We start from the raw sequence: 144,179 nt of genomic DNA, 5'->3' as shown, positions 1-144,179 counted from the left end.
GGGGTGCCCGCTGTCGCCCCTGCTCTTTGCCCTGTAAATGGAGCCATTGGCGCAGCTGATGCGAACCACCCCGGAAGTGCACGATATCAAATTTGGGGCGTACGTACACACCATCAGCCTTTACGCTGACGATGTCCTTATGTCCTTGTCCTCTCCGGGCACCTCCTTACCAGCCTGTGTGGAAGTCTTGGACGCATGTTCCAGGGTGTCGGGATTCAAGGTTAACATGACCAAATCGGAAGCGTTGGACCTCTCTCTGGAGCCGCACACTCGGTCCCAACTGCAGGGGCATTTTCCATTCCGCTGGGCACAGACGACGTTCCCTTACTTGGGAATCCAGCTGGTACCAATGCTTTCGGATACGGTCAGGATCATCTATACATGTCTGCGCCATCTAATTCGCAGTGAGCTGAGCAGGTGGAGGCACCTCCCTATGTCATGGCTGGGTAAGGTGGCGGCCATAAAAATTACGGTCTTACCGCAGATTCTTTATTTATTCCGGGCCATCCCCCTACGCACGCCAGATGGCTGGCTTCGCCAGATGCAATCAGAGCTAGCACAATTCATCTGGAATGGCAGGAAGCCCCGAATGAAACTTAGACTCGCGACATTACCTCCTGAGAAGGGGGTCTGGGCCTACCAGATCTCTTGCTATACTATCAGGCGGTACAGTTGCGAACCCTGGTGAAATGGAGCAGGTGGGAGTCAGACAAACACTGGCTCTTTCAAGACCAGGCAATAGCGGGCCGTCCGCTCCAGGAAGTGCCCTTTCTTCGCCGCCAACACAGACCTCCTAATCTTTACGCCTCATACATCACGAGGGTACCATTAGAGGTGTGGGATAGCACCAATCTTAAGTATGAGCTGACCACCTTTCCGTCCCCGCTCACTCCTTTACTCGAGAACCCATACTTTACTCCTGGGTTGGATGTGGTGGCATTTGCAAGGTGGCGTCCAGCGGGTTGCAGATCCCTGTGCCATCTGTATACCAGGCAGGGGATCATGCCATTCGAGACCTTCAAGCAAGAGTACGGCCTGCCGTAAAACGGAACGACTTCGGTACTTACAGGCTCGGCACTGGGCGCTTCATGGTCAGGTGCGGGAGGGGGCCGATCGACGGTTGCAGCCATACGAATATTGGCTGATCACGAGAACCGCGGATAAGCACCTCATTTCTGACCTATACCACATGCTTCTAGATCGGTACTCCCAGGTGTACAATTCAGGTAGGGCTCGCTGGGAGAAGGAATTGGGGCGTACCCTCAGCACCAAAGAATGGGACAGTATTTATTACCGCGCGCGGCACTCTGCCTATCACATGGGGCTAACTGACACTCTCACTAAAATAGTAACATATTGGTACTACACTCCTGAGAGGCTGCACGAGATGGACCGTAAAAGGGAGGCGACCTGCTGGCACGGATGTGGGGAGAGGGGGTCCTTGGTCCATCTTCTTTGGGACTGTGTCCATCTCTGGGAGTATTGGAAATCAGTGTTAGATGAAGTTGACAGCCATTTTGATACTGAAATCCCTCGCTTCCCCTCCTATGTCCTACTGTGTCTACCCAATCCCATCACATACCCTTTGCGGTCCCGTAGGGGCAGACTGATCGCCATCACTATTGGGTCAGCAATGCAGAACATCATGTCTTACTGGCGCACCACACACATTCCCACTTTTCAGGGGTGGCTTTATCGTCTGTGGGCGGTTCTGGGCATGGAAAAGCTGTCCCTGATCAAGGCTGGAGAGGGGGTGAGATATGCGGAACTGTGGCAACCATTCCTATCCCTACTAGCCACGGAATTTAGAGAAGTCACGTCTCCTAAGCGCCATCAGACCCGTAGGAGTGAGTAGTTAGCACTTCACAAATACCGAATTGATTTGATACGCGCAAATTTACCTTCATATTCCATCTATAACATCCCTAAGCACCATACACAAGCTACAATGTTCGAAACAAAAGTTCATCCAAGTAGCTATAACTACATGCTGACACTACTTGGACAGATGTTGCACAGCGGCCAGAGCATATGACTTCACAGCATATGACACACAGTTTGGACTCACGCTATCATCCCCGAGTCCGGCAGCAGCTCAGCTTAGCAGCATGAGACTCTAGACAGTACCTCACATATTTTCCGTACCCCAGGACTTTCAGACCAGTACGGGTCAGTAGTTCATCCTAGTAGTGCTAAACACATGCTGACACTACTTCCACAAGTGTAGTGCAGCAGCCACGGCACTTGACTTCACAGCATAAGACACACAATTTGGGCTCACGCGTTAATCCCCGAGTCCCGCACCAGCTCACCTTAGCAGCATCAGACTCTAGGCAATACCTTACTTAATTTCCGTAGCCCACCACTTTCACTCCGGTAGGGGTGAACACTTTACTTCGCACCCCCTCTATAGCACACCCTAAACACCCCACAAAGGTTACAGTGCTCCTACCCTCCTATGTCCCACTTTTTTCGCCCTTTTTTCCCCTTACTCACTTCAACGGAATCACAAAATGGCGGCCAACACTTCCTAGTTGCAACCGCTTGCAACGCTCGCAGCCAATCAGCAGCAAGCTCGTGCTCGAAACGCCTCAGTCAATCAGATGGCAGAATTGCCAAATATAGATATCTGTAAATTTCAATATTTCTCCAAAACTACTGAACGGATTTACACCAAATAAACAAAAGCGTGCTTTGTATACCAAGACCCTTCACCCGGCCAAATTTGGGGTCATTCCGTACACCCGTTAAACCTGTAGCCTTGTCTAAAGTTTCGTATGGAAATTAACATAGAAAAAACACGTTTTGGGACCCCCTTTTTTCTCGACCCCCCTTGATGAATCACCCCCAAACTTTCCATAAGGAGCTGATATCAACAAAGAATTGGTTTTGAAAATTTTGCGAAGATTCGTCAATCAGCGCCAAAGTTATTGAGAATAGAATGTTGCCATTTTCCTATGGTAACTAAGTCCTAACTATAACTACCTACTGGCGACCGCCTGTAGGATATATATATATATAAATTAATAAATTAATATAGAAAAGTCCGCCTTGAATGGGCCGTTCGTTAGATTGCAGCGGATGCTGGGTCTTGTAGTCCAACACTGCTAGTAAATGCAGTCTGCACACCTATAATAATACTGCCGCAAAATGTCAAGCCCTCAGATGGGCCTCCGTGTTTATGTTCCCCGTAAATCCAGTACAGTGTCTCCGCACGGAGACCGTCATTATCAGATCCTGCAGCCCACATGGAAGTTGTGGTGTATTCCCGGCGGCTGGACCTGCCGCCATAACATCACTGCACGAGAGTCGCCCTCCGGAGGGAAGCACTCCGACACTGTTGCAGGTATTACGCCTTTGTTGGTACACGGGAAAGCATAAACATCGATAGCAATGGCGAACTTTCCTATATTAATTCAAGGAACAGCCCAACACACACCAACCTTTCATATGGGTCCTGGCCTCTGAAGAAGAAGAAGTGATACTTCGAAACGCGTCAGGAGGACGCTTTCGAACTGCTCATTGCTATCGGTGTTTCTGCTTTCCCGTGTACCAATAAAGGACGACCAAAAGCCTCTCACCCAACTCCTTAATCAGGCAAACAGCATTGCCTCCTCTCTCCCCAGTGCAGTGTATCACACCATAATGGCCGTCCAAGCTGCTAGAGGAGGGCTCCGTGTTTTTGCAGTTTGTGCAAATGTCCCAAAAGAAGTGCTGGTCTCAACACGGTGCACCAGACCGGGAGGGTGTGTCGTTAGTCAGCGACCTGCATGCTGATAACACACAAAACCAGTACCTCCTCCTCAATAGGAAAAAGCATGGCACACTCCGGAGTTTGAGGGCAAGGGCTTTATTAAAATATTATGCGTGTGGTGCTGGCAGTCCCTTGATACGCAAAGGCAGACGCGTTTCAAGCCTTCCAATGGTAATCATCAGTGCCTGTTCCTGGGTCTCCGCGCTCTCTCTGTGATGGTCAAAGAAGGTGCAGGTGAGTGGAAAACCGCTCCTTTATGTTGTCATCGAGCTCCTCCTCCGATGGGCGTATGCTGACCACTCGCGCTTTCAGCCTGCCAAGCAGATGCACGCAGGTGTGTATATATATATATATTTTTTTTTTTTTTTATTAATATTTTAGTTTGTTATATTAAGTTTCTTGAAGGAAAATGGCAGATCAGAGTATGGCATCACCTCCACCCTTTTTAACAACACCTGGAAAACCATTTTATTGTGCCCTTCCCTTGTTTTTGTGCCCCTTTTGCCTTCTGTTCCACTCGTTTTTCATGCTCTACTGCCCTCTGTGCCACTTGTTTTTCCCTAGTTTCTGTGCCCCTTTTGCCTTCTGTTCCACTCGTTTTTTGTGCCCTTTTGCCTTCTGTGCCACTCGTTTTTCCCTCAATTTTGTGCCCCTTTTTCCTTCTGTTACCTTTGTTGTCCCTCACCCCACTCGCCGCTGTATCCCCTGCGACCCTGCCCCCCTGATGGCCTACTACCCATTCGCTGCCCCTGCCTCCCGCCTCCCAGCTGCTTCTCCCTCTGACCTCTCCATATATGCCGGCCGCTGCGTGGCCGTGCCGTTGGCGCGCCTAAGGCACGAACCCCTGGCCCCCGCACCTGCCACGATGACCGCCGCCACTACAACGCCAGCACTCTGCACACTCTCAACTCCGGACAGAGCCACACCTGCTTCAAGGTCACCCCGAAACGCACACTCGGCCCCTTCACCTGCGGGAACTGCAGCTACACCAGCCTCAGAGCCGACGAACCGCCCACCAAGAAAGACCCCAACCACCTCTGATGCATACTACTGAACCCCCGCTCCACACGCAAGCATGCCGTCGAGCTCTGGGGCCTGCTCGACACATCTCTGGGGGTGGCCTTCCTGATAGAGACCTGGTTTAACGACTTCTCCGCACCCGACATCGCCATAGCCATCCCAGACGGCTACAATATCACCCGCAGAGACCGCACCAATGGAGTCGGAGGAGGAATCGCCATCGTCCACAAGAACAGCATCAGGGTCTCGACTAGCACCAACGATGCGCTCAGCACCACCGAACTCATGCATTTCCAGATCCACACAGACCCTAACTCCACCCTCAGAGGCACCCTTGTCTACCGACCCCGGACCCTGCCCCGAATTCAGCGACTACTTCGCCGACTTGATCAGCACGCATGCCCTGACCTCCACCGACTACATCCTCCTCGGAGACCTGAACTTTCACCTTGAGAACAACAACGACAACAACTCCACAACCCTGATCGATAACCTCGCCAACCTCGGACTGAAGCAACTTGTCACAACGCCCACCCACTCCGCCGGCCACATGCTCGACCCCGTCTTCTCCACAAGCCCGCACGTCTCCGTCAGCCACACCACCGAACGCCTCTGGACTGACCACCGCTGCATCTACTTTGCCTTCCAGAAGCCCACCACACACCACCGCACCCAACAGATCCCCCGCCTCTGCTGGAGAAAAATCACCGAAGACCAACTACACACAAACCTTGCTCTCAGCCCACCCACCGAACCCTCCAACACCGACGACGCTGCCCACAGCCTCAGACGCTGGATCAAAGACTGCGCCAATACCCTCGCCCGCTGAAGAAACCCCCCCCACAGAGACACCAGCAAGAGGGCCAGCTGGTTCACCCCAGAACTCCTAGCCTTCAAGCAAGCCTGCCAGAAACTAGAGAAGAAATGGCACAGTGAACAAACTACGGACAGCCACGCAGCACACAAGGACACCATCCGCAACCACCACCACCTCATCAGGGCGGCCAAGAGGATCTCCTTCAAAGACCGCCTCGACAACAACGCACACAATAGCAAGGAGCTCTTCCACATCGTGAAGGAACTCTCCAACCCCAGCTCCAACACCAACGACATCCCCCCGTCGCAAGCCCTGTGCTACTCCCTCGACACCTTCGTCCACCGCAAGATAGCAGACATTCACGACAGCTTCAACACCCAGACAGCCCCAACAGATAGCAACACAACCATCACCATCGACTACGACCCCCTAGCCTGGGCCAGCGTGAGCATCGATGACACCATCAAGACCATGGGCACAATCCACTCTGGCTCTCCGTCAGACCCATTCCCGCACTACGTCTTCAACAGAGCAAGCAGCTCCATCGCACCCCACCTGCACAAAGTCATCAATCTCCCCTCTAGACCGCCACCTTCCCAGAGATCTGGAAACACTCCGAGATCAACACCCTACTCAAAAAACCTAAGGCAGACCCAAGAGACCTCAAGAACTTCCGGCCCATCTCTCTAATCCCCTTCCCGGCCAAGGTCATCGAAAAAAACGTCAACAGACAGTTAACCCAATACCTCGAAGAAAACAGAAACCTGGACCCTTCCCAGTCAGGGTTCCGCAGCAACCTCAGCACCGAGATTGCCCTCATCGCCGCGACCGATGACATCAGGACCCTGCTGGATAACGGCAAGACTGCAGCAGTCTTCCTCCTAGACCTCCCTGCCGCCTTCGACACCATCTGGCATCGCACACTATGTGCACGACTCCACGCCACAGGGATCCGAGACAAGGCTCTGGATTGGACCACCTCCTTCCTCTCCGGCAGAACCCAGAGCGTCCGCCTCCCCCATTCCGTTCCAAAGCCTCTGAGACCATCTGTGGCATACCCCAGGGATCCTCACTCAGCCCAACGCTGTTCAACATTTACATGGCCCCGCTCGCACACGTAGCCCGACAGCGCGACCTCAACATAATCTCCTACGCCGACGACACTCAGCTGATCCTCTCCCTCAACAAGGATCCCATCACCACCAAAGCCAACCTTCGCGAAGGAATGAAGGCCGTCGCCGACTGGATGAAGACCAGCCACCTGAAGCTGAACTCGGACAAGACGGATCCTCATCCTCGGCTCCAACCCTTCAGCCTGGGACAACTCCTGGTGGCCGACGGCACTGGGGGCAGCCCCGACACCCACCGACCCCGCACGCAACCTGGGAATCATCCTCGACTCAACGCTCTCAATGACCAAGCAAGTCAAAGCCGTCTCCTCCTCCTGCTTCAACACCCTCCGCTTGCTCCGCAAGATCTACAGATGGATCCCGACAGATACAAGAAAGACAGTCACCCAGGCCCTCGTCAGCAGCAGACTCGACTACGGAAACGCCTTCTACGCGGGAGCCCAGACCAAGCTCATCAAACGACTACAACGCATCCAAAACGCCTCGGCACGACTGATCCTCGAAAAAGGGCATAGCATTTGAGTAGGGAGAGGCATGTGAGCATGTGTTTGAGAAAGTAAAGGGAAGCATTATACAGGCTCCCACACAAGGACATTTTGAGATTATAAGTAAAACTTATATTACAACAGATACCAGTAACATGGGAATTGGTTCAGTACTAATGCAAATCAAGGATGGCTTTGCGTCCCGAAAATTACAAGGAGCAGAAGTCAAATATCCTGTGATAGAAAGAGAAGCCCTAGCTTGCTGTTGGGGAATTAACCTCCTTTATATGAAGGGCAGCACAAATGTGGTAGTGGATTATTTATCAAAAATGCCATTAAATTAGGAGGAAGCTGTTGAAGACATGTTTGACAGAGAGGAAGGGGCAATCCATGGACAGATGGCAATAAATGTGGAGAGAGAAAGGCTGCAAAGGATAATAAATTGGTGATGGAAGATGTGGAAGTGAAAGTTATATGTGGATGGGGCAACGGAGGTGAACTGAGTAAAGAATTGAGTGAATATTTTAAAGTCAAGGATGAACTAAGCCTAATTGGTGGAAAGCTAATCAGGAGAAAGCCAATTGTCCCTCCTAGTGGGGTCCGAACACACTGGGAGATGGGGTGATGAACAGAAAAGTGAGGCAGTCAATCTGGTGGCCAGGTATGTATAGTGATTTGGAGGAAAAGGTCAGAAATTGTGTTGCATGTGCCAACAGTAATAAGACCAAGGTAAAGAGGCAACCTCCAATGGAATGTATGGTTTTTCCTGAAAGACGATAGGGAAAGTAGGCTATTGATTTCCCAGGACCTGTGTTAAGGTCGGGATCAAGAAACAGGTGCATCCTGGTACTGGTAGATTATCAGACTAAATGGTTTTTTATAAAGACAATGGGGCATATGAACACAACAGAGGGTCATTGAGTTTTTGGAAGAAGCTTTCATGGAAGATGGAATACCTAAAACCATTGTGTCAGTTAATGGGGTGCAATTTATTTCTAGGGAAATGACTAGTTATCTTTCCAGGATGACAATGGTCCATGAGAGGGTAGCCCTTTTCCAACCTTACGCCAATGGGTTAGTGGGGAGCTTAAACCATTTAATAATGCAAAATATCCAATTATTGTTGGCCAAATGTCTGCCATACAGAAAAGAATTAAGAAGTATGATTTAGTCGCATAGGACAGCTCCCCATTCTGTGACTGATGTATTACTAGTTGTATCCCTGAAAGGAAGAGAACATGTGCACTCCCTGCCTGACCTTAAGATGGCCGCCAGGGGAGACTTTTTACCACAAGAAGCTCTGAACCTGGAGTCTGTCTCTTTCTCACCTCTCCTCTCACCATCTTTGTCCCAGTGGCCAGCTGGAGAACGCTGCGGAAGGCTCTCCCCAGTAACACCAGGACCGATGTCTCACCTGACCTTACTTCCCTCCACGTCCTCCTGCGTACCCACTACCCCTCTCGAGTCTTGACTTTGGATCACCTCCTGTTCCTCTCTTTATTCTGGTGGAACCCGAAACGCACACATGGCCGATTCCCGGTGGAGCTGCAGCAACAGCTATAGGGGAGATTGGCTCCGACACACCGCCATGGCTGTCACCTACCCAGCCGGTCTTCTGACATTTGTCTTGTTTCTTCCCCGCCGCTGCTTTTGCTCTTTAATTGTTTTTCTGTTTAAACCTAGCTGTTTGGCTGATGCCCGGTGAAGCTACCTGATAGCTAAAGAGGAGATGGAATGTGGACTTCCCCCTTAGTCGTCACCTACCCAGCCGGACTTTTGGCAGACCCTCCTTCGTCTCGCCATTCTATCTAACTCCTACCCCTTTACCCCACCCCCTTACCCTTCTAAACTCCATTTATTTCATCTTCTACACTCTTGAAATGTTTTTCTAGTAACTGATGTAACGTATAACTGAAGTAATTTTATAATTTCTGTGGAACCTTATGTAAAGCGCTCTGATACCTCTGGGTCTAGCCAGCGCTTTTTTAAATAAATAAATAACGTGGCAGAAATGAGTGCCCCCATGTGGTTGAGTGGAAGATTGAATGTAAGAGTTGATCACGAACAAGTGAAGAGAAAAGTCAAGGAATCACAAGAGAAGAATGTACAGCAATACAGTAAAAGGAGGGGTGTGAAGAGGTGTTATGTACAAAGTGAAGATTGGGTTGTAATAAGGAAGGGAGGGTTTCGTCCGTAAAGGAGACAGCAAGTATTTTACTCTATGCAGAGTAAAGAAAAAAAAATGTAGTGTGGTTTTTCTGGAGGACGGAACTACGTGGAGTAAGGGCGATGAATGCAAAGTGAAAGAACAATGGAACTATGTGATGTTATATTTGCATTGTATTATAATATTAATAAAAATAGATAGATATCTAACATTAAGAAATGTCGTAGGTATTATCATATTTTACAATTGTACATGTGCTGTTTAAACAATAAGGTTCAGGGTAATTTAAAGGGGGGAGACGTCTGTTGATAATCTTGTAAATGAAGTGAAGCCCTTGTAGGTAATTAGTCCAGTAGCCAGTAGTGTAGACCAATAAAACAGGTTTATTAATAGCACCAGGGAACTCAGAGGTAACAGGATACAACAGATAACATGAGGGCTGAGTAAGGGATGTAGAATGTTATGATGTTATGACAATCAGAGCAGAAGGGTAGAAAAGTTGGGAGGTTGGGAAGGTGGGAGAATGACATGAAGGTCAGCTGGAGATGTCATATGAACTTAAAATTAAAGACATTCAGAGCCAAGGTGTGTGGACCTTATCTTTACAGACCTTTCAACAGAACAGGTCGGAAACAGTAAGCAGAAATTATCTGTCTCTGTTTTACTTGCTCTTTCGAAAGGTCATGCATTACCTTGGAGAAATTTCAAGTTAAATGTCTGAATTTTAGAAGCCTCGCTGCAAAATAAAACAAGCATTTGCAATGCAATCGGTCTCGCCTTTGGGACCTTATATGTATTTAGCTAAGCAGCACATTATCCTGGGTGCTGAAACATCTACTGTTCTTTAACGTGGTGGGAAAGTAAACACCAAACATGCCAGGTTTGGGAACACATGGGGAGAAATATTGCCTTTTGAGCGGGAAATGGTATAGTTCAAAGTTCAGCGGGAAATTGAATAGTCCAAAGCTCTGTTTTTAATATAAAATCAAGGCCTTCGGTGGTCATATCACTGAAAATACTTCGAGTGCTCATGGAAGACAATTTCTATGGACTGGAATCTAGAGAATGCTAAAGTGATTCTGATATTTTACTGACCTCCGCTGGTCGTTTTCTATCGAGACATTTAAATAGAGGCAGTTGCCAGCAAAAAAAAAAAGTCCCTCGGCAGAAAGCAATTCTGGTATTTTACTGACCTCTACTGGTCGTTTTCTATCAAGACAGTTAAATAGAGGCAGTTGAACAGAAAAAACGTCCCTAAGCGGAAGCAGACAAGTCCTAGGGCTGATCTCCAGAGCCCACAAAGTACATACAAATATAAGTATTTACTAAAGTATATAGAAGAGGTCTTGAATGCTCGACCTAAAAACCAAGTGCTCGGCTCTGCACTGAGCCAGTGCACCTAATCATGATATGGTCGCAGACACCGACAGCATGCACTGTAACTCTGGCCCTGCAGTATGTAAAATGAATTCATTTAACGAAGGTAGTAGCCAGAAAAATGAAATAACCCCCTCTGAAATCATATCCAAACGGCAATAATCAAGAAAAGTTACCTGCCCAACAGTCTTTAAGAATGCTCCATCTGAGAAAATTCTTCCTTTCCCCTTCCCTCTTTCACTCTTTTTCTTACTTTTGTCAATCCTTTTTTCTACCTTTTACTGTCTCTTTTCTATTTCTATTCTTTTTTAAACATTTATAGAGCTCGACAGCTGCCCCAGCCAAGGGGCGTCCCGGCGCGAGCAGCAGAAAACAGCACCAACGATACGGACAAAGGTCTACACAGTGGGAAAGAGAAAAGTTTTATTAGCTTTCCTAAAATCTGTGAGATTGTTAAGGCCACGAATATGGGAGGGCAGAGAGTTCCAAAGAATCGCCGCTCTATAACGGAAAGAACGGCCTCCAGCTCGAGTTTTCCTGACTTGAGGGACCCGCAGCAAATGTTGGCCCTGCGGGGAGGAACATAGCAGGAAAGCAGATCCCCTGTCAGTGCGCTAGGGGATCCGAGCTTCAGAATTTTAAATCCTCCATTTACCATCTTCTTTGTCATTTTTCATCCATCCATCTTTTGTTCTTCCTCCATCTATCCTTCGATCTTTCCATCTTCCCTTCTCGTTCCATCCACTCATGTTTCAGCCCTTTCTTCTTTCCATCTCTCCTTGCATCTTCCACTAAATCCTTTGACCTACCAATCTCTTCGTCCTTTCATTCTTCTCCATGTCCAACCACTCTTTTCTGCATCCATCCACTACTTTCCATTTATCCTCTCCATTCGTCATCTATATTTCTCCCCATCCATCCACCTTTCCATCCGTTTGCCAATCCATGCTTCCACCCATCCATCCTTCTCTCATGCCTCCATCTTGTCCTTCCTTCAAAGCTCTCTAGTGTCATTTGTCCCTCATCCCACAGCTCATTCTTACTGCTCTCCTACACTGGTACTTATGACCTTCGGTTCAGAAGCTAGCAGTCTCTGATCAAATTGCATGAGCTATAAACAAAATGTAAACGTTTCATGTTAATCAGAACTGTCCAGTTACCCCCACCCCCTGCTCAAGCTGCTAAATGGGGAGCTTGATGATGCCCTAACATTCCTCTGATTCAAAGTAGCTCAGCTGTTGAGGGGTTATACCCCAAAATTGGTCCCAGAATGCATTTTTCCAGACCAGCGAAGATCTGGTCTGGTAGTTAGCACTGGACTGTTCCCATGAGGAGCAGGATCAAGAATGATTTGCATATGGCTGGGTCCAAACTGATGGGGTATGGAGAGCAAAACAATGATAGATTAAACCTAGATCTGTGACTGGGGTGAATGTTTGGCATTGTTCAGCATTCCGTCCATCAATTGTTATGTCCAGACGTGGGTCCGTACTCACCATGCCACTGGAGTCAAGCTAGCCTGGCTGATATGAGGTGATACCCTGAAACCGGCCCTAGGATGCTTCTTTCCAGTACAGGGAGGACCTGGCCTGGCAGTTCGGGCTGGACTGTTCCCACAGGGAGCAGGGTCAAGATTGATCTGCATATGGCTGGGCTGGGTCTATACTCTATCCTGGAATGGCACAGTGACCAAAATAAAATGGATTTAGGCCCAGATCTCTGGACTGGGGGTGAATGTTAGGCATTGTTCAGCATTCAGTCCATCAATTGTACTTGTTGCATTTGTCACCCTGAGTGGGATGGGTATGCCCAGGCGTGGGTCCAGTACTCACGATTCCACTGAAGACAAGCTAGCCTGGCTTATGAGGGTTGATACCACAAAACCTGTCCCAGGATGCTTGTTTCCGGTCCAGGGAGGACCTGGCCTGGCAGTTCGGGCTGGACTGTTCCCATGGGAGGTAGGATTGATTGATTTGCATATGGCTGGGTCTAACCTGGAATGGCATGGTGATCAAAAAAACAATGGATTTAGGCCCAGATCTCTGAACTGTGGGTGAATGTTAGACATTGTTCAGCATTCAGTCCATCAATCATACTTTTGCATTTGTCACCCCATGTGGGACGGGTATGCACAGAAGTGGGTCCTGTGCTCACCGTTCCACTGATGACAAGCTAGCCTTGCTGATGAGGGGGTGATACCCTGAAACCGGTCCCAGGATGCTTGTTTCTGGTCCAGGGAGGACCTGGCCTGGCAGTTTGGGCTGCACTGTTCCCATGGAGAGCAGGGTCAAGACTTATTTGCATATGGCTGGGTCAAAACTGATGTGGTGTGATGAGCAAAACAACGATGGATTAAACCCAGATCTGTAACTGTGGGGGGAATGTTTGACATTGTTCAGTATTCCATCCATCAATTGCACTTTTTGTATTTGTCACCCCGAGTGGGATCTCCAGACGTGGGTCTGTGCTCACCATGCCACTGGAGTCAAGCTAGCCTGGCTGATTTGGGGTGATACCCTAAAACCGGTCCCAGGATGCTTGTTTCTGGTTCAGGGACAATCTGGCCTGGTAGTTCAGACTGGACTGTTCCCATGGGGAGCAGGGTCAAGACTGATTTGAATATGGCTGGGTCTAAACTGGAATGGCATGGTAAGCAAAGAAATGATGGAATAAACCTAGTTCTGTGATTGGGGGTGAATATTTGCCTTTGTTCAGCATTCCGTCCATCAATGCACTTTTTGCGTTTGTCACCCCGAGTAGGACGGGTATGCCCAGAGGTGGGTCCTGTGCTCACCATTACACTAGAGTCAAGGTATCGTGGTTGATATGGAGTGGTACACTTAAACCCATTCCAGGATTCAAGCTAGCATGGCTGATGAAGGGGTAACACTCAGGCCGTAGTTCGTGGAGTTTCACTACGCAGAACTCTGCGGAGTGGCAAAAAAACTCTGCAGAGTTCCGAAAGTGGTGAAGAGCAGAGCGAACTGCCATTTGCGCTGGTCTTCCTGCCTCTCGGGTAGAAATTCTATCCGAGGGGCAGCTCGCACTCGCATACATGCCACGAGCGTGAGGGGAGAAAAAACTCCGCCTCAATACGCGGAGCAGAGTTTTCTGCACTCCGCAAGCTCTGCGGAGTGCAGAAAACTCAGAAAACTCCTCGAACAGAGTGGATTTCACAGCCTTGATACTATGAAACTGGTCCCAGGATGCTTGTTTTCAGTCCACAGAGAACCTGGACTCGCAGTTTGGTGTGGACTGTTCCCATGGGGAGCAGGATCAAGACTGATTTGCAAATGGCTGTGTCTAAACTGCAATGGCATGGTGAGCAAAAAAACAATGGGTTAAACCCAGATCTGTGACTGGGGGTAAATGTTTGACATCATTCAGCATTCCTTCCATCAATTGTACTTTTTGCATTTGTCACTCCAAGTGGGACGGGTATGCCCAGATGAGATTCCTGTGCACACCGTTCCACTGAAGACAAGCTAGCCTTGCTAATGAGGGGGTGATACCCTGAAACCGGTCCCAGGATGCTTGTTTCCGGTCCAGGGAAGACCTGGCCTGTCAGTTCGGGCTGGACTGTTCCCATGGAGAGCAGGGTTAAGACTTATTTGCATATGGCTGGGTCGAAACTGATGTGGCACGGTGAGCAAAACAACGGTGGATTAAACCTAAATCTGTAACGGGGGAAATGCTTGACATTGTTCAGTATTCCATCCATCAATCGTACTTTTTGCGTTTGTCACCCGAGTGGGATGGGCATCTCCAGAAGTGGGTCTGTGCTCACCAGGCCACTGGAGTCAAGCTAGCCTGGCTGATACGGGGTAATACCCTGAAAATAGTCCCAAGATGCTTGTTTCTGGTCCAGGGAGAATCTGGCCTGGTAGTTCAGACTGGACTGTTCCCATGGGGAGCAGGGTCAAGACTGATTTGCATATGACTGGGTCTAAACTGGAATGGCATGGTGAGCAAAGAAATGATGGATTAAACCCAGTTCTGTGACTGGGGGTGAATGTTTGACATTGTTCAGCATTCCGCCCATCAATTGCACTTTTTGCATTTGTCACTCCAAGTGGGACGGTATGCCCAGACGTGGGTCCTGTGCTCACCATTCCATTGAAGACAAGCTAGCCTGGCTGATGAGGGGTGATACCCAGTCCAGGGAGGACCTAGCCTGGCAGTTGGGCAGGACTGTTCCCATGGAGAGCAGGGGCAAGACTAAACTAATTTTCATATGGCTGAGTCTAAACGGGAATGGCATGGTGAGGAAATAAATTATGGTTTTATGCCCCGATCTCTGTACTAGGGTTGAATGTTTGACATTGTTCAGCATTCCGTCCATCAATGGTACTTTTTGCATTTGAACTTTTTAAAAGAGGTCTTGTCATAATTGTGGCTAAAAATCCGACTTTACCGTTACAGAGAACTCGTAACTCACAAATCCATACACCAAACCCGACCTGTTTACCTGCTTCCCATTGGAAGTTATTATTTATTAAATGCAATAAGGTGCCCCAATGTTATCCTATGGAAGCGGTAAGGCTTACAACTGGGAAAATCAAAATTAGGAGTTTTTCACTAGCAGGAAATGTACATGTTCTTGTTTTTATATACACTGCACCCTGTCCTGTGGGCTGTTGAGGGCCTACCCTAGGGGTTACTTATATGTATTAAAAAGAAAAGATTAGGACTCCAAAAGGTTGATTTTTCCAGGTCAACATGGCAGTTTAAAACATCACACACAGGGCTGCAATGGCAGGCCTGAGACGTATTTAAACGGCTACTTAAGTGGGTGGCACCATAAGTACTGCAGACCCACTAGTAGCATTTAATTTACAGATCCAAGAAATGAGTAGCACCAGTTTACTTGGGGCTTACATGTAAAATAAATATAGCAATTGGGTATAAACCAATCAAACATATTTTAATGAGACCACAAGGACATTAGCACTGGTTAGCAGTGGAAAGTGTGCGGGATCCTAAAGCCAGCAAAAACGAAGTCAACAAAACTGGAGGGCTGAAAGCAAAAAGTTAGAGGAGAACCATACCATGGCTGCCATGTTTAAAAACAAGCAATAGTCAGGGCCTGCTTCTATGCAAAGCAAGATTGTGCACGACTGGCACTGTACACATTCAAAGGCATAAAACACAGATGATCTTTATCCCGCCACCTGTTTAAGGCAAGAACGTCTGTGCTCTGGACATGGCTCAGACCCAATGAGAAGAGACGTAGGTTGTGAGCACTGAACTGCCAAGACGTGTATTCGCCGCTTCCTGTGGCTGACAACACTGGTGGGAAGACATGATCTGCCAAGATGTGTATCCACTGCTTCCTGTATCTGACAACAAAGGCGGGAGGACATTGACTGCCAAGATGTGTCGCCGCTGTTTTATGTGGCTCACAATTAGGATAGAGGAAATGCAAACCATGTGCATGGATCTGCCAGGGTGTGTGTTGTAGGAAGCTGGCTCTGTATATACTATACCAAAGTGAGGTCTAGTGTGCACAGAGTCCAGTGGAACCCAAAAGGTAGGCAGAGGTAAAGTAGATAGCACCTCACTCTCTATTTGTGGAAGTATGGTCGAGCAGTAAGGCTTTATCCGAGGACAGTGTTAAGCATTTGTTGTACCAACTCAGTCAGCACATGAATTCACACACTCAAAGACTGAACTTTAGACCAATTGTTTTTTTATGAAAAAATATTCTTTTAGTTATTTATTTTCTAGAGCCAAGCAAGCTTGGCACAGGTAAGCAATACATACTTTAAAGTAGTAATGCAGTTAGTAAACAGTTTGAATTGCAATTGAAAATGTACTTTGATTTGATTACAGTAGTGTTACTGATAATGCAATGCTTTTCCGAATACAGTACATATACTCTGTATAGGATTTTTAGTAGAATAATATGTTAGTTACTTTTCAGATTACTTTTCTGACACAGTGCAGTATACCTGGATACTGCACTCAGACATTTCTTGTAAACAGGTAAGCAAAAGCGTTTTTTGTTATTTAGTACAGTTGTAAAAGGATTTCTTACATTTTTCCAACTCCACACTTAGAAACTTTTCATAGCAAAACAGTCAATGTTATCCTATGGCGGAAAATAGTGTTATCGGGTAAGTACTTTGTTGTGGGAGTTGGCATTATAGGTTTAGACTCGGGTGTCCCCCAGAGTCAAGGATGCACTCTCGTTACACCCTCAGAAGCACTAGGCCGGTCGGGTGCAGTGCTGAGGCCCAATGTTATCGATAGGGGGATAGAGGGCTTCCGGTTGGTGGCTGCTGATGAGCAGGCCACTGTGTTGTGGGAGCAAAGACCCTAGACTTCAGCTCAGGGCAATTAGGGGTATAGGCTAGCACAAAAGGTGCACTCTCAGTGGCACTGGGGTGGCCGGGTGCAGAGTTCTGTTTTTGGCGTCAGCTGCCCCTTAGTCTCTGATTTGCAAAAGCCATGCAGGCTTGGGGATGAAGGTCTTCTGGGTGTGACCAGTACTTGGAGAGGTAAGGTGAAATGCTAGGGGTTGGTTAGGCACCATCAGTTGGGTCACAGAAGGCCGTGGGGTGTGGGGTGTAGGGGTGCCTTTTAGGATCAGGTCTTCTTACCAGCTCCTGGTCAGAGTTGGGGGAACCTTCAGGTTTGAGGCTGCAGGCGTCGGCTGGTGGCTTAAGGCAGGTCAGGGATCACCGGATCTCGAGTCAGGATCGCCGGGAAGACCTCCTCTTGGTGTTGGGCCACTCTCACTCGAGCGGTAGGCTTCTGGTGCAGAGTGGTGCAGATTCACGGATCATTGTGGAGCTGGAGTCTGTTGTTGGATTTGAACAAGTACGGTGTTCACGAGGTCTTTGGAATTGAAGGCAGGCAGGTCCTCCGTGTTTCTAGAGGTTTCTGGCTGCAGGACACACCGGGATTTCGCTGGAGCAGGTTCGAAGTTGGGGCAGGCCGGTAGGGCTGGGGCCAAGTCAGTGGGTCTCATCCTCTTGTTTGCTTCGGCACTGCTGTTCGGTCCTTCTTCTTCTTTTTCTTCTTCTGATTTCGTGTCTGCTTTTTTGATTCAGGGCTGCCCCCTAAATACTTTATTTAGGGGGTGTTTTAGGGGTCACGAGACCAATACCAATGGGCTAATGACCTTAGGGTGACTACACCCTTGGTGTGCTCACCCCACGTGGAGGAGTGAGCACAATCCCTAATCCTGATTGGGGAGTGCCTGCCATCTGCAAGATGGCAGGCATTGAAGAGTGTGCTTCACCTCGCCTACCCACCTGAGGGGTGGAGTTGGCAGAGGTGGGCACACCTTTGGGTTGGCTAATTTTTCCATCGAGTCTTCCTGCCGAAAAGGAGGGGAGACAGGAAGGGGACCTGGTCCTGATGGAAGAAGAGGCTGGGGGTCGCATTACAAAGGCTGCCAGGCCTTTGAAGCTCACCTGCCACAGATGGCTGTTCCTGGCCTGGGGGCCGTGTGAACACCTCTGCCCAGGAAAGGCTTTGTTTCTGGGCCCAGGGAGTGAAGGCTCCCACCCAGGGGTCCAGAAACATGTCTTGTGGTGGCAAGCTGGTGTGTATCAGTCAGGGAACCCACAAGAACCTGGTTGTTTTTCATGGGGCATCTCTAAGATGCCCTCCGAGTGCATTTTTCATTAAATCCCACACTTGCATCAGTGTGGGTTTAATGTGCTGAGAAGTTTGATACCAAACTTCTCAGTTTTCAGTGCAGCCATTAAAGTGCTAAAGAGTTCATAATGACAAACCTCCAGCACCATATACTCCTAATGGCAGCACTGCACTTACAATGTCTAGAAATGGTCTTAGACACTGTAGGGGTACAGGGCTCATGCACCTTTACCCTCACCACTGGTATAGGGCACCCAGCTAGAGGGGTGACTGATCTATACCAGGGCAGTGGGTTGTAGGCATGGTACACATGGATGTGTGTCATGTCGATTCTTCACTTTATTCTGCACCAAAACACGCAGCCTGCAAAAGCAGTGTGTGAGTGTTAAGGTACAGGACCTCTCAGAGTGGCACAATAAGTAATGCAGCCCTTAGAGGCCTTTCCTGGTCACAGTACCCTGGGTACTTGTGGGGCCATTTACCAGGGGCTGACCTGTGGCCAGAGAGTGCCAATTGGGTGTACAAGGTACAGTTTTGGGGAAAGAAGACAGACCCTGGGAACCTGATTGGCAGGGACCCAGCGCACATCAAGTCAAAGTGCATCAGTAGTCTTGCAAAAAGTGGGGGGGCGATTACTGCAACAGAAATCTAGCTTCCTACATGTGTACTCTAGTCACTGCTCCCTCCTGTGATGGCAGCCCTTGTGAAAGTCAGTCTTTTGATACAACATTAGCATAGAAGATATTTCTATTGATCACTCAAACACTATGAAACAACACTCTGTTAAGTAGTGAAAACTAAATTTGCGATGTAAAATAGGTTCTTCTATTCAAATCATCTCAGCCACAGGCTGCAGGATATCTGAGCCTGCAAGTGGAACTTCCAGTGGGATAAACACAAGCATAGACTCTCCTGCATTAGAATGCAGCAAAGGAAAAAAAACACACATCTTTCCCCCCATTTCGAACAATAAAAAATGAATAGAACAAAACAGAACATCTTTCAAAAGAACAACTGCAGTAAACAAATACAATAGTATGCTAAAACTAAAGACACAATTACAACCTTTGACTAACACAGCAAGGACGAGATTCACAAAACCGTACTTTCGTTGAATGGTACCACTAGGTTGAGGTTCCATATTCTGCCATCCTCACATTTAACTGTGTTGCAAAACATTGTTTGGATTTTGTATGGTCCAAAAAATTTAGAAACACCTTTAGATCTCTTAGAACTCTTTATTACAACTGCAATTACAACTGCATCACCTACTCCTACATCACAACCTGCAACACCCTTGTGCAAGTCACATTTTTCTTAACTTTACCCATACATCTTTGTTCTCTAGCTTTACCAGTGTCAATCTCCCTGAGAACACTGTTTCATTCCCAAGGACATCCAAGTAGGAAATATCTCTGCATTTCATTTCCCCTCCCCGAATAATTTAAATGGCACTCTCCCAGTTGTGGAATGTGGGGAAAATCTGTAGGCATAACGAAATAAATCAGCCACTCTTTCCAATTCCAACCAGCACTGAGCACCAACTGTATACTGTTGGAAAATGAGCAGTATCTGTGAGGCCTGCACAAATAACATGTCACATTTGTCCTTCACTGGGAACCAAACACCCTAGTGCAGCGCCTGACTCTCAGAGGGTAGCGTTGCAGAGCAGTCTAAGGCTTACTCAAGGGAGGTGGTGTGGGCTAGTAATCACCATTACAGGTTCACAGAAATAACTCTCAATAATTGATTGTCAAGTCTGTACTTTGCTTTATAAAAGTAAGAGTACATTTATTAAACACACACACTACTAAATACTATGCACCAATTTACAAATATACGTAAGCTGTTGGAATTACTTTGTGACATTGCATAACATCTCCACCCCTCCCGCAGGTGGGGTGTGGGAGGTCTAGTACCACCACTCCCATGTATGCACATCATCTTACCCCCTAATGCATTTAGTTGAACATATCTTGGAGCGAGGGCCATGCGCAATGGCACCATCCCAGTGGCGACCCACACCATTATCTCAACAAGCCTTGAAAATGGGTTCCCCTGCCTTGGTGACACATAACCCTGACTAAACATGTCATACTGACCATACCGTATACACCTCTACATCTTTAGTGGCTTACAGTCTGTGTTGTTCTTCACCTAAGCGCAGCAGCAAGAATACATGTTTTCGCATCACTTTAGAATGACAGTACTTATCACATTTGTTGATCATTATAATGCATTGCAATTACAGCCCCTAAACGCATCACAGATAAAATCACAGGATTAAAAATATACCGCCAGACACCCTGGCAGGAATGTCTGGCAACATAACCCCATTTGGCTTATGACATCACCTTATACAGGTATTTCACATTACTCATGTGACTTTCAGTCCCTCTAAAAGAATAACATTAGTAAATGCCTTTCTGGTGCACTTACACCTCTTCACCTCCAGGGGATGCCCTTTCAGACATCCCCAACTCAGACCTCCTTGTCATGGTGCAGTCCTTTAGGCACCCCCAGCTGCGGACAAAAGTTTCAGCCATGGGAATGCTGATGATGCTTGCCTGAGCCCTTGAGGGGTTGTTCTATATAAGTTCCCCTGAGACTTAGGGAGGGACATTCAATTTTTGGGTTGTGGGAGATTGTGTTGCTCCTGCAGCTCCCCCTGCCCCTAGGGACTCCTCTTACAGTGACCCTGTCCTGCTGGGGCCACCACAGTTAAAACAAAAAAGCAGATTTCCCCTGCAGGCCGTTCCGGGCCTGCAAGGAATTATGGGGCACTTCTCCTTTCTCTCGCATGTTATAGTAGCGACTCCCCCGCTGCTTCAGGGGGAACCGCAATCATGCTACCGGCGGCTTCGCCGCATCTTCAGCCCTTGATGGGGGGGCCCATTCCCACCCGGACCCCCAGGGGACGTCGTGCAGCTCGGGGAGCCCAACCCCGGCTGCTCCTGCGCGGTGAGTGCTCTTGGTAGCCCGGGGAGCCCACCCCCGGCCGCTCTTCATCTCGCAGGGTCTGGTCCCACCTGCATTGCCACTTGGTTAGAGGGCAGCCCAGTGAGCCCACCCCCGGTTGCGCTCGCTGGCTCCCCGACCGGCCAGTACCAGCGCCTGCTGCCGCAGGAGCCAGCCCTTCCTTTCTAGTCTGCCCGCTCTGGCGGGCAGACCCACAGGTGACCACTGTTTGGGTGGGGCCGCGGGGGAGTACGGCTGCACTCCCCCCACCTTCTTCCTCCATTCGGGCCTGGAGATGGGGTCCCGGGCCCCTGAACATCTTCGAGGGCGGGGGCGTGACCGTGCTCTTCTCCATTCAAAGTCCGCGGGGGCCAAGGTGGGCTCCTGGCACCCCGCTTGGGGTCATCTTCACGTTGAGCGCCCCCCGACTGGTCTTCTCCAGCCTCGGGGCAATTATGACACAATCACGCAAGCCATTACAACGCATGGCTTTACAACGCAGTCTGGTGATTCATGTTCTCCCTGGACAGAGACCGGAGCTTTGTCTGGTAGACGAAGTCTCGACTCATAATAGCACAGAAGGTTAAATTGCCTGATGCAAAGAATGTGTCCCATTCAGATCACAAAGTGCATACACTATAAACAGGTCAATGGGTTATCGCTTTTGTCAGAGAGATCCTTTTGTTACTTGCAGTTTCAGAGTTAACATCCTAATATAGAGCAGTGAGCTATTAACTGTTGTCAAAGAGCTGCATGCAAACTCCAAGGAATGTATTACAATTGCATGTTTTTTTGCCCGGTCTTTTCTTATCCTAATATTGCAAAAATCGTTAATTTGGGTAGAAATCAATTTGTATTATTAAAGAAAAACCCTAACAATGGAGTTACATTTAAAAATCAGAATTTGTGCTTTTCCAGACCACAGACTCTTAAATTATACTGCCTACCAGTATGGATGACATGGAACTCCAACACCTTGTAGGCCTCTGTCTTACGTAACATTTTGTGGCGAGGTGGTCATGGGGTGCAACAACAAACATTGTCACACAGGGCACCACCAGTACTAAAGCTGGCCCTGGGTTTAGACTACTTGGTAAATGATGGTCCCTCTTGCAGAGTGGCTGAATACACAGAGGAGTTTAAAGCAGTTGTTTACATGCAGCAACTATCCGTGTCTGGGAGGCTTCTGAGGTACAGGCATGCAGGACTTGGAAAAACACTTGACCTGCCAGTGAGAGCATCATCTGTTTGATGAATGCCCATGATTAATATTAACAGTTATCAATATTATACCAGTAAACAAACAGCCCAGCTGCATTTTGTATAAAATAGGATAACATGTTAAACAGGAGAGGCATTGCAGTAACAGGTTATTTGCAGGTACTAGAAAGATGAGAGTTACAAAAGTGTTTCCTATTTCTGAGGAAATATGTTACATAAAGACACCAGCACAGTGAATATCAGAGATAATGACTGGTTCTCAATTCAAAACCGATTAGTGATCAAGCTGGTGATATTTCATGCATCAAACATAAACATAATTCCCTTTAAGGAAGTTATCGCAGACTGATTTCTATACAAAGTTCCTGCAAATACATACGTCCTTATAATCTGATTAAAAGGTACATTTATTCATCCCCACATCCAGGAGTATACACATGTTTCACATTCATTCACCACTCGACAGATTCCAAATATCATCGACTTCAATCTTGAAGAAAATTTGACATACAAAAAAGTAAGCTGCCAACAAGTGTTTCGTGGACTAACCACTTATTAAGAGCTGTAAGTGACATTAAAAAAGACACCAATCAGCAAAAAGTCAGACATCATCCATCACACATTATTAAGAAATAAAAAATACCAATCAATGAAGAATCACATAACATGATTATGGATCAGGTACAGAATAAACATTACCGCACACACGCCCTTGAAATCACAATGTTCAGCATATAGATTGTTTTGACATATTCAACATATAAAAAACTAGAGCAGTTCTGAGTACAATGAATATTGTTTTAAAGAACAATTTACATCACAAATGTTAAGTATAAACAACATTTAGTCATTTAAAAAAAGAACACTAACAGTGTTCTAATGAAGCAAGCTGATGCATGACAACTTTAGGGTTGTAACTTATCTTAGTATATTGACATCTTATTTAACATAAAATTATTCATACAATAAACGTTAATCACTGTCTCCCATCAACTAAGAAACACACATAAAAAATATAAGCTTGTCATATTAATTGAAATGGCAATAATAAATGTTATTACAGTTATGTTTTTTCTCTAAAGTAATATACAGTATCAATTAAGCTTAAAGGGTTACAGGATGAAATAAATATACATGCACCTCATGAATAGTTACTCTAAACCGTATAAAATTAACATGATCTTTTACCATCCATATTTATTTCAGGAGTGCATTATATTTCAATCTAAATGAAAAGACAATAATTACAATTTCAAAAAAATATATATTTCCAGGCTATCCCTGCAAACAGCAAGTAATTAAAGGTTTCTCTAACATAGAGAATGTTCCAGTCAGAGGTTTTAGAAAATTCTTGTTTGCACTTTTTCAAAGTTGTAACCATGTCTTTTTCTCTAGTTAAAGAGGTGTTTGAGGATAATACTTAAAAGTATCACAAGGGCAGTATATAATTTTTAACAAAGGCACCCTTTTATATATCAATGAAAGTGTCATGGTTATTACTTCTCTTCAAATAATTTTGAACTTACAAACATAGCAATGTTTATGGAGACAACGATAAATAAAGTCATCATCTATACTTTATATAGTGATGAACCAGATTAAATTATCTTGTTAATTAAAAAAATGATTTTGTCTTTAAACAGTTCTGTTCTAGTGGCTGAATCCTTCTTTTTCTTTTCTTGCAGTTTATTAAAAAGAAAATCTTGATAGTCCCTTTCCAGAATGAATCCATCACAAAACGTTCTCTTTATTATATTTTTCCTGTGTACTGCAATTTCATTTAGCTCTTAGGAGTTCCCCATAGGGTATGTTTTTCAGTTGTATTTTCAGTTCGACCAATCTGGCATGAAGAACAGAATTAATGTCTGTGGGTTTACAGTTAACTGTGGACAGAAGTTTGCATTATCAATGTACAGTTCTGCATCTAGAAAAACTATTTTGTGTTGATTATATTCCAAAGTTAAGTGTGCATTGGAATAGGTTTTTTAGAGATAACCATAACATTCGTAATAAGTCTTAAATTCAGCAACAGGTTCATTCCAAATCATAAAACAAATTGTCAATTTATTGCCACCAGCATGTTATCTTATCAGGTGCATAAGATAGGCCTGTCCAAGTAAGTTCTCTCGTAGGCCCCCCAGGAAAGATTGTCATGCAAAAAGGGCTAATTTGAAACCCATGTGGTCACACTTTTTTGTTTATGCAAAGTGCTTTGGTAAATAATAAAAATATTCTCAAGCACACATTTTATCAAAGTATTAGCACACAATGCTTTAACAGATTGGCTGATATCATGAATGAAAATAAATGGAGGTTCTCCAAGCCTTTTCTGTGCTCTTTGTAGCATATACATTTGCTACATCCATGGTGGTGAGTTAGTAATTATCACCCCATGGTATAATTTGTTTGTGTCAGTAGATACTACATGTCTCCAATTGAAGATGGTCGTGGCAATCAAAAGAGATATTTAGATATCAAGAAATTCAGCAAACATTTAAGCATGCAGGCCTATCCCAGAAAAGAGTGGTCTACCATGAGGTATTTTACTTGCCTAATGAATTTTGGATAGAAAATAGATTACAGCTATTACAGGATGGGTCACATTTAAATATTTCAATTAATCTTTAGCTATCAATTTTCTGTCATATAAATATTTCTTTTGAATGAATAAGCATGTTATGTTGTACAAAGTTATAGTAATTAACATCACTTGTTTGTCTTAAAGCTTCACAATGATACCACATTGTCACCTGTCTCTGCCTGTCTAATCACAATAGATACAGCTCAATTAAGATTCTAAAGTGCTTCAAATTCCAATTTGTTTACATTTGAGGCATGATTACATTTTATAGAACATTTCCAAATCACTCAAAATAAGTTAAAGGATGTATCAATAATTTTATCAGAATTTGAATATTTAGTAAAGATTGACTTTTCTTTCAAACCACTGTCCTTTGGTAAAGAGTCATCAATACCTAAAATATACGCAAAATATTCTATGTCCTGGTTTACATCATTTTCAAGATTCAAGAACAAGTCTCAGCCGATCTGCTTTGGATTCTAAATCATTTAAATGCCTAATAGGTGGAAAATTAAGAATTTTACTTAATTCCTTTTCTCATCTTTTGTGCTCTCGTCATTATCCTGCTCTTTGTTCACTTTCCATCTTTTTGTTGTATGCTATATCCCTCCAATATCACCTCAGTTTTTTGTTTCTGAGAAGCTGTCTGTCCCTACTCCATGAAGGTGCTCTTAGTTCTATTAGTCTGATACGTTTCAGTTCTTCTTTAAAAGAAACTGATCTGTTCGACTTGCTGGGCTCAGACTCCATATTAGGTTCCGATTCAGAACCACTTCTGCTAGTCTCTAGATTAAACGTTTAACAAGGCTGAAGTGTCTGTTTTAGCATCATTTTCACAATGTTTCAATGATTCAAATCTTGTATATAATCAAGTTTTACAGTGTATGTGTAGGCCTAGCATCATTTTAATCCTTTTTTGTGTGTAGGAATTTTTGATTTTTATCAATATCTAAGTTCTTTCTGATATTTATTCAATAGCTCTTCAAATATACAATACTTTTTCTTGTTTTTTAGTTTACATTTAAAGTATCTATTTCTAAATTAATTTCCTCAATTCTCTTATTTATTTTCAATCTTTGATAATCAGCATCATCCATAAACACACCATCCGATCTCCAGACGTGTGATTCAACTGCTTTTCTTATATTTCTGCTCTCATCTCATCCTGTTACTCAATAGTTGGAAATATATTAATTCTAGGGATCTAGAGAAGTGATTGACTTCTAGGTATGCTTTGCTGTTATAATATCCCACTCTCTATTTGGCTTGCAGAGACCAGACTCCATATTAGGTTGCAAATCAGAATAACTACTGTTAGTCTCCAGATTTGAAGTTGAACTAGAGGCTAAAGTGTCTGTTCTCATATCTTTTTCACAATTTTTCAATTGATCACATGTTTTATACTATACATTTTCAAACTTTCTCAGCCAGATTTGTAATCCCTTTTATCTCTAAGACATTTTCCCATCATTTCTTAGTTGAAGGGAGTCAGTGATTAACATTTATCATAATAATAATGTTATGTTAAATTAGATGTCAATGTCCTAAGTTAATTTATAGCACAAAAGTTGTCATAAGTAAGCTGGAGACATTAGAAAACTGTTAGTATTATTCTTAAAATGAGTAAACAGAATCTAACTGCCACTGACCCTTTGTGTGATGCTCTGCCGTTTCTGACCTTTGGATTGTGTGGGGAATCTGTGGTGTGGTGATCCCTGCCTCCCGCTACCCTGCTGTAATCGACCATCTAAGCAGCGTGGCCGCCGAGTGGAGTGCAGCTCCAGAACTACATTACCCAGCAGCCCATGCGCCTCGTGCGCTCTGAAACCGTGCCAGGAGGCGCTTAAAAACAGTGTGAGCCCCTGCACGAGCGGGGAACAGAATCTAACTGCCACTGACCCTTTGTGTGATGCTCTGCCGTTTCTGACCTTTGGATTGTGTGGGGAATCTGTGGTGTGGTGATCCCTGCCTTCTGCTGCCCTGCTGTAATCGACTATCTAAGCAGCGTGTGCCGCCGAGTGGAGTGCAGCTCCAGAACTACATTACCCAGCAGCCCATGCGCCTCGTGCGCTCTGAAACAGCGCCAGGAGGCGCTTAAAAACAGCGTAAGCCCCGCCTCGCGGGATGCCGGGCGAAGCCCGGGCAAAGGGCGGGCCCTCTTAGGCCCTCAAAGGCCGAGTAAGGCCGGGCAGGACTTATCCATTTACATTTACTGCCAGGTACTTAGTTCTTGTTTATTAAATGAAATGTCAATTATGATTATAAGCCCTGAGAAAGTCATTGTAGAAAAACAGGGGGGGTCATCCAACGGTACTCTTGATGGTTACTTTGTAAAAGTTGCACCTGATTTAGACACAGAGCTAACACTAGCAGAGCGAAGGGCGCAACGCCGTCGCTCGGTAGAAAGTATGAAGAACACATTACCGACAGATTTTTTGTCCAATACTCCCTCACAAAATGAAGGTAGCTTTAGTGGTAATAATGATCTCACATCCCTGGAGAGTGTCCCACTTTTACTCAGAGACTGTGCACCCACATCTAGTATCTCCAACGAACAGCCTTTGAGTTTCATTCCCTCCCCGAGTATAGCAAACACAACTAGCACAACTGAGGTTCTGACCGTCCCAACTCCTACACATAGTAAATTGGCCCAAAGTAAGACAAAGAAGGCTATGCCGCCCAAGGTCCATGGCCCACCACCCTGTAAAAGAAGACGTAAGGGGATAGATTGGCAAAAACTGAAAGTTAGTAATTCTGACTTTGGTAAATCTTCTAAGCCTATCATTGTTACGGACCATGCTGTTACAGCTGAACTTGATAAATTACCAAGCGCGACAGTCGCCCTGATACCTGTACACTTAGGCAGGGATGCTAGTACCAGTGTATCAACACTAGGTTCTGCTGAACCCCTGCAGCAACCAATACATTCCACTGTTACACTGGACAGCATAGAACTTCTAATTAGGTCTTACACCCTACCAATTATTGAGAGGCTGAACAGGGTGGAGGAACGTCTCCAAGCAATAGAGCTGGGAATTAGGAGTAAGGATGGCCCTAAAATGGTAGTGTCGAATGTGGCTGTGCAACTTCAAACATCGGCCACATTATCATCCACACCAGCCCCAAATGCCACAACTAAACTGACAATAGTTCCATTCAAACCTCTTAAAACAACAAACACTAACCAACATAAGCAATCCTCTCCAAAGCAGACGATTAAACCAGCTGAGATCCTTGTTAATCAACCCACAAGGGGCATGGAGAAGACACGTATGGGGAAATCTCGCGGGGAGATGGGAGGCAGTAGGTATCTAGAGGCTCCAGCAACCAGGGGTCCACAGGTAGAACTCCCACCCGAAGCTGTCCCTTTTGTGGTCGTCCTCACAGGTGTTCCCAAAATGGCCAAAAACAAGAGACAAGGGTTTGCACAGTTAAAGAATAAAATCATTCACTGGTTTAGTATATATAGACCAATTGCAAGCAACATCGATGGCGAAATAGTACATGTACGCCGACTACAATGGTTGGGTGGTAGAGGCAAAGACAGACATTGATGGAGATGTAGTCGTAGTCAACTTCAGAGATCCGCGCGCGGTCAATTTCATATTAAATTGGCCCCCTGGCAATGATAATAACTGCATCATCCCTCGTGCCTTGACGTATTTCTATCCTAGATCCCTTGTGCTCCCCCAAACATACACCAGTGGACAACCATTTAACAATACTTATCACCAAATTTTATATAACACCAGGCATCACTTACATGCACAAAACCCAGCACCTGCTGTCGATCCATTTGGGTGGAACATAGTACCATCTAGGTATAATACTAATGCTAACAGGAGAATGGATCATCTGAAACCATTCACACCCTTGGAGACAGTAAACAGGTTCGATGTAATTTCGGGCATGGAAGACTGCGATTGAAGACTACAGCCAACAGGGGGCATGGGCGGTCGATTACATTTTACCAGTCCCTTAGTCAAAGATCATGGCCTTCCCAAGATTAACATAACTAATTTGGAGTCATATCATCATTCTCTGGGGGGAGCCAACGCAGCCAGTCTCAGCCGGGGAAAACATAACAGACTGTTTCCACGTCACTCTGCGAACGCCATTCATGTGGAATTAACACAAGTTAAAACCCCAAGAATACAAGCGGCCCAAAAAGTCCAGGTTTTGGAAGAAGCCCTTGTGGGACCACATGATATGATCAGAATACACCCTCAAGCAGCTTTTAGGGGGAGTAGAGTGGAAGACACAATCAAACACAGTTTAGTCTCTCACAAATCAAGTAGGATGGAGATAGGAATATCGGAAGTAGAGGCCGAAGGACCCAATGACAGCCCCCAGAGTAATGGGTTAGCTGAGATTAGCGACACCCCCGGACCTACACCTATCGTGAAGGATGTGTACCAACATCATGATCAGGCCCCTAGTGAAACATGTAATGACCAAGCTAGACAGTTTATAGTGTCATGGAATGTAGCCGGCCTCAAGAACAAGATGGCTTCCAGGGACTGGTCAAACTTTATGGATAAATATACACTAAACTTTTCGATACCGGCAACACACACAAACCGGGGAAGACCAATGGGGGGCCTGACCACATGGGTTAAGCAGGATGACAGGTACATCACCGCAAAACTGGATTCAAATTCTAACGATATTTTAATTGTAAAAATAAATTCCCCCATGTTTAGAGAATTAATAATCTTTAATGTGTATGCTAGGGGGAAACCGGGAGGTAAATCTTCAGAGATAGTTGATCAATTGGGTCACCTTGTAAAAACACTTAGGGGAAAAGCAAATGTATTGATAAGTGGCGATTTTAATTGCTCCTTTGAGCCCCTGGACCAATTTGACATTGAACTCACAGAGGCAGAAGATGACAGCTGGCAAATCCCCCAATTAAATATACCTCCCATAAAGAGGTGGACTCAGGCAGCTCTCCAACTCAAGACCTTAAGTCTTGAGTGTGGATTTAGAGCAGCCAATGGAAGAACCAATGGGGATAAGCATGGAAGTCCCACATTTAATAATGGCACTAGCTCAAGCAGGATAGATTATATCCTAGTCAATCTTGAATTCTGGTCAGCTATCCGGGACATGATTGTCATTAAAAGAACCGAGAACGACCATAATCCCCTTAGTTTAGAGATACAGCTCCTTAAGGACAAGGGAGGGGCTGCACAGGATATAACAAATGACATAGTTCTTGCAAACGATACAAGGCGATTAAAGTGGGGTGAATGCCTAGGCAATCGCCATTGCATTACAGAAATGGACTCACTGGTATTGGGTGCAATTTCCGAGCTACAGGGTTGCTCATCCGATGATGACTTTATGACCAGGGTGGTTCCAATTCACACAGCTCTTTTTTTAAATCTTAGCAAATTTTTTATTAAGGCAAAAAAAGATCCACCTCGTAAAGGTAGAAAGAAGCCAGATTCCTGGTATGGCAAAAGCTGTAGAACTGCTTATAAGTCCCTAGCACTAGCAGTGCGATCAATGGATAGGCTCCTGATACGTGATGCTAGGCGTCACTATAAAACAACTCAGCAGGAGGCTAAAAAATCTTGGGACAACAAATATTGGGATAAATTATATGAGGAGAGTAAGTCCAGAAACATGACTGACTTCTGGAATCTAGTGAGATGGGGCAAAGGAAATTATAACCCGCAGCCTGAAAATTTTGTCCCTCCAGAACGCTGGATTATGCACTTTAAATCACAGTTTGCACGCCCTGAAGGAGCAAGCGCAGGAAGTCTGAACCCTATTGTAAACCACACAGTGAGTACCCCGCTGGTGTTCAGCCAGAGAGATATCGAACAAGCTCTTAACACAATACCGAGAGGAAGAGCACCGGGCCCAGACATGATTCCGGCATATCTTTTTCTACATAGTAAAGAGGTCTGGGTGCCGTACATAGAGTTGCTGGCGAATGCCATCTCTAAGGGCTCGCCAATACCAGAAGTATGGAGAGGAGCTGAAATAATCCCAATATTCAAGTAAGGGAATCGTGCTGATCCCGCAAACTATAGGCCAATCAGCCTAATTGCATGCATTCAGAAGGTTGTGGCCAGGCTCGTTCTCCTTAGAATTCAGAACTGGATAGACGATTCAGGGGTCATGTCTGTGCTCCAGGCTGGCTTTCGCCCGTTTACGAGCACTGTTGATCAAGTTTTTAGATTTTGTGCCATATATTGGAAATGGGTTATCCTTGGAGGGGGCACTCTATTTGCAGCCTTTGTCGATTTGAAATCGGCTTTTGATCTTGTGCCGCGTACTAGGCTGTGGGAAGTGCTTCATAAACAAGGCATGCCACACTAACTCCTAGCCTTCCTGATCAAATTTCATGAAAACAATTATGCTCAGGTTAAGTGGGGTAAACAGGGCCAGATCACTGACAAATTTGCAACGGAAAAGGGAGTCAGACAAGGGTGCGTCCTTGCACCAACTCTGTTTACGTTGTACATAAACAGAGTTACGGAGTACTATAGGGAAGTACACACAGATGCACCCAAACAAAATGGCATCCCGGTTCCCTTATTAATGTTTGCAGACGACACCCTTATACTCTCTAAAACGCAAGAAGGGCTTCAGAAAGCAATTGGCTGTTTCGAAATGTTCTGCAATGATCATGGTCTAATCATTAATGTGTCAAAAACTAAATTTATGGTACTGCACAGACACAAGAAATAAGGGGCACAGTTTTTATGAACGGTGAGCCACTAGAACAAACAGATAGTTTTAGTTACCTGGGCATCACATTGGGGTCCCGGTTAGAGTGGAAGCCACACATGACCTATCTAACCACCAAACATGCACAGCTGTCTGGCGTCCTACTGAGAGAGCTAAAAACCTCAGCCACGCAACCTATAGCCCCAGCCCTCAAAATATATGACACAAAAGTCAGGGCTTCAATGCTGTATGGGGCGGAGCTGTGGGGGGTCTCTGACGTCACAGCCTTGACTAAAGCACAAAACAAATTCCTACGGTGCCTAACAAGGCTCCCGCAATCCACACCAATGGTATCTCTGTTTATGGATTTGGGTTGCCGGAAAATACAGGATATATCTAGCTTTAGACCTATTGCATATTGGAGGAGGCTATGGGTTACACCCGAGCTTTCCCACTATGCTTTAGCGCTTCTCGAAACCAGGAACATGGATTCGTGGGGCAAAATACAATGGTTTAGACAGGTCAAGCTGCTCTTTAAAGCCCTAGGAATGATGGAATTATGGGAAAACCCCTCAGAAAACACCTTCCCCTCTCAAAAGATCTTAAAAGAGTTGTACTGGGCATACATAACGCAGAGGGAGTTCCAGAAACATACTGATTCATCGCTCACCAGGGATTTTTTGGCACAAAAACATATTCCTGTCTATGAGCGATACTGGGACCTTATTACTATCCCAAATGATAGGAAACTCTTTTATCAATATAGGGTGGGAACGCTTCCTATCAATTCATTCACTAGCAAATGGTCAAGCAACACAGATCAGCATATGTGTCCCTTCTGTGTAGCCCAACCTGAAAGTTTAGCTCATGTTTTAATTACATGCCCAGCCTACAAAGCCCCTCGTCTCAAATGGATTTGACCAATTTGTATACAGAAAGGCATCCAAAGTGGATCTGTGGCACTAAGAATTCTTAGAACAGATTGTACCGATAGCATGGTAATTGCACTTGCCAAATTCTTAAAATGGATGTGGTCAATACGCAGGAATAAAATGAAATTACAGTAGTCTGCATTTTTATAAACTGGCACTGAAGAATCAATGATATGGAAATATGGCACTGAATTTTAAATGGATTTTATATTCACACAGTATTTTTTTTTAAATGATTGAATTGGAAGGCCTTGTATAAAGGAATGATCGGGTTGATCAAAATGAATTTCTCCTGTATACTATGAATAATGGATGTAACAAGTATGAAATGTAGTTTTTAATGTTTTTGTGTTGTCTTTTATGACTATTTGTCGAAATAAAGACTTATTTGACTTGACTTGACTTGAGTAAATTATGTTGTTTAGTATCCATTCATTTGTGTGATGTATATTGTGCTGTAGAGCAATAGTATTCAGATATTATCTCGTTTTTTAGATGTTGGCTATAGAAAAATATAGCTGGAACATTGTGGTTTCACCTATGCACATGTTAATGTTTATTCTGTATCTAAGGATGAACAATATACAAGTCTTCATTGATTAGCATTTTTTTATTTTTGTACATTTTGGATCTGATTATTGATCATGCTATGTGAGTTTCCACTGATTGGGGTTTTTACGTGGCAGAAACATCAAGGGCCTGAGGACTCTAAAGGCCCCTAATTCTTCTTAGCTGCCAGGAAGTGGGGACCACATCTTGCAGCGCTGGTATAATGCATCAAACTGGAATTACTTGCCTGCGGTGCAGAATATACTTGGAGGATACATCAAGGGCCTGACGACTCTAAAGCCCACGATTCATATTACCTGCCAGAAGGCAGGAACCGCGTCTTGCACAACCAAGCTGGCACTTAAAACCGGGATTGCTGGTGTGGGATGCACTTGGCAGACACATTGAGGGCCTTAGGACTCAGAATTCATTTTACCTGCCAGGAAGCAGGGACCGCTTCTTGCAGAGCCAGCCAAGAGCAGTAAAACTGGGATTACTTGCCCACAGTACGGAACTCGCCCGGGTGGGTGCCCGGGCCAAGACCGAGCCATGAATGCGCCTGTCAGAGCTCAAAAGAGGCTGGGCTACCCTTTTTGGTCTTAGGAATTTGGAATCAAGGAGGTATCAGCATAGGTACACGCAAAACCACGGTGCTCGGTGCCCACAGCAAAACTTTGTTGTGGACTATTTGTACTGTGCCATGGGTGCAATTAATAAAGAACTTACAGTAGTAGAGGAGATTTTAGAATCCAGTAGGAAATTAGAGGCTGGCTTACGAGAGGCTCAGGGGTCAGTTGATCTGCTGGAGATCAGGTATGAGGCTCAAATTAGCCCGCATGCTCCAAGGAAAAAGGTGAATGTGTGTAATTGAATCCCTGCTTGCTTGTCAATTCAGTCAGTCGCCTGCAAAAATGAAAAGATGGAGGTGTGTGGACACTTCATAAGGGGCAGGTAAAAGGGCGCTAAAGCAGAGGAGGTAACAACCCAAAAAAGTGCAGGGCCAAGTTGGGATCAAACAGGAGGACTGTAAGGTCTGACAGTCCTTTACCATAGAGAAAAGTTACCCATTTTATGAAGTCTTTTTTAGGTACGGTTACAGATTAATACATATTGACAATGAATTACAGGTGGGTTTTGGATGAAGGCGAATTGTTGTCCTAGTAATGTAGAATGGTCTATGGAGAGTGTTCCATCAGATTCTTTAATCTCACAATTAAAGGTTAGAAATGATAAGCCCCATACCCCATGTAGTTTGGAAAGACCTTCGACCAGCCCCGCGGAAATCTGTCAGCAGTGTTGGAGGGGGAGTAGCAGAGAACCGCAAAACAAACCCAGTGTGAGTTGGAGCTTAGGGAGAAGCTTGTCATGGGAGGTGATCAACAAGAGAGTATGGATTTCCCCCACCAGCAACACTATATGGAGTTGTCCTGGTGAATTTAGGGAGGAAAATTAGGAGCAGCTAAAAAATAAAACTTTTCATTGGATAGGCAATAGAGTGTCTGTTCAGAATAGATGGTATTCGGACATGATAATGACCAGCAGAGTGCCCTGTATAGGCAATACTGAGAAAGCATTTGATAGGGACTGTGTAATTGGAACTTTATATCTCCAAAGGTGGTTGAATTTCTACACTCTAGGCTTGGGAATAAGTAGAAATGACAGCTCTGGAGTTTAAAGTAGTCCATTTGAGGATTTGTTTTAAAATCTCCAGTGGAAGGGCGGAGAAATCCACAAAGAGTTAGGGCCAAGGAAGGACATGAGACAGCTGATGCAGTTCAATTTGCTGCTCAGGATAGATTCCAGGGTTGTATGTCAATACAACGCGGGCTTTTACCCCGCATGCCATTACAACGCGTGGATTACAACGAAAGTCGTTACAACGACATTCGCTGGAGGGCGCTGGATAGTGGAATAGTTTAATTTTCTATTCCAACTCCAGCCCACGTTGACAGTAGGGAAGGTGTTGGATAGAAAATTAAACTATTCCCTATCCAACAGCGCCCTCCAGCGCAAGTCGTTGTAATCCCCACGCTGTAATGGCAGTGCGGGGTAATCCCCGCGTTGTTATGGCTGTTCTCCAGATTCCAGGGGCTTGAGGTTAATGCGATAGACGAGTGACTGGTTACAAATTGTCTAAGTCAGGTAGCTGTATATAAGAAGTCCGGTATGGGAGGGGGCTGTATCGGATAGGCCAGGTAAAGCTATGGGAGACCTATAGTGTCTTGAATACCGGTCTGCAGAGGGGCCCAAGGAGGAAGAATGTGGGGGCCGGCATGCACATGAAGCTGGTCAGAAGTGCTGCTCTGGCTTACGGCCTATGGTACAGATCCTATATTCGAACATATCAGTGCTTCCAAATAGGATGGATGACCCTAAATGGTTGTCTTTTGTGGGTAATTTTGAGAATTTGTGTTTACAGGAGACCTGGTGTATTTACACTCGATTTTTAAATGATTTTGTATCCTAGAACTCAGCTGCTCAAGCGGGTCTGTCGACCACCCTAAGGGAGGTCTTAGTGCTTTCATTCACGTGAAGCTGAATGATAGGGAGTTTTTAAGTATCTTGGGACCTCATATTTTCAACTCATTGATTTAAAGACGGAGAGAGAATACAGAGTGGTTTTAATCAATTACTTTAGGAATATCTTCAATCAGTACACAAGTTGGGCGTGAGCTGAATTGAATAAAGAGTTAAAGGCATTATGTGCCCATAACAACTACGAGATATATATTTTATGGAGATGGATTTTAATGCCTGTCTGCCTGTCCCATACCACCTAAAGGAGGGTGCAATGTGGTGGGTTCCAATGGTGAGGGGCTAACACATTGTACCCATGAAACTTATGGAGAAAAATTGAAAAGGTGTTTAAAAGCCTATAACCTGGCCTTTACAAATGAGCTAGTTGAGACCAGGAGAGTGCACCACATTTATTGGACAAGGAGAGAGAACCACCATAGATTTGATACTGGCTTCAGAGACCATGAAGTCTTTGCTCATACTATACTTTGGTTGAGGAATATCAACACTACAGTTCTAGTGTGGGTAGACCGGATTCATTTCTTGACCCCCAGAAGCTTCAAGGAATTAGAGGAGCTACCCTTAGGGGTATGGAGTTAAGTAGGGAAACATCCTTTACAACGAAACTTTTACAACGCACTACCATTATGACGCAACTTTTACAACGCAAACCATTACAACGCATAGCGCTGGGGGGCGCTCTAGGATAGGGAATGTATTTAATATACTATCCAACACCTTCCCTACTATCCACGGGGACTGGAGTTGGAATAGTAAATTAAATAAATCACTATCCAGCGCCTAAAAGCACTATGCGTTGTAATGGTATGCGATGTAAAAGTATGCGTTGTAACGTCATACATCCGGTTAAGTATGCTCCGCGTTGATAGGCAGAGGTGCGAAACTAGGAAATCATGCCCTATTGCTTCTCTAGATAGGGCCATCCCTTCGGACTACAACCTTATCTGGTGTGGGTCACGAACAACTCTGATAGATTTCTTTTGACTCACTTTAGACTGAACCTGATTCACTTTATAGCCTCATTTCCCAAAGTGAATGACTGGAAATGCATTCACACCTTTTCAATTCAAAACTTTATTGTTTAAGTTAATAAAAACCACCCGTTTTCGCCTTATACAACTACGCATCCTACATAGGTCATACACATCCAGAACACAGCTACAACACACGGGTCTGGGGGCTTCCAGGTATTGTTTGAGGGGCTGCGGGGAGGTTGGCTCCTGTTTCCATATAATCTGAGATTATGGAAGAGTACATGCCTATTAGACGGACATAACAAGAATAATGTCACTAGTCACAAACTTAGAGATCCCAGTGGAGCCACGTTGGTTGCTTTTATGTGTAACTGGGGAGGACAAATGCACTAAATATACATCTCGATGGCTCAAAATAGCAGCTTTAGTAGCCAAAAGAAGCATTGCCAGGTTTTGGGGGTCCAATCACGTGCCAGAATCAAGAGACTGGGAAGTGGACATGGACTGGTGCGCAAGTGCAGAGAAGGCACTATATCTAACTAGAGGTTGCCCTAAGAAATTGGACAACATATGGGGCCCATGGCAGATCTATCAAGGACTGTGAGCAAATAAGGGGATAGGGGGATGAGATAGTGGGAATATAGAATGATATGAAGACTAGATAAAGAGCATTGTATTCATTTAATTTTTTCTCTCCTTGTTTTTGCTCTTTCTACAAAGAGAAAATCGTCTTTAATGATTGTTTATGTGCAGGAAGGTGTCCCCACCTGCACATAAACAATCACCCCTGCAACGCAGGCGCCCTTGCACCATGGCGCAAGGGTGTCTGTGTTGGTGCTAGGCAGCCTCTTTTAGCACCGTCGCAAGGGAAATCACAGGGATGCGCCGGTATCTTGTGAATATGATACATCCCTGCGTTTTTTAAATGACTCAGCGTCGCACTGCACCATTTCTATGAAAATATGCCCCCATTTCCCTTGCTTGCACTGGACCCATGACATCCTCGCTCTGTTATTGATGAGTCTGTGAGGGGAGATTATCAAACATTTTGTGCTGGGTTAGTGTCACAAAAGGTGAAGCTAACCAGCACAACATGTTTTTTCCTGATTCACTTTCCAGTGCACATTTTGTTTTGCACTGAAAAGTATCCCAAAAGTAATGGACAATGAGCACAAAACTCTGCGTCAAGGGGGCATTACATGGGCGGTAACTGGGCATTTCCATGAACCGCCTACACGTTTTGACGCTAAAACCTAAATACTAACATTAGTAGACAGGGTTTAGCGCCAAGCATTCACACTGCTGAAAAGCAGGCGTTAAAAGCAGAATGTTTTATTTTCTTCTTTCTTTCTGATTTTGCATGTGTGCGGCGCTGTACAACACACACACAAAGTATGAAAAGGTTTTTCACTTGTCTAGCATTAGCATTTCGAACAGAAAGGGTACCGTTCATGTACGAAACCTATGGTAGACTCAGGCACTCACCCTAAAGCTATGGAGCTAAGGTATGTGCCTGGCGCATGGGAGCTAAAATCTGTGCCGAGGCTATGGAGAGGGACGAGAGAGACATATCTCTGTGAATATGGCACTCTCCTGCTCTCTCCCTGCCAGGCATCACAGCGCAGCATTTTTGGGTGCTGCACTGCGTTCCATGACACCTATGAGAACCTGGGCCTGCAAGCTTCCCATGATGCCAACAGTGCACTTCCTTGCGAATCGTAAAGAAGTGAGAGTAGCACAGGGGTGAGGGCCCCCGCCCAGCTCCTGGTGCTCTGGATGTAGAGATGGAGGCCTGGAGCCCCCCTATACTGGAGTGCACTCCCAGAGGTAATCTTGCCTCATGAACATCCCCGGGGCTTGATTGCTATGAACCCTTGCACTACTCTGCACTCCTCCATCCAGCACAGCGCGAACAACAGGCCGGGTCTCCTCGCAGACACCGTGAAAATAGTTGTGACCCTTCCATTCATACATCAAGCCCTTGTTGCTCCAGAATCGAACGTATGACATTACCACGCAAGGCAGTACAACGCGTGCCATTACATCGCAGTCATTACAACGACTGCAATGTTACCAAGATTTGCCATTATAATAGTCTTTACATCGACTTGCCCTAGATGGCGTGCTAACATTAGAAAAGTGTCATTTACTATTCCAACTCCAGTCCACTTAACAGTAGGGAAGGTGTTGGGATAGTAAAGTACACTATTTGGTATGTTAGCACGCCATCTACCGCAAGTCGATGTAAAGACATGGGTTGTAATGGCATAGCGTGGTAACATCGCAATCGTAACGATTGCGATGTAACAGCATCGCGGTGTACTGACTGCGGTGTTAACGATGTTTCCCCCAGAGAATGTATGATGTTACCACACAAGAATTACATTTAAGAAGAGAGGAAACATACTTTAAATGATGCCCCACCTTGGAAATGTTATTAGTGTTCTGATTGATTAACAATACATGCAGAATCCAGCACTCAGCTTTGCAGTAGTTTTACAGTATTTCTCCCTGATGGCCCTGGCTCTCACCTTTGCAGTGGGTTCCACAGGTGGATTGGGCTCCCTGAATGTTTTCGCGTCATTGATCGATCACTGGTAGCTTCAATTCATTGAGATATCTCTGTCGTTGACAGTGTGCCATAGTAGTGTGTGACTCACATGTTGATGGCTCTGCCAACATGCCAACAGACTGAAGGGAGGGTGGTGTTGAGCATTCAACCCATCCAAGAACTGTCAGACATTGGCAGGGTGCGCCTACCACCAGGTCCACGCCGCGGTCTGCGCGCCATGCTGCCCATCTGCTGCGCAGTATCCTGGGCTCCGCTTCACCTACATCCTACGCGGTTCTGCTGTCGCACCAGCCCTTGCTACTGTACATCCCTGGATTCGCGAGGGGTGACTCACTGTGTTTAGTATGGAGGAACCTTCATGAATGCTAGAGACATGCGTCTCACACCCTCCCAAACTTCCGTCTCATCTGTTACCAAGGCTTGTTGGCACATGGAGTGGCACATGCAGGCAAAACAATACACAGAACTCAAGGGACGATCATCTGTCTGGTACAAGGGGTCGGATAGTTGTCTTGGCAATTGTCTTTGCCAGGTTTCTTATTATTCATAGTTTAAATCCTGATTCTAGAGGCAGTGATGTACCAGTCTCTTGAATGGTGCAGGTGGCATGCTTTGTCTTTATTCAAGTACCAGCATGCAGGCAGGCACTACCAGCCCTATAGTTTGAAACAAAGGTACGGGGGGTCACACAGGTTGTCTCAAGACAGTATGTTGCTGAGGTGGGGGTGAAGCTTTAAAGTTGACTGCCTATGTGTTTCACCTGTCTGCTAGGGATTTCTAAAGCCTTCACAGTAACCGTCAGTACGGCGCCTGCACTGAAGTCACTGAACTTTGTTAAGTGGGCACCATGTTTCTTTCACTCTTAGTCACCCTTAAATCTAGACTCTGCCTCCCTGCAGCTCAAACAGACCAAGAATGGGCTCATTTACAAGGCCCTTGGGTCGCCGGTGCGTCACTTTTTTTTTTTTTTGAATGAGGCATGATGTACATCGCAAGCCCGCATCCATGAGGAGCGCGAATGCATGGATACTGAAACCAAGCAGAGCAGCGTTCAATGATTGGACCATGATATGGACCGAAGTAGGCAAGATGTACATCGCAAGCCCGCATCCATGAGGAGCGCGAATGCATGGATACTGAAACCAAGCAGAGCAGCGTTCAATGATTGGCCCATGATATGGACCGAAGTAGGCAAGATGTACATCGCAAGCCCGCATCCATGAGGAGCGCGAATGCATGGATACTGAAACCAAGCAGAGCAGCGTTCAATGATTGGCCCATGATATGGACCGAAGTAGGCAAGATGTACATCGCAAGCCCGCATCCATGAGGAGCGCGAATGCATGGATACTGAAACCAAGCAGAGCAGCGTTCAATGATTGGCCCATGATATGGACCGAAGTAGGCAAGATGTACATCGCAAGCCCGCATCCATGAGGAGCGCGAATGCATGGATACTGAAACCAAGCAGAGCAGCATTCAATGATTGGCCCATGATATGGACCGAAGTAGGCAAGATGTACATCGCAAGCCCGCATCCATGAGGAGCGCGAATGCATGGATACTGAAACCAAGCAGAGCAGCGTTCAATGATTGGCCCATGATATGGACCGAAGTAGGCAAGATGTACATCGCAAGCCCGCATCCATGAGGAGCGCGAATGCATGGATACTGAAACCAAGCAGAGCAGCGTTCAATGATTGGCCCATGATATGGACCGAAGTAGGCAAGATGTACATCGCAAGCCCGCATCCATGAGGAGCGCGAATGCATGGATACTGAAACCAAGCAGAGCAGCGTTCAATGATTGGCCCATGATATGGACCGAAGTAGGCAAGATGTACATCGCAAGCCCGCATCCATGAGGAGCGCGAATGCATGGATACTGAAACCAAGCAGAGCAGCGTTCAATGATTGGCCCATGATATGGACCGAAGTAGGCAAGATGTACATCGCAAGCACGCATCAATGAGGAGTGTGAGTGCATGGATCCTGAAAGCAAGCCGAGCAGTTTTACCCTGAAGGGAACAAATACAAATGGCCTGTTCCACTGCCATCCTTTTTTATTGTAAAGAGTTTTGATATTTTGTATGTATCAAACTGACCACAAGCTTTTCAGACTTTTAGCCATCACTGTGAAACCTGTAGTAAACTAGAGAGTGGAAAGGGTGGTGACTCAGACTTGTGTCATCTTCCACCCCTCTGAAGGATTATCAATCAATCAATCAGCACTTGTAGAGCGCGGCTATTCACCCTCTGAGGGCATCGAGGCGCTGGGTTCATGCTGGTCACAGTCGAAAAGCCAGGTCTTGAGTCCCTTTCTGAAACCCGCAAGTGAGGGTGGTGCTGCAGGTGGATGGGTGGGTCATTCCAGGACTTGGCAGCGAGGTAGGTACATCTCATTGGGTCTGAGGTGGAAGTAAACTTCAAGCCGTGAAGACTGTTGGCCAACAAAGTGCAGGGCAAGAAATGACACAGATCCCTAACTAGAAGGAAGTGGGTTGGGGTTGTGTGTGGCCTGGTAGCTAACAGAGCCAAGTCTTGAGAGTGCTCTCAAGATATACACCTTGGCTGGAAGTCTGGACTTGTCTGGAAAAAACAGCCAGACGGTGGATCCGTGTACTGAAGAACTTGGAAGGAGAAGAGAGACTGCTGGAACAGGTGAAACATATTGTGACCGCCCACATCAAGAACTGTGTGTGTTTCTAAAAGAGCTCTCCTGGTGCACCCAATAGACACAGAAGGGCACCAAAAGTTACACTTCTTGTGTAGTAGACCAGCTGACCAGTTGTACCTGATCTGGCCCAGGTGTTGCTGTTGATGCATTATTGAAACTTGGAAGTGAGTGACAAAGCCAACTTTAAATTACTGTTCTTAGGTCCCAATGAAGAGAACTCTCCAGTGCGAAGAGGCGATGTGGCGGAATAGCCAGGGCTGCCTATTCTGGGAGTTGGGGAACAGAGTTGAGTCCCAGCGCTGGCTCAATATCCTTTGATTCTGAGCAAATTAACTAATATTGTATATTAAACTGAAGAAAAATTGCAAGGTAAGGACTCTGATGTCAGCACCAGTAACTGTGCTTGTAGCTGGGGAAGTGGGTACACCATTTGGCTTAGACAGACTGCGAGCTACAGTGGGGACGGGGTCAAAAAAACAAAATATTCTGCAACTTTTTTGTTCTTTCACCTTCAGGTAACTACATATAAAAAAACGCACAGCTTGAATGGAAAATAAATACAGGTTAACTTAATCAGTAGGAAATGCACTATTGCATATTATGAAACCTCTATTAGTTAATGCACTGCAGAGGTCTGTGTGTGGAACCAGGGAGCTACAGAATTGAAACATTGTCGGTGCAGTGGAGAATAGTGACTTGTGTATGTCTAGTGCTACGAGGTCAGTCAGTGACAGAAAGCACTGTGAATATGTAAGGCATTATTTTAAACTTGCGTTATACACATTATGAAATAGAATGCTACAAAATGTGCAAGCATATAGTAAAAGTGCTTCCAAACAAAAAGTAGGTAAGCAGCAGGTAGACCTAAACTCTCTTCACAGTAAGTGCGCACCAGGTAGACCTAAACTCTCTTCCCAGTAGGTAAGCACCAGGTAGACCTAAACTCTCTTCCCAGTAGGTAAGCACCAGGTAGACCTAAACTCTCTTCCCAGTAGGTAAGCAGCAGGTAGACCTAAACTCTCTTCACAGTAGGTGCGCACCAGGTAGACCTAAACTCTCTCCCCAGTAGGTAAGCACCAGGTAGACCCAAACTCTCTTCAAAGTCGGTAAGCACCAGGTAGACCTAAACTCTCTTCCAAGTAGCTAAGCACCAGGTAGACCTAAACTCTCTTCCCAGTAGGTAAGCAGCCGGTAGACCTAAACTCTCTTCACAGTAGGTGCGCACCAGGTAGACCTAAACTCTCTCCCCAGTAGGTAAGCACCAGGTAGACCCAAACTCTCTTCAAAGTCGGTAAGCACCAGGTAGACCTAAACTCTCTTCCAAGTAGGTAAGCACCAGGTAGACCTAAACTCTCTCCCCAGTAGGTAAGCACCAGGTAGACCCAAACTCTCTTCAAAGTCGGTAAGCACCAGGTATACTTAAACTCTCTTCCCAGTAGGTAAGCAGCAGGTAGACCTAAACTCTCTTCCAAGAAGGTAAGCACCAGGTAGACCTAAACTCTCTTCCAAGTAGGTAAGCACCAGGTAGACCTAAACTCTCTTCCCAGTAGGTAAGCAGCAGGTAGACCTAAACTCTCTTCACAGTAGGTGCGCACCAGGTAGACCTAAACTCTCTTCCCAGTAGGTAAGCACCAGGTAGACCTAAACTCTCAGTAGGTAAGCAGCAGGTAGACCTAAACTCTCTTCATAGTAGGTGCGCACCAGGTAGACCTAAACTCTCTCCCCAGTAGGTGCGCAGCAGGTAGACCCAAACTCTCTTCACAGTTGGTAAGCACCAGGTAGACCTAAACTCTCTTCCAAGTAGGTAAGCACCAGGTAGACCTAAACTCTCTTCCAAGCAGGTAAGCAGCAGGTAGACCTAAACTCTCTTCACATTAGGTGCGCACCAGGTCGACCTAAACTCTCTTCCCAGTAGGTAAGCAGCAGGTAGACCTCAACTCTCTTCCAAGTAGGTAAGCACCAGGTAGACCTAAACTCTCTTCCAAGTAGGTAAGCAGCAGGTACACCTAAACTCTCTTCACAGTAAGTGCGCACCAGGTAGACCTAAACTCTCTTCCCAGTAGGTAAGCACCAGGTAGACCTAAACTCTCTTCCCAGTAGGTAAGCACCAGGTAGACCTAAACTCTCTTCCCAGTAGGTAAGCAGCAGGTAGACCTAAACTCTCTTCACAGTAGGTGCGCACCAGGTAAACCTAAACTCTCTCGTCAGTAGGTAAGCACCAGGTAGACCTAAACTCTCTTCCAAGTAAGTAAGCACCAGGTAGACCTAAACTCTCTTCCAAGTAGGTAAGCAGCAGGTAGACCCAAACTCTCTTCAGTCGGTAAGCACCAGGTAGACCTAAACTCTCTTCCAAGTAGGTAAGCAGCAGGTAGACCTAAACTCTCTTCACAGTAGGTGCGCACCAGGTACACCTAAACTCTCTTCCCAGTAGGTAAGCAGCAGGTTGACCTAAACTCTCTTCCAAGAAGGTAAGCACCAGGTAGACCTAAACTCTCTTCCAAGTAGGTAAGCACCAGGTAGATCTAAACTCTCTTCCCAGTAGGTAAGCAGCAGGTAGACCTAAACTCTCTTCACAGTAGGTGCGCACCAGGTAGACCTAAACTCTCTCCCCAGTAGGTGCGCAGCAGGTAGACCCAAACTCTTTTCACAGTTGGTAAGCACCAGGTAGACCTAAACTCTCTTCCAAGTAGGTAAGCACCAGGTAGACCTAAACTCTCTTCCAAGCAGGTAAGCAGCAGGTAGACCTAAACTCTCTTGACATTAGGTGCGCACCAGGTAGACCTAAACTCTCTTCCCAGTAGGTAAGCAGCAGGTAGACCTAAACTCTCTTCCAAGTAGGTAAGCACCAGGTAGACCTAAACTCTCTTCCAAGTAGGTAAGCACCAGGTAGACCTAAACTCTCTTCCCAGTAGGTAAGCAGCAGGTAGACCTAAACTCTCTTCACAGTAAGTGCGCACCAGGTAGACCTAAACTCTCTTCCCAGTAGGTAAGCACCAGGTAGACCTAAACTCTCTTCCCAGTAGGTAAGCACCAGGTAGACCTAAACTCTCTTCCCAGTAGGTAAGTAGCAGGTAGACCTAAACTCTCTTCACAGTAGGTGCGCACCAGGTAGACCTAAACTCTCTCCCCAGTAGGTAAGCACCAGGTAGACCCAAACTCTCTTCAAAGTCGATAAGCACCAGGTAGACCTAAACTCTCTTCCAAGTAGGTAAGCACCAGGTAGACCTAAACTCTCTTCCAAGTAGGTAAGCAGCAGGTAGACCTAAACTCTCTTCACAGTAGGTGCGCACCAGGTAGACCTAAACTCTCTTCCCAGTAGGTAAGCTGCAGGTAGACCTAAACTCTCTTCCAAAGAGGTAAGCACCAGGTAGACCTAAACTCTCTTCCAAGTAGGTAAGCACCAGGTAGACCTAAACTCTCTTCCCAGTAGGTAAGCAGCAGGTAAACCTAAACTCTCTTCACAGTAGGTGCGCACCAGGTAGACCTAAATTCTCTTCCCAGTAGGTAAGCACCAGGTAGACCTAAACTCTCTTCCCAGTAGGTAAGCACCAGGTAGACCTAAACTCTCTTCCCAGTAGGTAAGCACCAGGGAGGCCTTAACTCTCTTCCCAGTAGGTAAGCACCAGGAATACTCATTAGCTGTTTATCGCTGGAGAGCTTTCTAACTGTCAGAAACAGATGGTTGCTTTTTGGTGGGATGTGTGACTTTGTTAGGATGTCCTGACCTGACCTAAATCATAAGAATCACTTATTTGACACTTACATGTCTGCTTGGTAAGCAGCGTTCATTTGTTGTTCCTAGATGTGGTTTCTGTACACAATATACCGTTTCCAGCATGATAAAATGCTTGAGTCTTTTCAAATTTCATGTGATTCCCATAGGCTGGACATTGTGCGAAACTGTAGTCCAGGCCTTCATTTAGGTACAGTCGAAAAATAAACAAGTTCAAAGTAACAGTAGAATGCTTTTATGCCCATGGCTAGGTTTACAAATGTTTCCTATTTATGTTTTGTTGTAGTATCATAAAAAGTCTGAGAGCAGTAGACGTCATATCACTGCATCATGCACACTTTGTAGCTAATTTGTTGTTTATTTATATATTGGTAAAATAATTCTATATTGCATACTGTGCAACACAATGACAAGGAAAATGTGTCTATAAATTGCAACTGATTTTGCAACTCAAAAATGTTGTAAAATCACTTCCAACTACTGTAGTTAACTCAAATTAAGACCAGAATTTAAAAGACATAATTTACCTAAGTACTTGATAGTGCCACTTGCAACTTTCATCCGTCTAGCTATTAAAATGTCTGAAGAATTTGAAAATAACTTTCCATGCCTCTTCCAGTTCCGGGTCATTGTAGTTATTTCATCTCCTCGAATGCCAGGGTTACTCCCCATTCATGCAGTTGCCATTTGGTGTCTTCCTGTCTCTTTGCAGGGCGGTTTCTAGGTGTTTTGCCACCCTAGGCGAGAATTGAAACATGCCGCCCCCTCCCTTTTACTGCCATCGCTCTGTCCCCACTGTCATCCAGGCTAGAAGAATTAATGCATTAGATATTCCCAAACTCATGTTTTTTGCCACCCTCCCCCTTTTGCCGCCCTAGGCAGAAGCCTAGTTTTGCCTAATGGTAGAAACAACCCTGTCTCTTTGGCTGCACTGCGGTTCTGCTTGTGAAAGGTGTTGTTAGCCCTCTATATGAATACTTTTTTGTTGCCAATGTGTGATTGGCTCCCCTGCCAGCCGCTAGCTCCCCCTAGTGGTAGGCTGGTGCCAGGCTTCTCATGGGTGTGAGATTTGTGAGCGGGCCCTGGTTCCGATGACAATCCTGCTCCCCAATCCCTCTCTGTCGATCTGATGAGAGAGAGAAAGTGTGTGAGAGAGAGAGAGAAAGAGAGAGATTGAGAGAAATAGAGAGAGAGAGAGAGAGAGAGAGAGAGAGAGAGAAAGAGAGAGAGAGTGAGACAGAGAGAGAGGGGGAAAGTGAGAGAGGGAGAGAAAGATAAAGAGAGAGAAAGAGAGAAAAGGGGAGAGGGAGAAAGGGGAAGCGAGAGGGAGAGAGGGAGCTTAGAGAGGAGTGAGAGAAGCGAGGAGAGAGAGAGCAAGAGGAGAGAGAGGGTGAGAAAGGGAGAGAGAGAAGAGAAAGAGTAAGAGAGAAAGGAAGAAAGAGAGAAAGAGAGAAAGAGAGAGAGAGAGAGAGAAGAGAAAGAGCGAGAGAGCTGCTCCTTGTCTACTTCTTAGATTCAAGAAGGAAGCAGCAGGTACAGCATGAATGATGAGTCTTGAGAATAAAACACACAAATAAGTGGATTTAAGAAACATCAAAGCAAAGGCTTAGAGTGCTCAGGTAACCAGAGGGTGCAGTGGTGGGCCCCGCATTGACTGGGATGCAAGTGCAGAACCCCAGAACTGTAAGATGACGGTTACAAAACATACAAAGGCTGATACATGAGGGAACCAGAGAGGGACAGGGCCACAAAGGTGCATGGAAAGAACACGGGGAGAACTGAGGGACGCAGGAAGACATACACCGACACGCGGGCACTCACACCTCGTGAGGAGCACTGGATGTGGTGGACTCAATCCAGAAGTAGGGACACGCATAGGTTGGGGGCTTGAACCTGTTCCTAACGTCCAGAAACCAGTTCTCTGCAAAGCCAAGTGACCTTAAGATCTCTCCTCACACTCTTCGCGGGTGATTCTGGGGCCTCTACTCTAACTGACTCCTCTTTCTTATTGTCTTCGGTCTCTTAAACTGTTGCTCTTAATCGCATTTCCGTTTCATATGCCTAAAAGTACCTCATGGAAAACTCCACCCCGCCATATATTGGCTGGTCCTGCTGTTTGGAATGGAAATCGCTAATCCATCAGGGGACTTGCATATTTGGTATGGAAGACATAGAGTCATTAGGTCGAGCCTATAGCGCAGCGAGCATGCGCTGCTCGCTCTGCTAGGCATGCAGTAATGGAGTATGGAGTGGAATCTCCGCCCACTCCCCCGCCCATTTTTTCATTGGCTTCTGTCTTTGTCCTTTCTAGATGCTGCCTTCCGATTGGTTTATAGACTGTTAGTCCCCCTTATGTCATCATTTGTATCCTTCCATGGCTACGGGCCCCTTCGAGTGTTGCATGGCATGTGTTATTTACATATTGAGCACTATTTTCTTCCCATACCTCCCCCCACCTGCCTGCACTCCCGTTGTTCATGCCTTCTCGTCCTCCTGCCCCCCGCCCATCCGCACTCCCGTATGCAATGCAATAGGTCTCTTGTAAATGTGAATCCTATTGCATTGCAAATGCTTGTTTGCCAAATGTGCTGCTAATAACAATACGTTGAGAGCGAGGTTCACTGACAGTGTTCATGATGCCTCGAAACAAATGTGAACTGAACATGTTGATTGATAGCCGCAATTGGCCGTAGCTGCATTCCTGTTGTAGTGCAGGAAGCTCGGTGGGCTTTCTCCAGGGCTAACCACTGAGCAGTGCTGGAGTATTTTTCCCAGCATGCCCAGCTCTGGCATGTATGTGTGTATGATATGAGATAGACAGGGCGAGCGGGAAAAGAAAATGAAGCTAAGATGGTAGAGCCGAGAGTGCAGTTTTCAGTGGGGCATGAAAGGAGAGGAAGCCGCCTTCTGCACTAAGAGCAAGAGCAGACCAGTGACTGAGGCTGCCCCATCAGACAGAGGATTTTACATAGAAGCCCTTTTATGTGCCATTGACTTCAACGTGGGCTTTTACGATCATACAAAGAAGAAAAATAAAAGGGGCAAGCGCATTTGCAGTGCACAGGCAGCTTAGCCCCGTGGGCGTCAAGGAGCCTCTACCAGCTGCTTGGTTGCATCTTCCTCTATGGCTGACTGGGTTAGATGAGCCGCATTTGCTGGTGACCCAGCTGCGCAGGGTGACTGCAGGGGTAGTCCCACTTCCATCGGACTCGTATTCTTCCCTTTGCACCCGCATCCTTCCTCTTGTTGTAGTCCCGGGCTGGCCATGGGCTTTGAGTGGGGTTTCGGGTCGCAGGACTCTGACTGCTACTGTCGTGCCGGGCCCTAGCAGATAGGTACCAGCGGACATATATGGCGGAACTCAGCGACATGGACCAGGGGGGCCACGCCAGCACGTAAGATGCGCTTCACTCCACTCTGCTGCATGAGGGTTGGGTAAGGAGGACACAGCACCGAACAGAAGTGCTTCCTTAGGTGGTGGTAAAAACCCATGTTTAGTGTTGCAGGGGCTGGGCTTGCCTTGGAGCACGAGGATGAACGGACGCAGGGGAAACATGCGCGGGCCCTGAAGCACTGACACCACCCGGCATCATCATGTAGCCGGGGTTTGAGGCCATTTTTCATCCTCCCACAAGCGTGTGTAATTTCTTTTCATTTTTATTGAATGATGAAACACAGTTGTTTCCTTGCTATGCTTACAGTATCAACATCACACCTTTTTCTCGCTCTCAATGACCCAGCAAGTCAACGCCGTCTCCTCCTCCTGCTCAACACCCTACGCATGCTGCCCAAGATCTACAGATGGGACCAGAAGTACAGCCACACAGGTTCTAGTCAGCAGCAGACTGGACTACGGCAACGCCCTCTACGCAGGAACCATGGCCAAACTCCAGAAAAGACTTCAATGCATACAGAACACCTCCGCACTCCTCATCCTCAACATCCCTCGACACAGCCACATTACTGCCCACCTGAGAGACCTGCACTGGCTCCCCGTCAACAAGAGGATCACCTTCAAGCTCCTCACCCATGCTCACAAAGCACTCCACAACGCCGGACCAGCATACCTCAACAAATGTCTCACCTTCTACACCCGAACCGCCAGCTTTGATCCGTTTGCGCTATATAAAACTATATATACATATATATAGTCAGCGTGAACAAGGGCACCTTGGCCCGAAATGCGTCGCTGGTTCTGTGGGTGATGTGTCAATAAAATTACATCTTGCTGACTTCGCTGGTCCGTTCCTCTACTTGCTGGCGTGGAAGCGTGGGCTGCGAGCGCAGAGCGTGCAGAGGAGGAGTGTGCTTTCATATATATATATATATATATATATATATATATATATATATGTATATATACATATATATATATGGTTTATTGGGAATTGCACAGTAATGGAGCAGACAGGAGTGATACCTGCTGATTGCATGTACACAATACACCGTACAAGCTGTCTGCCACGCACTAATTCCTCCTTGTAATGTCAGTGTAAGCACTGATGTACCTCCCTGTAATATTAGAAATTATTCTCTTATCAGTCCCTTCCCCTGGTGGCTCAGTGGTACCCAACCTTGACACTGGGACTTGCAGTATCAAAGATGAATCTCAATTCCCATTCATAGGCCTGGGCAGAGTTCTACTCCGCGAAGGGTTGGAAAATTCCATTGCGCTTCGTGGAGTTCCGCCAGTGGCGCAGTCTGGTAAGTCGTGGCGGGAGTTTGTCCCGCACTGTAAAATCGGCGCAAATGGCACTACGCGTCACGCCAGAGGGTGCTGCTTCTTTGTACCGCTTGCTTAGAAAATCTATTCGAGTGGCAGCTTAGTCAATGCGAGCGGCAGATACCTCAATGTGAGTGGTCATGACCTGCCACGACTGCCCGCATAGAGAAATCATGCCAGGAGGAGGTCTAGCACGAGATTATTTTTCTTGTGAGCGCTTTCCATCTTAACGTTGGAAACCCTGCAATGAGCTGGAGTAGGAAAAACTCTCCGAATTTCACCGTCGGAGTGGATTTCTTCACCCACACCTTATTTAATGTAGTTGCAAATTTAAACTTTAGCCAAGTTATCTTTGTGTTAGCTTTTCAGAATCAAAGGCTTTTCCACCATCACAGGGCAGATTTCAGAAATGTTGTACATATGCAAACTGCAGAGAAAACCCATATGTAGCATTGCTGCATTATGGACAATCAGATTTTTCTTTTCTAAATATTGCAAGAGAGCAAAAATGGAGAAGACAGATGGGGATCGTGAAACATTTCTTATAAATAGTTTGTATTGATTAAATAGAAGTGCAAGTTCGCCACAAGTAACTTTTGAGAAATTGTATAATTAGTTTTTTCCAGTATTTTTGCAACTTAAATTCAATTCAAAATTAAAGTAAACTTATTTTTTGATAATATGAAACCGGGTTAGCTTCTCGCTCTAATTGTAATAATGGCTCTGTGGTAAATAAAACATATAGAAATTCTCGTCGTTATGAGACATACTGACAAACATCCGGCAGATGGCGATCTTGGAGCAGTCTTAAAAACGTGCGCCTAAGCCAGCCTGAGAGACATATGGGTTTTCTTAGCGGACGGCCTGCTCCGGCAAGTTCTCCTTATGCTCGAAGTCTGCCTGTTTTCTTCCCCCAAACCCCTCTCCCCCCGCCCCACGCTTAATTCAAAAGTAGATTTCACAGAAAACTGTTCCTGGACCAGCCCACGCCACCGAAACTCGCTTTGTCTTATTATTTATATAACACGTTCAGTGTATGAAGGAGCTCAGATTTGTCTAATGCTAGTAATCAGGGCCGGCTCTAGGGCAGTGCGACCGCTGCCACCGCACCGGGTGCTGACTCTTTGAGGGGGCGCCGTGTTTGGAAGCATTTTATGGTTTTAAAACCACCTGCTGCTGCATTGCTGGCCTCCACAATTTTCATACAAAAATACAAATGTCAAGATAACTGGGTGATTAATGATCTTCCTGGAGAGAGAAGGAGTTTTGTCAAGTGGAAGTTTTAACTCATTTTATGGAAGCAAAGAAGGTTAATGTGCCTGCTGCAAAGAATGTGTAACATGCAGATCACAAAGTGCATATAGTTTAAATAGGTCAGTTCTTTTGTCAGAGCGATCTTTTTGTCTTTTTATCTTTTTGTCATACTTGACAAAAGACTCAACCTAATCTCACACATAAACTCCATCGCCAAGAGCGCACGTTATCAGCTGCAGCTTTTATGGGGGATTCGTAAGTTCTTCCCGGAGAATGACCTAAAAACTTGGTCCAATCGCTAGTTCTCTCTAGACTAGATTATTGTAATTCTCTTCTGACTGGCCTTCCCAAATCTCACCTCTCCCCCCTCAAATCCGTCCTCCATTCAGCAGCTCGCTTGATTTCAGGGTCCAAACGAAGTGACCACATCACTCCTATCCTGTCTTCTCTCTGATGGCTTCCCATTGAGGCTAGAGTTATTTACAAAACGGCGTGCATCACCCACAAAGCTTTGCACTCTTCCTCCCCTCGCTATCTGGCAAATAAACTGAAATTGTCTGGAGGCTCAAGACCTTCTCGGAATGTGGAAAAGTTCCTGCTTGAGCCCCCTTCCTTCAAAAGGGAAAAATTGATGGCTCAATCATTCTCAGGTAATGCGGTGAGAATCTGAAACTCGCTTCATCCTTTGCTCCGTGTCCTCACCTCCATCCAGATCTTCAAAGCGGACCTCAAATCTCTTCTATTCCAAAGACACTTTCAGAACAAATTTCTTCCTTCTCAGACCCCGCCAGGAAGTTCTTTTATTTTTTATTTTTATTTATCTTTATTGCAAGTATGTCAGGTTACAAACATATTTAAAGCAAAAACAGCAATAAGACAGCAGAGAGAGTTTCTTGTATAAATGGTACGTAAAAGAAAAAAATTCCAGTCAAGGTTATACATAAGGGAGAGAAAACAACCCCAAGCAAAATTATAATGAATAACACAAGAATCACTACCCCAATTCCCTCTCCATCCATCGCTCTACAGGCGCCCAGATTTTTATGCCTAATGCCCTTCTTTTACGCCCTTTCGTTCTATAGATGGCGCATTCTAAAATATACATGGCCAAAAGACGCGCCCTCCAAGCAAAGAAAGAGGGCGGGTCAGGACTAATCCAATCTAGAGTCACACATGAACGAAAGATCCCGATAGAGATGAATATCAACTTTTTGTAGTCGTCAACCATAGCTGTAGAGGTAACTCCAAACAATACAATATCCGATGTAAGTACCACAGAGATGCCAAGTATCAAAGACAGAAAGCCGCATCTACTGCATGAAGTACCAACCAATGATCCCCATTTTGAAATTTTAGCTGGCGTATAATACAGATCATATAACACCATATAATGCTGTGTCCTACTTCTACCGGAAAGAAAAATAGAATTAGCCAGATAAATGGACTCCTCGATCTTAATGAAATCCAATCCCAATTTCTCAGCCCACAACTGTTGTCTAAAAAGTAAATCATCTGGATGTGAGGATAGCAAAAGATTATAAAAATAACCAATCTTTCTTTTATGATACATGGAATCGATCAGAGGGATCCGATGTAGCGATGCGGGTTCCTGCACAGTTAATGAGTTAAGATAGCTATGCCACTGCAGATATTTAAAATAGTCAGCATTCGTAAGTTTGAATTTAGTTTGGAGCTCCACAAATGGTGTCATTTTATTGTCCTGAAAAAGATCACTAAGATGATTAATATCCAAATTACGCCATCTTTTCATAGTGTAGTCTGGACCCGCAAATGGAAAAATATGATGGGACATCAGGGGAGTGTATCTCGTGATGTTAGGAATATTAACAATGCGTCTAATGGATTTCCAGGCCCTAAAAGCAGCTTTTAAAATCTTAAATTTGTTTTTTTTATAGTAGCTAGGCTCAACAAATTTTAACAAACTGCCACTAGCCTCTACCCATAGAACCAATTCATAGATTGACGGAAAATGCGAATCCAAAATCGGGGCCTTGTCGCTAATTATTAAAGGAGTGTCAATCAATCAATCAAAATATCATTATTCGATTGTTAGATGCAGTCATAAAAGTACAGATAGAAAATGCATAATTACAATATTAAAAAGAGATACATAAATAAAAAATACAGGAATTCATTAAATTCATGGGAATCAAGCACAGAAGGGAAAAACAATTACCGTTTTTAAAGTGCTCCCTCCAATTTTAAAATGTCTATCAGGACATCTCTATTTAGACGTGTTGCTTCTTCAGTCCAGAGTCTGTGCCATAACAGCACTGGCTCTAGTTTAATCAGGTCTGTTATGTAGGAAAGACCCAGTTCTGAATGGCAATTATAATTAGAGGAGCTTTTGGGGAGTGCCAAAATGTATTTTAAGAAAGAATTTTCATCAATCTGGATAGGTGCGGAGTTTGCAAAGCCCCAAACCCCACTACCGTAGGTGGCACCGGCTACGCACTTAGCTTTATAGATTTGAATTAATTCTGCAGGGGGTCTAGGCCCTAATTTATTTGAAAAGATTTTAAGAGCAGCAGTTGATCGAAAAAGCTCAAGCCTTTTAGCAGAAACAGCTTGGGTCCACGTCTCGTTTTGGGCGAAAAGTATCCCAAGGTAAGAAAAATGCTTGGCAAATTCGAGCTTCTGTCCTGCTATAAAAATAGGCCTCTTAGGTTTGCTTTGCCTGCCACAATACATAGTGAAAGTCTTTGATGTATTGACTTTCAGGCCCAGCTCATCCATAAAGCGGGAAAAGCTGTCAACCACCCGCTGTAAGCCCACTTGAGTACGTGACATAAGTACAGCATCGTCAGCGTACAAAAGTGCTGGTATTGGGCGGCCTCCTACAAATGGGGGATCCAAGCTATCTTTGCACAAGACTTCTTCCAATCCATTTATATACAGATTAAAAAGAAAAGGGGCCAGGACACAGCCCTACCTGACCCCACTCCTGATTGGAATTTTGTCGGTGCGTTCTCCATTTAGGCTAAAGCGAACGTGGGCTGAAGCGTTGCTATAAATACGTTTAAGATAATAAATAATGTTAGATTCAACCCCAATTTGTTCTAATATTAACCACAGTTTAGAATGGTCCACACAATCAAAGGCGGCCGAGAGATCTACGAAGGCCAAGAACAAGTTGCCCAGTTTTGCCCTCGTGTATTTCCCGACCAACATTAACAAATTCAGTCCCTGCTCTACTGTCCCCAGGCCGGAACGAAAGCCATACTGAAGATCAGACAGAACAGAATTTTCCTCCGCCCACTCCAGAAGCCGGTCCAGAATAACTCTGCCCGCTATCTTAGTAAAGGAATCCAGTAGGGAAATAGGCCTGTAACAGGCTGGGTCCTCTCTATTTCCCTTCTTGTAAATCGTAACTATGACAGATTCCACACAAGTGGGCAGGAAATCAGCAACGCAACTAGCGTTAAGCACCTGAACCAGGAGGGGCGCCCACAGAGAGGGAAGGCTCTTAAATATGTCTATGGGAACCCCGTCTGGGCCAGGCGCCTTAGCGCTCTTGCTTCTACTTAGAGCTTTTTCAACCTCCTCGAGAGTAAAATGCAAGTTTCTACTAGGGGGGTAATCAAAAGTGGGGATCAAAGACCCCACTTGTTCCTCACCTTCATATACTCTCGAGAAGTGTCCAACCCAATCAGAGTCGCATATTGCTATTTCTATTTTCGGACTGACAGCTTCACTAAGAAAGGGAGTTCTCACGATTTTCCAAAAGCTCACGCTATCATTTGTTATGGAAGCTGAGTGAAGAGCCTCCCAAGCTTCAGACCTCAAAGTGTTTTTCCTATCTTTGATTGCCATTTTATAATCTTTCCTACATCTGCTGATTGCCTCAGCAGATCTAGGTTTATTGTGCAGCACCTTTTGTAGGGCTGCATAGGCCCTAGTGCATCTGGAATCAAACCAGCCTCCCTCTTTCTTTCGGTTCTTAAACTGCCTTGTGAGGGAGTTTTTAATTTCGTTCGATAGTACAGAAAAGGATGCAAGACAAATTTCAGGTGGTGAATCTACCTCTAAACACATTGTTATTTCTAAAAGGCATTTATCAACCACTGTTTTAATGATCTCTGCCTCATTTACCATAGCCCATTTTAATGTGTATCCATTAATGTTACTGATAGCTAAATCAGTATCCAAGCTGTTACCTTCTTTATCGTTGATCAGCGTGGATACAGTGGGTAGCAGGATAGTCACGCAAAGCGGAAAGTGGTCGCTCAATACTATATCAGGAACACTGAAGGAATGGATTCTGTTCCCACACTTATTAGAAATAGTGACCTAGTGTATAGTTGTACAGCAACCTCTACCATTAAATGTTGGGGCTGGTGTAGGGGTGGAGATACACATTTCGTTTGCAAACCCTAGATCGAAATTTGCTAGCAAGATATTAAATTGTTCCCCTAAAGTAGTGTGTTTAAAATGCAAACGTCCTTCACCATCATCCCGTGTTAGGCCGCACCTATTGTCCTTAGTTAATTCACACCAATTACAGTTGAAATCCCCCAGTATGATTATCATCAATTTGTGCTTAAAAATATTTTCCTGTGCAAACAAGGCTTTAGTCAATTTCCTTAAGACATTAGTAACATCATCACAGGGAATATTATTATATAGATTGACAATTACAATTGGGGTATCACAAGCCAGACCAAGTACCAACATTTGAAAATAAATGTCTTTAATAGGTTCAGTAATTTTCTCAAAGTCTAATTTGTTAGACAAATAGACACTCAAGCCACCTTTGGGTCTTCCATGAGGAATAGCTACAGCTGAAGTATGGAAAGTTCTATAACAATTCAATTGTACTGGTTCAAGGCTCCATGTTTCTTGAAAACAAAGCAAGTCTTGGGATTGAATGAAATCCCTCCAAATTGGATTTTCAATTTTGTATCTAATGCCAGCTATATTCCAGGATGAAATTTTAAGCACCGATGGACTTGTCAGGGGATTAGACAGGACAGCAGGGGACATAAGGGTGGGATCAATGTGTAAAAAGGGGGCCAATTGGTCACCCCCCCCCTGTGCCCTCATCTGTTGTCAGAACACCCCCCCCAAACTCCACATCCTCACACATGGCTAGGACTACAGAGGGTAATTTCTCCCCAATTGTAACTACACATTCACTTATACGAAACTCAGAATGAAAGACTTCCTCTAAGCCTGGTGCAATGGGGTTAATAATATCCGACTGCAGTCAGTCGATATTTTCCAGACCACTAAGAGATTCATAGTAATTAAATGTTGGAATTCCATATCTTCTGACCCATGGTTCTTCCAAGTTCATGGGCGGGCAACGGGGGGCTATGCGTCTAACAGATGATTTTTCTAGATGACAGGAAATAAAGAGATTTATTTCTCAGGGTTGACCAATCTTCAACAGTGTTAGGGGGGGAGAGGAGGTACATTTGCCAAGACCACAGTATATGGTGTAGCTTCTGGCGGCAGATTTAAATTAAAGAGGTTCTGCGTTACCCCTACCTCGAATTCATCATCTAATCTTCTGTTTTGTTTGGATGGTACATACGAGGACACGTTCGGGGCTACCATGGGTGAATCAACTGGCCCATTATCATTAATTATAGTATCTCCTATTAAGGCTTTGTGATCAAGTCGATCAGTGGGCTTTGGATTAAGATGTTTAGATTTAGCTGGTGCTTTAGTTGGAGCTGGTGTTTTAACAGGAACTGCCACTTTGGCTGGAACTGATACTTTAGTGGGGGCTGATGAAATAGTTTTTGAACTTGCGGCACTAATGTGAGGTAAAGACTTAGGGCCAGATGTATCAAAGGGTTTTACCCATTCTGTGTCTATGGGAAAATGTGTTCATACATATGGCCCTTAACCTCACTTGGGGTCGGCTTCTTGTCAAGCTTTCCCTCGATGTTAGTTAGCCCTAATTCTATGTTTTTAACTTTTAGAGTAATAGGTTCTAAAAAAGTCATTAAAAGAGTTTCCATTCTCTCCCAGAATTAATCATCTTTTAGGTCCCTACTAGTAGTTGGTAGAGGGACAATTTCTATTTGATCATTCTCCTCGCTCCCTCCACTCCCATTTAACTTTTCCATAACTTTATTTTGTTTAGATTTAGTATTCCATTTACTAGTTTTACTTGTTTTACTAGGTTGCCTTTCCCTAGCAATATGTTTTTGCTTGAATCTAGCCTTCTGCCCTCTAGTTCTCACACAGGGGCTATCATTAATATTTAAAATGGGGATTGAACTCCCCAAAATGTCTTGTCCCTCTTTGCCTGAGACGTCCTCATTTAGGGGAATAGGATCGCCGGACTGATTACTGACACATAGAGAGGGGGATAACCTTGCAGTTGAAGGCAATAATTCAGTTACATCTGTGAGAGCCCTAAATGACCTCTTGTTTATTGGTGTGGTACTATGTGTCCCAGGCAAAGCAACAAAAGAGGGGGCTAGTATGGAATCCTGGGAGTTAGTGGTTAGCATTGAAATGTTTGTGTTAGCTAAGGGGGGGAGGAAGCCGGGTGGCAGAGATAAACGTCTTTCTGTGCTTTCAATAGCAGAGGCGACCACCCCAATCGTCTTCTGCAGCATTCGGTCTATTGTTGTCAGGGTAGGTAAGGGGGTATTAACAGCTACTCTTGGTTTCCCATTAGAATGAATGGGAGTATTTTTCCCCATGTCTTTTGGCAATAGACTTAAATGTATTAGAGTGATAACACAGTGGGATCTTCACAATATTGACACACTAAAAATACATATAACAATGATTGCATCAAAGTGTAAAAATAGAAATAGTACGCCTATAACTATGTAGTATTTAAAAAACAATATTTACTGGTATTCAGTCTGAGGACTGGAGCAGGAGAGAAAGGTAGGCCAAGAGAGGTGGCCCAGCCCAGCCTCGAACAGCCCCGGACGGCCACAGACGGCCCTCCCTTTGCCCGGGCTTCGCTCGCGTCCCTCGAGGCGGGGCTGACGCTGAACTTATGCGCCTCCTGGCGCGGTCATTGGTGGTCGGGGCGCTATGGTTTCTGGGGGTTAGAGTCCCCTGACCCGCTCTCCGCTCGGCGGCCGCGGTAGGGTGATGGAAGAGGAGCGAGGCGGCGGGAGGCAGGCAGGAAGCAGGCGGACGGCTGACAGAATGCTCCGCGAGTGTAGGCAGCTCTCTCCCCGCAAGGCAACAGGTAACTTTGGCCGGGTGTGATCAATTGCAACACCGAGGCAAGATAATAATAAAAAAATATGGGATGCCCCAACCCCCCCAGGCCTTTGGAAATACCATTTTTTGATAAGCTCTTCGGTGGCGTTTATAGCCCCATAGAAATCTCCCTGTCATTTTCTCCAACTGTTTAAAAATGGAGAGAGGAAAGTCTAAAGGTATACAACGAAATAAATATAAAAATTTCGGCAGAATCACCATTTTCATCACATTATTTCTACCATATAGAGACAAATGTAGGTGGTTAATACGCTCAAGTAAAGCATCAGACTTTTTAATCATAGGAACGATGTTTATTTCAGGAATCTGTGAGACTGGTGATGTGATCTTAATACCCAGATAGGTCGCTATAGGAACTATATTAGGGAGTGCAGGGGGGTTCTGGCCAGTAAATAGGATTTGTGTCTTTGAGAGATTCAATTTATAGCCGGAAAAGGCACCAAACTGCGCAGCCAATTCTTCTATCTTTGAGATTGCTTTTACTATATCCGTGGTAAGAACCACTACATCATCTGCGTATGCCAGTGCCCTATACTGTGTACCTGCCGCCACCACAGGTGTTATATCCTGCGCATGATTTAGTTTACTTAGAAAAACGTCAATATATATTGCAAATAGTAGCGGGGAGGACGGGCACCCTTGCCTTGTGCCTCGATAGATGGGAAACGGGATTGATTTATTTGCTCCAATTTTAATAGATGATGTTGGTGTTCTATACAAAGCTTTCAATGCCCTAATCAGACCAGGTCCAAACCCCTTAAAGGATAGAAGGTCCCAGAGGTAGGGCCAAGCTACCCGGTCAAATGCCTTCTTGGCATCTAACAGGGTAACCGCTACCGATGTATTTGTGCCCTCTGCCCAGTCCAACAAAGCAATTACTAGCCGGACATTATCCGTGGTGTCGCGGTTGGGTATAAACCCATGTTGCCATCGAGAAACTATGCTGGGAATTATCGATGAGAGCCGTGCTGCTAAGATTTTAGAGAAGACTTTGCTATCGGCATTAATAAGTGAGATCGGTCTATAAGATGCCGGGTCAGAGGAAGGTTTGTCCTTTTTGATAAATGCCATAATGGTTGATTGGCCCCATGAAGGAGGGGTGTCACCTTTCTGTGCCTCCAAAAAAGTAATCAACAAATCTTGTTTTAACACATTTCTAAACATTCGATAGAATTCTAAGGGAATCCCATCTGGTCCCATGGCTTTACCTATGGCAAGAGATAGTACCGCAGAATCTATCTCTTCCCATGTGATATCCATATCTAGGGTCTGAGCCTGTTCTAAAGAAAGTTTGGACACATTATCATTTTAAATAAAATTCAGAAATAAGTCGCTAGAGTAATCTAGAGTATCTTGAGCATAGAGCTTGCAATAAAATTGACCAAAGACCTCTAGAATCTCATCAGGTTTAGTGTATAACTGACCTGCCTCATCCTTAATTGAACCTATAAAATTTGATGCCTCTTTTTGTCACGTCTTTTTTGCCAGGACTTTCCCAGACTGTTCACCCATTTCATAAATATGTGCCCTCATAACTGCAGACTGTTCTGCCAATTTAGCTGCAAAAACTTCATAAAGTTTTGCTTTAAAGATAGCTAATGAGGATTTGATGCGTTCAGTGTCCTGATTGGCCGTAATGGCTGATACCAACTTCTCTTCCCAATCACGTACTGATTGATATAAAAGATCCATTTTGTTTCGAATGCATTTCTGTTTATTAATCGAGTATGATAAGGTCTCCCCTCTCACCCCCGCTTTAAAGGCATCCCAAACAATTTTAGTTGAAGCACTCCCTCTATTAAATTCAAAGAATTCCGTGATCCAATTTCCCATATATTCCAGATATATTGGATCCGCCAACAGTTTCCGATCAAACGACCACGGCTTAAAATTGGTACCAACGTCAGTTTTTATCTCAATCAAAATTGGGTTGTGGTCCGAAATTATTCGTGGGTATAGCTCAAATACAGTAGTATCTAAGAGTGAAGTGTTAATGAAAAAAAAATCAAACCGCACCATCTTCTGATGCGGTGCAGAAAAGAAGGTGTAATCAGGTGAGGTGGGGTTTTTTACATATGCTACATCGGACAGGCCGTATTCTTTAATTAGGCTCTTTAAAGCCTTATAAGTCTTTTTCTTTAAGCCTGAATAAATGGCATTGCTATAAAGATCTAAACCCCCATACAAGTGTATGTTAAAGTCGCCACAGAAAATTAGAGGAGATGGCCACTGCGCTAACTCTAGACTTAAAAAGTTAAACATTTCAGGATCGTCTGTATTAGGGGCATAAATTGAACAAATAGAGCAAGTTTTATTGTAAATACTAACTTCCAAAATAACCCACCTATCGTGTGGATCAACCTTACTGCGCTTAAGAAACCCTAACCCATTCTAATGAGAACTGCCACCCCTTTTGTGGTCGTTCCTTGATGGGTGCAGCCCAATAGCTGCCTACCTAACTCATTAAAGCAATGCCGAACATTCCAGGTCAGATGTGTTTCTTGTATGTATAATAGATCTATGCGCATAGTCTGTATCATCTGTGCACAAACCCCCCTCTTGTTTTTATTATTAAGTCCACATAGATTCTACTAGCATATCCTCAATTTCCCCAACATGATAGTTTAATCAGATACTCCCAGACAGACCAAGCATAGCAATTAGTGCCGAATTTTCCGTGTGAGATTCTCTCTTGACATTCCCTATGCAATACAATGAACACCAGCCTTTTGATAATAAATTTCATATTCAAATAAGCTGCTTCGCCGAAAAATGTACTCTCTGCTTTACTTTTATGAAAATTGCTTTTCACCTGACCTTTCTTGCACCATACCCTCCACCCTAACCCCCTCCTCCCTCCCCGGCAACCCCACCACTCCCCCAGCCCCTCCCATGGAAAGGCAAACGGACTAACATTCTTTTGAAAGGGGAACCTATGCACCCGTTGAAGTTCCATATCCCATTTCCACTGGGTGAGTTCTGGAAAGGCCTCTGTAAAGAGATCAACTACAAATTGTCTGAGATTCCCCCTTCACTTCCTTCAGGAATGCTTAAAATTCGCAAATTATTCCTGCGTGATCTATTTTCAAGATCCACCAACTTCCAGTTGATCTCCTCTTTTAAACCCTCTAGCGATGATAGCTATTTATTTTGCTGAGTCATTGAGTCCTCTATCGCCGAGATCCGAGCTTCAGCTTCTACTACTCTGGCCGAGACCTCATTGCAAGTTTTACCAACCCGTCGTACATTGTTTTGAAGGCGGCGCACTGCGCCTTGCATGCCCAAGTTTTCTGTCCTAGTCTCTTCCCGGTGTTGAAGCATTACCTGATATAAAGTATTTAGAGTTACTTCAGGAATCGATGATGCCTCAAGCATAATTGCCGGGGGAGTAGAATACGATTCAATACTAGCGCCTTGGATCATGAGAACCGTATGCTCCTCAGCATCCCAGTCAGGCCGCTCCGGAGATTTATCTAGGTCACAATCAGAATCCTGGAGGGAGCTATGCATGCTCTTACCGCTCTCGTCCGCTCTCGTCATCACCCCACTCTCCACCTCCTTCTCCTTTGCCGTCTCCATCACAACTACCAGCTTCCAGCGCGAGGGGTGAGAACACCTCAAGCAGCAGTTGCTCTGATAGTGATATAGCAATGTTACTTGAGGCGTCCAGCTCTAACTCTGAGAGTACAGGTAATCCTGGATACTCGACTTGAGGAAGCTGCTCAGTACTAGTGCCAGCATTAGACAAAATAGGACTATTAAGTATTACTGGGTCATTGGCCACCAAAGTTGCTTGTTGTTGAATTAGAGAGTGGTCAGCTTTCTCTCCTTGTTCTCCTTTATTATTAATGGCACTCTTATTTATTTTCCTAAAGATCCCATGGATTTTCGGGATAGCACCTGTTGAAGCACTACTAGTCCCAGAATGCACTGATGGTGCTTGTCCAGGACCCAGTCCTGGAGCACCTGCTACCGGCGTCCCTGTTCCTTCTCCAGGTAGAGTTTTGCTTTGTGCGTGATCTTTACCGTTTTGAATTGCTGGCGGTGTAGCGGTCCCCGCTTCTGACCCACATCCTGAGCCACCGCAGCTGTCACAGCGCGCGTCTTTGGTTTCAGCGTCTTTGGCGGCATTCTAGTTTGAGCGTAGCACACCGGCCCCGCCGCCCGTAAGCCACAAGGTCAAAACCCCGCAGACCTGCTCGCCTCACATACGCCTCTGGTGAAGGCACTCGACTCGGAGATCCCACAACAGCCAGAGGCGCCGCCTCTTCCAGCGGACCGCCGCTACGCCACCTGAAGCAAGTGCTGAAGATTCCGGGAAAGATCACACCGCATCCCAGGCACACCAAACTGGTACGTGTAGATCATTTAAACACTCCTGGACACAAGCGATATATGCAGCTATACTAAGAAAAAAGCATGCCAGGTCTCCAAAGAGTCTTCAAAGATGTGAAGAGTGAAAGGTGGCGAGACCACTGCTGCTGCTCCTAGCACAGACGCCCTTGCGTCTGCCATCTTGCCTTCAGGAAGTTCTTTAGTCATTGTAAATTTGTCATATATATTTATATTTATGTTTGTACATTCTGTGCTTGCTGTGATTAATATTGTGTTCCTTTTGCCTGCGTTGTTTTGATTCTATGGCCTGCTATTTTTGTTTGCTTCCGTTTTTGTAACATTTCTCTCATGTAACGTAACTGGTTCTATTGTACAGTGCTCTGACACGTTCGGGTAAAGTCTGCGCTTTATAAAATGCATTAAATAAAATCAAATAGAAAAAAAAAATAGATGTTAAAATCCTAACATGAAACAGTGAGCTAATAACTGTCATCAAAGAGCTGCATGCAGACTGCAAGGTATAGATTAGAGCATTATGATGTTTTCCTCCGTCCTACATTATTCTAATGTTTCAAAAAGGGTTCATTTGGGAATAAAATCCTTATTATTAAATGTAACCCTCCACCCATGGTGTTTAGTTTAAAATTCAGAGTTTGGGCTTCTCCAGACCAAGCACTCCTAAACTATACTGACTAGCAGTATGGATGGCATGTGACTCACCTTGCAGTCTTCTGTATTATGTAACATTTCCTATCCACTGATTTACACACCTATGATTGATTGTCTCTGTGTAGTGTTTGTGATGTAAAGGGCTCTGACAGCCTACACTGGTATAGGTGGTGCTATTAAATACATCTGAGAGAGAGTACTTATGGAACTGAGGGGCACTGTTAAAGGGTAGTAGTGAGGGAGTCTGTGTGGAGCGCCCATGGGTGGTGCCAACAAACATTGTCGCACAGGGCGCCACCAGCGCTAAAGCCGGCCCTGCTAGTAATGTTCGGGCTTGGTAAGAGTTCTTTCCGTGGGGTCAGGAATCAAGCGGTTAACGCTGCCTAACCCCTGGTAATGTACAGAAAATATACAGTGGGTGTGCAAGGACGGCCTGTGAGCTCCTCAGTATAATATTTAATGTACTTGACAATTCAGAGAAATCTGATATGTTACCTTGGTCTAATAGCAAGGAAACAAACCTTGACAAAACTAACAGGTCTTGCTTTTCTTTTTAGGTCTGGCTGGATGGCGCAGCTATCGCGGGACTTTATGTAATACAACAGAGGAGTAGTGATAAGAGATGGGCTAGGTTCCATCATAATTTTGGGTGACCCTGAGTGCAGGATTGCATTGGTTAGAAGTTGCTGCTTCCACTGAAAGAGTGCTTGTATTCACGGCCGGACTGGGAACTGAAACCAGCCCTGCCAGCAGCTCGACCGGCCACCAAGGGGGATGAGTGGAGGGGGGGGGGAGGGGGGTGAAGGGAAGCACGAGGGCGAAGATGAGCGCCAGAGAGCAGGTATGGCTCACTGAGTGCCTAAGCTCATCAGTGACACAAAAGGCGCTTTCACTCAGAAGCTAGACCTATTGTTGTTTCCAATGCTTGTTCGTATTGTGAAAAATGTTTCTATGTTGAACACAAAGAACTGTTGTGTCTACTGTTTTGTAAAGATGTCTGTGAAAAAGGAGGGTGATGCAAGACAGTTATATAACTAATAAAACTCATTGGACCAATGTACCTGATGCATAGCTTCATGTCTCCAGTTTGCATGCCAATGTATGAAACCAGTTGGTTAATGCACTTGCTGCAGAGATTTCAGAGTAACCTGACGTTGAGCGAGAGGCGCAGAAAGGTGCTGTCTATAAGGATGCCGTAGGGTGCAGAAAAGCACAGCGAGCAGCAGTGCCTACTGTGCTGAGTCTGCGCTCCCAACGCTGCAGACAGGGCTCAGATGTATATATAACACAGTCTTCAGGCTCACACGGCGCTGCCCTTCAGAGTGATACGTCTTTTACATGATACAAAAAACGTGACACACAAATATAAGAAGAAATATATACACAGAACAGAACAATGGAGTTGAAAAACCAGACAGGGTACAGGTAAGGTAAGTGGTTATTTATTTAATTTTCTCTCGCCATCGTCAGACAAAATACTCCCTCCCCCCACCCCACCCTCCACCCGCCCCACCACACTTATGACAGCTGCGACAAGGCGGCCATGTCTGGCTGATTTAGAAATGACCACAACAGGTAAGTATTCATTCAATATACATTAAAAATGACTGTTACCTGCCGCCCAAGCGATTTGTACAGCTTTGGAGGTCTGAAAGAGTCTGTATTGCCACATTTGTAGGAGTTTGATGGTTAGTAGTTGTGTTGTTACTATCAATGGCAGCGTGGGAGAGGGGCAATGTGTGGTGCAAGCTGCCACCCGACGAGAGCCCTGGCACTTATATTTTTTACAAATTAAGCACTGGCTGTATGGGGTAAGGTTTAAAGATATCAGGAAGGAAGCAGATGTATGATATGGAGTAGACGTAAGGGATATAGTTATCAGGAAGGGTACTTGTAAGTGATACGGGATGAATGTACGGGTTATAGTTATCAGGGAGGATAAAGGTTAGTGATATGTGGTGAAGGTAATGGTATAGCTCATATAGGCACAGTTACAGTTAAGTGACTTGGGTAAGTTTTCTAGTGATAGAGAGTGGTATGGGTGATATGTGGTAAGGGTTATTAGTATATGGAAGGGTAGAGCTAAGTGGGCAGTTTAGTGTTATAACTAGCTAAAAGGGTACATGTTAGTGACAAGGGTAAGGGTTAAATATATCAGGAAGGATACAGTTCAAGTGATATGGGTAAGATTATGGTCATGAGGAAAGTTACAAGTAAGTAAAATGGGTAAAGTTAAAGGTACAAAAATGTGATATGTGCAAGGAGTATAGTTAACAGGAAGATACAGGTAAGTGACATGTGCAAGGAATATAGTGAACAGGAAGGTAAGGTAAGTTATATGTGCAAGGAGTATAGCAGCCAGAAACCGGTCCTAGAATGCTTGATTCCGGTCCAGGGAAGACATGGCTTGGCAGTTCGGGCTGGACTGTTCCCATGAGGCACAGGGTCAGACTGATTTGCATATAGCCATGTCTGAACTGGGGTGGCTTGGTGAGCAAAATAACGATGGATTAAACCCAGATCTGTGACTGGGGGTGAATGTTTTGCCATTGTGCAACATTCCGTCCATCATCTTGTGTGTTTTGCTGTTCACCCTATGTGGGAAGGGTATGCCCAGACGTGGGTCCCGTGCTCACTAGGCCACTGGAGTCAAGCTATTCTGGCTGAAGACGGCTGATAGCCAGAAACCGGTCCTAGGATGCTTGATTCCGGTCCAGGGAAGACATGGCTTGGCAGTTCGGGCTGGACTGTTCCCATGAGGCACAGGGTCAGATTGATTTGCATATAGCCATGTCTGAACTGGGGTGGCTTGGTGAGCAAAATAACGATGGATTAAACCCAGATCTGTGACTGGGGGTGAATGTTTTGCCATTGTGCAACATTCCGTCCATCATCTTGTGTGTTTTGCAAGGAGTAAAGTTAACAGGAAGGTACATGTAACTGATATGGTGAAAAGGGTATAGTTATCAGGAAGGTGCAGGTAAGTGATATGAGTAAAGGTTATAGTTATCAGCATGGTACAGGTAACTGACATGGTGAAAAGGTAACAGTTATAAGAAAGGGAATAAGTAAGTGATATGGCTAAAGTTAATGAGTATAGGTATTAAGAAAGGCACAAGCAATTGATATGTGCAATAATTTTAGTTATCAGGAAGATACAAGTAACTGACATGGTGATGCACCTGCGCGCCCGAGAGGCAAGGAAGCCTGTAAGTGTTGTTTGGCAGCCTTCAAAGCCACCCCAAACTAATCTCTACTGATGAAGGATATTATCCAGAAACACAAGTTGTGTCTCGTGTCTAGAGATACCTTATACCAAGTACCTACTTGCACCAACTTTGGTGAAATACTTACGAACTTTGTACTGAATCATACGAACTACATGTACCAGAATGCAAAGTGGCGATCCGGCTGAGAGGGAAGTGGTGTGCTCCCTCGCTGTTTCCTGTTAAAGGGCTCCCGTGAGCCTCCGTAGCTGACGAGCTATTGGTGATGCACCTGCGTGCCCGAGAGGCAACGAACCCTGTTAGTGTTGTTTGGCAGTCTTCAAAGCCACCCCAAACTGATCTCTACTGATGAAGGATATTATCCAGAAACACGAGTCGTGTCTTGTGTCTAGAGATAACTTATACCAAGTAACTTCTTGCACCAACTTTTGTGAAATACTTACAAACTTTGACCTGAATCATACGAACTGCATGTACCAGAATGCAAAGGGGCGATGTTGGTGTTCTATACAAAGCTTTCAATGCCCTAATCAGACCAGGTCCAAACCCCTTAAAGGATAGAAGGTCCGAGAGGTAGGGCCAAGCTACCCGGTCAAATGCCTTCTCGGCGTCTAACAGGGTAACCGCTACCGATGTATTTGTGCCCTCTGTCCAGTCCAACAAAGCAATTACTAGCCGGACATTATCCGTGGTGTCGCGGTTGGGTATAAACCCATGTTGCCATCGAGAAACTATGCTGGGAATTATCGATGAGAGCCGTGCTGCTAAGATTTTAGAGAAGACTTTGCTATCGGCATTAATAAGTGAGATCGGTCTATAAGATGCCGGGTCAGAGGAAGGTTTGTCCTTTTTGATAAATGCCATAATGGTTGATTGGCCCCATGAAGGAGGGGTGTCACCTTTCTGTGCCTCCAAAAAAGTAATCAACAAATCTTGTTTTAACACATTTCTAAACATTCGATAGAATTCTAAGGGAATCCCATCTGGTCCCATGGCTTTACCAATGGCAAGAGATAGTACGGCAGAATCTATCTCTTCCCATGTGATATCCATATCTAGGGTCTGAGCCTGTTCTAAAGAAAGTTTGGACACATTATCATTTTAAATAAAATTCAGAAATAAGTCGCTAGAGTAATCTAGAGTATCTTGAGCATAGAGCTTGCAATAAAATTGACCAAAGACCTCTAGAATCTCATCAGGTTTAGTGTATAACTGACCTGCCTCATCCTTAATTGAACCTATAAAATTTGATGCCTCTTTTTGCCACGTCTTTTTTGCCAGGACTTTCCCAGACTGTTCACCCATTTCATAAATATGTGCCCTCATAACTGCAGACTGTTCTGCCAATTTAGCTGCAAAAACTTCATAAAGTTTTGCTTTAAAGATAGCTAATGAGGATTTGATGCGTTCAGTGTCCTGATTGGCCGTAATGGCTGATACCAACTTCTCTTCCCAATCACGTACTGATTGATATAAAAGATCCATTTTGTTTCGAATGCATTTCTGTTTATTAATCGAGTATGATAAGGTCTCCCCTCTCACCCCCGCTTTAAAGGCATCCCAAACAATTTTAGTTGAAGCACTCCCTCTATTAAATTCAAAGAATTCCGTGATCCAATTTCCCATATATTCCAGATATATTGGATCCGCCAACAGTTTCCGATCAAACGACCACGGCTTAAAATTGGTACCAACGTCAGTTTTTATCTCAATCAAAATTGGGTTGTGGTCCGAAATTATTCGTGGGTATAGCTCAAATACAGTAGTATCTAAGAGTGAAGTGTTAATGAAAAAAAAATCAAACCGCACCATCTTCTGATGCGGTGCAGAAAAGAAGGTGTAATCAGGTGAGGTGTTTTTTTTTACATATGCTACATCGGACAGGCCGTATTCTTTAAATAGGCTCTTTAAAGCCTTATAAGTCTTTTTCTTTAAGCCTGAATAAATGGCATTGCTATAAAGATCTAAACCCCCATACAAGTGTATGTTAAAGTCGCCACAGAAAATTAGAGGAGATGGCCACTGCGCTAACTCTAGACTTAAAAAGTTAAACATTTCAGGATCGTCTGTATTAGGGGCATAAATTGAACAAATAGAGCAAGTTTTATTGTCAATACTAACTTCCAAAATAACCCACCTACCGTGTGGATCAACCTTACTGCGCTTAAGAAACCCTAACCCTCTTCTAATGAGAACTGCCACCCCTTTTGTGGTCGTTCCTTGATGGGTGCAGCCCAATAGCTGCCTACCTAACTCATTAAAGCAATGCCGAACATTCCAGGTCAGATGTGTTTCTTGTATGTATAATAGATCTATGTGCATAGTCTGTATCATCTGTGCACAAACCCCCCTCTTGTTTTTATTATTAAGTCCACATAGATTCTACTAGCATATCCTCAATTTCCCCAACATGATAGTTTAATCAGATACTCCCAGACAGACCAAGCATAGCATTTAGTGCCGAATTTTCCGTGTGAGATTCTCTCTTGACATTTCCTATGCAATACAATGAACACCAGCCTTTTGATAATAAATTTCATATTCAAATAAGCTGCTTCGCCGAAAAATTTACTCTCTGCTTTACTTTTATGAAAATTGCTTTTCACCTGACCTTTCTTGCACCATACCCTCCACCCTAACCCCCTCCTCCCTCCCCGGCAACCCCACCACTCCCTCAGCCCCTCCCATGGAAAGGCAAACGGACTAAAAAAGTCCCTAATTGTGATGATAATGTGAGATGCAACTAGTGTGGCTCACCATTCAGACTCCACTAAAACATCCAAGTAAATAATCCCTCCATCATCCAAAGAAGAGTATGAATACATGAAAGATACATAAAAAACAGGGAAATTAGTTAACTAATAACTAATAACCCAACCAAAAACAAACATTAAATCCAAGCATTATAATCTTTGGTATCCCCAGCATGACCACAGCAAAAACCACCAGCTAATAGAGTCTAACTCTAAATCATAATGAGGTAAGTAGTTCTTTCGCTGCCCCCTCTGAGGTCAAGAAATATGTTCTTTCTTTGAAGATAACCTTCAATTTAGCAGGGTTAAGAAGAAAGGCCTGAGCCCCCTTCGCCTAAAACGATGGGATTAACTGCTGGAATTGCCATCGCTGTTGAACGGTGGTATGACAATAATCAGGGCGGACAAAAAATTTGAGACCTTTCCCCCTGCGTTTCCTATCTGGCCTAGCTAAGTCATAAAGAGCTTCCCTTGCAAGGAAATTGTTTAGACAGATCAAAATAGCCCTGGGTTTAGCATTCGAATCATTTCTAACATTCTTTTGAAAGGGGAACCTATGCACCCGTTGAAGTTCCATATCCCATTTCCACTGGGTGAGTTCTGGAAAGGCCTCTGTAAAGAGATCAACTACAAATTGTCTGAGATTCCCCCTTCACTTCCTTCAGGAATGCCTAAAATTCGCAAATTATTCCTGCGTGATCTATTTTCAAGATCCACCAACTTCCAGTTGATCTCCTCTTTTAAACCCTCTAGCGATGATAGCTATTTATTTTGCTGAGTCATTGAGTCCTCTATCGCCGAGATCCGAGCTTCAGCTTCTACTACTCTGGCCGAGACCTCATTGCAAGTTTTACCAACCCGTCGTACATTGTTTTGAAGGCGGCGCACTGCGCCTTGCGTGCCCAAGTTTTCTGCCCTAGTCTCTTCCCGGTGTTGAAGCATTACCTGATATAAAGTATTTAGAGTTACTTCAGGAATCGATGATGCCTCAAGCATAATTGCCGGGGGAGTAGAATACGATTCAATACTAGCGCCTTGGATCATGAGAACCGTATGCTTCTCAGCATCCCAGTCAGGCCGCTCCGGAGATTTATCTAGGTCACAATCAGAATCCTGGAGGGAGCTATGCATGCTCTTACCGCTCTCGTCCGCTCTCGTCATCACCCCACTCTCCACCTCCTTCTCCTTCGCCGTCTCCATCACAACTACCAGCTTCCAGCGCGAGGGGTGAGAACACCTCAAGCAGCAGTTGCTCTGATAGTGATATAGCAATGTTACTTGAGGCGTCCAGCTCTAACTCTGAGAGTACAGGTAATCCCGGATACTCGACTTGAGGAAGCTGCTCAGTACTAGTGCCAGCATTAGACAAAATAGGACTATTAAGCATTACTGGGTCATTGGCCACCAAAATTGCTTGTTGTTGAATTAGAGAGTGGTCAGCTTTCTCTCCTTGTTCTCCTTTATTATTAATGGCACTCTTATTTATTTTCCTAAAGATCCCATGGATTTTCGGGATAGCACCTGTAGAAGCACTACTAGTCCCAGAATGCACTGGTGGTGCTTGTCCAGGACCCAGTCCTGGAGCACCTGCTACCGGCGTCCCTGTTCCTTCTCCAGGTAGAGTTTTGCTTTGTGCGTGATCTTTACCGTTTTGAATTGCTGGCGGTGTAGCGGTCCCCCGCTTCTGACCCACATCCTGAGCCACCGCAGCTGTCACAGCGCGCGTCTTTGGTTTCAGCGTCTTTGGCGGCATTCTAGTTTGAGCGTAGCACACCGGCCCCGCCGCCCGTAAGCCACAACGTCAAAACCCCGCAGACCTGCTCGCCTCACATACGCCTCTGGTGAAGGCACTCGACTCGGAGATCCCACAACAGCCAGAGGCGCCGCCTCTTCCAGCGGACCGCCGCTAAGCCACCTGAAGCAAGTGCTGAAGATTCCGGGAAAGATCCCGCCGCATCCCAGGCACACCAAACTGGTACGTGTAGATCATTTAAACACTCCTGGACACAAGCGATATATGCAGCTATACTAAGAAAAAAGCATGCCAGGTCTCCAAAGAGTCTTCAAAGAAGTGAAGAGTGAAAGGTGGCGAGACCACTGCTGCTGCTCCTAACACAGACGCCCTTGCGTCCGCCATCTTGCCTTCAGGAAGTTCTTTAGTCATTGTAAATTTGTCATATATATTTATATTTATGTTTGTACATTCTGTGCTTGCTGTGTTTAATATTGTGTTCCTTTTGCCTGCGTTGTTTTGATTCTATGGCCTGCTATTTTTGTTTGCTTCCGTTTTTGTAACATTTCTCTCATGTAACGTAACTGGTTCTATTGTACAGTGCTCTGACACGTTCGGGTAAAGTCCGCGCTTTATAAAAATGCATTAAATAAAATCAAATAGAAAAAAAAATAGATGTTAAAATCCTAACATGAAACAGTGAGCTAATAACTGTCATCAAAGAGCTGCATGCAGACTGCAAGGTATAGATTAGAGCATTATGATGTTTTCCTCCGTCCTGCATTATTCTAATGTTTCAAAAAGGGTTCATTTGGGAATAAAATCCTTATTATTAAATGTAACCCTCCACCCATGGTGTTTAGTTTAAAATTCAGAGTTTGGGCTTCTCCAGACCAAGCACTCCTAAACTATACTGACTAGCAGTATGGATGGCATGTGACTCACCTTGCAGTCTTCTGTATTATGTAACATTTCCTATCCACTGATTTACACACCTATGATTGATTGTCTCTGTGTAGTGTTTGTGATGTAAAGGGCTCTGACAGCCTACACTGGTATAGGTGGTGCTATTAAATACATCTGAGAGAGAGTACTTATGGAACTGAGGGGCACTGTTAAAGGGTAGTAGTGAGGGAGTCTGTGTGGAGCGCCCATGGGTGGTGCCAACAAACATTGTCGCACAGGGCGCCACCAGCGCTAAAGCCGGCCCTGCTAGTAATGTTCGGGCTTGGTAAGAGTTCTTTCCGTGGGGTCAGGAATCAAGCGGTTAACGCTGCCTAACCCCTGGTAATGTACAGAAAATATACAGTGGGTGTGCAAGGACGGCCTGTGAGCTCCTCAGTATAATATTTAATGTACTTGACAATTCAGAGAAATCTGATATGTTACCTTGGTCTAATAGCAAGGAAACAAACCTTGACAAAACTAACAGGTCTTGCTTTTCTTTTTAGGTCTGGCTGGATGGCGCAGCTATCGCGGGACTTTATGTAATACAACAGAGGAGTAGTGATAAGAGATGGGCTAGGTTCCATCATAATTTTGGGTGACCCTGAGTGCAGGATTGCATTGGTTAGAAGTTGCTGCTTCCACTGAAAGAGTGCTTGTATTCACGGCCGGACTGGGAACTGAAACCAGCCCTGCCAGCAGCTCGACCGGCCACCAAGGGGGATGAGTGGAGGGGGGGGAGGGGGGTGAAGGGAAGCACGAGGGCGAAGATGAGCGCCAGAGAGCAGGTATGGCTCACTGAGTGCCTAAGCTCATCAGTGACACAAAAGGCGCTTTCACTCAGAAGCTAGACCTATTGTTGTTTCCAATGCTTGTTCGTATTGTGAAAAATGTTTCTATGTTGAACACAAAGAACTGTTGTGTCTACTGTTTTGTAAAGATGTCTGTGAAAAAGGAGGGTGATGCAAGACAGTTATATAACTAATAAAACTCATTGGACCAATGTACCTGATGCATAGCTTCATGTCTCCAGTTTGCATGCCAATGTATGAAACCAGTTGGTTAATGCACTTGCTGCAGAGATTTCAGAGTAACCTGACGTTGAGCGAGAGGCGCAGAAAGGTGCTGTCTATAAGGATGCCGTAGGGTGCAGAAAAGCACAGCGAGCAGCAGTGCCTACTGTGCTGAGTCTGCGCTCCCAACGCTGCAGACAGGGCTCAGATGTATATATAACACAGTCTTCAGGCTCACACGGCGCTGCCCTTCAGAGTGATACGTCTTTTACATGATACAAAAAACGTGACACACAAATATAAGAAGAAATATATACACAGAACAGAACAATGGAGTTGAAAAACCAGACAGGGTACAGGTAAGGTAAGTGGTTATTTATTTAATTTTCTCTCGCCATCGTCAGACAAAATACTCCCTCCCCCCACCCCACCCTCCACCCGCCCCACCACACTTATGACAGCTGCGACAAGGCGGCCATGTCTGGCTGATTTAGAAATGACCACAACAGGTAAGTATTCATTCAATATACATTAAAAATGACTGTTACCTGCCGCCCAAGCGATTTGTACAGCTTTGGAGGTCTGAAAGAGTCTGTATTGCCACATTTGTAGGAGTTTGATGGTTAGTAGTTGTGTTGTTACTATCAATGGCAGCGTGGGAGAGGGGCAATGTGTGGTGCAAGCTGCCACCCGACGAGAGCCCTGGCACTTATATTTTTTACAAATTAAGCACTGGCTGTATGGGGTAAGGTTTAAAGATATCAGGAAGGAAGCAGATGTATGATATGGAGTAGACGTAAGGGATATAGTTATCAGGAAGGGTACTTGTAAGTGATACGGGATGAATGTACGGGTTATAGTTATCAGGGAGGATAAAGGTTAGTGATATGTGGTGAAGGTAATGGTATAGCTCATATAGGCACAGTTAAGTGACTTGGGTAAGTTTTCTAGTGATAGAGAGTGGTATGGGTGATATGTGGTAAGGGTTATTAGTATATGGAAGGGTAGAGCTAAGTGGGCAGTTTAGTGTTATAACTAGCTAAAAGGGTACATGTTAGTGACAAGGGTAAGGGTTAAATATATCAGGAAGGATACAGTTCAAGTGATATGGGTAAGATTATGGTCATGAGGAAAGTTACAAGTAAGTAAAATGGGTAAAGTTAAAGGTACAAAAATGTGATATGTGCAAGGAGTATAGTTAACAGGAAGATACAGGTAAGTGACATGTGCAAGGAATATAGTGAACAGGAAGGTAAGGTAAGTTATATGTGCAAGGAGTATAGCAGCCAGAAACCGGTCCTAGAATGCTTGATTCCGGTCCAGGGAAGACATGGCTTGGCAGTTCGGGCTGGACTGTTCCCATGAGGCACAGGGTCAGACTGATTTGCATATAGCCATGTCTGAACTGGGGTGGCTTGGTGAGCAAAATAACGATGGATTAAACCCAGATCTGTGACTGGGGGTGAATGTTTTGCCATTGTGCAACATTCCGTCCATCATCTTGTGTGTTTTGCTGTTCACCCTATGTGGGAAGGGTATGCCCAGACGTGGGTCCCGTGCTCACTAGGCCACTGGAGTCAAGCTATTCTGGCTGAAGACGGCTGATAGCCAGAAACCGGTCCTAGGATGCTTGATTCCGGTCCAGGGAAGACATGGCTTGGCAGTTCGGGCTGGACTGTTCCCATGAGGCACAGGGTCAGACTGATTTGCATATAGCCATGTCTGAACTGGGGTGGCTTGGTGAGCAAAATAACGATGGATTAAACCCAGATCTGTGACTGGGGATGAATGTTTTGCCATTGTGCAACATTCCGTCCATCATCTTGTGTGTTTTGCAAGGAGTAAAGTTAACAGGAAGGTACATGTAACTGATATGGTGAAAAGGGTATAGTTATCAGGAAGGTACAGGTAAGTGATATGAGTAAAGGTTATAGTTATCAGCATGGTACAGGTAACTGACATGGTGAAAAGGTAACAGTTATAAGAAAGGGAATAAGTAAGTGATATGGCTAAAGTTAATGGGTATAGGTATTAAGAAAGGCACAAGCAATTGATATGTGCAATAAGTTTAGTTATCAGGAAGATACAAGTAACTGACATGGTGATGCACCTGCGCGCCCGAGAGGCAAGGAAGCCTGTAAGTGTTGTTTGGCAGCCTTCAAAGCCACCCCAAACTGATCTCCACTGATGAAGGATATTATCCAGAAACACAAGTTGTGTCTCGTGTCTAGAGATACCTTATACCAAGTACCTACTTGCACCAACTTTGGTGAAATACTTACGAACTTTGTCCTGAATCATACGAACTGCATGTACCAGAATGCAAAGGGGCGATCCGGCTGAGAGGGTAGTGGTGTGCTCCCTCGCTGTTTCCTGTTAAAGGGCTCCCGTGAGCCTCCGTAGCTGACGAGCTATTGGTGATGCACCTGCGCGCCCGAGAGGCAACGAACCCTGTTAGTGTTGTTTGGCAGTCTTCAAAGCCACCCCAAACTGATCTCTACTGATGAAGGATATTATCCAGAAACACGAGTCGTGTCTTGTGTCTAGAGATAACTTATACCAAGTAACTTCTTGCACCAACTTTTGTGAAATACTTACAAACTTTGACCTGAATCATACGAACTGCACCGAAAACTTACCTGAGGCACGCCATCGGGCCAGAGCCGTGAGGGAAACGGCAGAAACAGCGCAACGCCGGGAGGCAGTCCAGACCAGCAGACTACACTCCCCAGCAGCCCCTGGGGCGGAAGCACGCCCGTGACGTGCGAGGAGCGCCCGGAGGCGCCTGTAAAAGGCTGACCCCCCGGGAGCCCAGGGGGGAACACCGAAAACTTACCTGAGGCACGCCATCGGGCCAGAGCCGTGAGGGAAACGGCAGAAACAGCGCAACGCCGGGAGGCAGTCCAGACCAGCAGACTACACTCCCCAGCAGCCCCTGGGGCGGAAGCACGCCCGTGACGTGCGAGGAGCGCCCGGAGGCGCCTGTAAAAGGCTGACCCCCCGGGAGCCCAGGGGGGAACACCGAAAACTTACCTGAGGCACGCCATCGGGCCAGAGCCGTGAGGGAAACGGCAGAAACAGCGCAACGCCGGGAGGCAGTCCAGACCAGCAGACTACACTCCCCAGCAGCCCCTGGGGCGGAAGCACGCCCGTGACGTGCGAGGAGCGCCCGGAGGCGCCTGTAAAAGGCTGACCCCCCCACTCGCCCCGCGAGTCGCGCGCGGGAGCAAGCGGGAGAAGCCCGGGCAAAGGGCGGGCCCTCTGTGGCCCTCAGAGGCACGAGGAGGACGGGACGGGGCCACCACTCATCGCCATTTATCTAAGGTACTTTCTTTTTACCCATTGGGTAACTGCCATTTGGGAACTGTGGACACAGAAAACACTGTTGGGACTAAATGCTATTTTCCAAGCTGTCACTGTCGATTGTGTCTGTTGTTCCGTGTAGTAACCCATTTCGCCGATTAAGGACTAACAACTGTCAGCATGTCTCCAAGGGGTACCCGCAGCAAAACAGCTGCCACTGTGACCGGCCCCATTGACCTTTTTATAACGAAAGCCAATGATGCCATCAATCAGGGCATTAGCCTTTTAGAACGCAGGGTATCACTAGACCTGGCACATGCCAAACGCTCCTCACTTGGCCTTATTGCCACCGCCACTACACCTGCACATGCTATGCCTAATAACATAAGACCCCTACTCGACGTATGTGCTGACATCCATACCATCCCTAGCGAGGTTAACCTTTCAGCCTCCATTCCCCTGTTAGATTCAGTCACCGATATCAGCACAGACTTGGAAAAAACCCCTGATCTACCCATAAATCCCTCTCCCAAAGTAAAATCTGCTGACAACACCAGACAACTGAGAGGTAGACGAGAGGGTGCTGTTCAAAAACAGAAATTACATGCACCAAAGCCCCGGATCACCACGGTCAGGAAATATGGCCGGGCACAAAGGAAATCTGTGAGAAATACCAATTCTGTCCCTAACCCCAACACGACCAGGGTTACGGTAATATCTCAGGGGGATGAAAGTGAAATGGTTCAGCATGGTACAACAATGGATACTAATGATAACACAGACAAGGCATACGACCCTATGCTGGAAAGATTGGGGGAGCTACTAAGTATCTATTTATCTCCCATCGAAAATAGGCTCACTCGAATAGAAAAACAACTAGCCGAATTGAGTAGCCCCCTTAAGAACTTCCTAAAGGAAGGTCCTGCAAAAAGTGAAAATTACAGCAACATCACTAAAACAGCAAGCCCCAAAATAAATATTCCACAAGCACTTCCAACTATCCCAAATAATGCACACAAAGTTGCACCTGCCGCATTGGCTAATGGTCCAACTACTAAACAAAAAGCTGTAACATCGCACACTAATAGCGCACCCATAGACAAAAGGAAGGACCCTAGTACTAATAGTAACATTAATACTTTACCCCCCATAGGCCACCCTGCAACTTCAACAAGCAACCCTACCTCGGCCCAACCCATTTCAAAAACACCTAGACAAGTTCCTGCCCGAATCAACCTCCCACCGGAATGCGGCGCATATGTATTAGTGTTAGTAAATGTCACCAAATTAAGAAAGGATCAGGAGGAAAACCCAACATCACTTAAAAATAAAACCCTGCACTGGTTAATTGCTAACTGCAATTACCCTATTGATGGTGCAAGGGAGATTATTAACACACAGCGAGTGGGTTGGATTGGACCACTCAGGAAAAAATTTGAGGGCGATTGTGTCACTATAAGCTTTAGAAATCCACAATGGGCAGAGAAAACCCTTGCCAACGCCCCATTACCATCGCCCAGGGAATTCAACACCACACTCCTTCCCTTAGGATATTTCTACCGACATCTGATACCCCCCGAACAAGCCACGGTTAACTTCCCCACTGATTTCCCCACTAATTCTTTTCAGGATCCGAATTTTGGAGCAAGGATTAAATCACCCTTTTTTGCCCAGATTCAGAACTCTAATGTCGCCCATTCCAACAACCGCAACTGGCACCCACAACCCCCAATGCCAATCCTAACCCCCAACCCTCCACAGCTCTTTCAAGCCCCAATTATGCATCAGAGCAACTATAGAGATAGGCCCTATCCAATCTCTAATCCGCTCCAGTTTGCACAGACGACTGAAGTTAGGCCAATGTATAATATCCCCACTTATAATCGGTTCGATTATTTTTCATCTCTAGACGAACAGGATTGACTGAGTATATCCCCCAACAAAGAAATGTGCAACGATGCAAAAGTCTGTAACTCTGAGGGGGTCATAACCCCAGCTGTATTGCACCACGTCAAAACTGCTGTTACAGAAATTATATTGTCGGATAGCATCCTGGCCATTTCCAACGAACCACCCAATCATGACAATGGGAATATTGGGAGTACTCTTGTCAAACATGGAACCAAACATGGCCTATCAATTCTAAGCTGGAATGTTGCAGGTTTAGAATCTAAGATCTCGGACCCTGCTTGGATTGAATTAATTAATGATGCAGACATACTTATGTTCCAAGAAACTTGGGCTGTTGAAAATCTGTATATTGAAGGCTACCACTGCTTCAGCTTGACATCAGTAAAACCTAGCCTTGGCCGAGCAGTAGGCGGTCTTTTTATGGGGATCAGAATTCTGGCAGGTGGTACAATTAGAGATCTGAAGCCGGATAACCTTGCCAATTCCAATATTCAAATTCTGGAATATAAATTGAAAACAAAGACCACAATTTATTTAATAAATTTTTATAATAATGATTTTTATGGTGTGCCGAACAAAAACTTTGTTGCATTATCTAAGGTTTTAAACATGATTGATTGTTCCCTGTCAGTAGATACCAAGACTGGCATTCTGATTGGGGGTGATTTTAACGTGAAACTTATAGAGAATTATGGATCTACTAACCTTGATCATTGTAATGACCGCAGGAGTTTGGAACTGATCAGCATACTTTCTGATTTTGATCTTGTTGATGTAATGAGTGTAGGGTATGATATGAATTTTCCTTATGCTCCTACGTTTAAGGGCAGGGATAACGGTTCAATTATCGATTACATATTTACATCACCTCTGTTAACAGATTGTTTAATTAAAACTTCTGTGGTGCAAACGTCTTTCAGTGGTCACAACCCATTGTTAGCTATTTTTAATTTTGTATCCAGTCCAATTTTTATGAATTTAAACGGGGCAAGGGACATTACACCCTCAATTGACGGCCTTCGCCTTAAATGGAGGGGAATTGATTGTGGGGCCATCATAGACATGATTCAGGAGGAACATCCTGATCTGCTGAAACGCCTCTCTTCCCCAAGCACAAACAATGAAAAATTGATCACAGACTTTGAAGCTTTATGCTCAAATATAAAAATCTTCCTGTCAGTCCCACTCACTACTGAACTCAAAGAGCCACGGTGGTTTGATACATCTTGCTCCGTGGCCAATAGAGACTTAAGAAAGGCCCTTTCTGCTAAACCCAGACGTAAAGATGTAGTCCGAGCTGCCAGGAAAAACTACAAAGACAAAATATCGGAAAGGAAGGCAATCTTGCTCTCCGAACATTGGGATAAGCTGGTCATCAGTGCCAATCTGGGCAGCAGCGCCCCTTTTTGGTCGGCTGTTAGGAGAACGAGGGAAATGGGCAAAGAGCTTATACAAATTAGCTGCAACATAACCAGTGCAGCCTGGGAGACCCATTTTTCTAATATTTATGCCGCCCCCTCTGACGAGCAACTTCTCCCTAATATGGGCCAAACGGAAGGTTTAGAGATTTCGGACCAAGAAGTCAGGAAAGCCATAAAAGAAAGTCTAGGTAATAAGGCGCCTGGACCGGACGGCTTCCCTATTGATATTATCAAATATAATGCTGCGCTTTGGACACCAATACTTGTTAACATCTTTAACAGTCTCCCACAAGTAACCATGCCTGCCACCTGGGCTACTAGTATCATCGTTCCCATTTATAAAAAGGGAGACAGATCAGACCCAGCAAATTATCGTCCTATTTCCCTCCTGGATAATACTTTAAAAATACTAGGACGTATAATTTATAATAGGGTACTGGAATGGGCGTCTGACACTGACTTTTTAGATCCTTGTCAGATGGGGTTCAGGAGCGGGGTAGGAACAGTTGAGCAATGTTTAAATTTAAAATTGATAATCGACAAATATTGCATTGCCCGCTCATCCCCTGTATACCTAGCTTTTATGGATCTTTCATCTGCTTTCGATCTTGTGAATAGATCTAAGCTTTGGTTAATTCTCCTGTCGAACGGTCTTGATGCCACTCTTGTTAGATTTTTAGCCTATCTCCATACTGACCTGAAAGCCCGGGTACGTATCGGGATGGGCGGAGAGGTATCAGGAGCCATTGAGATAGGGAGGGGGGTGAGACAAGGGTGCATTTTAGCACCCCTGCTGTTTATTATTTATATTAATGGCTTGTCCAATTGTCTAAAGGAAGCTACCCCTGATGTCCCAACAATTCTAGGCAACCCACTACCCGTGCTTTTATATGCAGACGATGCTGTCCTCATGGCACGCACACCCAATGCTTTACGTCTGCTTGTACATAGTTTTGTAAATTTTATGGAGGGACTGGATTTGAAAGTAAATTTTAAAAAGTCTTTTATTATGTCCTGTGGGCCGGGCAAAAGGAAACTCAGCACAATTCGAATTGGAACAGATAAATTAGAATCTGTCCATAAGTTTCCTTATCTGGGGTTGGTTTTCGCTGCGAACAGCTCGTGGAGTGGGCATGTGGCCCACGCCACGAGCAAGTTCTCGAAAGCCAACAATTCTGTCCTGAGTCTCCCCCGCCCAAAGAAAATTGGCGCCACAAAGGCCATTGTTAAAATTTTTAAATTACAATGTTCTCCGGTTGCCACGTATGGAGCCGAAGTTTGGGGATCGGTTAGCAGTATCAGTGTCCAAAGAGAGGAAAACCGTTTCTGCAGAAAATTACTGGGTGTACCGATCTCCTCTTCTAATTTTATCTGCCATAATGAACTTAACCTCCCCTTCATAAGTGATTTTATCAAAGCAAGACCAGTTCTCTTCTGGATCAGAATCTGGAGGAACGACGCTGCTGTCCTTACACAAAACATCATTAAGGATTGCTTAAATTGTGAAAATGGCATGAAGATTAACTGGTTTAAAGAAGTTTTTAAAACACTAAATGAAATTGGTAGAGGTATTTTGTTCACTGACCCAACGGCTATCGAACTAAAGGATAAATTCGAGGTCCAAAAGGCACTTTATGCTTTTTATCGTAATGAACGGCTTGGAAGAGAATCTCAGAAATCCAGGGTCAAGAAATACATAGGAAATGGTCTCTGTATGCAAATTATGCCACCCTACCTCTCCCTTCCCATGTCAAACTGGGAGCGATCTTTATTATTTCGTCTAAGGGCAGGAACTGTGAAATTTTTGCTGTCTTTTCCTTTGGGGTACCAATATTGTATAGATCTTACCCCCTGCCCTTGTGATGGTATAAGTACTCAAGATGATTTGCATTTTCTGTTTTTCTGCAAATTTTATATGAGATATATTAAATGGTTTTTAACCCCATATTTTAGAAAAGTCAGACCTCTCACACTTCAGGAATCCTATCTGTTGCTGCTTACCCTGGACACTGATGAACTGACCTTTCGTACCAGTTCTTTTTTAAGATTAGCCATACGTGCTCGCAAGTCAATGGAAAGTCCCTGAAATCAGAATCAGTCATAATGATACTACTGCAAAAACTTTATTAGATAATGAAATTTACTGCTTAATTACTGTATGAACTTTCTTGTTATTATGGAATGTTATTTATATAATTGCTTTGTATTATAAGTACATGTGTGTTTTGCTGTGTTCGGTACTTTTATGAATTTTATCAAATTCGAATAAAGGTCTTTTTGAATTGAATTTGAATTGACATGGTGATGCACCTGCGCGCCCGAGAGGCAAGGAAGCCTGTAAGTGTTGTTTGGCAGCCTTCAAAGCCACCCCAAACTGATCTCCACTGATGAAGGATATTATCCAGAAACACAAGTTGTGTCTCGTGTCTAGAGATACCTTATACCAAGTACCTACTTGCACCAACTTTGGTGAAATACTTACGAACTTTGTCCTGAATCATACGAACTGCATGTACCAGAATGCAAAGGGGCGATCCGGCTGAGAGGGTAGTGGTGTGCTCCCTCGCTGTTTCCTGTTAAAGGGTTCCCGTGAGCCTCCGTAGCTGACGAGCTATTGGTGATGCACCTGCGCGCCCGAGAGGCAACGAACCCTGTTAGTGTTGTTTGGCAGTCTTCAAAGCCACCCCAAACTGATCTCTACTGATGAAGGATATTATCCAGACACACGAGTCGTGTCTTGTGTCTAGAGATAACTTATACCAAGTAACTTCTTGCACCAACTTTTGTGAAATACTTACAAACTTTGACCTGAATCATACGAACTGCATGTACCAGAATGCAAAGGGGCGATCCGGCTGAGAGGGTAGTGGTATGCTCCCTCGCTGTTTCCTGTTAAAGGGCTCCCGTGAGCCTCCATAGCTGACGAGCTATTGGTGATGCACCTGCACGCCCGAGAGGCAACGAAGCCTGTTAGTGTTGTTTGGCAGCCTTCTAAGCCACCCCAAACTGATCTCTACTGATGAAGGATATTATCCAGAAAGACGAGTCGTGTCTCGTGTCTAGAGATACCTTATACCAAGTACCTACTTGCACCAACATTGGTGAAATACTTACGAACTTTGTCCTGAATCATACGAACTGCATGTACCAGAATGCAAAGGGGCGATCCGGCTGAGAGGGTAGTGGTGTGCTCCCTCGCTGTTTCCTGACATGGTGAAAAGGTTATAGTTATCAGGAAGGTACAAGTAAGTGATATGAGTAAAGGTTATGAGATAAAGGATATGAGATAAAGACAAGGATTCTGATTTTCAGAAAGGTAGGTCGTAAATATAAAGGCTATAGTTACCAGGAAGGTGATATAGGGGTAAGAGTTGTGGTTAGCGTTGGGGAAAACTAAATAGAAGAGTTAAGGATGAAATGTAAAAAGCAAAGAATAGGTCAAGGGGAGGCAAGAGGTACGCGTATCTCATTAATAAAGGGATTTTTGTTTTTTAAAAGAAAGAAAATATGGCACATATTTATCGTGAATTTTTTCTTGAGAACAGAACCAACAGAGTGAAACAGCCAAGAAGAGTGCAGGTAACTGGTATGGAGTACATGCAATGGTATAGATAACAGGCAGAATACAAGTAAGTAATCTGTGGTAAAAGTAAGGGTTTTAGTTATCAAAAACGGGGTATGGGGTAAATCTAAGTATTATCATTTTCAGGAAGGGTACATGTAAGGGACATGGTGTAATTGTTATAGTTACCAGGAAGGTAAAGGTAAGTGTGGTATGGTGAAGATGTGGATTATAATTTTCAGGAAAGGTGCAGGTAAGTGGTAAAGGTAATGCTTATAATTATCAGAAATGTACAGATGAGTGATATGAGTAAGTGTTATAGTTATCAGGAAGGTACAGGTAAGAAACTGGTGTAGGGGTTATGGCGCTCAGAAAAGGGTATGCGGTAAATAAGGATTTAAGGGCCCGGTGTAGGTAGGCAAATACCGGTCGGAAACGGCCAAAAATACCGATTTTCGGCCGTTTCCGACCGGTATTTGTATATTGAGATGTAGGGGCATGTCAAATAACAGAATCGGTAATTTTACCGATTCTGTAAAATACCGAATCGGTAAAATTACTGATTCTGTAATTTAACATGTAGGTAGCACTGTAATCAGTGCTACAAGGGTTTAAGAATTCGTTATTTACCACCAACTAGAAGTTAGTAGTAAATAATGAAAACCCTTCAAAAAGCATTTTTTTTGCTTTAAAAATGTGCCATGTTGCAGACATGAGGGCATGTATGTCAGCAACATGTGCACCCATGCACAATTGAGGGGTGCAACAGGGTGTCAAAGTGACACCCTGTCCCACTTGCAAATTTGGTAATTTTACCGAATCGGTATTTACCGATTCAGTAATTGGCATTGATTCCTATGGGCCTCAAGACCCATAGGATTCAATGGCAATTACCGAATCGGTAAATACAGATTCGGTAATTACTGAATTTTACCGATTCGGTAATTTAAAAATAGAAATTACCTACAACCCATTTACCTACTCTTAAATACCGAATCGGTATGATTCGGTATTTAAGAGTAGGTAAATCGAGATTACCTACATCGGGCCCATAGTTTTTAAGAATAAAGTTAAGGGTAAGCTGGGTAAAGTTTATTGTTATCAGGAAGGGCACAGGTGATACAGGAGTAAGGGCTAGAGTTAGGCTTGGGGAAAGTTAAATGGGAGAGCTAAGAATAGAAGAGGAAAGAAAATGGACAGGTCAAGGGAAGGCACAAGGTTACTAGTACCTCCCCCATTATTAAGGCAAATGCATTTTGAAATTTAACTCAGTTCCTCCCACTAAGAACCTGATATTAATCACCTATCTGTATTTCAACTACATCTGAAAAGAAGTCACAGGGAACCACATTACAGAGGAAGGGGACCTGGTTGCAACTATGAAGGGAGAAAGGCTATGGGTCATTGTGAGGTCTTGAGTTGAAGACCCCGCGGATGAGACCTTCTTCCTCATCATCCCTGAGTCAGGGAGGTCTTGAGCCGGGGGCTGGGGTTGTATTTGGTGAGGTCTAGAGAAGGAGGCAGAGGATAGGCAGACCATGTCAGCAGCCAAGATGCAAGACACAAATGTGCACTACAGATGAGGTCTTGAGCAGGTGATGAACAGGTGAGATCTTGAGAAGGAGCAATGAAGTTTTGAGCAGGAGGTCATGTGATACTGAAGATGAGGTCTTGAAAGGAGGTCCAGAGGATACTGCAGGTGAGGCCTTGAGCAGGAGGTTTACCGTCTACTGCTGGTGAGGTCTTGAAAGGAGGTCCACAGGATTCTGCAGGTGAGGTCTTGAAAGGAGGATCACCGTCTACTACAGGTACGATCTTTAAAGGAGGTCCACAAGATACTGCAGGCGAGGTCTTGAGCAGGAGGTCCACCGTTTAGTGCTGGTAAGATCTTGAACGGAGGTCCACAGGATACTGCTGGTGAGGTCTTGAGCAGGAGGTTCACAGGATACTGCTGGTAAGATCTTGAAAGGAGGTCCACAGGATACTGCAGTTGAGGTCTTGAGCAGGAGGCCCACAGGATACTACAGGCGAGGTCTTGAAAGGAGGTCCACAGGATACTGCAGGTGAGATCTTGAGCAGTAGGATGGCAGTATCCTGCAGGTGACTTCTTTAGCAGGGTGCAGCAGGTGACCTCTTGCGAAGGAGGCAGAGAATACTCCAGGTGAGGTTTTAGGCAAGATGGTGTGTACTGCAGGTTTATTCTTGAGAGGGGAATTGAAGACACTGCAGGCAATGTCTCAATGAGAGGACGAGGGGATATTGCAGGCATGATCTTAAGAAGGAGCTGGAGAGGATACTGCAGGTGAGGTCATATATAGGAGGTGGAAAGGATATTAGAGATGAAGCCTCGATCAAGGACCAGATGAAACTGCTGATGAAGACTTGAGCAGCAGGCAGAGGGGATAATGCAGGCAAGATCTGGAATAGAAGCAGAGAGGATGCTGCAGTGAAATCTAGAGCAGGATGTGGAAAGGACGCGGCACAAAATGTAATGATAAGGAGATAGAAAAGAGGGAAGGTATTGCCGAAGATGAAATAAGGAAGAGGCATTGAAGACACTGCTAGTGCACTCTTGATATAAGGGTCATCACTAGACTAGGAAGGGGTGGGGAGGGGGTTCCTAGTCCTGGACCACAGAGCTTTCTGGGCCACATGTTCTTGCCGTAGCCATTCATTTATAATGAGACAGCTAACAGCGGATGCAGCACTTAGCAGCCACAGTTGTTGAAGCTGTCTAATAAATAAAAAATGTGGCTTTTTGTGTCATAGAATTGTTGTGTTACTACTTAGAATGAGGAGCAGGATCCCATGTGATTTATTTTTACCCCTGCTCTGCAAACACCTCTGAAATGTCTCCTTGATATGGATATCAATGGAGCAACCTGAGGAGACCAAAGCAGGGTTCATTTGCAAGGAAGAGACTGAGCTGGTTTCCTTTTTTCTACTATCTTTCCTGGCCCTAAACAGAAAACAGAAGATGGTCATACTCCACGGGGAGCCCACAGGAGAGAACAGTGCAATCTTCAGTTTTGGAGGAAGGGAAGTGTGCTCTTCATGAGTAGGGTCATAGTCTGGTGTAAGTGGCAGTACTGCAGGTGGGTGAATTGTGTATTGATTGTAGGGAATAAGCTCTGCATGGTTGGGAAATAAATATCCAAACTGCACCATTCCCCTCATGGAAAATATTGAAGGGGGCATCAGCCTGAAAAAAACCAGAAGATGGGGACAAGCTGATAGGCCTAATAGTAGAACAAGCCCGTGCTAGGATGACCTGCCCCCTCCCCTCTCCCCCCCCCCCCCATTGGCAGAACACTTCCCATGCATCCTGGTCTCAAAGCATCTCCTCTGCCTGGGACAGCTCTGGAGATGGAGGGGAATTGTTTGTACCCTGGATCCGCCGTACGGTAAGTAGCCTCTGTAGCGCCATCAGCCTGAGTATGGAGATTGGGAACAGACCAGACACCACTTCAAGAGGTGCTTGTGGGCCCAGCCCCACACCTCACACAGAGCACAGCCTTAGGCCATGACTTACCCTACAGTTATCTTAGAAACCATCAGACACATGAGAAGCAGCTGACCAAATTGGTAGAATCAACAGACACAGGAGAAATATATATTCTTACTAGCTGACAAAACTCAGTCTTTGCCTCACTTATTCAATGCCCACCCCTAGGAAATGTTTCTGGAGAGTGCAGATACCACATCCCGCCCGGAAGGACAGAGGTCAGAAGCACGTATGAGGATGCATGTCTGGTTCCTCGTGTGATTGGTTTCTCTCTAGAATCACATTGCTACGCTAGTGGCTGTGAGCTGTTGCTCTTTCTATATATGTGACTATGATTTGATTACCTCTTGTTGTATCAGTGTCCAAGATGCTTTATTAATAAGGCAGCACATAGCCTCTGTTACAGGAGTCTTTGCTCAGTAATGTTTTAAAAGTGGATAGCAATTGGTTACATGCTAGTCCTTGGACTCAGGACATTGTCTGCTCTATTAGATACACACCCACCTTGTGTGGGTACCAGATGTAAGTGTGCCTGGGCTAGACTACAGCTTATCAGCAGTAATACGCAGTGTGTCAAGTAAAAGACTCTTTACACTGCCATGCCACTTCCTGGCACCTTCCTCTCTTCTTAGTGCTGCACTGTTCACATTATTAACGTCCTGGTCCAGTGGAATGCCAGCTTCTTTGGGCACTGGAATGTTGTTTATGGTCTCAGTTTTTCTCAAGATGCAAATACAAGATAGTATAAACCTTCTCTGCTACCTGGATAAGATCTCCCAAACCATGACCACGGAACCGGAACCTTCCCTTCAGCCATCATGAGAGTTGATGACAATGTGTACCACGAAGCGCAACTTCTGTCCATAGCGTTGCCCATTTCTCAACATCAATGTGAAATCATCTACATAAGAAAATGCAGAGAAGATGGCAACCAAGGACACTGCACGGCAGATGGATTCCCCACCCCCCACACACCCAAACCTTTGGCATTCTTGTGCATTCCTAATCTGATACCAATGACCTGTACCTTGCTTCAGATACACACATTTCTGTAAAAGGCCAGATTTGCCTCCACAGTAGCTCAATCTTGTTAGCTTGTGACAGTGTTGTGGGATGTTAGCTTGCTGTCTACAGATGGCAACCCAACATTTGCGGATCCTGGTCCATTATGGTAAGCATGCCTTGACGCTCATAGCTTCTCTGGGCCACTGCTGACAAATAGCTGTTAGAGAACTGTTTCACCATAAATTCAGAATTGTATTTTTCCCCATACTGTTTCCAGAAACATGATTTTTTAGATCTGATTGGGGCAATGTTAACTGTCCGCCAGAACTCAATGCAAGTACTGACAGAGGCTTTCAACCTTGATTTGAGCAATTAGCCATTTTGCATTGTATATTTTGTAAAAGTTGTCACTTTGCAATTGCACTACAGACATTTTTTACACAAATGCCCTCCCTGGTGCTTCAAATGATGTTCCTGTGCATACCAACTAGGACTACAGCAGCAGCAAGATCTGGCCCCATTGCAGGGACCACACCAGCAACAGCGGCCATAGCAGGAACTATAGCAGCCACAACTGCAGGGACAATCCTAGCAACAACTTATGGAACTACAGGAATTACAGCACCAACTACTGCTATAACACAGTTTGGGACCACAGCGTCCATTGTTGATTAGGTAGCATCACCAACAGGTACCAGCAAGGCAGGGGCAACAAACGTGGCCACATATGTAAATACATCTGGGACGAGAGCGATGACAACAGCTTCCATCACAGCATCCCCAACAGCTGCCACCACGGTAGGGACGATAACAGTTAGAACAGTTACTGCCACAGCAGCCACGACCACAACTACAACAACAGCATCCACTGCAGCAACAGTAACTTCAATTACAGCAGAGACCAGAACTATACACACAGCATGGATCACAGGATTGATCAAAACTGACGTCACTGCAGTAACCATGGCAGGAACAATAGCTCTAATCACAGCATCAACCACAGCAACATCAGCAGCCATGACAGCTTCAACCACATCACAGACCCCAGCAGCAACAAGAGGAGCCACAGCACTACCTACAAGATCTTCAACCACATCCACTCATACAATATCAGTAATAGCTGCAACACTACTTGAAAGCACAATGAGATCATAGGGGTGACAACAGGTTTCACCACAGGTGTAACCAGTGCAGGGACAATAGTAGTGCTTACCATCGTTGCAACAACCACATTTGCCACCACATCAGAGATCACAATAGCAACAACGGCTCTTATGAAAGTTGTGACCAGAATTTCTACCAAAACAGAAGCAAAAAAGGCAGCCAGCATACAACGAAACACAGTAGCAAGTGTCAAATGAAAGCAAAGATCACAGCAGAAACATTTGCCACCACAGCAGCCATCACCACAGCAACAACAAAATCTGATTCAGCAGCAATAACAGCTCAAATCACAGCAAGCACCACAGCTGTAATGACATGAGGAACAACAGTTGCCACTAAGGTAAGGATCAGAGCAGTGGCCACAGCTGTAACTACAGCTGAGATCAAAGAATCAATCAGAGCTGTCACTATAGCAGCAGCAATAGTTTCTACCACCGCTGAGACCACACCAGAAATATATGTGACTACAGCCACCAACACAGTAGCTATACCTCCTTCCTTGTGCCTCAAAGCAATGTGTGTCTCTCTGGGAGTTCTGTGTCTCTGCTCTGATTTTATTCCCCAAACTTGCAGTGCAATGCATCATGTTAAACAGTGGCATGGCACAATCAGTGTGGATTTGTGCTTGCCTGGGTTTATTTAATAAGCACACTAAAGCTAGCACGGGGAAACCTCCATGGCAGCCAAGCTTAACTAGCAGCCATCTTTCATCCACAAACCATGTGGGACAGTTGCAGACAATCTATACCCTTTTGGGACCTGGAGCAGTGTCAAAAATTGGGTTTTTGGATGAGGGGGATATGAACCCTTCTCAATCAACAACCAAACATTCTGTTAGGGTGAACCCCCAAAAAGTCACTAAAGTAACCTGTTCTTAACTCTCTGGCAGCTTGGCACTAAAAAAACACCACTCAAGAAAAATCGTGCACTAATTAAGAACAACAGAGTAAAATGTAATAGATTATTTGACACCAAAACTACAAAAATCCAATCAGTAGAATCGGAGTTATGAGCTTTTAAAGTTTTTAGAAAAACGAATGCCTAAAAGATCAAAGCGATATGGACGGAGAGTTTGAGCAAATCAAACACTCACCCCCAGTCAACTGATCTGGGTTTAATCCATCACCATTCTTTAGCCCACTCAGCCACCCCATTTCAAACATGACTATATGCAAATCAGTCTGACCCTGTGCCTCATGGGAACAGTACAGCCCGTACTGCCAAGCCATGTCTTCCCTGGACCGGAAACAAGCATCCTGGGACCGGTTTCGGATTCATAATCCTCATCAGCCAGGCTATCTTGAATCCAGTGGCCAAGTGAGCAAGGGACTCACGTCTGAGCATACCCTGCCACACTTAAGGCGAACAAAGCGATACAAAAGGGGATGATGGACTGAGCGTTTGAGCAAATCAAACACTCACCCCCAGTCAACTGATCTGGGTTTAATCCATCATCATTCTTTAGCTCACTCCACCACCCCAGTTCAGACATGGCCATCTGCAAATCAGTCTGACCTTGTGCCTCATGGGAACAGTCAGCCCGAACTGCCAAGCCATGTCTTCCCTGGACCGGAAACAAGCTTCCTGCGACCGGTTTCGGTTTCATAATCCTCATCAGCCAGGCTATCTTGAATCCAGTGGTAGAGTGAGCAAGGGACCCATGTCTGAGCATACCCTGCCAACTCAGGGCGAACAAAGCGATACCAAAGGGGATGATGGATGGAGTGTTTGAGCAAATCAAACACTCACCCCCAGTCAACTGATCTGAGTTTAATCCATCATCATTCTTTAGCTCACTCCACCACCCCAGTTCAGACATGGCCATATAAAAATCAGTCTGACCTTGTGCCTCATGGGAACAGTCCAGCCTGAACTGCCAAGCCATGTCTTCCCTGGACCGGAAACAAGCATCCTGGGACCGGTTTCGGATTCATAATCCTCATCAGCCAGGCTATCTTGAATCCAGTGGTAGAGTGAGCAAGGGACCCACGTCTTGTCATCCCCTGCCAACTCAGGGCGAACAAAGCGATACCAAAGATCAAAGCACCAACCCTGATATCTAGTTACATGAAACCGGAACAAAGTCGAAAGATATGGCCGAACGCAATAGAGCATTGTTCAGCCACACAAGGTGTATTGGACCCAATCTCTGCTTAACTTCAGGCTTCAAAACAATTTCAAGGAAGGAAAAATGTCTGAGATGGTAAATTTCAGCGGAGCAAGGCAGCCGGCGGTGACCGAGGAGGAGGCATCGGGACGATGTTAGGGTGAAGATTTCTATATTCAGACTTAGTCGCCCATTTGGAAGTCAGAAGTCTCCAGCGGGACAAAGCTACTGGCTGTAGCTGACAAGTGCTCCACAAGGCCAGATATCCCTACTGCGAGTTGCTGAACAGGATTTGCTGCTGAGGAGACAAAGTTAGTTGGAGCTACAGTAAAGCAAGGCCTAACGTCAATGGACATTGGGCGGATCGTTATGCAGATAGGTACAGGTCTCCACTCGGTTCTCAGGGCACTTTTTTGCTGAAAATGTTCAGAGTCCCAAGTTTTGTTTTTTAAACTGTTTGGGTACCTTTAGCACCACCTCCAAGGTCCAGGACTGGGTGAGAACCACTTGGAGGGTAGGACTCACTTCAGACAAAAAAGGAGGTGAGCCCACTCTGAACTCTGGTAGAAATGGGTTCAAGCATGAAGGTAGTATTACAGGAGCAGCGGAGTTCTCCAAGGGTTGGAGGGACGGTAATAGTTGTTGCAGGGCAGTCCTCTGAGGGTTCCAGGCAAGTTTCCACCAGCTGGTCAGTCCTCTGAGGTTTCCAGCCAGGCTTCCACCAGCAGGGCAGTCCTCTGAAAGTTGAAGGGACACTTCCACCGGCAGGGCAGTCCTCTAAAGTACAAACCAGGCCTCCAGCAGCAGGGCAGTCCTCTCGGTTTCCTCTGCTGGTCCAAGAGAGAACTAACGAGTGGGCCTGAGGGTCCTATTTTTATACCTGCTGCCAGCTTTGAAAGGGAAAAAGCGTTTACCCCACAGATGATTTTGGAATGTCCTTCATCCCTGCCCTGGGCCTCGAATGTCTAGGTGACAAAAGGCTAGTGGGGAGTTTTCTGTGAGTGTGCTGAGGCAGCTCCTTTGAAATGTAAGTGGGGCTGTGCAAATCTCCACCCCTCCCATCTGCCATGATGACCAATTCGGCCAACACCTAATCACCCTTTGTATCACTGTCTGTGAGGATTGCACAAAGGCCAACTGCAATTAAATCATGTGACTCAGGACATAGGCTGCAGGTGCAAGGACAAGAAAATACTAACTTTTTAAAAGTTAACATTTTAGAATTTTGACTTAAAATACAATGTTACCATTAAAGAGAATTTTAAATTACAGTTCTGTAGTGACCAAACATTAAACGTTTACCTGTTCCCAAACAAAAATGATCACTTATTACATACAAATAGGGCAACCCAATGCTATCCTATGGGAGAGGCAGGCCACAGTAGTGGTAAACACAGTTAGGAGTTTTTTACTACCAGGCCATGTAAAACCAGAAAATATATGTCCAACTTTTAACATACAATGCATCCTGCTCTATGGGCTGTAACGTATATGCATTTAAAAGGGAGGTTTATGCCTGGCAAAAGGTCATTTTCAAGGTCAAAATGGCAGTTTGAAACTGCACACAGGTTGCACTAGCATGTCTGAAACAGGTTTTAAAGGCCACTTAAGAGGGTAGCACAATAAATGTTGCAGGTCCACCTGTAGCATTTACTTTACAGGCCCTGGGTACATGTTGTACCATTTTACTAGGGACTTAAAAGTAAATTAAATTATCTAATTAGGTGTAGGCCACCTTTACCATGTTTAAGGAGAGAGCACAAGCAATTTAGCACGGTTAGGCAGTAGTAAAGGGCGCAGAGTCATCAAAAACGAAATTCAGCAAACAGGAGGGAAGAAGGCAAAACGTTTCAGGGAAGACCACTCCAAGGCTGGCAGGTCTCACCAGGAATTTAAATCCCAAACTGCCAGTACTTACCACCTGTCTTCAAAATCAATTTCTGAGAAGTGAGTGATCTGAAGTAAATTAATGACAGAGAATATAATCAGAGTTGTCAGATACTCGGGTTACTAAACAGCAGGCAATCAGCATCCCAATGGCTATGTAATCATTAATCTGTTTTGCATGCCTGATAGCAGAATGTAAATTAATGGGGCCTTGGCATAAATGTGCACATTGCATCTCTTGAATCTTTGAAAGTGGGACAGGAAATTGGCATTTAGGAATGCGGCAGAGGAGGACCATGCACGGTAATGAAAGATGCCTGAGTTCACGTATACTTTGTCTCAACTTGAAATTAAAAGAAACAGCACCGACAAGAGTGGAACAACAAATATTACTATTATTAGGGATGGCATGGGGTATCTTGCCGACCAGGTGGCTGTTTATCTCTGCAGGGATGGGATTAGGCAGGGACACCTACCACCACAAGAGTAAACCTATTCCACTTCACAAACTACACTTCTGAAGTTACACCAGCCAAAAGGGACTCAAAATGGAATTAAGTACTCCAGCTCAGAGCTGTAGTAAGTCCAGCACCACACCTGGCCAACCACTGGTACTGCAAAACCCTCCCGTTGAAAATAATGGACATTTGGACTTCAAAACAATCCCATATGTAACAAAAAGAATTAATGTATTTTTAAATGTAAAGAAATATAGTTTAATGTTAAAAAATATATGAAATACTATATATTTAATTGAATGGTCTAACATTTTAATAACTGTTTGTATATATTAAAATGAATGTAACAATACATGTTATTAAATGTAAGTAAATTACTATCAAATAAATTCTATACATCACGTTTGATATTATTATGCATATCATAAACATGTTTTTTAACCTTAGGTAGGAATTAATTTCTTGATTTATCCTTTAATTATAATGTAATTTAATATATTTTAAAACTTTTTATTAAAAATGCAGTTTACTATCCTGAGGCCTATTTTTTTCTTCGCACAATTCTTATTGCAGGAGCCTGGGACACCCCTGGAGACTGGCATCTTTCAGTAATCGGTTTAATACAATGCACCTTCTTTGTAACCTTGCCACAAGAGTGCACTCTGCTGCCTATTGATCCCTTCCCTTACTGTCTGCTGAGCAAGTGCATTGACAAGTAGCACCCCTTGATTTAGCACCGCCCCCATCCCACACGGAAAGGGTGATCGGCCTGATGCACTTTGACGAGGAAGAGTAGGGCTCAGTGTAATGAAGATTACCAGTAAGTAATGAGTGCATCACTGCCTTGCCCTTTATCCTCATCGCAGCAGTGAACATGCGAGAACGTAGGAGGCAATTAGGTGACGCTTAGTGAATCCACGCTGAGCCAGAAATTTGCATATCAAAAAGACTGGTACATAATGTAAAGCTTACAAGTCAGAAGCTGCTGCTGAAGCCAAGTCATTTGTTGGGAATGCAGACAAGTCTAGTCTGCCCTTAGCAACAAGCATTGGCACAGCCAACTGGTCTATGTTGTTTGTGACACAATTGTTTAATGTCTTTTTTTGCATGCATATGTAAGATAAATCAAAAGAATACAATGAAAAAAGAGAGAAAATGCTGCTGCCTAAACAAGGAATGCAAATAGTTAGAAACAAGGTGATTCTCCTGCATAAAAACAAGTAAACATTTATTAAAATGAATGTTTAAAAGAAACGTTTTGTTCAAATTACCAAAGCTTGTAGCAAACTTTGCATAGAAAGGAAGGTCTACAAATTGAGATTTATCAAAAAATTCTACCATGAGCTTCTTTTTCACGAGTGTAAAACGGGCTCTATGTTGGGCAGTCATGGTGGCTTTTGAAATACATTAGAACTTTCTGTTCCTACTTCAGAGTGCTAAATTAAGATTGATTGGTCTGAGGCCAACTTTTCACACCATTCCTTAAACTCCTAATGTAAACAGAGCGCATGAAGCACTTTCAACCCTGTGCTTCTATTGCCTGTTTTATTTCTCTAGTAACCCACACCTGTTGAGCACAACAGACAGAAGGCATGTGAATGGCAAAGACCACAGCATGACTGTACCTTGCTGGAAACCTTACTGTGCACATACCGGAAGATAGTGGAGCGGTTGGTGGACCAAAGTCAGTGGACGGAGCAACATCAATGTTTTAAACAAGAATTGGCTTGGCCAATAGGTTTTGCCTATGCAAGAGCTATTGGCTTGGCCAATGTGTTTAAGCCATGGTTTACACCAGCATAGCTGCTGTTCTGCATGGTTAAAAGTTAGCTGCGTAAGGGAGAGTGGCATGGGGTGGAGTGGTGTGGGGTGGAATGAATGAATGGATATGAATGAATGAATAAAGGCATTTATATAGCGCACAGCTACTCAAAAGAGTGTCCCGGCGCATCAAAGGCCCAGAGAGCAACCAACTACTCAACTTCGATTACAGAAGAGAAAGAGAGAAAAGGAGAAAAGAAGATGCTAAAGGAAACTCAATTATTGATTAAAAAGCAGAGTTTGAGGAGCTTCATAAAAGTAACTAAATCCAACACCGCTCTCAATGAAGCGGGAAGCACATTCCAGGCCTGAGCACCGAGGAACCCTAAAGAGGAACCACCTGAACGGACATGAGATATTCTAGGAACCGCTCCCAGATTCATAAAGGGGGATCTCAGAGTTCTAGAAGGAACATAGTGGGTGATCCTTCTACAAAGGTACCTAGCACCCTTACAGCGAAAGGTCGTAAAGAATAACACCATGGCCTTAAATGCGATTCTATTTTTTACTGGGAGCCAATGGAGAGCTCTGAGATGAGGGGACATATGAGTCCTAGCTTTCAGCCTGAGAATGGCTCTGGCAGGGGCACTTTATGCCACCTGCAGACGCTTGAGAAGATATTCTGGGAGGCCAAGGTAGAGTATATTCACGTAGTCCAATCTTGAAGTAATCAATGCCTGGACCACAGATTTCCTGGAGTCTAAAGCCAAGAGTGGAAGGAACTGACTCAGCATCCTAAGGAGTGCAAAGCACGTTCCCACCAGTGATTGGACTTGGGCCTTTATAGAAAGACAATGGTCTATCAAGACGCCTAAGTTCTTTACTGTTTGTTGTGCGGCGAGAGGTGGAGACGTTTCTTATGGCCACCAGAGTCTCCAATCATCTGGCAGTGGTGTACTGAAAAATATAATTTCCGACTTTTCCGGATTGCATTTCAGCTGGTTCATTCTTAACCATGTAAACACTTTTGAGAGGCAGGTTTTGATCTTAGCTCGCTCAAAACTCCTACCTTTGTCACATGTGAAAAGGAGCTGTGGGTCGTCAGTGTATGAAATAATTTTTGCTCCGTATGTCTCCCCAGGACAGCTAGAGGGGACATAAAAAGATTGAATATTATGAGGCTCAGAATGAAACCCTGTGGGATCCCCACATCCATCCCAGGGATTCCAGCTGTGAAGGGAGGTGTCCAAACCTCCTCGTCCCTGTCTTCCAAAAAGGAGGCAATCCATTTTAAAACTTAGCCTCCGATACCGAGAGTCTGGATCCTGTCCTAGTGCTTATCATGAGGGACCATACCGAAGGCCGTTGACAGGTCGAACAGGATCAAAATGGCTCTCCTTCCACCATCCAGGCTTTCTTTGATGTGTTTGGAGACCTCTAGTAGAGCAGACTTGGTACTATGGTTGGCTCTAAAACCAGACTCATTAATGTGATGAAAGCTGTTGGTTTCCGCATAGTCAGTAACCACTGAGTTGACATATTTCTCCAGCACCTTGGAAAAGGCAGGAAGCACGGAGATGAGCCTATAATTTGCCGGTATTTTCGGGTCAGCTGAAGGTTTTTTAATCAGAGGCAAAAATGGAGTGGTGTAGAGTGGATGAACGGTCGTGGAGTGTTGGAGGGTGGCATACATTGTCATAGACCAGTGGTACTCAAAGTACGGCCTGGGGGCCACATGCGGCCCTCCTGACCTTTACATGTGGCCCCCTCGTTAACGGCAGCACTGAGCTGCTATTTAGTCGACTCAACACAAACAAACAAAAAATATGAACACAAAATGTATTTCAAGGATAATTTAAGTTAAAGAGAGAACATGACTAGGGTGTCCTGCAGCACTTCACTTTAGGAACACTTTCATTTTTAAAGACATCTTTCAGCAAAAGTGTAAAAGAAATATATCCTCTTAAAATTCATAAAGTGTATTTCATGAACATGTACAACAGTTTCAAGTTAGTTTATCAGAATATATCAGTGCATTGAGAAGTATTTTTCATTTCTAAAAGTGATAGTTTTCAAACATGAATATAGGAACATAAATGTATCCTCCCACCTTGACAGCAATTCCAATTGTGAACGACGCAAGTAAGCTGTTATGTGCATTCTCTGGTTGGCCTGGGCTCCTATTATACATGAACGACATTTATAGTTTCTCAAATCAAACTCAAGAGAAGGTTTTGTAATGTGCACATCCTAAATTCATGTATTTCAAGGTCCTCTTATATGTGATGATAAAGAAGAAATAGGGAAATTGAAATAAAACTATTGCCATGGATCACACAATTTGGTTAAGTGGGGAACCCGGGATTAATCCAAGGTTTTCTGGTTTCACAATTCAGTCGCTAGATGTATATGCTTTGCTTTCCCTACACTTACCTTACTACCAATTTGCACCCTCCTCCGACTACCACCCTGCAGACATCAATACGGCCGTCGGTCACATCAAACAAAACTTTATGGCCTCCAGGGAAATATTTGTGAGTATCCATGTCATAGAGCATCATACAGTGGAATATATGATAGTGTAGAGTGGGAGGGTATAGAGTGGAGGGACATGGAGTGAAGAACAGTCTTAAAGAGTGTTGTACCATAGAATTGAGTAGAGTGTTGGGGTGGAGTAGAGTGTCATAGAGTGTCATAGAGTGCAGTGGTATAAAGTTGAGTAGAGTATTGTAGAGTGTCATAAATTGGAGTAGCATAGAGTGGTGTGCAGTTGCACAGAGTGGAGTGGTGTAGAGTGGAGTAGAGGGTTGTTGAGTGGAGTGGCATAGAGTGGTGTGGAGTTGCACAGAGTGGAGTGGCGTAGAGTGGAGTAGACTGGTGCAGACTAGAGTGGTGTGTCGTAGAGTGCAGTGACTTGGCATAGAGAGGAGTGTCACAGAGTGGAGTGGAGTGGAGTGTCATGGAGCATAATAGAGTGGAGGCTCCTGGAGTGGAAGGTCGTAGAGCGCAGTGTCATAGAGTGCAAGGTCGTAGGGCCACATGCATCAAAAGAAAAACCAGTCGCAAATGGGCAGATTCTCAGAATCTGCCCCTTTGCGACTGATATTTTTGCATTTGGGATGCATCATCCCAAATGCAAAAATCGCAATTCAAGTGATCTCTAAATTGCGATTACTTAAATTGCGATTGCATCAAAGTAAAAAATTTAGCGATTTCACTAATAGGAGTCGCAAATTACCATCAATTTGTACTTGTTGGTAATTTGCAAAAACTTTGAAAAATGCACTAAAGTGCTTTTTTCAAAGTTCCATTTTACACACACACATGCCCTGAGGGCATGTGTGTGTGCAACATGTACTCATTTGCAGATTTCAGGGGTGCAACTCTAGGCCCATAGGAATGAATTGGAAGACATTCCTTAATTGCGAGCCGCAATTTAGGAATGTTTAGAAATTGCTATTTTTTAGCGATTTCTACATGCATAGGCTTTGGCGATTCCTTAATTGTGATTCCTTAATAATTGCATTTATAGAATCGCAAAAGCCTACCTTGATGCATGTGCCCCCTAGAGTGTTTTGAAGTGGAAGAGTAGTTTATAATGTTGTAAAGTATAGTCGAGTGAAGTAGAGTAGAATGGCGTAGAGAGGAGTAGGTGTCATAGAGTGAAGTGATTTCTTCATAAATCCTCTCACTTTGATGTCAGAGAAAGAAAAGAAAACACCAATCTCCCACACAGACTATGCAAGACGTTTTGGCCGGGACCTCAGGGTGACTTAGCACTGTATATTGACATACGGGAGATGATGTGAAACAGAAATAAGAATGAAAGGAAGCAGAAAACTGCACATGAAGAAAGAAAACAGTAGGAACGGAAAACAAGAAAAGGGAACGAAAAACTATAATGCAACTATTAAATCTAGAGTTGAAGCACACACACCACAGCTCCTGTTATTCGTGCCTGGTTTCCGGTTGCCTGCCTCCTGGTTCATCGCTAGCTCTAGCTAACAGTCTAATGTCATAACTGTGGGGAAATGTCCTAAGGGAAATGTAAAATACCCCTTGAAAGTGACGAAGGACTTCAGCAAAGCACTCCCTTTTACCCTGCATCCACCATTTTGTATTAGGTATACATATTGACACTGGCCCTGGAGAGAACGATTCTGAGTAGCTCTAAAAATCTAAAAGTGAAATTTGTATCTGTACTGTCTGCAGGGTGGCATGCAGACTAAATAAGCTGGAAATAAGGTGGATCCATGTAGTGGCTTTTGGTCTGCCTGCCTTGCACCTGACCGGCCTTTTATTCCTTTCCTCACACTGGACCACATTATCTGGCACAGTGCCTGCAGGGGTGTGAACCAGGGCTCCCCTCCTGTCTTGGTCCACGAGGGCTTAACCTCCCACAACACTACAGTATCTTTTTTATCATGCACTTAGAAGGTATTTTTTGATCAAGGCTAAAACTGTTTTTAGGGCTCAAAGGTTTGTGATTTGTGCATAGATGTCATTAAATTAAGATGTTAACCAGGACGTGATTAAATAAAATTTACTTTAATTGCATTTATATGCCTTCTGTTTAATTTATTGTCTAGTGCAGAATGGTTATTTCAAGGCTGCATATTAAAGCCTTAAAACGCCCCGCTGCTCGGTATCAGCAGAGCAGGCAGAAAAGCAAGTTGTAAGAAAGTTGGTTACTGGTTGAGAAGGGTGACACTACTCAAGCAGGAAGCACAATCCTTATCAGGGTGAAGTCACACGCAACCCCAAATTGATCTGTGCCCAACCCTTGGGTAGCTTGGCACAGAGCAGTCAGACTTAACTCAGAGCCGATGTGTAAGTTATTAGTGTAATACGTCAAATAGTAACATGGTGAAAACACTGCAAAATGATCCCACACTAGATTAGAAAAATAGAATATTTTTTAATAAATAAAACAAGTCCAAAATGACAAAAATTCAATCTGTAGAATCAGAAATATGTAGGTTTAAACATTTAATTGAAAATAGCACCAAAATGCACAAAGCACCAACTGTGGATATCTAGTTGTGCCTGACCGGGGCAAAGTCACAAGTTTCAGTCGACCACAAGGGAGTGCGGGTCGCCTACGGGGACCCAGTTAGGCCTGCTGAACAAATTACTTTAGAACCCGGTTGCGAAGCATTGCAAGGTTCCGTGCCGAGGATGCTTTGTGATGCCGGGGAGGTGCATGGATTCTGAGGAGCTGTGCAGCTGCAATGCGAGGTCCTCTGTCATCATCGAGGACCCCGTCGATGTGAAGACTGTTGTCAGGCCGCACATCCCTATCCTCCTGTGGGGATAACCATAATAAACAATATGTGACATAAGTAGTGCATGTCAGTATTGCAGGGTGGAACTTTGTGTCGTACACAATACCAGGAACTCCCTGGGCCCGTCTGTGCCTATGTGAAATAGAGAGAAAGCACTGATAGAGTACGCAAAAACCCCTGAAAGCCACCCGCTGTGCATGTCCAGACCACGATAATGAGAAGCGCAGTTGTAACTAGGGTCATATTAGTTTTGCAGGGGTCCTTTTTCTTCGAACATTACAATATTTGGCAAAACAATGCTTTTTACGTATTTATGATACGCACTTCATATTACATATTTTCACAACGTTACCATGCTTAATTTATAGTAAAATGTTTAAATGCACATATATGAGACCCAGGGAGTGAAGAACTGGGATTTCAAGTACTCAGCGGCGCCAGGGACACGCCCAAAGTCCTCTGGGTTCCCTTGCCTTGGTATACAGAGACACTGAATACTTCTAGGTGGCGTCAGAGATCAAATTTATTAGCTGCAGCCAGTAGCAGAAATCCCAGTAATACAACACGGTGTACAACTCAAGAAACTGCTCAATTTTACTAAGGCGAGACATCCCTATTTATACACAAAAAGGTACATTTAAAATGCACGCCCCTGCACCGAAATTCAACCAATAGAAAATACATGACATCACACAGCATCATACAGTAAAGCTCATTTTACAGTGTCCCAACCCACAAGTTAATATTTAGGCATATCTAAATAATAATCTGGAAGGGCCGAACAAACCCTTAATTGAAAGCGTAACCCATGAAATGAAGAAACAGTAAAGAAAAGTAGTTTCAGATAATGTGCAAGATAACAGAAACGTAAAGAAACTAAAAAGTTAACAAATGTCTTGAATGGTGATTGGGAAAAGTGGATAACGATCTTGCAGGGAAATTGGCTTGGCAGGGTCAATTTCTAGGTGAAAGGCCAGCTTCTGAAATTAACTCCAGTGCACGAACAAAACCTTAGTTAATGTATATATGACCCAAAAAAGGTCAGACTGCTTTGCTCGCAGACTAACTTCTGAGGCCTAGTAAAAGGCAACACCAGATGGCAGTCACGACACATGGCAAAAACCCATGTTTAGAAAAGAAAGTCGTAAGGAAAGAAACAATTTAGATATTGTTTAGGATAAGATATGTGCAAGGAAACTAAAGGTTAACGAGGTCCTGAACAGTGATTGAAAAACTCAGACAATGATCAGCTAGTGAAACTGTTTTTTGCAAAAGGTCAGTTTCAGGTGAAAAGGGTTACTCTCTCTGCAGTTCATTCAGAGTCAGAAAAACCCAAGTTAATATATGCACGAACTCAGAAGGGCAGACCACTTGTTCGTTGGGCCTACTTCACGGGCCTACGTGAGGGCAAGACTAAAATGGAGTCAGGTTTGAGAATTACAGAACCACAGGAGACAGCAGTGATATGCCTAGTACCCTAAATGTATACCTAAGTTGCCAGACACCATACTGCAAGAAATGAAAACAATAAACCCTGCAGTGATGGACTTCGCGGACACCAACGATAGAGTTAAGATACGATTTATTGAGGCACCCTGCTAGAGCATGATCACAGTACCAGGCATGGAATCTTCACTTCAGAAAACAATCACAGAAGATGTGACATTCCATACATGTCTTAAAGTCATAACATAGCTCCCTTCTTTCTTAACAAAACATAATAACTCCCAGTAACACCAAGGAAAGAAAATATACCCAATAATACCTCTATAATAACAGAAACAATATTGGATATTGAGCATAATCCCCTAAATACACAGGAGGTCTGTGCAGTCTCTGTATTCATTTCAAACCAATACACAAACTTCCATTTAGACCACTTCTGACTGTTAATGCATCGCCACCTCCATCAGCCATGCTCTCACCTCCTCTTCTCTCTCATCACATTTCAATTATCCATCAATCATTAACACAAAACCACTACATTCATCCTCTCTAGACCCATCTGCACAATCGTCACCCTTATGATTTAGAGCCACCCTACTACGGTTCCATTTGCTACCATCTTCCAAAACATACCATTCACAAACTTTTTCATTTTAAATGGACCACAAAATGTGGACAACCCTGCAGCTACCCATACATCCTTAACCTTTCCCAATCACCTACGTCACTGGACCCACCAACCTCCTTACATTCAACTTGGCAGCTAATCTCCTGATTCAAAAATGTCAACTATGCTGGCACCAACTTTGTTCCAGATTTCCTCCCCCTCAAAATTCCAAAAGGATAAACTCTGGTCAATTAAGTTTTGACACATCTTGATTACTCTGTACCGCCACTTGAATTGCCCCTCTGACAAGATGTTAAGTACTTTCAGCAATACCATTGGCTTGGGCATGATACAAAGTTGTGAGATGATGTTTAATACCACAATTATCTAGGACAGATCTCATGTCCCTCGGGTTAAGCATAATAATAATAAGCACACAGGGAGAAACCCCAATCATTAAACTACTTCATCCGAGACACAAATAGTAGTTTTGAATAGCCACCTCCAGCTTAAATGTGACAATCAACCACTTACAATGCACACCCACCATGACTAAGGCAAACCTTGGCTAATACTTTACACCCACCTGTGGGTGTACAAAATCCATACAGACATTACTTCATGTAATGAAAGTACAAAAAAAGTCCATACAGACATTACTTCATGTAAAGTCCGTACAGACAATATTCCATCTTGTACATTTACTTTCAGTATCTTCCCACTGTTCTTACAATCCACACAACTTTCTACCCATCTGGTGATCTTGTCATTCATTCCGGGCCACCAAAAATGTTCTTGCACTCTCCTCTTAGTCATTGTTTGCCCCAGATGCCCTTCATGGGTAAGGAGTATGACTCCCCTTCTCAAATGTTCCTGAAGAACAAATGTATCATTCCCCCTCATCACTTTTTCACCATACAATGACAATTTTTCTAAAACCTTAATAATTGGTTGTAATGATGGAGTCACGGCACTTTCTCTCCAACCACCCTCAATTATCATGCAAACCACTCCCTTAAGCACAGCATCACCCTTTGTCTCTTTTTCTAGTACATCAAAAGTTAAAGCACCTCTACAACACTGTCCAATCTCATCTATACACTCAGCAGCACCCACAAGCTATTTGGATAACACTGAATTTCTATCTACCGACTGCCATTCGACAGGCAAACAAGACAGACCATCCTCCTGAGCACTCCTCCATCCAGGGAGATACTCCATCAAGTAACCATACTCCTGTAGATGAGCTACAAGCCTCGCTAATCTTTACTGATCCTTTTCCCGCTTCTACCAGGGCTAAGACTTTGACTAATAGTTTATAGTCAGTCTGGAGATTAAATGACATGCCCCACTAGTATATTCTGAAATATTCAGCACTTCAGGCTGCAGCTAATGCCTCACAATCTATAATAGACTAATTATGTGTGGTATGTGTGAGAGATGGCGGAGCAAAAGCTTTATTCTTTTCAGTTTTTTTATTCAACAAAATATTTCCTATCCATCTACCACAGGTGCCCCTGTTAAAATAGTCTCCAAATGTGTATCAAAAGGTACTAGGATCCTTGCTGTAAATATTTCTATAATCTTTTCAAAACAGTCCTCTTGTTCCTTTCCCCACCTGAAAGCATACCCTTCTCTCAAAATAACTCTAAAATGCTAAGTTTTACCAGCAAACTTTTCCACAAAATTCAAATAATTTTCAATTACTCCCATGAAGGATCTTAGCTGTTTTTTGTCATACAGCAAGCTGGACAGCTTGATATACTTAAGAAGGAGTCTTTAGCCCTCACACCATTGCTAGAAATAGTGTGACCTAAATATCCAACCTCATTAAATCAAACCTTACACTTATGCTTATGCAAGATAAGACCAGCATATAATAGTTTTTTAAATGTGACTTTGAGAGTAAGGTTGTGTTCCTCCACTGTTTCACCAAATAAGAGTATGTTGTCCTGAAAGTAAATAATGTTGAATAACGCCTTTAAAACCTCCAACATTATCCGCTAGAAGTTACTTGCCACGATAACAATCCAAATGGCATCCTTGTGAATCGAAATGTACCTTCCAAGGTGATAAATGTTGTTAAGTGTCTAGAGTTTTCGTGCGAAAGGATTTGGTGATAAACATTTTTAAAATTAAGTTTTGAAAAAAAAAATCGCCCATTCAGCAGAAGAACCAATTAACTAATGCTGTGCAAAGAAAAATTGTCTGTGATTGAATGCTTTGGTTAATATTTCTCAAGTCAACACAAAATCATAGATGCCCATCTGCCTTATCAGTTATTGCTACTGGTGATGCCCAAATAAAGTCTTCAACAGGTTTGATAATCCCATCCCTGACCATCTCATCCAGCATGTTCTTGACTTCCCCCTGACTCCCACCTGAAGTCTCTTCAGCTTCTGCATAATAGGGACAGCTCCCAGATAAACAACAAGTTTATGTACATAATCTCACAACTGACCCAATAGCGTCCTAAAGAAATTTTTGCTTCTCTGAATAAGTCCTCAATGCTCACCTCAACTAACACCTTTATCTGTTTGGGGGCTCACTGATATATATTGCACCACAAGGACCACCAATACTTGGGTGTATGCATCAGTACGACCTACATATTGAAAAAAAATATTTCCTACTGAGACATCCACCTAAGAATCGGTTGTACTTGTGTTGCAAAATATACTTTCCCACAACTTCTCTCGACATTAACTTTATGGTAGTAAGAAAGTACCATAAAATAGCTATTGCTTCTTCTAGATACCCCCTGGACATATATATGCTTAGGAAATAATTCCACCTCAGGCTATTCTGTTATATACATACTCAATCATGTACATCGCCCCGTAATAAACCATAAGTTCAATAATCCTAGCTTTCACTTGAAATGTTGCTTTTGGCCTACACTTTCTTCCCTTAGCTACATCATGTCTATGTCTATGTATTTATTTTTATATAGCGCATAATTCACCAATAGGTCTCAGAGCGCTTGCGAGACAACTGGAGAGAAGAGAACCCAAAGGGGATTCATTACCGACTAAAAAGCCATGTTTTATGGTTTTTGCGGAAAGTTTTAAGGTTGGGGTCCAGTCTGATAGTTAGTGGTAGTGTATTCCAGGTGGTGGGGCCTATTTTGGAGAAGCTCCTGTCTCCATTTCTTACGGTCCTGACCTTGGGGACCTTTAAAAGATGTTTAGTAGAAGAGCGCAGGGTTCTCCCGGGACAGTAACCTTGGAGTTTCCGCTGCAGGTATTTTGGTCCGTGTCCATTGATGGATTTATGCACCAGGCAGCAGATTTTGAATGAAATACGTTTTCTTATGGGGAGCCAATGGAGCGCCTTCAGACAAGGGGCTGAGGGTGTGCGGGGTGGGAGGTCTAGAGTCAGCCTAGCCGCTGAATTCTGCAGAGTCTGGAGTTTGGTAAGGGCACTGTCGTTCACATCGGCCAATAACGCATTTCCGTAATCAAGACGACTAATTATGAGGCCTTGAATAAGGGGTTTTCGAGAAGCCACTTAAAAAATTTTCTAAGACTTCTCATTAATCCAATACTTGAATGGACAATTTTGTTTATGTGTGGGGTCAGGGATAGTTTATCATCAATGTTGACTCCCAGACATCATCCTGCCCTAAACTCAAAATGCAATCAAGTTTACCCTCACCCAATTCCTTAATGACTGCCACCTTTGTTCTGGTACTCTCCCTACACATAGGAGCAAAATGGCCCTTATGCCCACACTTCCTGCACTCCTGGCTGATAGCAAAGCAAGATTTTGAGTCTTCAACATGAGAACTGCTTCCACAGACACAATCTGCCTAACACTTTGTTGCTACCCTCTTTCTGAGTCTTATTAGCAACTGTAATAAACTTACATCATTATCATGCTTTATAGTATTATCTACTTACGTTAGCCTAATGTAACCACTCTCACCATCCTTTTGACTAATTTCTCTCATACAATTTTCAGACTCTACTATTTTTGTAATGTCATTGGCATCTTTTTCAGTTGGGTTCTTTTTTGCCCATAAACGTTCTTGAACTTTTAACTCTTGCACTGAATAATGAATTGGTCACGTACCAGTTCATCTGTCATGGTACCAAATTAACGCTTCACTGATAATTTGTTTATCCTTGGTACAAATTTACCAATGGACGCTCCAAGCCTTTGCGTTCGTGTGTAGAATTTGCATTGTGTCATGACTACATTCATTTCCTTGTCAAATCTACAGTCCAACCTTAGTTTTGCTTCTTTGTGACCATGCTGTGTAGGTTGCCAAATAGGATCCAGTGCCTCTGGCAAAACCTAACATTATGGTCGACCTTCCTTCATCGCGTTCTCAATAAGAATGCTTTCTTTCTTTCAGTTCAAAATCTTGACCCCCTCAGAGCAATTAAGCAATTGTCAAACATGTCAATCCAGTCCTACTAAGGTATGGGAGAAGGACCTTGCTGTACTAGAAATATACTAGGTGCATCAATTGCAGAAGATTCCATGGAGGCAACACGTAGATATAAACTCCTTTTTAGGTTTCGCCTGCACAGCGCTCGTGCTGTGCTTGTGAAATCATTTGTATTTAACATATCTTAAAAGGGCTCTCTTATCAGTTCCCATAACCGAATCACTTTGTTCATTCGCTTTGTATGGGCCTCTTTTTCTAAACTTCCCCTGTCTGCACGCATTTACGATACTTTTACGAAAGCTGCTCACGCTGTTTAATTGCCATTCACTGTCAAGGTAAGATCTCTTCACATGGAAAAGGCTGACAGCTGCTAACAGTATGCTGGAATGCTTGATTTTTATTACTTGTTTGTGTAAATCAGAAGCTTTAGCCTTCAAACGTTAGTGGCATTTCCTATTCATGCCTCAGTACGTTTCTTTGCACTCTGTAGGCATTATTAGATTAGTTTTTTCACGTATTTTATGTGGTCATTAGAATCAAATTCTAAATGTTGTAATAAACATTGCACGTTAAAAATAAAGTTAATACTCCTCTAAACACATAATATAGCTAAATTTGACCATTAAACAGGCAGTCACAACTGTAGTTACCTTACAGTTAAAAGGAACTTAATTTGAATGGTGCAGCAGGTGCAGTGGCACCGGGGCAAACAGCTTTAGGCACCCCACTAAACACCTAAAATTGCTATATTTTACTACTAAACAGACAGTCCCAAGTGTGGTTACCTTGCAGTTAAAGGGGGTCTGATTTAATGGTGCATCAGGTGCAGTGGCACCGGGCCAACAGTTTCATAACTCCTCCAAACACCAAATATTGCTATATTTTATTACTAAATGGGCAGTCACAAGTGCAGTTACCTTGCAGGCAACAGGGTCATTATTTGAATGGTACAGCAGGAGCAGTGCCACCGTGCCCAAAAGTTATATGAACTCCTCTAAACAACTAATACTGATATATTTTACAATTAAACAGGGATTCACAAGTGCAGTCATCTAGCAGTTGAAAGGGGCATGATTTCAATAGTGCAGCACGTTGTGGCACACTGGGACCAAAAGCTCCAGGCACCCCACTAAACACCGTTTTGTGCTAGATTTTTAACTTAGCAGTCAGTTATCTTTCAGGCACTAGGGTCATGATTTGAATGGTACAGCAGGTGTAGTAGCACCGGGTCAAAAAGTTGTCAGAATTCCTATTAACACCTATTATTGCTATATTTTACTACTAAATATGCAGTCATAATTGCAGTTAGCTAGCAGTTGAAAGGGGCATGATTTAAATGGTGCAGCAAGTGCAGTGGTACCGGGGCCAAAAGTTGTCAACATTCTAAGCTAAACACCAAATATTGCTGTATTTTACTATTAAAGAGGCAGTCACAAATGCACTTAATAACTCCTCAAAACAATTAATATTGCTATATTTTAGAGCTAAACAAACAGTCACAAGTATGGTTATCAAGCAAGCGCTAGGATAATTATATCAATAGTGCAGCATGTGCAGTGGCACTGGGACCAAATGCTCCAGGCACCCCACTAAACACCGATTATTGCTATATTTTACAACTAAACAGGCAGTCACAAGTGCAGGTATCTTTCAGGCACTAGGGTCATGATTCGAATGGTGCATCAGGTGCAGTAGCACCAGGGCCAAAAGTTGTCAGAACTCCTCTAAACACCAAATATTGCTATATTTAACTACTAAACAGGCAGCAACAATTGCAGCAACCTTGCAGTTAAAAAGTGCAGCAGGTGCTGTGGCTCTGTGGCCAAAAGCTCTAGGGATCCCACTAAACCCAGATTATTGCAAAGTGTTACTACTAAACAAGACAGTCACAAGTGCATTTATCTAGCAGACAATAGAATCATGATTTGAATGATGCAGCAGGTGCACTAGCACCAGGACCAAAAGTCTAGGCGCCCCACTAAATATCTAATATTGCTATATTTTACAACTATGCAGGCAGCCACAATTGCAGTTATCTTGCAGTTAAACGGGGGTTGATTTGAAAGATGCAGCGGCACCAGGTCCAAAATCTCTGGGGACCCGACTAAGGGGCCCATTATGATCACGGACGGACTTGAGTCCGTCCGCGATCACCGAGGAGGAGGGAACCTCCGCATGGGCATGCGGAGTTCCCTCCTGTCCAATTAGGATGTGACCGCCACCTTGGCGGTCACATCCTCTATTTGTAACATTGCGGCGGGTGCGGCTTCAAGCTGCACCCGCCGCGATGTTAAAATGCATACATTGCATTTGTATGCAGAACGCGGCACGCACCGCGCGGTGCCTGCCGATTTCTGCATACAAATGCAGGGGGGTACCCCATGTGCACCCACCACCCCCCCTTCACCCAGGGGGCCCGCTACAGCCCCCCGAGATGAAGATCTGCATGCTTTTCCCTCGGTGGAGAAGCCGCCGCGGAAAAGCATGTTTTCTCAGCCATCCTAATATGTCTGGCGGTGTCTGAGAGACACCACCACCATATTAGGCCTTTTCCGCCGCGGATGTAAGCCAACCGCGGTGGAAAAGCGGCAGACTGAAACCAGGACCCACCAGCCATCCTAATGTGGCTGGTGCCGGCCCGGAGGATGCGGAAAATCCTCCATCGTAATCAGCCCCTAAATGCAGAATGTTGCAACATTTTACTATTAAACAGGCAGTCACAAGTGCAGTTATCTAGCAGGCACTAGGGCCATGATTTAAACGGTGCTGCAGATGCAGTGGCACCAGGCTCCAAGCTCTCAGAACGCCTCTAAATACCAAATATTGCATTATTTTATTACTAAACATGCAGTCACAAGTGCAGTTACCTTACAGGCAATGGGGTGATGATTTAAGTGGACCCGGATGGTGACGAGTTGCAGCAGTACTTTGGACTGCGGACCCTTTGTAACTTCTGTGCACACAGGCGATTTTTGAACCCTGCGATTGACCCTTTTGACTAGAAGATAGGACTACGTAAGAAATTATCAGCGTCTGCCGACACAATAGGTGGTTCGCCACCTTGTAGTTCAAGTTTGTTTCCCCTTTTTCTGTCGCCCTGTCCTGAGGAGGCCTAAATCTTTGGAAGGCCGAAACGCGACCGCGTCGACACTTTCCCTTTGGAGGAGTCCTGTTATTTTCAATTTATTTGTGAAAGTTCTTTCACTGGACACATATGAGGAGTGGGGTTCCACAAGACTTTCAGTTGGAACCGGTGTGTTCGACTACCTCCCAGTGTACCACCTAGATTTCATAGGAGGACACTTTTTGTAGTACTGATCTATAGGGTGTTAGATAGGAAGTACTGAATAGAGATATATATTCAAATTAGACCCCTCCCTCCCTTTTTTATGTCATATATTGTTTGTGTTATATGGGTGTTGTATAAAGTGTATATGTTGCTTTATTGTGTATATTTGTTGAATATAAGTATGTACATAGGTAGGTTTATTTGTTGTTCATAATGTATATATCTTTGAGAAGTTTTTGTGTTAGTACTTTGTGACATATATATAAAAGAAATGAAAAAAGTATATATTTGAACAGATTACAAAAATTAAAAAGTGTAATCGTATCCTCTCGTGAGTGTGGTGATATTAAACCTTTGAATAATTCCGCAGTGGACATTAGTCACAGGACCAATAGGAGAATTTGCCGTCACCTATTGTGAAAATTTGTTCATATTTGTTCCTCCTTGCGCCAGTTTGTCTTTCTCTTGAGATTTAAGTGGTGCAGCAGGGGCAGTGGCACCGGGGCCAAACTCCAGAACTCCACTAAACACCAAATATTGCTATATTTACCTCCTAAATAAGCAGTCACTGGAGTAGCTTCTTTCAGGCACTGGGGGCACGATTTGAATGGTGCAGCAGGTGCCGAGGCACTGGGCTCAAAAGTTGTCAGAACTCCTCTAAACACATAATATTGTTATTACATCAGTTAATTCTATCATTTTCCTCTTTCATTACATTTTTCTAAATTTTGCTATTACTTACCAGCACTATACCTCCACTAACAGCACAATATATTGCCTTTTTGTACATAAACTTTAACAGACTTGCTGTACCTTATATTGTACAACTACTCAGCAAGCTACAACTTACAACAAAAAACTGCTTATTATTAATCACATAGGCGAAACCTAATGCATTTACCAATGCTTGTTAACCCAAGTTCAGTCTTTTTTCTGTTTCACTAACTTTGTAGCTGTGAGATTCTTTCTTTTAACTATGTGATGATGTCAGCAAGAGAGAGTCTTAGACCAGCAGGATATCCACAAGGAAGAAAGAGACGGGTAATGTGCCAACAACCTCCAAATGGCACAGTGAAAATAAAATCTCACTTTGTTCAAGTAATAGAAAATAATACAATGCGGTGCTTGTTACACGAGACAGATGCAACACACTCATGTTAATTTGTGAGTTCATCAATCACCTCACAGGTCACCTGGCAGGCAACTCATCACCAAATTGAAATGATAGACTCCTGTAGTGCTGGAGGCACTCCCATATATATTGGGACCACGTGCTGACCTTTGACTACCATTGTTTTAACTGACTTTAGGTGTTTTAATTTACTCTAGCTTGAATATATGACAGCTTTCAGGAAGGGGTCGAAGACCTGGCTTTTTGATAAATAAACCTTCTTGTTTTCTAGCTCAGCATTAAGGAGAAGTTACTAGCGCCAGGACACCGCTGGATAATCGTGCGCTCTAAAAGTCTCCATAACATAACATGTACAGTTTAGGGTCACAGGGCTTTGTGCTTTATGGGTACAGAGAATGTTGCACAACAAGGGATACAGGGTGATGTATAAGTGTGACGCATGGCAGTACACAAGTGGCAGCTGTCGTCAAAGTGGAGCAGGTGAGCTTCTAGTGATATCAGAGAGACCTTTACTGTCCCCATGAATGGCTTAAGCAGCTCCTCCGCTCCCATGTATTCCTTTCTGGGACTTGCAGTATCCTTCCCTTCATAAATCTAGGACTGCAAGTTGCAGACCCATAGTGGGATCAATAATAGATGGCTGCTGTTTTGGAAGGAAAACACAGCCTCTTCATCCTTTATTGCATTTGAGAGATTTGTTCAGAAGGGCAGGGAGCTATTTCTGGGTCTATATCATAGTTAGAATGTTGTGTGCCACAAAGAACCCAACTAGACATGTAGCACACAGGGAGACACATACAGAAGTTGACAACTCACAGGAAGTCCAGTCCGTAAGCATATCTGCACAGATGCGAGAAGTCTATGGTATATGTAGGATTGTTAGAAATGGGGTTTCTGGTTGGCTAGGATATGCACCGAAGCGGGACAGAACCCACCATTCTTAGTCAGTGCAAGCGAGTTACTAATCTAAGATAACCCCTGCTCACCCACTTGGTAGCCTGGCAGAGCAGTCAGGCTTATCCCAGTGGCAATGTGTAAAGCGTTTGTGCAACACACTCACACGGCAGTGACACACTAGGCACACCACAAAAGAGAGTCCACACAAGGTTATATCAAAAATATCCTTTGTATTGTACATAAAACACATTAGACCATAAACACATAAATCACTGTGAGGCACTTAGCCATGATGTTACATAGACTCATAAATGACGGCCAATCAGGCCATTGTCATAACATTACAATTGGGTGCAAGCCAGCAAACATTTGTAATTTGCACACGTCATCAACATGTGATGAGGATATCACCCTGTAATATGTAATATGTAATATGTAGGCACATTTTAGGCCACCAACAAATAAGTCACAGTGCTGTTGGGCACTCAGTGGCGTAGCTAGGCCGCCTGTGGAGGCCCCTGCGTTTGCCACCCACGGCGGTCTGATCGAAGTGTGGAGGGGGAGCGAGTAATGCAGCTGCAACAGCGCAGGTAAGAGCGGGGGAGAGGGTGTGGGGGGGAGAGGTGGTGCCGATTCTTGCAGACGCGATGGCCGCAGGTAAGAGCGGGGGAAGTGAGACCGGAACTGCTGCCGCCCTTAAAACTCATGCCGCCTGGGGCAGTCAGCCCCCACAGCTCCTCCCAACTACTCCACTGTAGCCAGTTGTCACAAAAGTGCATAGGTCACTGTGCCCCTAGGCATGTCTTACGAACACCTCTTGGTGCTCCCAAAGCTTGCAATGTTTTGCATAAACCACGCTGCCGACTAGGCAGGCACCACTTCACCCTCAGTGAAGCAGCCACAGTATTCTTCGTGAACAGCCAGGGGACAGCCAGGCACTGTGGCTAGACCCAGCTTCCCTCCCAGGGAAGACCTAATGCCACTTTTCCCACTCTTGCCCACTGGGGCCCGCTATCCCGGCTGGCCCGGCCTGCCCTTCACTGCACTTGGGACGGGGACACCCAAACGACGATCGGGAGTGGGAAAAGGTACTTTCACCAAACTTTTGAGGCCTTATTTAGGTTTGTAATTGGGTTCCAACCCAATTGACGCAATTATTAACATCTATGTAGCATGCTCTGTAGAACCTCTGCCCCTTGGTTTAACGATATACTAAAAGACCTGAAACTGGCGTGTAAACAGGCTGAGAAGAAATGGAGGCGAGGCTACAAGGAGACAGATAGGCTCTTGTGGAAACTCAAAATTTTGGATTATAAGAATGAGATTAGAAGGTCTAAAGCCGACTATTTCTCTTTCTTAATCTGTAATACCTCTAATAGCTCTAGAAGCCTTTTTAATATTCTGAAGTCTGTAATACCTCTAATAGCTCTAGAAGCCTTTCTAATATTCTGAAGTCTCACCAGCCCTGATTGCTCTAAGAATGCAATATCTCCCTCTCAAGAACTCTGTGAGAACCTGGCTAGGTTCTTACAGGAAAAGATCCAGCTGATTATTGATGATCTTGAGGGTGGCGCAAGCAGCTGGGAGTATACAGGTAGATTCATCAAAGACCCGTTTTGCGAGTCTTTAATAGCGATTCACAAGGAATCGCTATTAAGGACTTGCAAAACGGGATTCATGTAGGAATCGCTAAATAAATTGCGATTCCTACACATTCCTTATTTGCGATTAGCAAATTGCTAATCGCAAATAAGGAATAACTCCCCATTCATTCCTATGGGCCTACAGGCCCATAGGAATGAATGGGGAGTTATTCCTTATTTGCGATTAGCAATTTGCTAATCGCAAATAAAGATGCGATTTCAAGGGTGCCAGGGGTGTCCAAAGGACACCCTGTAGCACCCCTGAAATGCAAATTTACACTGGTGTTGCACACACACATGTCCACAGGACATGTGTGTGTGTAACATGCAACAGAAAAAAATGCACTAAAGTCTGACTTCGTGGTAAATAACGACCAAATATTGCGAATTCGCAATTTAAAATTGTTTAATGAATTGCATTTAAGGAATCTCAAATAGAGATTCCTTAAATGCAATTCCTCGCAAATATGCGATTTCGCTATTACCGATTTTTGCATTTGGGATGATGAATCCCAAATGCAAAAATTGCGCTCGCAAAGGGCCAGATTCTGAGAATCTGGCCCTTTGCGAGCGCAATTTCCTTTCATGAATCTACCTGTTAGTCTCTGAGGCTAAAAGCACTGTTGCTCCTGCAGTGAGTGATTTGGAGGGTGAGGGTAATGGCCCCATTTGTCAGGTCTTTGAACAACTAGCTGAGTTTATGCCTTTAACGGCGGAGGATTTCAGCAGATTGGCACAGGATATCTCCTCTGGCTCACCCCTGGACCCGGTACCACACAAGATCTGGAAGGAGTATAAGGAACAATTGTTCCCTACTCTTCGCCTGATCTGTCGTTAGCCAGTGGTGTAGTCCCCTCCCAATCGAAGCAAGCCTTGGTGTCACCTTTGTTGAAGAAGCCATCTCTTGATCCTGAGTGTTAAAAAAACTACAGGCCTATTTCTTGCTGCCAGCTAAAATTGTGAAACGCGTTGTTAGTATCACTCTTTCTATGCACCTGGAACAACATAATCTGCTGGAGGAGGTACAGTTTGGATTTCGGCCAGCTCACGGGATCGAGACGGCCCTGGTGACCATTATGGATGAGCTTCAGAGGTGGGCAGACAGGGGACAGGCAGCAGCACTGATCCTGCTCGACCTGTCTGCTGCATTTGATACGGTCGATCATGAAATCCTGCTGAGAAGATTGAGTGAGACCGGGGTGTAAGGCTGTGCCTTACGATGGTTTCAATCTTTTCTGCAGGATAGACAGCAGGCGGTGTCCCTCCCCCCTTCCAATCTGCCTTCTCCAACGTGTTGCATGGTGTACCTCAGGGCTCGGCAATTAGCCCTATTTTATTTAACATTTATTTCAAACCTCTGATTGCGGTCATCAAAACACATAATATCAACATCATAAATTATGCGGATGACACAAAGCTGGTCCTCTCCTTTGAGGGAGAGGACTCGACATCAGTGGAGGTGTTTCACAACTGTTTGCAGGACACGGCCCACTGGCTGCAGGACAACTCTTTACAATTTAATGCAGGAAAGACAGAGGTGATCTTCTGCGCTGCGAACAGGATCCCTAATTTCCTTCCCTGCAATTTTTGGACCCCTGGAACTTCGACTGCAGTTCGGCCGGTAAAAACTGTCCGTAATCAGGGCATTATGCTTGACAACAAGCTTACTATGGAAGCTCAGGTTACAAAAACGACAGTCTCTTGTTTTGCGATCATTAGGGCCCTTTGAAAAAAAAATCCGTAATTACCTACTCAGGCGTGCGCGCAAGTGGCAAGGTGTACGATTCTTTGATTGGCTTGACTACTACTTTCTGCTTGATTCTCCAAACTTCGTGCTGGACAGGCTACAGAGGATCCAGTCAGCAGCAGCCAGGTTAGTCTTAGTGCTGCCTAGAAGATCCTCCCCGTCTGAGGCTTTGGCAGAACTTCACTGGCTCCCTCTGAGACAGAGAGTGCAATTCAAATCTCTCTGCCTTGTTTTTAAAGCCCTTCATGGGATAGGGCCTGTGCTTATGCGGAAAAAATTTGACTGGTACACCCCTACAAGAATGCTCTGCTCCTCATCGGCGAGACTGGTGAAGGTACCAATGTTTAGGAAAGTTAGATGAGGGGTAGATCTTTTGGGGTGGCTGCAGCCAAACTGTGGAATAGACTTCCTTGGGAGATTAGACAAATTAGGGAGCTCCTTCCTTTCAGAAAAAGTGTAAAAACCTGGCTGTTCCCCAAGTCCTAGATGCCTGACCATGTATCTGATACACCCTCCCGCCTTTGAGCCACTTAGCGCCAGGATGCTTGCAAGGTGATAGTGTGCTTTACAGGCTGAATAAATAAAATAAATAAATAAATGCTGCTGCTCTCTTATTATGAACAGGGCAGGAGTAGGGGTTTTTTGTAAAGCTTCACCTCTGCAGAAAATAGAATTATTTTTCTTATAAGGCTCCTGGCAATTACCCAATAATGCTATGGCGGTCTATTTGGTCAAAAGTTGAACCTGCAGTCAAGCGAGCAATAACACAGGATTGTTTAAGTCTTGACGACATGCATAAAATACCATGGCGTACCTATGTTAGAAAGCAGCTTGAACTTGTTGGGAGCGCGGACTGTTTTTCTAACCCACAACTAATTGTAACTGTCTCGAACTCAGCTAAAGCAGAGTGTGCTGTGTAAAGGGAACATATGGAGCTGGGCAAGATGAGAGTGGTTGCCAATGAAAACGCCTTACCTTTTGTTTCCTTGTTGTCATTACAAAAGGTTTTATCTTATTAGATTTAGGTTTAGTATTGCACAATTCTTGGTTTCCTACCCCAGTAAAGTATATTCTGGATCCTTGTCCATGTGACTCTAAATCACCACAGAATATGCGGTGTTTTCTCTTTTTTTGTCAGTTTTATTCTAAACCACAGAAAGAATGTGTTATTATTAAGGGGTTTGAATATTAGAAAATTCATGCCAGCACTTTATTACCTTCAGCTTCTTAAAACGGAATATATATGCCAAATGAAATAGAAATGTATTGCCACTGCAGTGCGAATAAGGAATATAGAAGGGGAAGGATTAAATCGTATGGCATTCAATGATATTGCCCCTTACGAATAAGACTTTTAAAACTGCTCAGATGTATAGATATATTTGGTTAGATGAAATTCTGTGAGGAGGTTATTAAGATAGTCCTTGCAGGCTGTATTTCAGCATTTCATTTTAAAAGTTTAATATCTTAATGTGATTCTCTTTGCATAGATGGATTTCTTTTTATTCGTCTCGCACTGACTATTTCATCCAGTTTTTATTTACAATTTACATGAATTTGGCCTTTGTATTTATTGATTGAGGGTTATGAAAATATGAGGATGCTATTAAGATTGTATTTTTAGATAACACACTGGAATTACATTTTACATGTTTTGTAATTAAATGTGATTTGTCTTTTACTTTTATGGTTGTGTAATCCGAATGAAGAATTTTGACTGAGTGAATACATGTCTCCACAGCCAGAGCAATTCAAGTGACTTGCTCTTCTGTGGGTGAAGGATGTCCCTCCTTAAAGCCCCCTCTGGCCTTCTCTAAACCACTATTACTCCTCCCTAACCCATCCTCTTTAGTAGTAAATCTGCCCTTTTTTACACCCATTCTCCTGTGTCCCTCCCACATTTACTACTAAAATCCACACTTATATTTGGGGAGACTGCACAGCCGAGGCAGAGAACTCTGCACATGTAAGTATAGGCAAACCTTCCACTTTGTAGTGTGCTTTCTAGCACAAAATGTACTACAAAGCGCATTGTGTGAATCAGGCCTTAGGTATTAGAAGAAAGTTGCAGGCTTCATGATACTGCTTGTACAGTTCATCTGTCAACGAGATCACATCCAATGTTGCTAGTGGAGTAGACTGTAATTGTTCATATAATCTATGGAGTCTCTCTTGAGACATGACCACTAGAGGGTGATGGTCAAATGATCATACTTGCGCTCTAGTTAGTCTCTTACTCACTCAATCATTAGCTTCTAAATTACTACACTGATAATATTCCGCCAAAGTGTTTTACGGAGAAGAATTGTGTCTATCATTGCTGCTACACAAGAGAAACTGGCACTGAGTTTATCAACCTCTGAAGGATGAAAGGCAGAGTCAACTTTGGAAGGCTTTAAACTTGGGACTTGTAAGTCGCACACGCATCGCGGCAGTGCGCTCCTTTATCGCTGTACTGTTTTACAGTTAAATAAATGTATGTTTTACAGCAATTCTGTCTTGTAAGGCAATGTTATCCCTGGATCTCAGGCACATGTAACAGAGCAGGGAAACGGAATTTACAATGCAGGCGTAACCACGTGTGCCATTTCAACGCAAGCAGAACAACGCTTGCCTTAACCACACATATGCGTGATTAAGGCATTCAGCTCTCTAGATGCAGAGTGGATGGGCGGGGAGAGGAACAGGAAGGATCAGGACAGGAAGGACCGGGACGCGGCTTGGTAAGTGGGGCTTGGGGGCTCAGGGTAGTTAGGGCTGGGGACCGGTTTAGGGCTCAGGGCGATGGGTCGGGTTGGGGTACTTCTTAGGGCTGGGGGCTGAGTATTACAACTCAGGGCAGGGTGGAGGGGCAGTTTTCAGGGCTAGGGGGCAGTTTTGGGGCTCAAGGTGGGGGTCTGGGGTCAGGGTAGTTTTTAGGGCTGGGGGCCAGTTTTAGGGCTCAGGGTGGAAGGGGCTGGGAAAAGTTTTGAGCTTGGACCAGGTTATAAGGCTCAGAGTGGAGGGTGTTGTCGTTTTTAGGGCTGGGGCGGGTAGGTTCCTGGGCTGGGGGCAGGGTTCTAGGGCTCAGGACAGGAGGAGCTGGGGTGTGATCTTTACCACGCATATACCTTTAATAATCAAGGCTTTACAGAGAAATTCATTGTAAAGGCATGCATAGTAAAAACGCAGTCATTGTTAACACCACGTTGTCAAGGCATGCATGGTTTAGGGAGTCGTTGTTACGTCATACAACCAACAAAGCAGTCTGCCAGCAAAAAATCCATACACCCAGGATATATCAGAAGGGGGTAAAACCCACAAGGCCTGTGTGCTGCCACCAAAGGGAGGCAGTACTCAGAGGGAAACTGGCAATGCCCCCAGCCTCTCTCAAAGTGCACTTGCCACTGCCAGTTCAGAGGATGAGGTACCCTATTCATGAGGTCTCGGCTCCCATTGGTGCACTGGCGTCACCACCCTCCCACGTCTGTCTGTGATGTACAAGCATCTGAGGAGGCTTCGAGCCTGGGCATAGAAGGCTCGACATGTGGTGGTGGTGCCAGGGTCTCTGAGTTGGTGCCTGGGCATACAATGGTGTGTCTGAGCATTGAGGCTGTGTCTGGGCATCTGAGGCTGCAACTGATAGATTTAAGCTGTTATTGGTATTCTGAGAGTGGAATTGGCCAGACAAGGCAGTACTTAGGTTTGGGAGGCTGGGTCTGGCATACAACTGCTGTATGTGGCATATGATGGCTCTACTTACATACATGACGGCTGGACCTTTGGCATATAATTGAAGTGACCGAGTAGCTGCCGGTGTAGAAACTTAAAAAACATTTATCCTGTTTTAGTACCGTTTTCTATTATTTCATAAATTATAAACAATTGTACAGTGCGTTGTTTAACTTCAATATTGTCATTTCCTGTGATGTAAGTGGGGCCAAAGGTCATTTGGTGTTACAGGCTGTGATATTATTGCAGTCAAGGGTGAAAGTAATGTCCTGTGAGGATATCAGAGAATCAAATGAAATGAATGAATGAAATGAAATGACAATTTATAAAGCGCGATGGCTACCCTGAGGCGTCCCAGCGCTACAGACTATGCAAGCTGGAAACAGAAAAGGTAGTCAGGATAAGAGAATAGTAAAGTTTTTAACTGTTTGCGAAAACGAAGTAGGTTGGATTCTGCACGTAAGTTGATGGGGAGGGAGTTCCACAATTTGGGGGCTTTGTAAGAAAAAGAACGGCCTCCACTTCTGGATTTTTTATTCCTAGGGACTGTTGCCAGTGAGGAGAAAGATGACCTGAGGTGTCTTACTGGTTTGTGAGGGGTGATCAGAGAATGGTTTATGAGGGGCCCGGTTTTCCAGAATGCTTGGTGGGTGATGCAGAGTGCCTTAAACTCAATTCTGCGCCTAACTGGTAACCAGTGTAAAGTACGCAGGCCGGCCTTCGTTGACACATGCCTAGGAATTTGAAGAAGAATCCGGGCTGCCGCATTCTGCGCCACTTGAAGAATATTCAGAGTAAGTTGGGGGGCGCCTGGGTACTGGGCGTTTCCAAAGTCCAATCTGGAGAGGATCAGACCCTGAAACACTATTTTCCTAGCTTCAAAAGGTAGAAGGGGAAGGATCTTCCGGATTAGCTTAAGAAGGCCAAAACAGGTTGCCGAGAGTTTGGTGGCTTGGGCATTAAAGCTCAGAGTTTTATCGAGCCATATGCCCAAACTCTTGATTTTATCCCTGGGTAAGGGAGGCAAACCCAAGGAAGGGGGCCAAGATAAGCTAAGAGCCAATGGGACGGGATTGCCCAAGAGCATTATCTCGGTTTTGTCACCGTTTAATTTCAGGTATGAGTGTGTCATCCAGTTTGAGACTTCTTCCAAGCAGGTCCTAAGATTGTCTGGATTTATGTCATGTTGGTTGAGGGAGACGACTAGCTGGGTATCATCCGCGTATGTTATTATTTTGAGGCCAAATGGACGAACTACCTCAGCTAGTGGCCCCATGTAGACATTAAACAATGTAGGGCTCAGAGATGAGCCCTGGGGGACACCGCAAGGAAGAGATTTACTTGGGGAGATGGCAGAACCCTCAAACTCCTGAAAAGAGCGGTCAGTGAGAAATGATTCCAACCAAGAAAAGGCCGTGCCCACAATCCCAATGTCAGAAAGCCGTGAAAGAAGTGTACTATGGTTGACAGTGTCGAAGGCGGCACTGAGATCCAGGAGTATTATGGCCACTGAACCTCCCTGGTCCAAGATCTTTCATGCCTCCTCCGTCACTGCCAACAGCGCTGTTTCTGTTCCGTGCCTGGGCCGGAAGCCAGTTTGGGAAACATCTAGTAGATGGTTAGTTTCGATGAAATCTACCAAAGTGGCATTAACGTGTTTTTCCAAAACTTTGCTCATCCAAGCAAGTAGAGAAATGGGCCTGTAATTCTTTAGCTCGGACTGGTCGAGATTTGTTTTTTTTAAAAGAGCCCTGACCATCGCACGTTTCCAGGGTGGAGGTACCACACCTGAGCCCAGCGAGGAATTCAATAGGTTAAGCACTGTGGGAAGAATTATGTCATTGACCATTTGCAGTGACCGAGAGGTAGCTGGGTCCTTGGGCGAGCCTGATCTGACCTGAGGTACTATGGAGTTTAAGAGACAGGGATTAAGTGACGGAAAGGCTTGTATGGAGACTGTGTGATGAATGACGGAGGGCAGGATATTTGGGGATTGGACAGTAGGGGGGGCGGGCGGGAAAGCAGAGTAAATGATTTGGATCTTTTCCGAGAAAAATTCCGCAAGATCATTACAGCGGACTTGTGCGTTGCTTGGGTCTAATGACTGCTCTGGGCGCTCTAACAGGGATTTTGCTAGCTTATAGATTTCTTTAGGTTTAGACGCCGCTGAGTTAATTTTTTCAGCGAAAAAGGCCGATTGGGCCCTTTTAATCTCCCCTTTATATGCTCTGAGCATGAGTCTATAGTTGCTTTTACTGACAGGCGAGAAATCTAGTCTCCATTTTCTTTCAAGACGTTTGCACTTGGATTTTAAATCCTGGAGAGTAGGGGAGTACCAAGGAGCAGTCTTGGCCCTTCGCTTAGGGTCCGCGGTGCTCAAGGGAAGAACGATGTCTAAGGAATTAGAGATCCACCAGTTAAAATCCTCGTTAGCTGAGGTAGGATCTGGGTTGTCAGGAGGTCTGGTGTTCACCAGGGTTGACCTCCAGTCCTCCAAAGGCAGTTTAGCCCAATTCCTACGTTTAGCGGGAGGGGCTTGTGCTGGCGGACATGATTTAGGGACCACCCAAGTAAAAGGGATCAGGTGGTGGTCCGACCATGGGACTGGGCAAGGAGTATGGACAGATAGTTCCGAGCAATTGCTAAAAATAGGATCAAGAAGGTGACCTTTTAGGTGAGTTGAATTGGTCACTAATTGGGTTAGCTGGAGTGCCGCAAGACTAGCCAACAGGTGACCCGCACTAGTATTAGTGGGGTCGTCAAAATGGATGTTAAGGTCACCCAACAAGGTGAAATTAGCTGGAGTGGTAGAAAGGCCGGAAAGTATTGACGGGAGATTGGAGCTGAAGTCTCCCAGGGGTCCCGGAGGGCGGTATACGAGTGCACCTGAGAACGTGTTGACAGGGGAGAGCTCTATAGCAAAAGAGACACTTTCGCAGTCCGGAATAGGATGACAAGAACTGCGACACTGAAAAGTGTCCCGGAAGATAATGGCTAAACCCCCTCCCCTCCCTTTTTTTCGGTTGGTGCAAGATATCTGATACCCGTGGGGAATGGCCTGAACCAGATCCGGTTCGGAATCATTGGTAAGCCATGTTTCCGTCAAAAACATAATGTCTGGGTCCTTGTCCTGAATGAAAAGATTAATTTCTAACGATTGCTTTATCAGGGATCTACAATTTACCAAATACATCTTATAATTTGTTAGCCTAATTTCATTCGATGGTAGTCCCTGAAAGGAGAAACCACATCCCGGACAGAAAGACTGGAGGGAGGCTATATGCCAGGAATGGTCACAGGGTTTATGAATGGCGGGTTTGAGATCCAGAAGCTTCTTTGGGCTATATGACATCAAGGGTGGGGAGAAAGAAGCAGGGTTTGTGGCCCCAGGCCCCGGCAGGCCGCGGACGGGCAATGATGATCTTTTATGGCTGGAGAGGAGAAAGAAAAGCGGGAGGCAGCCAGCAGCTAGAGCGCTGCCTCTCCGTCCCCCCAAGATGGCGTCCACCCCTCTCTCGCACCAGCCCTAGATCGGCTGTGCAGGGAGTATGGGTCGGGAGTAGCGTGAATGAGGTGAGGATTATCACTGGTGCAGTTTTAAGTAGTCTAAAAAAGCACAACACTTTATACACAGCAAAGTTTAAAAAGATCAATTAAAAGCATGAGATGCCGCATTTAATATTGGCAGAGTAATTAAAATATCGTTCGAGCTTTGACAGCCCTCGGCTTCCGCCTCAGGGGTAAAACAGCTAACTAGTCTGGTCGTGTGATGTCACTTCTGCAACCTGCCATTTTGGTCAATGTTCAGAATCTTGGCTACTTAAAGAGATCTGAGTAAGGGCGGCCTCTGCCCTGGACACAGGAATGAGGGAAGAGATAACAAGAAGGGGAATTTCGTACGGTGGCTCACTAGGGAGATAACAGTTACCCCCAACAGACTAAGTATGTGTTCTAAAAATACTCGTAGTAAAAAATGACTTAATACCCAGAAAAACCGGGGAAGGATGAAGTGGACTGGTGTAGGGTGCAATGGCTCATCTGAGCCAAAAGAAAAAAAATACGGCGATTAAATTGCTCGCCTGCGGGCAATATGACACCCCTCCCTGCCCCGTGCCCCCGAACAAACTAAGGAGCCTTTCTTTGACCTGAGAACCAGGCTGATCCCTTTAAATCCTTGTAAATAATCATTATCCATTATCACCACCAGCGAGGCACGCACACGGTGGGGGCTGGGGGGGACCGGTGTGCAGTGCGCGAGGGGAGGGTGGCGCTGGGTGCTCACGTCGAGGGGTGATCATAGATTTGGGGAGAGCCGGTGAAACAGAAAAGAGATTTTGACAAATTGTGAAGCGGGTGGAGCGCGCCAAGTGCGCACCGGAAGAGAACTGGGTAGGTCAAAGGTAATTTGGGGGTGCGGGGTGGGGCGTTGTAGAAGGGTGAGGGGATGGATGTTGTATGATGAGACGCAGCCGCTCAGATGCTGCGAAAAATTGCTTGTTCCAGGAACAAGAACGTCTCAGGAAGTGGGTCACGACGAGCTATTCTCAGAATGTATATGAACATAGGCGGCGTCTAACTCTTCCGGGATCCGTGCTGCCTTTCTTGGTATTCTCATTTAAATGGTCCCCTTTGTATCTGAGCGCACCATGTATTCTTCCCTTGGCAACATTTGCATAATTGGCATACAGTTATGATCAGGTTGAACGTGCATATTGTCTAAACGCATACATAATATGTGCATGTGGAAGATTTTTTTTAAAAATAATCGAATATATTTCTCCCATTGACTTCTATTCAGGTCTTAATCGGGTATATGGTCATATATGGAACTAAATATACCGTCACGGCATCAATACAATCTGGACAGTCCCAGCTTTGCACTATGATGTGGTTTATGCAAATTCCATGCAAAACGAGCACCCCCACTCCCCAGCAGTATCACAGTGTGCAAGGGATGCTGGAGCTAGCACAGGAGCCGGCTCCTGCACCCCCAGACCCGCTCCCTATGTAGATTCTATGTGCTGGGCTGATCCACTTTCCAACGGGGGGAGACTAGAAACTGGCCATAAGGGAGGTGGGCTTCAGAGGCACAATGATGCCCAAGTTGACCTCTTGTGTAGCAGGGCGCGGCCAGGTCTGGACCAGGAAACCACTTGTCACTTTAGTTACCTGGCCTGAGTACTGCTGAAGCAGGTGTGTGGCCCACCTACGTTCTTGTGAGGTCTGTTAGGCTGTCTCTTATGACCTCGAGAGGGGTCCCACTCTACTCTGTCAGAGAGCCGCAGTGCCAGGAGTGTGGAAGGACAAGTCAGGGCAAGCTGTGTCTCCAACCAATGTTAAAAACAAATTGATGGACAGAATGCTGAACAATGTCATAAATTCACCCCAGTACAGAGATCTGGGCATCAATCCATTGTTTTTTGCCCCCCATGCCAATATGGTTTAAAGCCAGCCATATGTAAATCAGTCTTGACCCTGTTCCCCATGGAAATAACCAGCCCGAACTGCCAGGCCAGGTTCTCCCTGGATGGGAAGCAAGCATCCTGGGACCGGTTTCGGGGTTTCGGCCCTAATCAGCCAGGATAGCTTGACTCAGGGGCGTTGCTAGAGCCCGTGGCGCCCGGGGCCATCCCACAGACTGCCGCCCATGGCATCCACAGCCCCATGACCGTACGAGGCCAAGTCTCGACTCGAATTTCGAATCTCACCCCACTGTCAAACCTCGGGCACAAATATATCTCTCATGTATCAACGGAATGCCAGCTCCACATAACAAACACATTGACAATAAATCATACAAGTGTGTAAATCAATGTACAAGATGCGTTGCATGAGTCAGTGAGGGTTTAAAAGGTGTAGCAGTCGCATTCTATATAGCTCACTGTGCTATATTAGAAGACTTACAATTTATGAGCTGCAAGTAACAAAAGGACCTGTGTTCAAAGCAGTCACCCACTTACCTAGCTACATAGAAAAAGAATATGTCATCTGCATATTATATGTTGTGCTTTGCAGGAGACACATTAACCTTCTATACCACTTTGATTCAGATCTGGGACTACACAAAGCACAGCTCTCTCCAACCAATACTTTAACCTCCAGAGTTATTTCACCATTATTATTATTCCCGGATATTTACTGGGCACCTCTGTAGCACATGTCTTAACCCCATAGAATATGTGACTGTGCAGACTTTGCAACCAATTAAACATAACATATCTACTACCATGCTTCTTTGTGTTGCAAGTTTCTTTGTGGCAGGGTTTTAAAAATGAGTTGAGGCCCTGATTTTGCGTCTGGATTATGTTACCTTTTTAGCACAACTGCAAAGCAAAATCTCATTTGTTGAATCTCATGTTTAAATGTTCTTAGTGATATTACTAATAAAAACACGTGTAAGATCTTAATATCTGATGTCACTTCTTGTAATGTCACTATGATGCCACGTGTGATGTCATGCTTTGTGACAACATGGGTTGTGATGGTACATGCCATGATGTCACTTGCATACTGAATAACTTGGTTAGTCCACCCAAGTGCTGGAGCTACAAAAAAATGTTAGCTTCAAGGCGTTCCATTATAGGAAAAAAAAGTTTTACACAATAACGAAATCTGCTTTGCCAACTTCTTCCAAAAACTACCCCTATTACTTTCAAGGGGGAAAACAATTCAAAGTACATATTTTACCCTTTAAGGCATCTGGAAAGAAAAACACATGTTCCATGGAAAAGGGCACCGTAAAATACACAGCATAGCAGGCAGTTTCATACTTTCATCTACATACTTTCATCTACATGCGTTCATTCACATGCATTCCATAGGCCTGTCCCATGCCTCCGGGTAACTTCAGGTGGAGCTACAACAATCAACAAGACTTGTTTACTAGCCACCGCGCGACGGGATGACTCGAGTACTGCAGTCATACGAGACTCCTTTGAAAAGCACCATAGGCCCGAGGTCACAAACTAGCGGTCCGTCCAACTTTCACCTATATCCGACTGACAATGGGAACAGATACCTTAAACAGCCACCCTTAAGTAGATATGAGGGTGCAGGTGGCCAGGAATGTCTTGGTCGGAACACCCAGGTAGGTAAAGACTTTGCTGACCCCATTATCCTCTGTGACAGCATAAATTCACATTTCAGACAGTTCCTAATGCTGAGTAGGTAGTTAAGAAATAAAAAAGTTGGAGGAGGAGCTTGGCGGGCATCCGAGATGGCCGCGTGAGCACAGCGCTCCCCGGACCCCCGCCGCTCCCGGCATAATATCCTGCATGAATCCTGATCTTTTGCGAGGATTTGTATAAAGGACGTTGGGCTGATCTACCTGGACCTTTCAGAAATTGATTTGGACACCGGGTGCCTGAGTTATGGTGATTTGAACTTCTGGGCTCCGCCCTTGAGGGGCGCCCGGGACTGGGTGAGGTTCCGTGGCCGTCTTGGAGTTGAACAACAACGGCAGGGGGATTGGACTTGTGGGTCCCCTTCTTAAGTTTCGGTTTCGATTCTGCCTCAGACTGGGACATTGGTGAGAGGGTCGGGCCGGAGCTGGTGCCAGGACGCGCGTTGGCTATCGGGCCTTTTGGCTGGACTATTCTCCTCGTTGGCTGCCTCTATCCTAGTTATACCCCTCTTGCGGTCCTTTTGGTCCCGGGGCCTCCATTTCTGGTGCCCGGTCCTTTGACCCTGGTGACTCTCCTTGTGACGCATTTCCAAAATGGCGGGCAGAGGGGACGGGGAGACGCGCAAGACGAAGACACCTCTGCGTGGGGGTCCGGTCCAATCTAATGTTATGGACCGTTATACCCATTCTAAGGGGTCCCCCGGAGCTGCCCTGCCCGGTCCCAGTGCGTCTGACCACGTCGTGGATGCGTCGACGGAGCCCTCCTTGCAGGACATCATGGGCGCCATTTCTGGCATGAGGGAGTCAATAGGCCAACAGTACGAAACCTTGGCTCACAAACTTGACACTGTGGCAATCGAGGTGAATCTAATTCGAGCCGATCTCTCCAAAACGAACGAAAAGGTGAAGTCGCTGGATATCAAATCATCCAGCCTCACGACGGACGTCTCTGAGATACAGACGGAGATTGGCAATCTCCGTAGGGTGAACGATTTCATGACCCGGCGCTTGGAGGACAGGGCACGTCGCTGTAATGTTCGCGTGGTTGGTGTGCCGGAGAACCCAGAACCCCACTCGGTTGATCTCCTGGTTGAAGACCTGATCCAGAACCACCTTTCTCCATCTGGCCTTAGTAAATTTTTCACAGTGGAGCGTGCACATCGTGTTCCGGGGGGCCAGGGTAAGCCAGGCGCCCCGCCGAGACCTATTGTTGCGAAGCTTTTCCACTATAGAGATCGGGACGCTATCCTGCAGGCTTCACGGGTGAAGGGCCCGGTGGCCTTTGAGAATGCCACGGTGAACTTTTATCCGGACTTTTCCCAACAGGTCCAGAGGCAGCGGATGGGATTTCGTGGTGCTAAGAAGCGTCTCAGGGACATGGGGATGCGTTACGCTATGCTCTTTCCGACCAGGCTGCGGGTTGAGTATAATGACCAAACTTTCTTCTTTGATCGGCCGGATGCTGTACATGACTGGCTGGACTCCTTGCCTAGCCGACCTCCTGAGACTGAGTCCGATGCCCACCCGGGCGGTGCTGAAGGTGGTGTAGAGTGCTGATCATTTCGTCTATGCCTGGTGCCTCGTTTTGAATAATTTCTCCAGGGGTATATGCCTGTGTTCCTCTACTGCTTATCTGTTTGATGTATGTTCTTTTTCTCGTCACTGGTCCTGATCGGGGTGGCCGGTGGTACGGAGCCTTTCCTCCTCCGGGGTCTTTGTGTAGAATAGGGGTTCTTGGGCGACAGGCACACTGCAGGTTGGGGTGGCTTTTTAGCTTTTTGCAGGGGTGCAGGGTGGGGGGTGTTTTCTTGTTCTTTGGGGGGAGGGTGGTTGGGAAGTTTGTTGTTTGTGTGTTCTGTTTTCAAGGCGACTTTATCCTGTGTTTGAAAATGTTTCTGGTGTCATGCTCATTGGTGGGGGGTTTTGGCTTTGCTGGGTGGGATGGGGGGTAGCGGGTTGAGATTTGTTTCGTGGAACGTTAACGGTCTGGGAGATCGTATCAAACGAAGTGTGGTGTTGAAATGTATACGGCGTTTATCTCCTGATATTGTTTTCCTGCAGGAGACTCATTTGGTAGGCAATGTGTGTCATGCAATGAATAGATGGGGCTACCGCCTCGTAGCACATTCGGGGTTTACCTCGGGTTCTAGGGGTGTGGGTATCCTTGTCCGGGCTTCCCTCCCCCTAGCTATTGATGATGTGATTCAGGATGACCGGGGGCGATATGCTGTCCTTGTGGGTCGCTATGAAGGTCGTGCCCTCTCCTTATTTACTGTTTATGTGCCCCCCGGCTTGCAGACTTCTACCTTTTCAGATTTGGGCCGTGTCTTGTTGGACCTCCCTGATAGTACTCTCTTTCTGGCTGGTGATTTTAATTCGGTGTTCTCCGGTCTCCACGATCGCCACCCCCCTAGAGATACTCCTGCAGCCCAACAATGGTTGGGTGGATTTTTGGATACCTTTGGCTTGGTGGATTGCTGGAGGCTTTTACATCCTACTCAGCTTCAGTACACCTTTCATTCTGGGGCCCATGGGAGTCTGTCTAGGCTGGATTATTTCCTGATGCCGGCGGCTCAGTCACCGGCGGTGCGTGAGATTGTACACCTGCCCAGGGGTATCTCTGACCACTCTCCGCTCTGGCTTCGTTTTGAGGTTGGAGTGGAGGCAGTGGGCAGGGTGGCTCCCATCAATCCGTGGTACCTTACCTCCCCCGAGACCCGCAGCCTACTGCTTAAATCTTTGGATGCGTATTTTCTGGAGAACGAGGGGTCGGTTTCCTCGGCTGTGTCTCTATGGGAGGCCTTTAAGACGGTGATTCGTGGGCAGGCCCTCTCCCTTATTGTTGAAGCTAAGAAGGCGAGGAATAGAGAGGTGGTGGCCCTTGAGGGAGAGATTTCCGCATTGGAGGATGCTTTGGAATCTGGTGTTACGTCTGCGAAACTCCATGCCCTGGGTCTGAAACAATTTGCCTATAAATCCATGGTCACGGATGCTGCTAGAGTGATGTTTCGGGAGCAACAGGGTCGTTTGTATGATGTGGGTGACAAAGCGGGTAAATTGCTGGCATGGCTGGATAAGAAGGAGAGAGCTAATCGTGTGGTACCCGTGATTCAGTCTTCGAGTGGTGAGAGTGTGACGGACCCGATTGGAATAGTTGACCGTTTTGCTGAGTACTTCCGTGTGGTGTATACCCCTGTGTCTGTGAGAGATGTGGCTGACTCTCGCCTTCTATTGCGTGATATAGCTCTGCCCAGTGTTTCTGATTTGGATCGTGTGGCGTTGGACTCCCCCTTTACTGTTGATGAGATAGCTACTGCCATCCGTTCACTCCGTTCGGGCAAAGCACTGGGCCCGAACGGGTTGCCAATCGAACTGTACAAGTTGCGTCCCGACAGGGTGGCGCCATATCTTCGCGCCATGTTTCTGGAGTCCCGGGAACGGGGTATTCTCCCTTATGATCAGCGACTGGCCACGATAGTTGTCATCCCCAAGGATGGTAAACCGCGAGACCTTTGTTCCTCCTATAGGCCCATATCCCTGCTAAATGTTGAGCCCAAGGTATTGGCGAAACTCCTGGCGTCCCGCCTCCTGACGGTCATTGGTGACTTGGTCCATCCGGATCAATCCGGATTTATCCCACATCGCAACACGGCTCTGAACCTACGTCGTCTTCACGGCGCGATTGCGAGGGCGGGGCTTCTGTCGGAGCCGGCCATTTTGGCATCGTTGGATGCCTCAATGGCTTTCGACACTGTGGAGTGGCCTTATCTTTGGGCGGCTCTTGAGAAATTTGGTTTCGGGCCTGAGTTTATTGGTTGGATCAAGTTATTATATGCGGAACCTCTGGCGCAAGTAGTGGTAAATGGTAGAGTTTTGGCTCCTTTCACCCTTGGTAGAGGTACCCGTCAGGGATGCCCCTTGTCTCCGTTGCTTTTTGCGCTCGCCCTGGAACCATTGGCTGCTTGGCTTCGGTGGGAACCTTCGCTCAAGGGGATTCGCTGGTCTCCGGACTTCGAGGACCGCGTTTCGCTTTACGCGGACGACATTCTTTTATATCTCACCTCCCCGCGTAAATCTCTCTCTGTTTTATTTGACGTTCTGGCTTCCTTTGGTGCCAACTCAGGCCTCGTTAATAACTGGGCCAAGTCCTGCGTGTATGTTCTTTCGGGTGTTTTGCCCCCATTGCCGAGCAGACTTCCTATCCAGGTGGTCCAGTCTGGCTTCAAATATTTAGGGATTTTTATTACATTGGACTCCTCGCTCCGCTTTCACCTCCCCGCGTAAATCTCTCTCTGTTTTATTTGACGTTCTGGCTTCCTTTGGTGCCAACTCAGGCCTCGTTAATAACTGGGCCAAGTCCTGCGTGTATGTTCTTTCGGGTGTTTTGCCCCCATTGCCGAGCAGACTTCCTATCCAGGTGGTCCAGTCTGGCTTCAAATATTTAGGGATTTTTATTACATTGGACTCCTCGCTCCGCTTTGAGCGTAATCTCCTCCCCCCGTTGCTTAGATTGCGACTGGACGTGGCCCGCTGGCGTAAGCTTCCTTTGTCTCCTCTGGGCAGGGCGGCCCTGTTTAAAATGATGTCCTTGCCGCGGTTCCTTTACGCGCTCCAGAACTCCTATGACGCTATCCCCACGACCTATTTCCGGGAGATCGAGAGTCTTCAAAGGCAATTGATCTGGGACGGGCGTCCGCGTATTGCCCTCGCGAAACTCACCATCCCTTGGTACGACGGGGGCATGGCGCTCCCCGATATTAAGCGATATTACTGGGCTTCCCAGCTGTCTGCTATTAACCACGTGATGTTTTCACCGGGTCGTAATCCTGCATTCGAGATGGATAGACTCCAGCTGCCGGGTGGGGATTTTAATAGAGCGCTCTATTCTCGATCTGCCGGGCACCATCTTGTGGGCCCGTCCAGGATTGCAGTAACTGTGTGGCGAGCTGCGAATGTGAGTTTGGGATGGGAGGATCGATTGACGCTGGCGACGCCGCTTTATGCCTCGGAACGTTTGGGCTGTCTCTGGTCTACCAAGGGTTTCGACCGCTGGGATATGATTGGGGTTTGTAAGGTGGGTGATGTGTGCTCGAAGGGTAGTGTGAAGTCGTTCCAGTCCCTCCAGGCGGAATATGGTTTGACTGGTAGGGAATTTTTTCGTTATCTGCAGGTCCGGCACGCCCTCGCCTCAGTTTTGACTCCTGATGAGGCCCCGCCCGAGTCTTCCCCCCTCGAAGATCGTGTCCTTGATGGGCACCTCCCTGATAGCACTATTTCCCTGATCTATAAGAAGCTGATCAATAGTCGGGCGGACTTATTGGTCCGCCTTCGTGAGGCTTGGGTCGACGATGGGTTGGAACTAGACGATGAAGATTGGCAATCGGCACTCTCTTCTCCCAAGGACGTAGCCATTCCTGCCCGTCTCCGTTTGGTTCAACTTAAGATCCTTCATCGAGTGTATGTCACTGGTCCGCGTCTGGTGACGATGGGCTTTTCCTTGGATGGGTTATGTAAGCGTGGTTGTGGATCGAGTGCTTCCTTTTTACACATTCTATGGGAGTGCCCGGTTGTAGCGGCTTACTGGATTGCTGTGCTTGAGGTGATGACTGCTGTGACTGGTGTGGCCCTGCGGCCGGAGCCTCAACGATGTCTGTTGAATGTTTGGGAGCCCACTGACTACTCTGTGGCCCAGACCAGATGGGCTACCTTGGGTTACATGATTGCGAAACGGGATGTTGCGCAACTCTGGGGCGCATCCAGGCCCCCTGAGGTCTCGAAATGGGAGGACAACATGGACTGGTCCATGTTTCGTGAGATGACTGTTTATGTGGCCAGGGGTAGACCCAGGGCGTGGACGAAGATTTGGGGCCAGTGGAATGAATATCGTGGAGATATCTGCACCCCTCCGCTTGTAGGCACTACTGAGGTTGTCCTATCTCCCTAGGCGAGCGTTCCCGGAACCCTTTCATACTGTTTTTTGAATTCCGATTCTCCCCGCTGCTCCCCCCCCCTCCCGACCTGGTTGGAGCCTCAGGGCTCTGGGTATGTTCTCCTGACCGTGGACCATCCCCTCCGTTCTTTGGGCTGACCTTATTTACCATGCATTCGCCTTTTTAATGTTTGTTTTTCTTTTTGTATAAAATAAAAATTCAAAATGCTCTGTGATATGTTGGGAGTAATGCTTTGTGCTGGATTTGTGCCTGGCCACGGGTGTACATTCTAATTCATGCCTTGTGCCTTATTATTAGCGGCCAGCCCGTGAGGTTGTAGGCCCATTCTTGTATTTTTCTACGCTTGCTCAAATAAAGATTTTTGAAAAAAAAAAGAAATAAATAAATAAATTGTCGCCGGTTTGGCGGCGGAGGACTGGTGTTGAGGTGGCGATGATGTGCTTTATAGTGTGCCCTTGGGATTTCCAATAGAGGTCCATGTTCTGGTGTGAGCGTGGGCTTCTATTGGAGTTCTCCAGGCTATGTTGTCGAGTTCATTGTCGCGGCTTTGGCTGCAGTTTTCTGCCGCTGGGCCAGCGATGGTTTTAACACAGTTCTTGATAATATGCCTCCCAGTTTTTCACTCAATATATTAAAGTTTGGCTACTCCATGATGCAAAAAAAAAAAAAAAAAGAAATAAAAAAGTTCTTCAATCTACTACGGACTTCAGCATGCTTACTTACTACACTATCATTGTGGGCCTTCAAGAACATCCTCATCCCATTCAATCTGACAAAGTTTTCGAAAACGTCTGGCACATCAACAAATATACTGGCAATTTCTCTCCGAATGAACGCTGCCCGAGGCACTAAAACACCATTATATTTCTGTTTCATAGATTTCAAAATGGCCTTTGATAATGTTAACTGGGAAAATGTGTGGCATAAGCTAGCAAGCTGGAACATAACTCAAGGCCTGCCCAACATGCTAATCATACGTACACAAATAAAGTCATCTAGGCGGCGATCCGAAGACAGGCTAACAAACGAGGGGTCGTCCTCGGAACAGTTGTGTTCTTGGGACACCTACCTGCAGGACGCCATGTCGAGTTTACTTCCTCAATAAACTCGCATATGTTTCCCATGTTGTTGGGATCCCTCCATACATGCTGATTCAACTAGAATCCTATGTGATCAGTTAATTGGTACATTGACCGAATTACGGTGTGACCAATATTGGAACGGGCAATAACACATGTCCTGAAGAAGACCGGGGTGACCTTCGTGGCACAGTAAGTCGGTCGAACATGTTGACAAAGGCGGTATTACGAGGGTTGTTTTGAGAATAATGAGTTTCTCCTAAAAACATTACCCATCCTCTTATTTCTTTTAATCCTGGTTGTGGAGCCTGTTAATAAAGTTTTCGTTTGGTATCCACAAACTAGTTTTAAACACTTTCCCTTTAACTGCACGTGTTGTGGACCTTTTCCAGTCAAAGGGTGATATCCACTGATCATTATTTGATTTATATGTTGTTTGGTCTCGTACATTTGTCTTGTCTTTTTATGTTAAACCCCCCCTCCCTATGCTCCGTCCAGAGTGTGGCTACACCTGGGCGTATTGTAAGCAGACCCGATGATGCCCATGTCACACACTTCGGTGTGTGAGTGAGGGCAGTATTCTCAAAACAAAGGACTTTTTGTTTTGTGGAATGTTTAGGGGTCTCCCTATTTGCCTTGTTTCCTTTTCTTGATTTTCCTCTCCACCCCTTTATGTGTGTACAATTATTACTCAGGGGGTTCGGGGTGTGAGAGCTTTAGACACATTGACCCTCTCCCCTTATTTGTGTTAAATCATGCTAATCATATTCCATAAGTGCACATACATGCAGGTCAAACGAGGTACAGGAAGAAGCAAACATTCAACGAGGTACAGCAATATTGTAAATTACATATATTCAGTTGTACTCCTCAATGGTATGCAGTTACATGTCTAAGGTAGAATAGAGCGTTGTGCCATTAGTTCAAGGCCCCCACCCCCTCTATCAACGTAATAAGGTACTACAAAAGCTACATTGTATTTCAATCAATCGAATTCTCTACTTTCAACCCTTAACATCAAAAATAATCAATGCTCAACCATATAAACTGCGGACTTATTAACTTAATTAACTTACTTTAACTTGGGTGGTTCGTACTTCTTTTCGCTGCGGCCGGGCCCATACCTGTCATCAACATACGACGACTCGAGGCGGGGGGTCACATCAGCACAGGGCTGGGCCGCAAGCACGCACCACCTGGCCAGTCCGTCTCAGGCTGGCCCCGGCCTCTGTCAAATTGAGAGGGTACTGCGTGACTCACTCAGAGACGGTCGGAGTGTGTCAATGACATAGAACGTCCCAATATTCAGTTTTTGAAAACACTTATTGTATAACCCCCTCATAACTCAAAAAAACTAAGGTGATAACAACCTCAGAATACAATACAATATTAAATATGAAGCATAAATTCGAAAAAACAGTTTTGTAAAAAGTTGCACAATTTTATTACATGTAATTCCATTGAGTAATTAATCATAATACAGTGCCATTAAAAAACATTTTTATAAAAATGTGTCCATACACATGAAGAACAATAAAATTACAAGGTTCAAATGTTGTCGACGCAGCGTTTCGGTTTTTACGATAGTACCTTCATCAGGACAAGATTCTGTTGTTTAAAAAAACATACAATTAGGGAACAAGCATAAATAATTCACAAAACTATTCTTTTATTATATTCTAAAGCACGGAAACATGCTAACATTTTTCGGTTGTTATACATAATATTTTTTACACATATATGTAATCCTGTTTTAGTTCTTGAGTTATGGAAGGTTATACTTGTATATATAAAAGAAAAGTTTTGTGAATTATTTATGCTTGTTCCCTAATTGTATGTTTTTTTAAACAATAGAACCTTGTCCTGATGAAGGTACTATCGTAAAAACCGAAACGCTGCGTCGACAACATTTGAACCTTGTAATTTTATTGTTCTTCATGTGTATGGACACATTTTTATAAAAATGTTTTTTAATGGCACTGTATTATGATTAATTACTCAATGGAATTACATGTAATAAAATTGTGCAACTTTTTACAAAACTGTTTTTTCGAATTTATGCTTCATTTGTAATATTGTATTGTATTGTGAGGTTGTTATCACTTTAGTTTTTTTGAGTTATGAGGGGGTTATAAAATAAGTGTTTTCAAAAACTGAATATTGGGACGTTCTAAAGCTTCTGTAAATCATTCCTCCTTGTCCCTCATTGGATTAATTAGGAGAACTCCCTTCTTTTTGATATCAGTGACATAGAAGTCACATGCCACGGCCCAGAAGATTGTATTGGGACTCGTTGCCACTTGCCACGTTGGTAGTCAGTGATTCCCACAGACTTCCGGACTGAAGTCACTCAGTGCCACTTCTGCCGCCTGACCCCGCGCTGAGAGAGCCTGGTGCACGTGCTGTCACTGCATTTAAAAGCACCGTATGGGGGCTGGCCCTGGGATCCTCAAACAAGGAATCGCCGGTGCGCTGCTCCAGCACTATGCTAGGGTGCAACGTCGCATACATCATTGCAGGTCGGTGCGCTTTCACTTTCAACATACACATGGTGTTCTTCAATCTTAGCTACTGCAAGTGTGTGTGTGAGGGGATGGGGCGGGCATGTACAACATACACCATGGATATGATTGGACAGTCACTCACAGCGCACAGGCTGTTCTGGTCCTCCTCCAATCATATCTCAGCCATCACCGCGCTTTGCGGGCTCGTTCACCAATCCTGGACCGTGCTGCTAAGATAGATAAGCACGAACTCGTTGGTGCCGCACAAGGCAGATTTTTTCTAAAAGAATGTATTAATCTGCATTCCTTTTGTTTATTTTTATTTCAAATGTATTTCCTGTTTACCCAGAGGCATAGCTAGACAGACCACTGCCCCCAAAATAGTGCCGCCTGGGGTGGAACGCCCCCCAGCCCCTCACCCCCTTCACCCTAGCTACGCCACTGTCTTGACTCCATTGGCATGGAGAGCTTGCTTCTGGTCCAGGGAGGACCTGGTCTGGCAGTTCGTGCTGGACTGTTCCCATGAGGCACAGGGTCAAGACTGAAGTATTATGCATATAGAAGTGTGAACAAAATAGGTGAATGTCAAACTCGCATAATGCCAGAAATGGGCTAGGCGGTAACACTTCAAAAAGGAAAGAAAGTTTCCCTGGAGTTCACTGAAGGTGAGTATAATGCACAAGAGGTTGGGGAATTGTGTTTCAAATGCTGGTGACCACTACACAGGCTTAGTGACTCAGACATCAAGAGCCCAGGAGCTTCTCCAACCTTCCAGTGCATAATGTCCTCTCATTTTGAAATTCCCTCCAATTTGTTGTTGTATTTTTGTCCAAGACACGCCTACCTTCATTAACCAAAATTCCAACCACCCCCTGCATCTCCACATGCTGCTGCTGAGTGTTGTTGGCTGAAACCACACATGGGCTAATGAACAGCTATGGAACCACACAGACTAAAGCACACAAAACAATTTGTAAGAAGTTGATTTGTAAGGGGTTGAGGACTGGAAGGAAACATGGGTTCCCGTGGACACGGAGTCTCTGATAACTATGGCTTTTCCTTGTTTCAAATGGGACTTTGGGGGGGCGGGGCACCGCCGGGGAGACTTCCATTCCCAGGACTTTGGGCTGGTGGTGCGGCCCGAGCACAATTGAGCATGTTGGGCTACGTTTGGGCTGGCGGTTGGGGGGATATTTAACCAGCCATTTCATACGCCCTGTCACCATTTTGGTAAAGTGACATGCCAGCCGGTGGGGCATTGGTTTGGAGAGTAAAATGTTTCCCTCCTTCGCACCCTGAGGAAGAGTTTCTTTTTCTTATAAGCAGGGTTAAGGTATAGGCTATTTTTTTGGGCACAGGTTCACTGGGTGGTCAAACATTGTAAGGGGTTGTCGCTTGAAGCAGGTGCAAGGCGTCTGGTAGCTAGTTTTTACGTGTTTACAAGTTTAACTTTATGGTTGAGAACAAGGTACTCCGGGAGCAGGCAATAAGGCTAAGATAGGAGCTACTTAGGTAGATGTTTACAGAAGTAGAGAAGAGGTTACAGGGTTAAAATTCAACAGTTAATGACTGAGTAGGGGTTTTTAAATACTTGCAAAGAAAGGATAAGGGTGGGGAAACCTTAGGGTTTGGGGGAGGACTATATGTAGGTGAATCAATTTATAGCGAGGCGTAGTTTTGTAAGGCAAAGGCCAAGGGTAATGTTTTGTGAGGTGCACCTGACTTCAAAAGACCGGCCTTTTTCACACATATTAGAAAGTGATGGTGGACGGTGCTGCACCTTTTCGGCCCAATACTGTGTGATTCTCACCGACCAACAGAATATTTCATTTGATGCAGGACATAATCTGCGTGTCGGTTGGACACTGTGGAGTGACTGTCGGTCTCCTGCTGCCCTCAGAGTTCACTCCTACATAAGTGGTTAACATTTGGCAAACTTGATTTTTACATTTCTTTCTATCCAACCCATTTACTGCTCACCTTTTCCAGGGATTGATTTCTGAGTACAGAAATTACAGTAACTGGCTTCAAAATATACTGCAATGTTCTGATGAAAGCGGGGTTCAGTTGTCTGCTCCCCTCCAGCTCAAAAGCCACTGCCCTTAAGCAACAAATCCCAAAAGTGCCAGGTATTACTGAATAAAGGTTAGCTTTGTAGCCAGTGGGTGCCTCTGAGAGTGCCACCATTGGTCTATCCATTGCCTTTTTTGAATATCACATCCATCTACACTTACAAAGGCGCTCATTCCATTTATCTAAAGCACTTCCCTTTCAACTATGCCTCTTTCTTTCTCTCTCACTGTCTCTCTCATACAGTTCATTTCAATTAGTATAATTTTTTTTCTTTTTTTTTAATATTTATGTAGCGCGGACATCACCCAAAGGTGCAAGATCGCTTTACAATGCATTGCCACTTGGAAGATTACAGATGATTTAAAATGATCAAATACTACCAAAAATAATTACAAAGGTCAAGAATTACAAATTGGTAGATCATTACAGTAAAGCAAAATCTACAAGAGGTGTATACAGCAGTGAAATGGTCGTAAGCACCGTATGAGACAGGGTAGTGTAGATGTGCTGCTCTTATTAGATCCATCAGCCGCATTTGATACCTTCTCCCTCGACATATTACTACAGCAGATTAAAAAGTGTGCCATCTCACATCTGACCCTAGCATGGCTGGAATCTTTCCTTACTGACTGTAAGCAACCAGTAGTATTAGGATCATATCTATACCCTGAAAAGACACTTACCTCGGGTGTCCCGCAGGGCTTATCGCTCAACCCTGCATTGTTTAAGATAAATATGAGCCCCCTAATTTCCTTGATCTCCTCTTTTGGAATTGAAACCACGTCCTATGCAGACGATACACAGCTTATCCTTGCCCTGGATAAAATGTACATTGGCTCCGAGACGAATTCCAAAAGATTTTTAACGGAGGTCATTTGGTGGATGCAAACTAACCACCTGAAGTGCAACACCGACACAAAAGAGATCATGCTTTTAGGCAAGGACAACACATTGGATCCTATGTTATGGTGGACTAATCCCCCCTGGGTAATACTGTGGAGTTAGTAGAAAACCTGGGTGTGAAGTTTGCCTCTTCTGTATCATTCCGCCCTCAAGTTGTGGCAGTGGCAGGACTGTGCTTTAACGTAATAAGATCACAAAAAATATTTTTCACTACCCTTTCCTTTCAGCAAGAAAAACAGGGACATTTGCACTGATTACATTCAGATTAGACTATTGTAATAGTATATATGCGGGGGCTACTAGACGAACTCGTCACAAACTCCAAGTAGTACAACAAGCAGCTGCTAGGCTAGTGCCATGTTTATCGGCCTCAGCAGCCATAACAACTTTTGATTGGCTGCCGATCCACAATAGAGTCCTCTTTAAAATCCTTCTGCTTACTTTTGGAGCCTACAGAGCAGTAGGACCACAGTATCTCACTGCTAGATCCACTCATTATATGACCTCTCGGTCCCTGAGATCCTCATCTGCGAATTTTCTTAACCGTCCTGCTTTCAGGCTCAAGACTAAAGGAGGCAGATCTTTTCATTTTTGGGGACTAAGGCTTGGAACCAGCTTCCTATGAAATTGAGACACATTGATTCAGACCCCCTCTTCAGGAAACGACTGAATACATGGCTTTTTACAGTTTCTGACGCCACTTATAATTCAATTATTCGATGAATCCAGTGGAGGTCTATTTCACTGACACTGAGTCTTAACTTATTTTCAGCTGCTGCTATAACTTCTGATTGTTCTATATCACCTAGAGCGGTGGTGCTCCCTTCGGAGGGACAGTAGTGCTTTACAAATACCAAAGTGATTATTCATTCATTCATTCATTCAAGTCTATGCCAAGATTAATTCCAATGTCTTAGCTAAAATATCAGTGAAGGAGAAGAGCTTTCAGGTCGGTTTTGAAACTCTCCAGTGAGGGGCTTGTCTATAGATTTAAAGGGAATAAGTTCCAAATTCTCCTGGGGCTATCCGAGAAGGACTGTGCCAGGAGCCATTTATTTTCAAAGGCAGTATTGCTTCGGTGATTTGCAATGGTCTAGAGATGCCCAAAAGCTTGAGTTTGTTTGCCAGGTAACACAGCGTGGATGTATGCAGCGCTTTATTGGTGACCCAAGTCACCTTGTAAATAGTGCTCCTTTTGGCCCCATAGATGAACCGTGATGCCGAGTGTAGGACTGATGCCAGAGAGGTGAGATGGATTTTGGGGGAACGACACAGGAGAGAGTTACAATAGTCGATTCCAGAGAGTCCCAGTGTATGAGCAAGAGATTTCACACCTTGTTCTGGGATGTAATTTCAGATTCCCCACAGAAGACGTAGTTGATAGTGTGCGTCTCTGGATATGGTGCTGATTTGAGAATGTTGGTCGAGCCTTTTGTCTATGATGACTCCGAGAGATTTGGCACTGTCAACAATGGTGGGTTTGCTGTTAAGGATGTTGTAAGAGTCCATCCAGGATTGCAGGGGAAATTATGATTTCGAAGGAGAGATAAGGAGAAATTCAGTATTGGAAGCGTTAGAGTAGTGATCACACCTCCAGAAAGATGATTCAAAGTTGTTTATTCTGGATAGATGAATATCTTCAGCACAGCAGTCCTGCTCAAAGCGCTGCCAAATAGTAATGACTCTCACATGGAATATCTGAAACAAGACACTATACATTCTGTCTGGACATTCCAGCTCACATGCTAGTCAATGTGTAATGTAACTATGGATTATTTAACTTCATAAACTCTACACTTAGTTTTAGAGGATAAGAGGTCATCCAGTCATGAACAGAGATTAGCGTGATAATGCGGTGTGAGGTATGAGAGGTTGTTTGGTGAGGCGTCTTTTAGACTTTCTGTGTCATCTGCATATTGATGATAGAAGATGTCTGCCTTCTTAAGGAGGACTCCAAGTGGTTTGATGCATAGGTTGAAAAGGGTCAAGACAAGGATATACCCCTGGGGTACCATGTGTGCAACCACAATCTGTGTAGAGAGATAGTTATCATTTTTTATCCTCTGTGACCTGCCCATGAGGAATAATGTGTACAATTTAAGGACCATGCTAGTGATGCCCATCGGATTTTTGAGTGTGTCTAGGAGCATGTGGTGGTTGACTGTGTGTAAGGCTAATGATAGGTTGAGAAATTCAGGAGGCAAGGATTGTTTGAGTCTAGGATTCAAAGAACATCATCAATCACATGTAGTGGTGCAGGTTCTGTACTGTAGCCCTGATTGAAACCAGACTGGTATTCGACTTCGTCGTTGTTTTTGATGTGTTGGGTGGCTGCTCCACTATATATCTTTCAATGCTTTTTGCAAGAAGAGGCAGGCTGGTGATAGTTGTTGAGGTCAATAGTATCCACAGAGGGTTTTGTGACGAGAGGGATCTCTTGTTCAGTTTTGGGGCAGTCAGGAAATGTTCCTTGGCTAAGAGAGATTCACCAATTTTGTCCAGTAGGGAAGCATGTGAGCATAAAGGTCTTTGACAATGTCTCCCAGGATTGGGACTGCAAAGTGGTTTCAGGGTATAGTTTTCATGATCATTTTAAGAAAGTCTTCCTCTGTAATGGTATTAAATGGCTGCAAAGGGTCTTTGGATTTGCACACCAGGGGAGGGGGTCGATGGCCATCACGACGTAGAACTGCAGAAACTCCACTGCTGTTGATGGTGAGTCATCACATTTTATAGAAGTGGACATGGAGGGGCTATATAACTCTTCACACAGACATTTATTCTCTAATCCTGCTTCTTAACTAGAATTTCTCCCTTCAATGGCATTTGTCTGTTGCACTTGATGCCACTTTCTACCCGTGGCCACATGCCATCCCCAGGGAATGGTGTGTTTGTCCATCTCACTAGTAACAAGACTCACTGAACCTGCGATGTGTCATGAGGAATGGCTTTTCTGTGACCCAGGTGTGGAGTTGTGCTCAGTGATGTGAGGGCGGCAATGTGCGGCGCCTCCTCTCTGCCTCCCAATAGGGATAAATGAATGCCCAGGATACAGTGACCCCATTCTTTGTTGGGTCCAGGTAAGACCACTAGGATCACTTATAATCTAAGTACCGTCTATAATTGAGTGAAATTCTTTTCAGGAGATGAGTCCTATTTATGGTCTGTAATATCAACCCACAGCCCTTTAAACAAGCACAGGGGAACCCACACTCACTACTCATCCACACCATGTCCAAGTGGCTTCTCACTAGTAGAACTGGAAGTTTGCGGGCCATAACTGGGTGTTACCTTCAGTATAGTACCAAAGCTACTGTTTTAGTGCTCAGTAGAACACGCCTAAGGTGTATCCCTTACCCTGACAATGTGGGCCCAGACTTATTACACGTTGTGCAGCGCTGCGTGAAAGTCAAAAGCACTGCGTGGCAACAATGGTAAATAAATTTGCAGCGCCATAGTTACAGAGAGTCGTGCATTCTTGTAAGTAGCCATGCTTGCACAAAACAAGCCCTTTTAATGCGACACTAAGCTTTGCACTATGGCATAAAGTTGAGCCAATGGTGCCTTGTGTGAAATTTACCCTTGAGTCACCAGTCTGGCACTGCATGGAATCCTGGGATTATTTGCTCAGTTCCACACCCAGGACACCCCCTCTGCATAGATTGGGGGTGATCTTTGTTTTGCGCTCAAGTCAACTGTCAGCACACAATAGCTTTTACACACAAAAGTTAATTGTTGCTGCTGTTAGCTCCACTTAGCACCACAAACTGCTGACTTGATTTATGCAAGAAAACACACAATGTATAGTCCACCTGGGCCTGTACGGCTCCACACAAAGAATGTTCTAGAAAAGAATACATTACTGATTCCTAGGACCGGATGCAAGGGCTATGATGGAGTGTTTAAGAGCTTGAATCACAATGAAGATTAGATGTGCGGTGTTTTGATGATATATTTGTCCATTCATTACATTACAGATCATACGAAAGACATTAAACACAATTCACAGAGGCTATGATTGAACTGGTATATTACAGCAATCTCTCACGAATAGAGCCTCTGGTGTCAAACCCAATCTAATTTAGGGCACTCACTTAAATATATATGCGCCAGGATAGTGGAACATATTCTCACAAAAAATGCCTTTAGTAACAAACACAACCTTATCCATATCTAGCCATGAAAACAAAATCTGTGTATATATTTATATAATATATGTGATATATATGTGTATATATATATATATATATGTATATATATATATATATATATATTAATGCTCGAAGGTATCCACCTTTGAGTAGCACGCGAACAGCAGCTTGGTTTATGTATAGGTGAGGACGGGGATCCACTCGTAGATGCCGCTCCGTACGGGATCTGCCCGACGCGTTTCGAAGCTCCATATGCTTCTCTTCAGGGGCTTTAACGGAAGCGGTGTGAGCAACCGCCGACCCACTTCCCCATTTTATATATAACACACCCACCGATGGGAGGCTCAAATGAGACTGTGCATTCTGGGAAGTGTGGTCCGGGAAGCACACAATCAAGTCCTGTATGGACTCCACAAGTGGGCCCGTCCTCGATTCCAAGTACGACTGCTGCTTCACTTTAGTGACCCCCAGGGTACCGGGGTGGTGCATACTCCGCGGCTGGACAG

This window comes from Lissotriton helveticus, chromosome 2_1, assembly GCF_964261635.1.
Source record: "Lissotriton helveticus chromosome 2_1, aLisHel1.1, whole genome shotgun sequence".
In the NCBI taxonomy this organism is placed as follows: Eukaryota; Metazoa; Chordata; class Amphibia; order Caudata; family Salamandridae; genus Lissotriton; species Lissotriton helveticus.
This window is presented reverse-complemented; position numbering follows the sequence as displayed.